The sequence below is a fragment of the Oryzias latipes genome, chromosome 13 (assembly GCF_002234675.1).
Source record: "Oryzias latipes chromosome 13, ASM223467v1".
Lineage (NCBI taxonomy): Eukaryota > Metazoa > Chordata > Actinopteri > Beloniformes > Adrianichthyidae > Oryzias > Oryzias latipes.
This window is the reverse complement of record NC_019871.2, coordinates 11,888,540-12,011,716: the sequence shown is the minus strand read 5'-3', so window position 1 is coordinate 12,011,716 and position 123,177 is coordinate 11,888,540. Positions and strand designations below refer to the sequence as shown.

Below are 123,177 nucleotides of genomic sequence, written 5' to 3'. Positions count from 1 at the left end.
TCTATGCTGTCCAGGGTTTCCTGCCATACAGTGTTTTACTGTTTTCTACCTTACAGATGATAATGTTCCTAGATCTTTTCATATGTCACATTTTTAAAATTCCAATTCATATTAAAAATATAAACATTTTTAAGAAAATTGGACCTGTAGACCTTTTAAGACTTTTTGTAAGTTTTTTGTTCCTTGTTGGGCAACTTAAATTATGAAAAGATAACTCGGAATTTTCAGCACTGAATTCTTTTTTTTAACCAAAACATAGAAAACAATTAAAGTGCCTGATCGCCTCCTTTTGTTCCGTTATTTAAACATAAGGGGCATTGGTGACAATTATGAAGGGGGGGGGGGGGGGGGTATTCATAGTCGACCTCATTTGCATTTTCTACCTTTAAAAACAAAACATTTACACAACATTTTTTAAAATCCAAATTCATCACTGAAATACTATTGAAATTCTATGGGGACAACCGACCGTGCACCCACTGTATCAAAATGTCTTTTATGGTTTAGTATTTCTTGTTACAATGACTTCTAAAAGCAAAGTAGATCTACATTTACAGACAAAACTTCAAGCTTTCATTTCATGTTGTCAGCTCTCATGTTGTCATGGGTATATCATGGGTATAGCTAGTGCAATTCTTACCTCACTGTGGAAAGTAAAACTTATCTCAATTTTTTATTGTAAATTTATGTACATTTTGTGAATTGTAAATTTTTTGGAAATTCCTTTTCTCATGCATGTCTGCACTGAACAGTGATCGGCTCTCATTTCACTGTATGCGCGTGTGATGCAGATTGTAAATGTGTAGTGACCACAAAGCTATTCTATTCTATTTAAGTCGGAACTCTGTTTCCCCCTCTGGTCACCGGTGGGAGCCCTTCCTAGCATTCTAGCCATACTGCCACTCCCAGCATCCCCAGCGCACACTTCCTGGATGCTGCACACCTGACTCTCATTCAATGGACCACAGCATACATAAGCGCTGCACTGAGTCAAGCTCCGTGTGAAGTATTGTTTGTGTCACTCTGCGTTCATTACTGAGTGTTATGCTTGGACTTGATTCTCTAGACTTTCTGATGCACTGCGGTAGATGACCAGGACATGACCAGGGCTGTCTGGTTGGTGGTGGGGGTGCTGCCCTGAGGGAGTGGGCAGGTGTGGAGCTTGTGTGAAATGACCTTTAGCACCTCAAAACCAACCTGGTTGGAGGACTTGAAGGACTTGGACTTGATCTTCTGTCTCCTGACTCTGACTCTGTTTGCCTGCCGCCTGCCCCGACTCTAGCCTGCATCCTGACTACCCCTGTCTCTCCTCTGATGCTTTCATGCCTATCATTGATTCCTGCCTGCCTGACCCGGATTTAGCTTTGTGAAATTCTGGCTGAGCTAATAAACCTGCTGCACTTGGAACCAGCCGTCTGCCTGTTTTTGTGACACGAGTAAGTCTTACTGCTGAAATGTTGTTTTATGAGTGATGCATGGATAAGTAAAAATTGTGACAACCAACCCCCGTCTCCCATACAGGAAAGGACTTGGAGTTGCATAATTTGTCTGGGCACAAACTGCTATTACTAATTTCTTCTCTGTGATCAATTTTTAAACTGTTGGCGGTTGGCAATTTTCAATCATCGACACATCACTACCAAATCCGAGTCCCTGGTTGGTCAAAGTTTGACCTGATTTAACTTGCAATGCGTTTTGTAGGTACAACCCCAGAATGCAGATTTACGCGTGTTTACATCATAGACTCTTCACTGGAAGTACAGCTTGTACGCACGATGCTGAGGGCGTTGTGAATAGCTTTAGACTTGGCGTAACTTGAAGTCCCAATATGAATGGTAAACTTTTTTTTCTTCAGGATTTTTTGGTGAATAGCTCCATCAATTATAGCAAATTAGACGTGTTTTTAGGCACCAAAGCGACCCCAGACCCTCACACTACCAACACCACTGGATACTGTTTCTTTTGTGTTCTGTTTTTCTGATCTGCTTGGTTAGTTTTGTTGCAAGGGTGTTGAAGCACACACCCAAGAATTTTATTTTTGGCATCCACTCACAAAATGGTTGTCCTAAGACACTCTAAGATCATGAATATGTTTGTCGATTAAAATTGGGCACATTGTTTGTGTTTCTTTGGTCAAAAGTTATAAATGATGACCTGTAAAACACATTCGTACTTCTTACCCCACAGTCTGTGTCCGTTTAGCCAGGTTTCTGCTTTTGTCATGTTTTTTCCCACTCTTGCAGTTTTCAGTTATGTATTTTTGTTCTTCTCAAAAAAATTGCTTAAATTTACTTCATTGTCCCTCTGCGTCCGCAAACCTCTTCATCTTGAAATGAATTGAACCATTTTAAAATGGGTTTTAACCTTAAACATTTTCAACATGTTTACCCAATGAGTAAACACGTTTAAGATTTAAGGCATGTTATCTGACAAGTGTGAACGCACAAAAAAAAAACATCAGAGACATCATTTTTGAGTTTTTGTCAGCCTTCAGACAGCCTGTTTTTGCTTCAAAGTGTAGTTTTTACAAATCATAAATCCACCTATTGAAAAATACAACATATTCAAGCCATTTAAACATTTACAGGAACATTAAAATGGACATTTTTTCAGTTTCACCCAAAGAAACCCAAGAGGGACTTAAAGAAATGTTTGGAAAGGGTCCAATGGGTTTCCGAAACCAAAGTGTAAGATTACACAGTTTTTATTGATAACCCTGTAAAGACTGGTTAACAGCTTTCTGCTGCAAATCAGTGTAGGCAAACAAATTTGACAAAGTGGTGATACATCACATAGCAGAGGCTCAATGGGCTTTGAAGTATATTTTAAAAAAAAATGCTAACAGTCCCCGTGTAGAAACTGTGTCCTTAAACAGAACTTCTGTTTCAGAATGGCAACACCATGCAGTGAGCTTTTTGTTTTTAATGAGGTATCCATGACGACAGGAGAAAGTCTTGTTGGCTTTTTCAGAGCGGTGCGGCTTCATTTAAAACTAAAGAGGCAGAAAAAGTCCTTTTTTAAACGAGGCTAAAAGCAAGGGCACGGCCTAAATAATGATCCGAACCACGTTTTGAGTTAAAAATTGCATAAGCATTTAGGACTAATGATTTGATTAAAAATATTTACATTGAAATCTAATCTTTCATAAATGATAAAGATTTATTTATATGATGTAGCTGAATACGCAGTTTGGGGTTTTTGAATGTCTTTAAAGAACACTTTGAAGTGTTTTGGAAAGAAACGACAGAATTTTTTTTACAATTTCAGTCAAAGTTTCTACTCTTTATTCAGCGGTTTACCATCATTTCATTTTTTTTTTATACATGTAAGAAAATGGCATCTGTGCTAAGTAACACCACACTTTACCTACTTAAGGTAAAAATGTCCATCCCACCTGTTAGAATTCTTCTGTTTGTGCCAAAACTATTGTTCCTGCATAAATTGATGCTTTTCATTCAAAACATCTCACTGCAGCTGATGATGGTAAATAGAAAGTGTCAACTGTGTGCTGGCATGTTTGTGGTCCTCTTTGCACCGCATGATCACAGTCCTGCTGTTTTGCATCACCGCTCTGACTCTATGGTGGGTTTTATCCAGCAGCTGTTGTTTCACACCCACTTCTCTACAATCTGGAGCTGCTGCTGCCTGTAGTGGGCTTCCTCTGTGGTCACAAACAGCCCCCCAGGGGGCTAAGAGCTCTGTTGCTCTCTCCCCTCTCGTAAAACTCCCAGCAGACTGGATCCTCTGTGCCGCAGCCTCCTCATCCTCCTCATTGTGTTGGTGTCAGGCTGTGGGGCTCCGACATGATGGAGGGTGATTTTTTAGATGGTCAGATGCCTCCCCTCCTTTTGTCTTTCTGAATGGGGGATAGAAATTGGGCAACAGAAGAGGAGTGCAGATGTCTGCTGGAAAGCATGGCAAAAAGAGGGGCCTACAATGTCTTCAATCTCACTTTTAGCGAGGATGTGGACCTCATTAAAGCCAACAATGGCCAGAAAAGCATGAAATAGAGGCATCTGAACAAGAGAACAGTGGATCTTCGGAGGTGTCAGATGGAAATGGCTTTTATTTTGGGCTATAAACTTCAGAGAAACAATCAGCAGCAAAAATATAAACCCCTTTCAAAGGAGTTCGGCTTTACTGCGCTTAGTTACATCCTTCATTACCTTTTTTTTTAAATCCCATTTAGCTATTCACATGCAAAGTTTGTACCAAAGGTCTTTAAATATATTATATGCAGGGAGACATGCATTTTCTTTAACTTTATTCTAGCCGTTGGGTTCCTGTTGGGCTTGAATCAGCTTATTTTGTTGTTTAGCGCTCACCCGTACTTGGCTAGAAGGTTTTAGGGTTAAAAAAATAAAAAAATGCTTTCTTTTTTTTTTTTTTTTTGTAAACTTCTGTGGTTTGACTGGGAAAAAAAAAGTGTATCAGAAGTTAGAAGTCTTGTATTAAATAAAGCATCCCCTGTAAAAAGTTGTTCTGGATGCATCTGTGTTCTAACACAAACTGAAAAATGTCAACAAAATAATAGTCTTGAGAAAAACAACAACAACAAAATCTGCTGCTCCCTGACAATTGTTATTCCTATGTTAAGGTTGATTTCTTATTTTAAAAGAAAAAAATGTGCTCTTGACATGGAAATAAGCCTATGTTTATCTTGATTTTCCTCTCTCCAAAGTAAGAGAGCACAACTGAGAAGTACTTCATTCTCATCCACTTCAGTTTAAAAAAAAAAAATTAATTATAGGGAAATGCCAGCTTACCTTCACCATCATCTGTAACCTCACAAATGAACCGGAAATGCGGCTTAATCCACAGAGAAAGAAATGTCACATTTTTAACAAGGTTGTTTTGTGCTTGTCTAGTTCTATGCAGAAATCTGACAGCTTTAACTATTATCCAAGGAGGAAATCACAACTTCTCCTAAAGTTTGAGAGCTGCAAGTTCAATAAATGCTCCATACTGACTTTGGGCTTTCCAACAGCACTGTTTTGAACATTGAAGACATTTCACAAGTGGCTTTATGTACATTTTTAGGGGGTAAAACTTAAATTTAAAAAGTATTTCCTACAATATAAAGCGCACCAGATTACAAGGTGCACCGTCAATGACTGTTCAATTTCTGAGCTAATCTCATAAGTAAGGCTCACCGAATTATATGCCGTATTATGCAAAAATTGAGTAAGCCCAATTTTACTAGTTTTAAAATTAGATAGGAATTAGTTTTTATTTACTTCATTTCTTTTAATTAGCTCATTTCTGTTCTAGTATCCAGTATTCTTAGCAGATTTTTATTTCTGTTATGGAAACAGATGGAATATTTAAAGAGTTATGTTTTGATCACAAAACTTTTGTATTGTAAGAACACTAGAGGGAGTAGACTCATTGTTTCATGCTGATGCAATTCATAGATGTTTTGTTGTTCACAATTTTGTCAATGGAAAATAAAGATGGACGAAGGAGCAACATGGTCATTTTACCCTATGCAGGAACTTTGCTGGTTGTGAAAATTCTTGTTGTCCGTTCGTTAAGAAGAGGTTAAAATCGAGAAGTGAAAGAACGGAACAGAATCAAAGACCATGGTAAATGGTGTATACTTAAATAGCGCTTTTCTACCCTCTTTCGAAGGCCCAAAGCGCTTTAAAGTCACAGTCCCATTCACCCAGTCACACACACATTAACACACATATTCACACACTGGTGGCGGCTCTGCTGCCGAACACTGGTGCCAACCTCTCACCAGAGGTAAGGTGGGGCTCAGTGTCTTGCCCAAGGACACTTCGACACATGCGCGTGCAAGGCGGGAATCGAACCTGCAATCTTACAGTAGACCACCCTACCGCTGGACCACGGCTCCCCAAACCATGACTACGCTAACATAAAAAAAAACAGTCCGATGATGCCATACATTTGCTGCGTTGGCGCATGACACCCACCTCTGTTTGCAAAACAGATTGACATTTTGACAGAGTGACATGCACCTCTAAAAATCACTTCAACATCAACTAGCATAACTAGAACTAATCCATACAGAACGTGTTCCAGATTGTAAGGTCCACTGTCATTTTTAGAAAAATATTAAATCTTTTAAGTGCACCTTATAGTGTGGAAAATACAGTACATTTATAGGTGGTCTGATTGCATCAGTATGACAAATAACCATAAAAATATTTGTGTTATTTTATCTAATTTAGTCTAAGGTTACAAAATGTAATTAATGTGCACACGCAGAAAGCAACACTAACTGAGCCTATTCCAGGTATTCTACTTCCTCAGCTCTTTGTTGCACCAAACTCAGCAGGATTAAAGCGATCACTTTATCTTCTTTTCTTCGCTGCTGTAGGTAGGTTACTGAACAAATGTGTGTGTATGTACCCGCATGAGTGTGTTTGTTGGAGTGACGATTCTGGGAGGTATTGTACAGATGGCACAATGTGACAGTTTGTCTGACTGTGGTGAAGAATGCGAGATTCAGCTGTTGGCCTCTCACTCCGGCTCTGACCTTTTGTGCCTGTAATCACCATCTGGCTGCGTCTCATTATGGCAAACTCATAGCTTCTCACTCTCAGGGGGCAGACAAAACAATTACTAAACCCTCGAAAAATAAAATAAATCGATGCTCTCTGACTTCACAAATAAAAGATGACACCACTCTTAGGATGTTTTGCCTCTAACAGAGCTCCCTCTGTTTTTGTTTTTTTCATGCTAGTCTTTACTTTTGACCTCCTAAGGAGTCTTCTCAGCAGATTTAATTTGTCACAGGAGCAGCAGTGTCATCTCTCTGTGGTTTGCGACAAAGTGCAAAGGAGCTTCTGATAGCCAGAAGGCCTCCTGGTTTTATTTATAGGCTTAGTGTTAAAATAGCATTGGGCCAACAGCAGAAAGTCATTTACATTCATTGCTTCAGTATGCCACAGTAAGCAGTCGCCTTAGCTCCAAAATTTAGTTTGAAGACTAAGGGAGCGTCATGTGAACACAAAGCTCTTGTTTAACATGCTCTCAAAATACATGGTTCCATACTTGTTTGTTCTCCATTGTTCGCCCGGCTGGTGGAGCCATAGACGAGCTGCTTCTGTGATAAGCCCATTATATTAAACTATGGACCTGCAGCTCCCCTCGACATGTATTTTTTTTCCTCCTCCCTTAAATGAATAGTCTTGCACTCAAGAGATTTAGCAGTGCAAAAGAAAAGCACTTTCCCACATGAATCTTTCATTTTGGGACTTTGTGCAGCTGTACTCGACTCTAACCCCTTAATGTCTTGTTAGTTCAACCAAAACATGACTTTTAAAATACTTGAGGAAGTCTAAATGAGAATGTATTTTACAAGTGCATGGATTCTATGGATTGTGTTATAAATAAATCCAGGACAGATTAGATTAATTCTCAAACATCATAGTTTTTGAGTAAACTCACTTAGAACAACATATCTTACGTAGCCAAGCTGCCCTCTTGTTTTGAAGAGATTGTTAATGTGCTGTTTGTGTAAATCATGGAGAGAACGTGTCCAAATGATGCAATTAGTTATTAAAGCACCCCTGCATGTATTTGTTGAGTTGTGTATCGCCACAGGAGAAAACACAGGACAGCACTCTTTTTTAAATCATCTCCAGTGGTCTTGTAATTATGACAGGCTGTTTTTGTGCTTCTACATTGAAACAAGACAACACAAATACCCTCAAAAAGCTGTGGATCAACATAGTATAAAAAAATACACAATGGTTAATCTATAGATTGCTGCTGAAGGTAACATGTGTGTCCATGTTTCTTCCCATGTTTGGCAGCTTTCTTCTTGAGTCTGGACAGCTCAAACATATCATTAAATACAGGCACACCAGAAAAAGAACTGACTTGAAGAGTTTATTTCAGAGGCATCATGACGATACCTGAACCAAGCAAAAGTTGGAAAAAAACAATTAATTTCCTACATATTGGATCATTGAAATCAAGCTGCTTCTCCTGACCAAACAAAAACCAGAACCACAATCATTCACAGAACAAAACTGCCGCTAGCTCCCAACTCAAAAGAGTGGGTCCAACCTGCTACTCATGGCCACAGAAGCACTGCCATCCACCTTTGAATTGGGCAGCTGAGCCAATCATGGTGGGCGAAAGTGATGAGCAGTAGCCTGACAACATTCACACAACAGTTTCTCGTCCAAAAATTGACTTTAGCTAAATATGTAGATTCTTCACATGGCCACCCTCCTATCCTATTTTGTTTTTACTATAAATTGTCTATAAAGACTCTCATTCGAAGACATTTCGAATTGACCAAGCCTTTTGAATAAGAGGTGAAACGTCTTCAACTTTAAAAACCAAGTCCAAATGACAACCTTTAAACCAACTACTATGATTAACTATAAATTGTTAGCCATTTAACTCTGCTGGTTTAGGATAAATGCTAAACCAATGCAGCTCAAGTTTTTATACATGTGAAATGCTCTCTAAAACATTAACCGAAACATTTTGCAAAGACTTCTAGTTTGTGTAAACTCTGCTTTTACTCAAATTGTACATGCAAGTTGCTTAATCTGAAGACACATCGTCTGCATGTACGTTGATTCCAGTAAAACATTTTTAAAAAAGTGTAGGGAGGGGACACTTTTACCACAGTGTTGCACCACCTCTTACTTTGACATTTATATAAGCACTTTGGAAGTGAGGAAATGTGGTTCTGCAGCTCTCAAGGTAAAAAATGTGCATTTTTTACATTGTTTTTTTTTTTTTTTTTTGCTGCTAGTTTGTGGAAAGCAGAGAAGCTGCTTTACCAACACAAAGATAGGACATTTTGGTGAGACTATCATCATTTGTGTTGGAGTTCATTTGATTAAATGGCGTAAATGGCATTTACTTAGCGCTTTACAGTCACAGACCCATTCACCCAGTCACACACACATTCACACACTGGTGGCGGCTCAGCTGCCAACACTGGTGCCAACCTCCCACCAGAGGCAAGGTGGGGTTCAGTGTCTTGCCCAAGGACACTTTGGGTGTGCAAGGCGGGAATCAAACCTGCAATCTTACGATCACGGGTCGACTGCCCTACCACTGCCTCACGGCCTCCCTTGATTAGGCTTTACTTAGCATTTAATATTTAGTAGACATTCTCACGCAGATTTTAAATGTATTCTCCGCTGTCACTCTATGGATGATAACTTTAAATAGTGGTGGTGTGAGTTCCAGCACACTGTCTGGAGGCAATTTCATCAAATTAACTGCAGATAAAAAGGAACCAAATTTTAAACAATATAGAGGGCAATTATTGTCATCGGAAAAAAAAATGGATTTGACTCCATGTTGAAAATAGGCAGCTTTAGGTTGGTGCTGTTAGCTCATGAAGCATAAATATTATAGATATCTTAGGCGTTGGAAATTCATCGGACCTTTATTTACCTCTTTATTCCCTATTTATATTAATAATCTCCTCATTACATCACTCATGTTCTCCCAAGCACCAAAGCACTTCTTTATTTACATTTCTTTGGTAAGGTTGTGCTTTTTTCTGCTTGGTGTCATTTCTCATGTTGCTGCGGTCTAGTTGGTAGAAGCCTTATTCGATCACGTCCAGAGCCATTTAGCCTGCTTTTGTTGATAACGCCTCCTGGAAATAAAACATTAACTGCAAGTTTCCAAACTAATTTGCTTTTTCAACATTGGAGGTACGATGGTACAGATTTTTTTTCTTTTCTTTGCCCCTTAGCAAATAATACCATCATTTTAAATGCCATTTCTTTTCCATTTCCTATTAAGATTTTTTCTTTTTTGCCAAACAATTCTTCCAGTGAGCTTTAGCAGAATCTGTCTGTACTATTTTATTTAGGTAAAATATTCAATTAAATAACTGTTTGGTTGTTTTTTCCAAATAAAATATTTTTTATTAGTGTAACTCAGTGTGTGGCTATGCAGATGAGCAAAAAGGAGTTACTGAGTCTCATTAATCTTGTCTTCATACCTGAATGAATGCTATCCTTCTTCCTGTAAAGTGTTGAAAGGTGTGGGATAAAATTAGCACATCATCGTCATCATCATCATTGTGTTTTCAAATTTCTTTTCTTTCTTTCTGAAAGGAAACAAATCAGAATTTGCCTATAATACAGTCAAATATCTACATATTCACACCACACACGAAAACTGTTTCAGGAGTATTTTAATTTTCTAACAATTATTTTTAGGTTTATTCGCTAAGATGTTGGTTTCCAGTCTATCCTGTGATGAATTTTTGAAATCTTGTAAATTCCATTTGTTCATTCTGGTTTAATCTGTACCTCATGCAAAAAGGTGCAGCAAATTAGTGCACATTCATTATTTATCCTGTGTCATGGACTATTATTGTGATTTTTGTGCTGCTGCTTTTGGTTTCTTCTTCTGTCTCTTCTACCGTCTGAGTGCTTGCTCTCCTCTTCATTACTCCTGTTCTGCTGGTGACAAGCGCTCCGTTTTGTGCGAGCTTCTCGGTGTATTGATTCGCTCTGTGTTTTCTGACCCTGCTTTGTCTCCTGGATACCTTTGTCTGATTGATCTGCTCTATACCAGGCATTTTTTTTAAACAAGCTGCCGCTGATTGCTGCTGTCAACCAGGAGCCATCTTTTCTAGTCCAGATTGCTTAATCTGTCGCTCTAGTCACATATAATCAAATCTGTCTTTTTTTTAATATATTTACGTAGCTTGCAGATATTCTTCATGAGGCTCACATTTTGTGGCATTTTGTTGGTCACAAAATGCATTAAAGTTCAGATTTTTCAAGTGACATTTTAGGGAGATTTATAAGTGATGGAGAAGCATTTAAAGAATGTCCTGTTGCGTTTGATTGAGGAACCAAATCAGCTCCACTTAACGCTATTCTTCACTGATTGTGGTATTGGTGCAAAAAAAAAAAGAAAAAAGTACTCTGGTTCCATCAACATTGGACATCTCCAGCAGCTGATTGCATCGTGCTAACAGATCTCTCCTGTAATTGCCACTTGTGCTCAAGAGTCTCCTCTATGCGTATTGCAACATTGCATTACAGGTCTCAAGTCTGGCTTCCCCACATTTCTGTGTTTTTAGGTATTTCAGAAACATGGCCCAGCACACATTTCCTGTCCTCGTTCTGTTCTCTGAAGTGCAGTTTCTTTTCATGAGCAGTTTCTGCTGTGCTGCACGTTGTGAACCACACTTAAAAACATGGAACCATTATTTCTGACCTTGCCAGGCACCGTTTATGAAAGAGGTATTGAGAGAAGTGCATAATCTAGGTGGAAGTGAAGAGTGATTGTGGATGTCTGCAGTAGCTCAAGTCCACTCAAAGCTCATTGTGGCCCTCTTTTGGCTACTAGAGGTAACTGCATATATAATTATCAGCTGTTTAGTTTAACACGTTTGTTTCCTTAAATTAAGCCTTAGGCTCTATTTCTAACGTTTTATAAATTTGCAAAACAGTCATCAGGGAGAGTGCACTAGTTGAATATTCCTTTTTTTTAAAAGGAAACACCCTATCGTCAAAGTAGTAAACACAACAATCCACTGTACTGTTTTGTTTGAAATTAATTTTATTTAACAGCCAATTCCTTTTTCCCCTGTTTTTAAAAGCCTAAATTGACTATTTTTCTTTTTCTTTTTTTAAATCAAATGTCTTTGTTTTGTCTCGTACCCGAGTCAAATCAAAGACAGTTCTGCTCAAATTGTTTCAGATCTTCCTGCACTCAAACCGCTTCGTGCTGTGCTGCCACACTTTGATCCACTCTACTGGACCGCGCTGCATTAAAGTTGATGAAAAAGCAAAAACACGTATTACAAAATAAAGATAACTAAAGGTATTGAGCACAATTTTTGTTAATACCCAAAACAGAGGCCACTGTAAAAAGGATGAATGCTAATAACCTTGATAAATTTAAAAATTATCTTCTTTCAGCTGCTAAATTGCTCCGTTGTAATATAAGATTTATTTTTCTTTTAGCACTTTAGTTATATAACAGGCAAAGTATAAAAGCTCTTTTAATAAAATTTGGTCAAGTTTTAGATGAAAGCCTCTACAAACTCACCATGTTTGGGGTTTTTAAGGTTTGTTATTTCTTAGGCCCAAATTTACACCAAGTCACAACTTTCAATAAGATCTACTTAAATTATTTTAAGAGGAACACTCCAGAGCAACCAAGTAGATGATAGCTCTGTGGCTTTTCTCTACTTTTCATGAGCCAACATGTAACTAATAAAATCTAAGTGTTAAAATCATTTAACTTAATGTCAATAGAATATTACTTAAAGACACATGGAAGTGGCTTTTTATTTTGGAAATTCAGAGTTCAACAAAAGTGTGAAATCCTAATTGTTGGAAACTGTATGAAAAAAAAGTTACCTGCCTATTATAATTATTTTCAAAGCACATTGTCTATATCTGCACTTAATGTGTTGCAGCTATGATGAGTTTATGACTGTTACAACTGGGTAACATTCCCCACTCACTAGACTTTTTAATGTAAAAATATATTTTAAAAACATCTTCCCTTAATCACAAAAAATCTTTTGGTTATGGCATCACATTTTCAAAAACAATGTCATAAGTCATTGAAAGTATTACAAATGAAATCCAGAATTATGAGCCTCTCTCCTGTTTCTACAACAGCAGCTTGCAGATCAGTATTGCACAATGGAGTTTGTCAGAGAGGGCAAATAGCTGAGCGTCATTAGAATCCCCTTTAGACCAATGTCGCTGGGTCAACCGAGTCATCCTGACTGGAAGTTTGCTTTTCCATCAGGGGGAGAGTGGTCTCTCAGCAAGAGCAGATGCCTTCTATCCTAAGCAGCACAAAAATCACCAAAGGGAAGCACCCTAAACTGTCTTCCAGTGATCTGAAAACTATGCTGAGAGACTTACTTCTATTGAAACTCCTGAAATGTGTTATTTGTATTCTGACACAAAGTGGAGCGGGAAACTGCTCTCCAGAAACTGAGATTACATCCTGAGGTTGTGCTCATAATGTTGTTCCCCTCAGAGGAGGTCAGATCCATTTCTTTAGCTCAGTATCTCAGTGTGTAGGGTGGTTTACAAAAAAGGACAAAGGTACTCCTACTTAGGAGCCATAGTGAGGATGGCCCGTGTGCCTTTTATCACTTGTAACAAATCATTTCAGAGTCTTGACAAAAAGTTTTTCAGTGCTCAAGGAATCACCAGTTATGTTCTTTTCTCTTAAACCAGTGGTCAGGCTTTAATACTCAAAAGCTACAGTTTGGACCAGGATATTCACAAATCAACCCTCAGGAGTTCAGCTAGACTGAATTAAACAACATATATGTAGAGCTACTTCCTAGTTAAAGCTAATAAATGCTAGCATGCGTTGAATTTAAAATGTGCCTTGCACTTTTTTCTTCAAATGTACTGACCTTCACTGCTCACTTAATGGTTCAACACAGCAAACACACTGCTATATAGCTCACTAAGTGTTGAGAAGTGAAGGAATTCCGACACAACCCTGGTGTTTTTATGTGTCACAGGTGGGATAAAGTGCTGCTTTCTTCATGTCGTTTCTCCAAACTCTTAACTCGGGCGAAGCATTTAAAAATGTTAGGACAAAACTGTTTTATGACAGTAGAAAATCGTCTGTTTCCCAACACCTTGGGACTTGAACTTTTTTTTTTTAAGTGGTTGAGTGTTCACCAGGTTTTATGTAACCTCTATGTATAAATATTAGCATGTTAGGGTTGCATGGTGGCGTAGTGGTCAGGGCTCGCACCTCAAAGCAAGAAGAGCCTGGATCAAATCACAGCTAGGACCTTTCTGTTTAGAGTTTTCAGGCTCTCAACATGCCTGCCTGGGTTTTTCTCCAGCAATCCAGTTTGCTTCCATTTTCAGAAACCACTGTATCCCTTTCAGGGTCAAAGGGCCTGCCTCCTCCCACAATCCAAAACATCTACCATGGTTTGATTGGTGAGTCTATAGTGTGTGTGTGTGTGTGTGTGAGTGAGAGAGTGTGTGTGAGTGGCCCTGCAATTTCACTGTTCAGGGTTTACTTTGCCTTTGCCCAATAGTAGCTGGGTTGGCTCCAGCAGCCCTGTGAGCCCAAAAGGGATTCTGAAGCTGGGTGGATCTTTTGTTACATAAGAGATCAATAAACATACAAAGTAGACTTTTAACTTTAATCAACTCAACTTTTTGGTAATGTTTTCTTCCTACTTGTAGTGAGCACTGTTCATGCTGTTCCTGCAGTGTTCCAGCTGTGGCCAATTATATCTCTTTATTCTTTCTGAAGGTTTAGAATGCATGCGGTTTTTGAAGGAGCTGAAATTAGCCTTTTGAACTTTTGGACGTTTTTCTTCATGGTAGATGTCAAAATGGATGTGTAAAAGCATTGTGTGCAGTTTGGGTCCTTAAAACCACTCTAACACTTGAAGCTCACCTTTCAGAATCCTAAAGAGTCATCCAGGCTCAAGCCTGTAAAGACTGCACGATTGTAGTCTAAACAGTTTGCTTCTGAAAACTCACCTTAATCACTGATTCCAACCATTTTTGTCAATTCAAATCAACCAATCGAGCTTTATTTATAAGAAAGTGCTTTTCCTGAAACACAGCTCAAAGCTTTACAAGTAAAAGTATGGGGTTGTGGTGATTAATCAACCTAATTCATGAATCCATTTATATCAGATCGACCTGTCTGAGGAAAATTGTTAATCAAATCAACTTGTGCAATTATAGATATATTATAAAATCATTTCAAAATGAAATGAATTGATTATATCAATATTGGAAAATACCATTTGCATTGAGACATGGTAGGTATATTTTACCATAACGTAAAAATGACCAAGTGCATCACAGCGGACAACATACACGTGATGACAGCAAAAAATGATCACTCCATCATTCCAGTCCAATGTGCGGAAACTCTTTGGATTTACCAAAGACATGTGACCATACAGTGTGGTGGAATGTTCTAATAATGTTCTATTTGTATTATTTTGATGTGGTGGAAAAACAACAGTGGGCTGAACTTAAGGAGACTAAAATGTGAATGGATTTGCCATTGTTTCCTGTTTGCTTGTTTGTTTGTACACATGTTTAATTTACACTTTATTCTCTTGCAAGAAATATGAGGAGTCTGGAAAACTTCACCTGCACTGTTCAGTACCAGGTATTTATGTCTGACTCACACTGGTTGAACTTTTGGCTAAATATATCCTGGATCAGTTTTAAGTCAGTGAACCGGATCCAATCAGATCGTTCAAACTGAACCAATATCAACCATGAATCGTATATTCAGCCACAAATTAGGACATGAATTGATTGTTGTTTAAAGGAATCATTAGTACCCTAGAAGCTATTGATGTTATCTAGTCTCAGCAGAAGGATGACATTAATCAGAAGTAATACTAAATGTGGTTTTGCTGTGATTTGTTGTGTGCTTGTAACAGTAAATAATGGAGTCATAGAACTGTCTTTTACCGTTTTCTGGGTGTTCCAGCAGCATTTTCCAAGCCTTTCTTTATTAGTAGTGGCAATTTTTGTCCTGAAAATTACACATAATTGCACTTTCGTGTCCCAGATCTAGAGTTGCACATCTGACAAGAAAAAAACAAAACTGGAATTGAATGAATTATCTCATCATTCTTTGCACCTGAAAAATTAAACAATCTTTGTCTCCAGCTTGGATTAGGCCTTGCCCACATTCTGTATGCCTGTCTAAATCTGAAATCCTTTATAATGACTGGAGAATGATAAATGACTAAAAGCCTATTACACAGGGGGTCATATCACTGAGCGCGGATGACATCCAGCCTCACGCAGGCACAGATAATTCAGAGACTGTCTCTGTGCTGCGTTCGAGCTTCACAACACCAGCATGTCAGTGCGACTCTTTAATGGAAATGGAGTCAGTGTCCAAAGCAAACTAATGGCTCCAATTTCATAGTCAGAACTCTTCAAAGCTTGACGTTTTATAATAATTTATGAGAAAGGAGCTTCTGTGTCAAAGAGAGGAGATAAATGAATGCATTTCAGTAATAGCAGGGCAAATTAAAATCTTCTTTCAGCTCAACGCAGTGAGGAAAATGCAGATGCGTTTGGCTTTCATGTCAACAACATTTCCAACTTGTTCTAATGCATTTTTTAAAACTAAATTTTACAACTTTCCTGTAGGTGTGAGTGTCCCTGTTGATTTAATGCCAAAAGCTGTCAAATGTAAACATGTGCAGCATAAATTAGAATGTTAGTTCCAAAGGAATCAGAGGTGTTGGCTCATGTGGTGGCAATTTTAAGAGGTCTAAGAGCTATTTGAGTAAAAACATCTTAGATTTTTGGGTTTTCAGCAAAATGTCACATCTGTTAAAAGGCCTATTATCATCAGAACTTTTGAATGAAATGATGCTACACTTAATGGAGTTGAACAGACATAACAAGCTGAAGTCACAGTGCATTACCGGTGTAAGTGGCAGTAATGAAGTCAACAGATAATGTCACATTTTATCCCAACAGTCTGTGCTGACGAATGGCTTTATTTAAGGTTCAACAATGACTGGACCATGTGTGTGTGTGCTTGTTTGTGTGTTTTATGTGCAGCTCTTTTGTGTAGTGAAGGCAAAACAAAATGGAGAAGTGTATCTTCAAGTTAGTTTCAAATCTGGCCAGTTTACAACCAAGGTAGCATCAGAATACATTCTTTACAGTTAATACAAACCAATTCAGTCCAGACCATTATGATGAACTCAAATTGTCATTTAATATCCACCTGTGAAAGTGACCAACAGGTTACATAGAAGGGTTATTATTCACACTGAACAAGCAAATGGCCAGTGGAGAGCAAAAAAGAAGAGGAACCTCCAGCAAAATAAAAGGGTGACAAATGAGAGAAAAGTGACAAACACAAAAGTATTACAAAATCAAAACATCTATTGTCAGCAAAATGTTTTTAATATGGCACATTTGAAAATATTTTATAGAAAACGTTATGATACATTAAGATAAAACTGTTTAAATTGGATTTATGAAGAGCTTTGTTTCAAACTGGGTATCTTTTTAAAACATTTGAACAACTTCACAATAATGTTGCTTAGATGGGGGAATACCGATTTACAGGTTTGTCAACAAACAAAGGAAAAATTACAAAACCTGTCATATTTTTAAGTTTTGGAATTTAAGGGAAAAAGCACCAAATGCTCTAAAAAAATTTGTAGATAAATTGATTGAACTTGTGTATGAAGAGGCACTTAATTTTGACTGACATATTTATCTGGCTTTTATAGTATTATGTTTAGATGTTAAAAAGTGCTTTTACCTTGTTTGATCTTAACTTTTTTTCTTTACTCAAACACGGCATGATTACCTTTTACAAAGCAGTTTAACTTTACATCAGAGCAAAGTTGATGTGTGGATTCTTGATTTTCCCGTTTTAATGGCTTTGAGATTAGACTTTTGAATGTGACATTTAAAGTGGGCCGTTTAGGATGAAGAGAAAAAGCTGTTGTTTTTTACATCCAAAATGTTTGGTTTCTACTGCTGCTGGAGAAATTTGAATTTTTTTTAAAGTTTCTGTTCTTTCAACCAACTTCAACTGAAAGTTTTTAAATTCTAAAAAGATCCTTGATAGCTGCTGCAAACCTCCTCTTCTTTATTCTAAAAATAGTTGAAACATGTGGAAAAATGACGCATTCTTAAATTAATTTGAGTGTGCCATGACATTTTCCATATTCCTGCCGTTTGAAACGTTCTATCCCTTTGCCCTGATTGTCTGCTCATGGATGATAAGGCCACATTTCACAGCATCTGACATTGAAAAGTATGCAAGCTGAAGGAGGCAAGTGGTAGAAATTGAATAAATATTGAAAACTGCATTTTTAATGTACAGCAATCACCTGAAGAATCTTTTCGGAGAATATATTCACAGTGAGAGCAGATGGTAATGTCATGCAATTTCACGGCAGCAGAGGAAAACATAAAATGAGGAATATGCAGATGAGTGTAGCATCAAAGAGCAAAGGAGAGGTCAAAAAGCTTGTTTTAACCATTTTCCACTTGTTTCTTTTGCTTTTTTTTTCTAATCTAGATGCAGAAGCCTTCTTATCTCAATGTTTAAAGACAGAGCTTCACCCAGAAACAGAACATTATTCTAAAGATTTAGTTAAAAGAAAAGAAAATTAATACGTATATGTATAAATTTCAACATTTGACATGATTGTGACTAAGGTTTATTTTCAGTGAGTTATTGATTTTAAACCTAACTGTGGCGATTTTGCCTCAAATGACAATCATAAAACTAATAATAATAGTCTATTCTTTATGTCATCCATTAGGTTTTTAAATCATTGTATAGATTTAAAGGCCTGACGGAAAACAAAAAATCAGATAACTTTAAGAATAGAGAAAAAGCAAGGAACATGTGGTGGAGATGAGACTGCTGCTATGTTTAGACGCCACTAGATGGCAAAAAAAGAATGAACAAATCTTGGCAGCTCAAACCAACACTGTCTGCTCTGAATAAAAATCTTCTGTTCTCTACAATATAGGTGTATGAAGCAGGAAACAGTCCAACAAAGAATTATTGTCATGGCAGGAGGAGATGATCAGTCAAGGCTAAGTTGAAGCAACTTTTTATCAAGTAGCAGAAAGGCTTCAACAATGAATGCACTGATGAGAAGTACAGGAAGGGGTTGACCCATTTGTACTGATAGCCACTAAAGCTAACATAAATAACGTAAATCTGAGAGGCACTGACGATATCATTCATTTCTAAATGTCAGCTGGGATTAGATTCTGTCATGTCAGTGTCTTTTCTTGCCGCAGTTTATCACGTGCAAATGAAATGAATCCCCACACACACACTGTGCAGTAGTTGGAAACATTTGTGCACATAACCTCATAAAAATGTGTGTTTAAAGGAAAACTGGGTTGGAAAACACATCCAAGTCGTGCAGTTTTCCGTCTATCAGTACCTCTTTCACACTTGGGTCATCAATTATTCACACAAGCCACCAAAAATCTTTTTTAATGCACATGCAGTCATGAGTTTTACTTTTTCCATCGTACGTGCAGATAAAGACATTGAAGTGGACTTTTGATGTAAAAAACATGGGGTGTTTGCCTAAATGGGGGCGGAGGAGGAGAGGAGGGTTGAAAATATTTAACGACTGCGCAAGGGATCCAATCAGATTTGAACTGAAAATCTAAATTGTCCACACTTATTCACAGAAATTTGTATTTGAAACAGCTAATAATCCAAAGTGTTTTTTTTTTACTTTGTCTTCAAAACTGTACCTGTTTGAACATTTATAATATAATTCTATTTGAGTTTAAACGTCACATTTCCCTTTTCCAAACTCATTTTGGCAAATTTAATGAATCAAATATGCTATATTTGGAATTAAATGTCTGAACATTTTTTTTTGTTTTTCATTTAAAAATTTAAGGAAGTTACATTTTAAAAGCAAAGACATGTGTAGATAAATGTATTTTCTTATCAGGTTGAACAAAACTAGCCAACTATGATAAAAGTTCTTATACCAAAGGGACTAAAACACTTTAAAATGTTGACCTTTCATGACTTCCACCCCATTTTTGCAATGCTTTCTTGTCTTGTAAAGCATTAATAGGATGGTATTTCCTTTTAAGCATGTTTTTTCCCTTATTCCCAGAAGCCTTGTCTTATTTTTATTCCCTCATTTATTTTTCAATAATTCTGCTTCTCCCAAGGAACAGCAAACATGCTGAAGTACAAATAATAGATAAATGACTCCTCTTTCCAATGTGTTTCATTATGTCTCTCTTCATTCGCCACCAAGATAATCGATAAATATTTGAACAAAATAACATCAATGCAAAAATAAATCAACTTAAATTTGTGAGCTGCAGTTTAAATCTGTCTGTGAAAATACGGATATTCTAGTAACATCTCTGCAGGAATATAATTTATGCAAGGTCCTTTGACTGATTTAGACAGAATAATATAATGTTGTGCATTAATTTGGGGAGGATATTTACAAAAAAGTTTTTTACTGAGCACAACTCCAAACTTGAATTAAGAACAATTGTAGAAAGTTTTTAAAAATCAACAACAGACATGAATGACCCAGAAATTTCTCGCAATACAAGGCAGGAGTTCATATGTAATGAACTCTCTCTTTAATATTGGAACATACGGTGTCTTTCCACACAACGGGAAAGACACTTACATGAATTACATCAGGTTACAGCAACGCTTGCTGTACTTAAAGAGTGTATTTGGTATCTACAGCAAATTTGCTTTGGATAACACCCAGTAATGCATTGTGTAATGCTTAGTAACAGACATTACATTTCAATGAATAGAAGCGTAATTTAAGTTTTTCTAGAAAAGAGTCTAACTATTGAGATTACCATTTTCAATGTAAACTGCTCTAATAAATATGTTTGAATCTGAAAACCTTAAAAACACGCATTTTTTTGCAGCTTCTTATCGTGGTTGTTGAGTTTTTGGTGCATTTTTTTTTTAAAGTAGAGTCTGTAAAATTACACAACAAAAATCGTGCATCAGACAGACACAGCAGAAAGCTGCTAAACACTAAAAAAAAAGCAATTTACAGTTGAAGGGTCAAACGACAGAACTTACGTTGCTTCATTTTTGCCGAATGTCAGAATCTGTAATGTGTCTTCATTTATTTATTCACAGTTTTAAGTACAGTCTCAAAGCTTGAGAGAAATAATTTTTGCCACAGCAGGCTATCCTGTTGTGAATGCATGAATTCATCCCCAGGAAGCACCGGAGCCCAAAGCACATGAGGGAAATTGTTCAAATTTCACAGAGAGAACCACAGGCTACTTGGTGGAATGATAACCATCATTATTTTGCCCATTCTAGTCTATCAGTTAAAAACTGAGACTTACAAGAAAATAAAAATCTGCGCATTATTGAAATAAATGCGGTTTGAATGAGTTTTCAGTCTGAGGTGTTAATAATGCATTAAAAAAGCCAACAATTTCAAATGTCTTTCTTCCAGCAATAAATATTACCTTTCAAAGAAGCCAGAGCACCAAAACTGAATGATTTAAAAATTCTAAATGTTTTCTTTTATGTTGACCCCCCCCCCCCCCCCCTTTACAGTGAAATTTCTCCAGCAAAATACTAAGGTTCAGAAATTTATCCCCAATTACCTCTCTTGCTCTCTTTCTTTATTAAGAGTTTGCACGACTGACTTTTTTTTTCCAATTTAAAGTTTAAAAAACAGAAGACTTCTGTTGACACTCCAAAGAAAAGTACTTCAGGACCGTCCAACACGTGCTCACGCAGTTAAGGTGTAATGACTGTAGTCGTGGACAGGGGGCGCGAACGAGCAGCTCAGGTGGGTGAATAAGCCCCCTCAGTGAGTTGAGAGCAGCGAGCAGCAGCGGCGCTCACTCCAGCAGAGACACGCAGAAGTAAAGGTGTTTCTGCCGAGGTTGAGCGGAGCAGGAGGGAGAAGAAGAAACTGGACCGTGTGTGTCAGCGCCATGTCAGCCGCTGTCAGACGGCGGGATGGCCAAAGGAGCGGGAGCTTTACTAGTTGCACACGTCGCCTCCGTGGTTTCTTTAGCGGACAGTTAATTACCACTTGAAGTGAAGCTACAATTTTGGGAGTCAGAGGAGGAGGAGGAGGAGGAGGAGGAGTGCTGTCAGAAGAGGAGTCGGTGGATGTTCAGTCATGGAGATAAACAGGAGACTTCGAGCCATACTCGTGTTGATTTGGATCTGCCCAGGTAAGCTAATTAAATCGTTTAGCCACCTTAAAGCGGCGTAATTGTCCGCGAGATGTCTGTTGGCATAGCAGAATAAGAACATTGGCTTGGCTTTTTGCTCACAATCCCCCCTTTTAAAATATTTTCATTTCACCCAAGACCCTTTGTAACCACAAAAAAGTGGAGAAACGCACTAGTTTTACTTTCAACTATTTGAATTCTCAGTTTATTGTCAAATTTCGATGTTTGGTGTCTGTAAAAATAAATACATAAATTAAAAAAAGTCAGACAGTCGCCCTGACCCCATGACCTGCACACCTGTGTGAGAAACCCCGTGGCTCTGAAGATGCGTTCAGGAGCATCACTCGCGTTCACTCTCACAAGATTCAGCAACAGTTCGTTTCCTGCTCGGGATTTAGAAAAGATGTCTCCGAGAAACACTGTTTCCAGGAGAAAGTTGTAAGAATAAGCTCCCAGAACTCTCTTTTAAAGTCGCAGCTGGCGCCTCCTCATGTTTTAGCATAGCAGAGTGCTGTCGTAAATGTAAAAAAAAAAATGTATAAAAAAAACATAAAGTCAGATTTTTTTTTTCATTTCCTGTGGTTACCATCTCCTGTGAGGCAAGGAAAAAAACCCTCAGGGTGCAGTGTACAATTAAAATGACAAAGAAACACATTTCATTTTTTGCAGTTTGTGTTTGTAATTTGCTTCAGTTTGTCAGACCTCCAGTTAGCTTTCCCAGGTAAATCCTTTAAAATAAGATGGTTTGCATATACATTAAAAAAGATGTGTTAAGTCAATTACACCAGAACCCAAGGACCTACAAGCCTGTATGAGGTGTGCAAAAAAGATTTGTAAGTACGTTTATGTTATTGATTCATTAATCAATATTAGGCTATTATATCATTATTTACCCAGAAATGCCTTGGAAAAAGGATGTGTTCTACTGCCTGAATTTGCATCTTGAGAGACGTTCAACTAACTTGTTTATGTTAAAAGCAGCAATAGGTTTGTGTTCAGAGGTTGTTACAAATCCTTGGATCAAAACGAGACAAAGGATAAAGTTTAACAATGACAAAAGAACATATAACTTTTCTCTTCAGAGAAAATCTTGTGAGAGTAGTGTAGTCTTGAGCCACTTTCACACCAGCCTATGCAGCACACGCTCAAGCGACCGCTTTTAATCAAATCTATGGAAATACGCGTTTTGGGCTTTTGCATTCAAAACTCTTGCATTCCTGCGTAGCTACGCACATTTTTAAGACCGTTTTCGGGGTCTAGGACATGTAAAACGTCATTGAACGCATGTTGAGCTAAACCTGGTGGAACTTTGATCAATCAGGGGCTCTGATTTGATAGTGACGTATGGCAGAATCGCCGGGGAAAGAAGACCCCCTTGAGCTTGACTCTGTTCTGTCCCTTTTAATTTACAGAAGTATCAACTGTTTGAAAATTGATCACTGTGGAGAAATTACTAGTTGCGGTTTATGCCCGGCCGGATTTATGTCACCAAATCTTTCATATATGGGAACAGAGCTGTGAAAGAAAAAACCTGACTCAAGATTTGCGACACTTGCTCCGATTCAACATTTTGCGTCAAGCGTCTTCCAGCTGTAGGTGGCGGACATGCGCTAGTAGACAGTATAAAACATAAAAAGGATCCTCTTCCTGCTTGTCCACCAGGACAAATGCTAAACGTGTGTCACATGTCAGGTGTGAATGTAGTTTCAAAACAAAGCATTTGGATTTTGAAGTAATATTGAAATTTAGCTGCATCCTTGAGCAATTTGTAATGAAGGATTTTTTACATAAAATGAAAAATTCAAATTAAAAAGATTGAATTAAAGAAAGAATGCATCAACTGTATTTCAATAGATCACATTATCTCCACACATTGCAGAAGCTCTGCTTCAGAAATCTCTTCAGATTTGGCCAATCTTGTTTCTTTCTGTCACAATTTCTTCTTCCCGGTCCGGTAAAGCATTTTTTTCTCCCCTTTTTGGATTTCTTTTTCTTTTAACAAACCAGAATCCACCTGACCCTCACATTCAGTTATATTAGATTTCCTCAGAAAAAGTACACGCTTATATTTAATCAATTTGACCTGAGATAAAACAAAATAAACCACATATCTGTGGTGTGCTGAAGAGGGCAAAGCAGTTTTGAATCCCCAATTTGCCTTTTTCTTTAACCAGGCAGCCTGTATCTCAAACCATGCTTGCAACAAATGTGTCCTCCATGAAAGGAGTTGAGAAAATCCTGCTTGTATTGATGAAGAGCAGCAGCTCAGCGGTTGCACATGGGAAGAACTGTGGCTAATTGGCCACTAAAATAAATCTGGTAATGCTCTACTGCCTTTAAAATTCTGTTTTGTACCAATTAGCATCAAGTAAGTCCCAGCTTTACTTGATGGAATACATCCACACTAAAACTCCTGACTGTTCCTCTCCAGGGAGCTCAGTCTGACTTGAGGTCAGTGCCAAGGTGACATGGTGGGGCTAAACTCCGCGCTCCTCCTCTATCTGATAGACCCCCACCTCCAACATATCGTGATGTTGTCAGCTGATTGTGACGGCTGGTTTTGTAATGAGACCGGAGCCACTTGGCGTAAGCTGATGTTTGTGAGCCAGCTCTATCCCTTTTCAGAGAAGAAGAACTCTCAGAGCTTAGAGTAATTCTGATTATGATTAACTAAACAAGAAATTAGTCGGTCACGGTCCAAAGTTGGAACAAGCAGCAATCCCTGCAGGATTCAGCGTGAGAATTAACAATCACAGCAAAGCTTTGGCAGCTATCGCCAACTGCCAGAGGATGGAAACGGCGTCTCAGTCCATTTTGGGTAGCTTGGCGTGTGATGTTCTCATGTGGACTCATTCTTGCCCCCCCCCCCCAAAAAAAAAAAAACTGTAATTCATTTGATAATTTGTTTTGTAATGCATAAGGCTTCAGTTCTTATATTATCTAGCTAATATAAAAACTGCATCTGTAAAATAAAGAAAGGGAAATTAGTGGTATATTTTTATTCTAAGGATAAAAAAATAAATCGAGGATTAAAAAAAAAAAAAAGACAGATTAAAGGTAAAAAGTCCAGACGGGGTTCTGCTATTGTTATAATCATGTTTTGTTGTGTGTTTCCAAATGGTTGGATCCAAATGACACATGCTTCTAATATATTTTTGCCATCTTGAAAGGATGACGGTCTCGTAATGAAATCTCGGCGCAGCCTGTCCCCTGTTGACATGTGCTGTTGACATGTAGTCTCTGCTTTGTGCAGTTTAACTAGAAAACTAACTGACCAGTAACTAGAAAACTAACTGATGCATATGTTGTCATTTACATCCCTTCATTACTTCCCTGTTATTTGCACCACTATGAAGCCATATAATTCTTTTTCTCTTTATGTAATCTGGAATTGCTTTACCAGGAACACAGCAATCTAGAAATGAAGAGAAATTTTGCAAGAAATGTCTTTATATTTCTTTCTATTTATATTTGAACTACAGCTACCTTCCTATTCTTTACTTTTGTTTTGCCATCAGTTTCCATGGCAACAATGTGCCTGCTCATTAAGTAGCATTTTATGTTTAGGTTGTGGAGGAAGCTGACGGCAGGGGGATCACTGCATCACCGCACGTTTGTTTTTGTTTTTTTTAAGTTCTGCATATGGTGCGTGATTGGGACTATAATAAACACATTAAACACATTCATCTTTGCTGATAATTTACTTTTTCTGATAGTCCTGTGTTCAGACTTCAAGGGTTTCTTGGGGAAACCTTTTTATTACTGTTCTCCTTTCACTCCCTGCGTTGCACCTCTTGCGCTGCGCGCGGCTCTCACTCCGCGCTCCCTCTTCTTATTCACACACATTTTGGTTTTGGCGGGGGTTAACCGTGACACTGCGCCCCCTGCTGATTCATCACCACGGTTATCAAAAATCCCACACCGTTACAGCTCTAGCCGATGGTTGAGAATATAACCAAAAGCTATAAGGTCACTTGACCAGTCCTTGGCCTGCTTTGCCCAAATACATTTTTGTAGTTCAACAAAAAGGTTTCTGTGTTTTAAATGTGTTTGGATCCTACAGCCCATCAGTATGAAATAAAATCAGAGCCACTTTCAAAAAACATGACGAATGCAGATTTCAAGTAAAACATTTTAGCCATCTGATTTTCACAGCTATTCTAGTTTTAGGTCTTCAGTCAGACTTGTAACCGCCGGTGAGAACTAAAGCAATAGAGCATCGTCCATCGTGATGGGTGACTGACATCCCGATGGAGAGACCACCATCGTGATGCCACGCCCCCGCCACGTTGCGCGTCGACACCATAAGCCGCGGTTACATGTACAAAATATCCTGATGGGATCAATGGTCGGATTAGAATTCAAGCGTGTACATGGGCCCAGAAAAATGTTTTCAGAATATAAAAACGTTCACTAAGGTCACAATTTCGGTCGGAATAAATCATTCGCACATGCGCAGTATTCGCACATGCGCAGTTTGAAAACCGGAAGGGGATACAACTTCCGCCGAGCGGCTTTTTTTCCAAACTTTATTGAATGTAACAATTCAATACAAAACGATAACAGCGCCGAGCGGCTATATACATTGACATGTCAGCTCGGTAAAATACGAGATGATCTTCTAAACGTGCTTTTAATAATGTTACGGTTATTATCAAACACCTGTTCGCTCATCATTTGAATTTTAATCCGTGTGGTCAGTGCTTTTTCTGAACGAAGCCAGGATTAGCAGTATGCTAACACGGGCTAACAACATTAGCTTTGGGTGGTGCTGCATCCTGTGAATAACATCAGCCTTTATTTAGTCGGGACACGACTGGAAACACAAATCCACGTGATTGTTTGAATGTTTTCTAAGGACTGAGCGACATTTCTGCTTTGATGCTCAAACCGCTGTGTGTGCAGACGATCCGAGCTGTGCTCAGACACACGTTTAGACCCGGTTCTGAGTTTGATAGCTCGTACCCCTAGAGGTGCGGGACAGGATCGCAGTCTTAAATCTCCCACACATACCGCTCATGTACCCCCCCCCCCCTTCCCATCAAACACAAAGCTGTAATCCGCACTCCGCCGGTCCACTCCGCCAGTTAAGTGCGGGAGCGGACTACTTCTTTTCTATCTTGCTTGTTACTTTTTCTGTTAAAGTCACTTCCCTCAGTTTATACTGGATCATCGCGGATTAACCATTAGTTGGGAAATAAAATGAAAAAAGCAAAATAACGAATAGCAGTTATATAAGAACGAAAAATGCAAAAATACCCCCCCCCCCCGACGATGTCATCGTCCATCCCGATGGTTGACAGCAAACATCGTCAACGGCCGATTTAGGGGACATCGCCCAACCCTACTCTGAAGCTTACTCTTCTCAGGTCTTCATAAAAAGCATCATCTGAAATTTGTTTGCAGATGAAAGTCCTTTTTGTGTGTTCTCAGAACAGCAACTGTCTTTTACAGAGGGAGGTAAATGAATGGAACAGGGGGGTCACAGCAAAAAGACATCATCTGAGACTTAAAGACAATGACACACCAAGTGTCCGTATTGTCAAAAACCAAAATGTTTTTAGTTGGGTATTTTGTTTTGTTGAACTGTTTTTTGAATCGATACTTTCAAGAGCTCTGATTATTCTTAAGACTATATCATGATATATTTTTAATATATTTCATCAGCCTTCTCAATATTTTACTTGAATCTTGTAGCAGTAAAGAGTTGCCAGTGAGGCTCAGAGGAGCAGATTAGGTTCTAAATTAATGGATCTACAGTGTAACTGTAAAATAAATCTTCTAAATCGAGACTGCCAGGTTTTCTAAAACGGAGAGCCAAGCTCCTCAGGTATGTTGGTAGTTATTTATGGCTTTTTTTCTTTAAGAATTTTTTATCACTTGTGGTTTGCTGTCACAGCACACACTAAGGAAACAGAGCAGAGAGAGCGCTGAGATTCAAACCTTCCCGAGTGCAAATGGAAAAGAAGATGTGAAGATATTTCTGGAGGCTTTATTGATTTATCAAGTGATTTAAGGTCACATAAATCGGAAAGTCATATTACATTTTTTAAATAATTTTTTTGGTATAAGGGAAGCACGGTGTGGTGTTTTTGTCTTGCTTACTGTTAGAAGAGTTTAAAGCAAATAAGACGACCTTTAGTCTTTATTTTTTTATTTAAATTTTTTTTGCTCAGATAAAATTTTTACAAACCATCTATTCTTCTGGCCTTATTCTGCCCCTGTAATGTGTAAAACATATTTGCATCTGACTCCTGCTCAACTCACTTAAATGTCCAACCCTTGTAAAACAAAAGATTTATCTCATCCATCAACTTTAAGACTCTCCAATGTACAGAAAGCGGAAAAAATCCATTTATATCAGTTCAATTGTATTTATATAGCCCAATTTTACAATTGTCATTTCAATGGGGTTTGTAATGAATCAAAAGAACATAAAGTCATACAATTGAATAGGTAATGGCTAAACTAAACAGATTAAAGACTAAACTGGGCATCCCTGCGTCGACCCTTCGTCGTCCATTCATTGGACTCTTTCTTTCAGTCCATTTGTCAGCAGATTTTAACCTTTTAACAGTAAAGCACAGTTTTCTTTTATTCTATTGGCATATGTTATGGGCTAATATAGTTGGTTTATTCACAATTTAATTTTTAATACATTTTTCTTTATTTTTAAGCAAGTTTTAGTTTTGTTTTTTTTAATTATTTCAAATGTACAGTGTTCCTTTTTTTTTTGCAGGGGATATGTTCTTAAAAATAACCCGCCAAAGGTGATATCTAGCAGGATTACAGTAAGATCCCAAAACTGCATAGCTCCACACTTTATATGCTTTTCTCAGGGAGTCATTATTTTTTTTTCACACTTTTCCCTAAACTATCAAAGTTCTAACCTTCATAGAAAAACAAGTCCAGAATTATAAAAATAGACGCAGAGAACTGCTAGCGATTGAAGATTTTGTAAATGTGGAAAGCTGAACGCATTCTGTACAGGAGTTACGGTACAGATGAGATAGATTGACAAGGTCAACAGCCAACCAGGATGCAGAACACAATGCACAGTGTGTAAAAAGTCGTGCTGAAAAAAGACAGCGACAGGTGGACTGCAATATAACAAGATAACACTGGGAAGCACAAGGAGTCAAATGGAGACTTTTTATACAATATGCAGGTATGTGGTTGGAAGAGTGTCATACATCACTTTAAGCACAAATAAGTTCACTTTAGTCTCATTGACATCGGGTCAAACCAGTAATTTATCACACTATAAAATAAACGGGTAGAACAACTTTGGACTTAAAAATAAATACAACAAAAGCTGTGTTGTTGAATACCGTACAATGTTTAATGTGTAATGATTTACAGATTTTATGTTTTTTTTTCCACACAAATTGCCTTCTTTGTCTCACCAGCAGGTAAATAAGCAGAAAATCCCACATGCTGAGGGGATCGCTTTTCCTCATCTGCCCCTGTGAAATCAACTAGGTATTGTCTCCTGAGCTCTGTCGGACCTGAACTCATCTTCTCTGATGAAAACTGATAAATTGCCATCAGTTTCATGTACGATTACATTGGCGATGCCGACACACACCTCAGTGTGGGTGTTTGATCAGGGAGCCTAATTGACCACAGCCTTCGCAGAGCATCAGGATCTAGCTGAAGACCCCTGTAGAGGGTGCAGAAAGATTTGAGAGAGATCCTGAGCAACTGGAAGTGTTCTACTCAAACTAGGTCAGTTAATGGCTAATGTTCTCTGCACAATAAAGAGAACATTGGTGAACAGAGATGTGTCCCATCACACAACAGCTGCTTCATGTTTGACTCCTATTTACTGTAGTGAATGTCAGATCAAGTCATCCGTGTAGACTGTCGCAGCGGTGGGGGTCGACAGGTGTTTATTGCAATTTTCTGTGGCAGCTTGCTGAGCTGATGTGACTTTCATGCATGTGATCTCCTATGGATCTGTTAAAGTTGACCCAGTATAGTTTTTTTACTGCCTGGTTCAGACAGCTACATCTCATTCTGATGCAAAAATAATTTCATTTTCTATAGATATTAAATGCTACTGTAACAATTTTTAAAGTAGGTGTCTACAGTCTGCTGGTTGTGTTTTTCTTATTATACTATGGCTGTGTGCATTTTAGATTCACATTTTTTCTCAAGGCAAACGTGGCGTAAACTGTTGAGCATTCCACTCACTAAACTAATCAGCCTGGACTAAGTGACTTGCTTTGATGTTTAGTTCACTGGCTGCCAATCCACCACACATTCCAACAATTCAGTGCGAAAGTCTTTTATTTATGAGGGAAACAATTTACACAGACACTTCAGAATAACCTTCAATAGAATAGGCAGCCTGCGGAGTTGTTTTTAACAATTGAGATTCCTATGCTGAAGTACACCAAATTTTTTCTGTATAAGAGATTTCTTTTCACAAGCGAAATGAGATGCAGCACTCTTACATAAAAACTAAGATCTGTTGTCCCTGACCATGATCGGCTGAATCAGGGGCAAACATGTTCTATTAATCCAAACAGGAGGAAAAGTGATGCAACTATCAATGTTTGTCAATGAATAATGAAAAAAACTCTCTTCATGTCTTGAATGGTGGAAAAGTAATTTTTTTTTATTAATGATCTCCTATGTGTATGTAGGGGATCAATAATTGATGTGATCAATATTTGATATATATGTCCAAAAGAGATCTGTAGCTGTATGTTTACCCTTTTCATTGTCTTTCATATATAGCATATATACACAGACCTACACACACTGTTTTCACTCTAAATTCAGTTTTCATTGAATGCTTTGAAACATGTTTCACATAAAGGAAGGCCCATATTTTCAGTAACTCACTGCTAAGTGCTTTGATTGTTGCTTGTTACATCAGTCAGTTACTACAAAAATCTGTAACTTGATTATAATTGCTATTGGTTTTGCTCTCTGACTTGTATTCGAGCTTTAGTTCAAATTGAAAGTGGATTAGGACGTAAACCTTTTTTGTGTTTTTAGTAAACAGGTCTTGAGCTGCCGTATCCAGTGAAGCCACCAAACTGACAGCCATACTGGTACATTCGAACTTTAATCTATAAGATTCTCATCTTAGTTTTAGGGTAAACACATATTTTTGTATCAAGGTTTTTATTTTTGTGAGTTTCATGATAATTGTCAGGACTAAGATAGTGCAGTGGCTAAAAATAACATTTTTGAGTCACCAGCAAAGTCTACCAACCACACACATTTTTCACCGGCCAAATTATTACCCTATTTTACCCAGAAAAACCTTAGGCCTTTTACTTTATATAATAATAATTTGTTGAATGCAAACAGAGAGGAAGTCACAACATCATTAAAACATCAGATAAAAACACCACTGTTCCTTCTTTTTCTTTTGAAGAAAATTCTTAAGGTAACTCCTTGATTAATTTTCTAATCAAATTCTTTGTTTTCTACTTTTGGGTTTTTCACACCATCAATTGTTTTTTTTTCTTCTCATAAATAAGTTGTTTCTGTGTTTCTCTTTTTTAAAATCCCCTCTGCACTCCCCATGAGTAGAGGAAAATTTGGTAAGAAATGAAATTGCTTAAAATAATCCACGAGCAGAGCTGTGACGGTGTGGGATTTTTGATCACCGCGGTAATGAAGCAGAAGGGGGCGTGGTGTCCCAATTACCATAAAGATACAGTTTTCTAACGAGGGAAGGGGGAGATGCAGCACAACACTGGCTCTGTATTGTTATAAAGACGCTGCTAATACAAAGTGGATTCTATTCTGTTGTTATATTTAGAAAACACAATTTCTTCAAATGCAGGTCATGAGTTGTTTTGTTGTGTTTATCCGACACGTCTTAGTCCGTTTACACAGAACGACTCATTAGCATAGCATCATAGCATCATAGCATCAGTGTCATAGTGTATTCAGTATCTAACTACACCGCTGTCTCCAAATCAACACTTTTTATTGAATTTTCTGGTTGCTGCTGTGAGTCCAGCAGGTTTATCCTCCAGTTCTGACTGGATCTTGTTATAAATCGCCACGTTCCGCTGCTTTATCAGACTAAATTAAATGCTACACAAACAAGAATAACCAGTTTCTTGTATCCACATGCTCTTCTTTCCCTTTTGTGCAAAAATTAAAGAAGGAGCATTAAAGAAAACAGCACTACTTTTAGTAAATTTCTAAGAAATGTGACTAATTTGACGCCAACATTTACTCACCACATGGCAAGATGTCACTAAAGAGGATAAAATTCTCACAGCTGCCGAGTGTTGATTTGGACTATGAATAGGTGCTGTTAGAAATTGATATTAATGATATTTTTGTTCATTTTCTCTGTTTTCTTGCTTGTTTTTAGATTTAGTAACTTTCAAATTGACAAATTTTTGGTGTAAAAGCAGTAAGAGAATGTCATTTTAATAAACAAACCCTTTTAAATTCTTTCATATAATAAAGAAATTTAAGTAATTTCAATTTACTTTCCATTCTGTTTTTTAAATACAAACGGAAGCCATGCTCTTATGGCACAAGTGAATGGTGGCCATTTTTATGAGATGTATGTTCACTAAGCAGGCAAGTGTGCCACCACCTTCAGGACGTTTAATAGGTTTGTCGGGGTTGACTCAAGCACCTTTGAGTGCTTAATGTTTTCTCAGCAGAAAAAACGATCAGACTCCCCTGTTTGGACTGTCCAAGAAGAGTTTTGATGGTAGGGCCAACGTCTATGAAAACTAGGGGCAAAAATAACATTTTTTAACATCTAAAGTCTATTAGAAATCACAAACTTTCTCATTACACTCACATAGTTACCACAAAAAGTGAAAGATTAAATTGGAGCATTACATTCCTGTTTTATTAGCAATATGCTTATGCAAGAAAACCCTTTTTGCCTAAAAATTTGTTGAATGCTTTCAATATAAATTCTGGATTTTAAGTGATGCAGTTCGTGACACCATTAGGGAAGAGGAGTGTTTCCTTGTTGTGAGGACACCTGAGTTTGGCTAAAGCAACATCTTCCATCTACCTCAGTGACAGATGTTCACCTCATTAACTCCCACTGCTTTCTCATTCATATAGATTTTTAGGCAGAGTTGGTGTCAAACGTCAAAAGTGTTTAAATCCTAAATCTCATATAAAGCTACTGTAGGTCATGTGTTTAAATAAAAACAGGTGATCAGGATAGGGATTCATAAAGAATCAAAGACCGACTAAAGGCGTAGGAAAACGTAGCAGGTGTGCACCCCCCTCCCCCCATCACCTCTCTGCTCGTGTTGACTAATGATGCAACCACTAGTGACCCTTCTGGTGTGAAGACGACACAATCTGGATCCCTTTTATTCATAGCACTTTAATGTCTGCAGACGAAGTCCATTTAATGTTACTTAGTCACAAGTCTGCAAAAGAGGAGGCATCCAAATTAGGACAGTTTCATTTGTTCCAGCTCCTGGCTACCCCGCTGGCTGAAGGCAATAAAGGATACATCTTAGAGAAGTGTGTCATTTACACCCCATGCGTGGGCGAAGGTCGCAGCAATTCAGAACAGGTGCATTCTGGGAAGACGGTAGGCTAATGAAGTGTATTCCCTCTTTAAATGTGGTCTTTAGTCCGGATGGAAACGGTGCGTGTGAACTTGTGGATATAGATAAATATATATGTTCACACTCCCACCCACACAGTACTGCTTGCTGTCATCTGCAGAAACAATTGATTTGCCAACAAATATTTCCTGAATGTTGAGGAAACCTATTAATGCTGGTGTTCATAGTGGTGGTACAGATGGCAATGCTGAAAAAACTAAATAAATTGTATGTTTCTGCTTCTCGACATAAAAGCTTTTGACTAACAAGCAGCCTATAAACTGTAACTAAGTTTTTAATTAAATGTGGGGTTATTCATTTATTTTTTTCCGTTTTTCCCTTTTGGGGGCACGGGGCTGCTGGAGCCTATCCCAGCCACTTGTGGGTGAAGGCAGGGGACGCCCTGGACAAGGTCACACATATCACACACCCATGCACACTCACATTCACACCTATGGACAACTTGGAGTGACCAATTGACCTATGATGTTTTTGGACAGTGGGCGAAGCCGGAGAGAACCCATGCATGCACGGGGAGAACATGCAAACTCCACACAGAAAGGTCCCACATTGTTGTTCTGCTTCAGGTCCCCCAGCCGGGACTTGAACCAGGCGCCTTCTTGCTGTGTGGCAAGAGCGCTAACCACTGTCCCACCGTGCCCTAAATGCAGGATTTTTTTCTAAATGTAAAAACCAGGAGAAAATGGCTTGCATGGAAAAAAAAATAGTTGTGTGGTTGCAGCAGATGAGTTTTCCACTAAAAAGCAGGAAAATTATTGTCCCATTTGGCTTCTATAGTTAAGAGGTTTGGATTTCTCTTTGCCTGCAGCAACATTGATAATGATAGTCCTGAATCGCCTCAGGATAAAAATATTTGTAATTTGAAGACTGAAATTGCCCATTTTAAAAGAGATAGTTTTATTTATTTTTTTTGTAACTAATGGTGTGAGATTAGTATTCATTGAGGAGTCGGAGGCATCGCTGCTCCTCAGTGTTGATGCTCGACCGTCTTGCCAGATGGAGGGGAGGGTTTTTGTGGCCAGATTAATGCTGTCATCTGGCTGAAGTGTAACCCTCACAGGGTTATGGCGCAGTTGTGAGAGGCTAAAGAAGCTCCTTCAGGTCAATCCCGCAGAAGGCTGGCAACTTGGAGGTATCAGTTGCAGCTCTTCCATCTTAGATTAAAAACTATAGTAATCCTTGTCTCTGCAATGTCACCCCTTCTTAAACAAGGTACTGCACTGGGAAGGATTGACTTTTTTTTCTTAAGCCAATAATATTTAACCTGGGGATATAAAGTAGGTTTTATTGAGTTTTGGTTTATTGTGTTCAATTTTTAATCTACTGAAATGTTTAATATACACTAGAAAATGTGAATGGGATTTCAAAAATTTGATTTTGTTTATTTTTGACACTTTAAAACTTGTTTGAACAAAAAATGTAAATAAAAAATGCAGACCATCTCTAGCTGTTAACATTATCAGTCAACTGATTTTTGGTAATAACATATTTTATATGGGATATTGGGATTGCTCTGCTCTTTCATCATATTTACCACTGCCCAAACTACAGATCCATTAACCTCTGGTTATTTTAACTGTCATATAAAATGTTAAGCCCCCAAACCTACCTTCAAATGTTTTCTACTCTCTTCAGTTTTGACAAAAAAACAAAAAGCAATGAAGTTTTTGATGAAATGAAGCTTTATTTGAAAGTTTAATTTTGTTCATAGATTTTAGCCTTGTTGTGTGTCATTTGCTTAGCCTAAAGCATGCATTTGTTTCTACAGATTGACATGTGAATGAGAATTTTGTGGTAATGGTTCTCAAACGTAAACCAGCTAATGTCCAGGAGGATAGCAGAGTTATTTTCATTGTGGTGAGCTAATTGAAAATCTACTTTTTTCATTCATGTAGATGAGTGAAACTTTACAAAAAAATCCCTAAAACCTCTTCCCCCTCATTTGCTGCACCCTGGCTAATTGGGGTATGTAATCTCTGCGGAAAGTCCCGGATCAACCCTGGGACCTCAGTTGGCCGTTCTAGTTAAACCTCTAAAGGATGGCATCCCTCTAAGGCCACTAAATCTGAAACACCAGGAAGTTAGAATTTTTTTTTTCTGATTTCAGGGAGAAAATAAATGCAGTGAAGAAACAAAATAAATATTTGTAATCTTCTCCAATTTTACTGTACATCTCTTACATTTCTAAACATGACAATTACCAAGGCTTTTTTTTTTATTAGACCCCTTATATCCATATTTTACACCTGTTTTGGGTTTTATTGGATGGTTTATGCCCCGCCCCCTTCTTTTGAAGGGTGAGCCCTTATTCTGAAGGTACAGCTTTGCTCGTCCAGAACACAGCAAATAGAGCATGATGTGAAACTGTGTGGAAATAAAGTCACCAATGCTCTACACTGTAAATCCACACTTGTTTGGGTGGGTGATGTCACAATACCCTGCAAATCTGAGCGGCGTGCTGAATAACAGACTCTCAGATTTAGCAGGAATGAGGATTGATAGGTTTGGTTGTATTTTTAAGTTTTTGATCCCTTAGTGCACCCAAATAAATGCTCCAAAACACAAAAAGATAATGTGTAATGGAAGTTGATTTATCACTGCTGTCTTTTTGTTGTGGCAAATAAAAAAATGTAATATTTCCTGCAAGAACATTTCCTCGTGATTAAATTGTGTCGTCTGAGGAAATTCAAATGCAGACCATATTTATTTATTTATTTTGGTTAAGTCATGGGTGCCCTGTGCTTTACCTCATCTGCTTGCTGCATATGTTGGAGAAAATCCTCCTGAAATGGGCTTTGTTGTTTTCATAAATCCCACCCCCCACCCCTCACCCCCGCCTTTGGTAGCTTTCTAGCTCTCTGGTGTTTATTGCAGCTGTAACATCAATTTAGTTGGAGGATCAAATTTTCACTCTGTCTGGTCCCTCTGGTGGTGGCAGCACTATTGCCATTAGAATTAAAGCCTCAAGGAGAACCCAGCAAGCACAGTAACAGGGCTGGACTGTGGAATGTAATCTTAGTCCGCTCTCAAACTGGGAGGTAAGTGGCTCATCGGAATGACTGACGATCGAAGTGACCTCGCCATCACAAGAGGTGACACTCCTGTCAGTGAGCTTCTCTCTGTGCTATTAGTTTCAACAGGGAAGGTTTGATTAGAAGATTGTTTTTAGCACATCTAGAAGGAAGAATTGTATGCCAGAACAACAGAAATGTATTTATCAGTTTGAAAATATGATTGTGTTTCATAAATATTCCTCAAAAATCCTTCACTAAATCAAAAAGAAACTGCACAGTGTTGCATTGGTTAGCACTCTTGCCTCACAGTGAAAAGGCCCTGGTTCAAATTCCAGCAGGACATTTTTTTATGTGGATTTTGCATGTTCTCCTTGTACATGTGTGGGCTTTCTACAGTCATTCCGGCCTTCCTCCCAAAGTCCAAAGACATGCTTTCATGGGTAAATTGATTACCATAAATTGGCACTAGGTGTGAATGTATGGTTGTGTGGCCCTATAGTGGACAAATGACCTATTGAGGACCAGCCTGCCTTTGCCTAACAAAGCTGTGATAGACTCCGCCTACCCCATGAGCCTGAAAGTGATACAGCAGGTTTGGAAAATGCATGATTCTAAAAGCCAACTTAAAGGTACTTTCACACTAGAATAATTGTACTTGAACCAAATGTGACGGAAAATAAACATCTTGCTTTTCCGTTACATTGAGCAGAAAAGTTGCACTGTAGTGAGCAAACTGAGCCTCATTCAGCTTCTTTGGTCTGCACGGTCCTAAACACTCACCATTGTTGCTATCTGACTGATCTAATACTCTGTTTCATGGTGTTCTTTTTAGGTTTCCTTGCATACACAGCACAGCCATACTATTCTCTGGTCTGGAGAACTGTGCCGTCGGGCACCTTCCCAAGCGGGCCAGTAGTTGGCAGCAGAATGATTTAAGCAACCAAATCAGGGTCAGTTAGACTTTGGCATAGAAAGAGTGGTGAGCTGTGAGAAGGCTCTATCCAAAGCAACTTTAATGTTTTTTTCTCACCTTCGATGGTAGTTTGGAGTTAAGTGTCTAACCCAATGACAAAGTGACAGCCAAGACATGGATTTGAACCTCTGACCAATGCAATGAGAGGCTGCTGCTCAACCTACTGATCCACATCTATCCCTGTTTCGATGAAATGAAAGAGAATCATCAGCGCTGAGCATTCATGAAGTAAAAGAAGAGATCTCATAATAAAATTGTCATACAGCCTACATCCAACCCCTGATGAGACTAGAACATATATAGTACAGCAAAAATATCTTTGTTTTTCGCTTGAAATATTGCATTTTGTAAAAACTCATTAAAAATGAAGTAATTCCTTTTTTATTGGCTTTATACTCATGTCAATGCCATACCTGTACGAATGTGTGAGTATTATACATTTGTTTAACCCTTAAATTTATAAACAATTATTTGAATATCTAATAAAAGGAATATATTTCTGGTTTTAATGTAAAGCCCTAAGTTTAATTTTAACACCTCTTAAAATAGCTGGACTCAAGACATGACAAAAATCAAAAACCACAAGGCACACCAGCAACTGCAACAATTTAAAAAGTGTAACTCTATAGTCTGTATTAATGTACAGTCTCTCCTGCATTTTTGTAATAATTGAGGCAAAAGAATTTAAAGTTGCAACGATAGATTTTTCCTCCCCAGTTTATTAAAATGCAATTGCATGTAACCTCACAAAAACCAAATAAAATGACATTCTCTCTAAACTTTAATTCATTTTAAAATATCTTTTTATGTTTAAGCAAGAACAACTGTAACTTTTGAATCACAGCATGCTTGGTCAATTTTAGAAATAAAAGACTAACATTATATACATGTTTATAGGTTTACTTCTAACGTCACAAAAAGTGAACACGCTGAAGTTTTATTCGTTTTCTTTTGGTTTAATCAAACATGTAACTTTAACAAAAATGTTGTTGTTTTTTTGGTGATTAAATTGTTTTATTTTAGTTTAAAATGGCTGTTGGCCACTTAATCTTAAGGCTGTTTCTTTGATTTTGTTATTACTTATTTTTAAACTTAACTTTAAATTTTTCTAAGTGCTTGAAGTCTGAAATTTAATTTGTCCTTCCATCCAGACGTTTATTCAAAACCAGTTCTTTCTTTCATAAAGAAATAATCACAGGAATCTTTGACTTTAATTCCTTTGTTCTCCAACACAAACCTTGAAAGAGAAATAAACTGTTCACCTCTGATTTCATCAAGAAGCTTTCAAAACTATTAGAAGAGATGTTTGCGTTTGTTGTGCATCATGACAGTTAGCTGCACAGTAAGGGATGCCGTCACATTAACCCAATGCAACATGGGAGTTGTAGTGAAATACAGAAGTGCTGATGCTGGACAGACTCAGCTTCGTTATTTTATAAATATTTTCTAACTAATGGATGATTCGTGATCCGTACGGATCACTAGACCTTGTTCTGCACAGACGTTTGCCGCTCAAGGTTGCTGCTGGAAGTTTGTCCAAATATGTGTTCATAGACCTGCTGCATTTGGGCGGAGCTACCGTCAAAGGTTGCTCTCACCCTCATTATGAAGGACACTGAAGATGTTAAGAGATCCGGTGTATTTATTTTGAAGAGCACCACAAAGCTGTTGGCAAACTACTCAGTGTGAAGCCTGAACCTTTTTTGATGTACATGGAGCTGATATTCTGGTGATCATAATTGTTTTTAGATCAGTGAAAATTAGTAATTTCCCGCGGCACACCTGACCATATAAGGTCACAGCACACTAGTGTGCTGCGGCACACTGGTTGAATAACACTGATCTGAACTAAAAATATGGTTTCGATATTAGCAGTTTATTGAATGTTGTTAAAAATGAATTATTATCTCTTTTAATTAAGTGTAAAAAACAGTGTGGTAGAAAGTAAGTAGATCCAAACTAGTGGACTAAAAATACAACACGAGCAAGACTTCAAAGACTGGACAGATGTGTGGGAATAAATGCAGACCTGGCAACAGCACAGTTTTTAGTGGAGCAAGGAAAATGAAAGAAATGCTTTAAACTATTTTATGCATCTCTGTTGAAGCATGTTATGAACTGAAAGTGCCTAATCTGCCATAAATTTTCATTTTAAAAGATGTAGTCATCATTTCTTCTGAGAATGGTGTATCAATTTTCTGTCAGGCGCAATTATAACTTGTGTACACAAGTTTTTTGTTTTTTTGTAATTCCCCCAAAGGCCAACTACTTTCTTCCTTTAGGGACAGTGCTGTTCTTGTGTCTTTTCCTCTTTACTTTACCATCAAATCCAATTAAAAACAGGCAAAAGTTGTGATGTACATTTAACGTCATGTAGACATTCATAGCTGCCTAAATCAGAATTTTTTTTTTTTAACTTACCACTGGGTTGCAAAATAAGACACAAACACACACAAGCATGCCAAACTGCACAGTGATGAGAAAAGCTAGCAGCCCAGCTGAACAGAAGGGCAGATGCCTTGCAGCTACACTAAATGTGGATTTTCTGGCTTCCTTCAACGGTCCAAAAACACAGACCTTGAGTTGATCTCTCTTTCTGGAACAATCATGACTGAGAGTACATGGTTGTTTGTCATATTTGTTCCTGTCTGCGCTGTAATAGATTGGCAGCCTGCCCAGGTTGAAGCATGCTTTCTCCCTGAAGGCAGCATGTATAGGCTTCAGTTCCCCCAGTGAGAGTGTTCAGGAGGAAGCAGGTGTACAGAAAATGAATGAATGAATGGATAGATGAATATATCCGTACTGCATTTTTCTCTTTAACATACATTTTGCAAAGTTATATCTTTATTTCATTTGTGTTTTGATAATTGATCAGAACTATGTTGCTTATTTATTCATTTTTGTCTGAAGTGGTTGTCTGTTTGCTGCTTTTATAGTCTACATTGGTTTTATTGATGGTGGGCATGAGGCCCTCCTTGCCCCACACAGCATCCTTGGCACATTGTGTGTTTGTGTGAGGCTGTGCTCTAACAGCCTGCTTCCCTTTGAGCATGATGTGAACCCTCCTGCTGCTCATGTGCGCAGATGTGACTGGAACAGAATTACATCCATCTGCGAGTGATCAAGGCAAAAAACAAAAAAAAAGTGGATCAGTGCAGTGAAAGTGAAATTTTCTCATGATGGGCTGATGCCTTCCATGCTCTGCATGAATGTTTATACCCTGAAGTTGACAACAGTTTATGAATTGCTACAGAGAAATGAAAAAGTTATGTTTGTGTCTCATAGTCAGACCTTAGATACCCATCTCTGTCTTGCTGCTTTGTCTTTATTTGTTTTTTGAGACACAATCTGAATGCTAATTTTATCTTGCATTGATTAGAAAGCGTAAAGATCATTTTAATGTAGACAACTTTTTTTAATGTTATCATAAGTAGAGCAGAAGAAGCAGGGCTTTAGGTCATAGGATTTCTACGTAGCAAAGACGGGTAAGGTGAATAAAAGATTGGCTTTTTAGACAGAATTTATAAACACTGAGACTCCCATTTTTGTGCCAAATACTGAGTGGAAAACATTCTCTGTGCTTATTCTGTGTCTGTCTTTTCTTTTTACAAATTTGCCAGAGGTGGGTACTGATGTTCATGGGCATTGTGACTGTTCAAAAGAAGTATCAATACTCAATAAAAAATCTGGTTAACCACTTAACAATTCAGCTGTCACCAGCAACAAGAAATAACTCAGTGTTTGAACTATTATAAGTCTTTGACTGTTTGCAAAATTGATGAAATTCCAACAGATTCTGGGAGCTGGGAAAAGCAGCTTTGTGCAGATATGCAACACTTTACAGTAGTAATGTATTTAAAATAGTAAAATGTTGCATACAAACACCAAGCTGTTTTTCTCAGCAGTTTATTGCGTAAACGAGCAAGAGTTATTAGAACACTGGAGCTTAAGCTCCCATGCTAAAGGGTTAAACAATAAATTACTCTGAGAATCAGGATAAAAGCTTTATAATACAAATGCATAGATTCCTCTATATCAGTCAATTCTTGAGACTGCGATAAACTTGGAATACTGGTCGCGAGTGTGATGAGTCACTAAACATCCTTTTACTTATTTGCTTCAGGGCGGCAGTTTAGCGCAGGCGGTAGAGCAGGTCGTCCAACAACGGAAGGGTTGGCGGATTGATCCCCGCTCTCCCCAGCCAGCTGTCGCCCCCCCGAGCGCGGCCAGTCTGCAGCTCTCCGCTCCTCCCAGGGGATGGGTCAAAATGCGGAGAAGAATTTCACCAATTGTGGGATAAAGAAAGTATCAATTATTATTATTTTGTTGGAATAAATGCAATAAGTATTGATCATATGAGAAAAAGTTTAGCCTAACAGGTTAAACATTTAATTATATTATATAATTTATTAGTGGCTCAGGCGGTTGAGCAGGTTGTCCAATGATCGAAGGGTCGGCGGTTCAATCCCCGCTCCCCCCAGCCAACTGTCGTTGTGTCCCTGGGCAAGACACTTCACCCTCCTTGCCTCCAGTGTGGCTCCACTGGCGTGTAAGAGGGACCATAGACGCGAACTGGCAGCCACGCCTCTGTCAGTCTGCCCCAGGGCAGCTGTGGCTGCATCAGTAGCTCACCATCACCAAGTATGAATGAGGAGTGAATGAATAATAGACACACTGTAAGCGCTTTGAGCGTCTGGAAAAGCGTAGATAAATCTAATCCACTATTATTTATTAAAAGAGCAACATCTCTGTGTGCTTATTTTAAAGGACAAAGACTGAAGCTTTTTTTAAACATTGCCGAAAGTCTGTTTTTCTTTTTCTTTTTTTCAACAAATGCAAAAGTTTGATTTTGTTTCCTTCATTTATTTTAAGGAAACTACCTGTTGCTAAAAAATGATGAATAAAACTGTGCAGAAGCATAAGATTTAATGTTTTAATCAGGTCTTTGTTTTATGTTCTTTTTCAGCTCTGTTTATTCTTATGCACTCATGGCATTCTATTTCTGTAAAGAGTGTAAAGAAAAAAAAAGCAAGCACGGTAATTGGGTGGAAACGTCTTCTTTTTCTTCTATTGATAACAAAGTTTTGTTTTCAAAAAAGCTAATTAAAAACACAGAAGATGACCTGCTTTTGTGAACTTTCTCCTCAGTCAGCAAAGAGGCAGCATGCAATCATGCATTAAAACACATCAATTATGATCTGAAGAATCTCAACCATATCATTTTTTTTCTCCAGAAAGGAATTTTTCCCTTTCTATTTTTAGCCGTAGGGTTGGTTGGCCCTCTAAATTGATCTGCCGAACACAGCTGTCTCTAAGAAACCTGCTCAGACCTGATAAGCTCAGTAACCATGGTGCCATCACAGGCAAAGCTCAGGCATCATATGCTTCATTTCAGATTGAAAGGGGGGAAGTCATGAAATTTTCAGGTAACAAATCTGCCTCTGAAAACTTAAGAGATACTGTGACACGAAGGAGAAATGATCCAGCCCCAAGAACTCCCTTTATTGTGGACAGTAGCAGTTATATTCAGCGTCTCACTGCTCCAAACCCCTACATAACCCTGATTTTGTTGTTGCTTCAGACACGTCTATTCTTAATGCAGGGAAGGAAAAGACATTCTTACTTTTTCAATTTGCAAGCCTTAAAGCATCTTCTGCGATATTCATGAAGATTTTTCGCAGACAACTGTGTAATCTGTGCCTTAAAAAATAATCAATGCCTCCATCTATCTCTGTGTGAATTGTAAAAAAATGTTTTTTAACACAACAGCCAGTGTGAAAGATTCTAGCTCTGCCTTTGGGAAGACTTTTCCATTGGTGCTCAAACACATTTTAAATGTCACTCAAGTACCATAACTCTGTAAATGTGTGTGTGTGTGTGTGTGTGTGTGTATGTGTGTATATATATATATATATATATATATATATATATATATATATATATATATATATATATATATATATATATGTATGTATGTATATATATATATATATATATATGTATATGTGTATATATATATATATATATATATATATATATATATATATATATATATATATATATATATATGTTAAAATAATTTTGTTTTGGTTTTACAAAAATTTTAATTGAGGACTTGAAGTGTGGTATATGAATGTGTTTACTCAGTATTTAAAGTCCAAATGTTAATGTTCCTTTAAGTCTAGCAAAGACAGTATAAAAATATGTTCCTTTTTGTTTTTGTAAACTAGTGTTTTTGTTTGTTAACTTTCTGTAAACTTTTTTTTATGTCACAAGAAAATGTGCACACATTTAAGAAAAAGTTGCAAGGCTTTAGATTAGTTTAAACTAGAAAACTGTTGATGGGTTGACCAAATTACAAAACTGTAATTCTTTAATCTCTAAAATGTTAGTCGGTATTTGTGTTTTAAATCTAAAAAAAAAGAATAAATGTTTGGGGTGTTGCTGAGTTTGAGGAAATTATCAATAGATTATTATTCAAAAGTTAAAGTCCAATTTGTCACGCACTTAGTTGTGTGAAATCTGTTGTCTGTATTTGACCCATACCCTGGGGGAAAAGTGATTGATTTGGTTCTCCTAAAGAAAACCTAAGGTCAACAAAAAAGCTGATTTCTAGTTAAAATTCTTATTTGGACCATAGAAAATTCATCAGAAGTTATTAGGAGTAAGGTGTTATCTTTATGCATGTGTCCTGTTGTGTGGCTACTATTGATTGTTAACTCATGATAAATGAAATGATTTTTTCGCACTGTGATTCAGTAAGTTGTGTTGCTTGGCTGTACAAAGTTTTTCAAAACAAGCTAAAGAGCTCAACAGTGCGCTTTTTACAGCTTTCTATTTAGTTCTGTTGAAGCTAGAGACGTGTTACCTTGAAATGCGGCCCTCTTTTTCTGTCTCTTGTATTTACAGTTGCAATGTTGACAGAAAACAAAAGCAGAGATTACCAGCTGCTTCTAAATGCTCATGAGTATAATTTTCTTGCGCTAGAAATAATTTAATTATGGAGAGGATTCGCTGTCTGTGCTGTAACAAAAAAGCTTTTTATGGGCTTACTGTAACAAAAAAGGGGGGAAACGCTTTTTGTGCGCTTTCAAACAACATTCTTCCATCTTCAAGCTGCAGCTAGTGGTGTTGCATTCATTTTATGATAATCAGTGCTTCCCACAAATATGTTTCCTTGTTTGGGGATATTTAAATCTTTGTTTCATTATTTATTTGTTTTCCTTTCCTCTGTGCTTCACTAATTATCCCGAAAAAGAACCGAGCCTTGTTTTGGAACAAAGTTTTCTGTGATATAAATGCTCTTATCATAATTCTTGTGCCCTAACTCCCCAGAAATGAGAGCTTTAATTTATGCATTTCAGTAAAAGAAACAGCTGTTGCAAGCAATATTTAGCTTTTGGAGCTCAAGTTTTGAAAAGCAGAACTACAAAGCATCAGATTGAAATGCAGGAATTCATAGTTTTTGTTTGTTTGTTTGGATCACCACCTAAATCTTGATGCTAGTTTAACATTATCTTTTAAGAATAAATGCCCAACATTTAAAATATAAAAAATAAGAGTTTTTTGATTGATAAGTGGGGAAATATACAAATAGAAATAAATGAACATTGATCTTAACGAGTCATTCTTTTGAAAAGTATCCAGCCCTTCCAGTGCCTAAGTTAACCTGAAACCAGCAAATGTTGCAACTTCTGAGCTCTGGAAACTGGTGTCAGAAGGAAACAAATTCTCACCAACCCCCATGTTAAAAAGTCCAACTTAAATAAACGTATGTCCAGTCAGATTCCTGAGACGTGTTTGCTCTTTACAGGTTAACTTTCTATGCCACCTTCTTTTTTTTCCTATTTTATAGTGTTGTGAAATGGTTCCTGCAGGCTAGGGCTGGGCGATCAATCAGTTGATTCCATTAATTTGAATTTATTATTTTAGACTATATATTTTGGGAAAATCTAGATTTTATTTTCCCAGCTCTCTGCTCTCTTGCGCTTCCGTTGTTTGGAGTAATGTCAGTCCGCCAGGTAGCTCGCAAAGCGCAGATGTGAAAACAGCAGCAATCAAAGGGGAGCTACTACCGCAAGGCTTTTGCTGCCAAAATGCTCTGCCGAGTGCGTTCTAGTATTTCTCTTTATGAGATGCTCATGCTAGCTGTAGCTCACAAAACATCTGCTGCTTTGTTCTGCAAACATTTTTACAGCTTTTGTTTAGTTGAAATTTGTGTTTTGAAACAATTTCCAAAGGAGTTGTTAAAATAAAAGATTTGTTAAATATATTTCAACATTTGTAATTTTTGTTAAAGAAAAATAAATTAAATAAAAATAAAGGCAGGGAGAGGAAAAAAATCCATTAAAATCAAATCCGGAATGGAAAAATCAGATTTTATTTTTTAGCCATATCACCCAGACTGCAGGCTGCTAAGTAGATTTAAATTCCATCAGTTCACAACAGTTGCCCCTCACTTGTTCTCATACCCATCTGACTTGTAAGAAATGTTGAAACTTAAAGACTTTGGGCCATCTTGTGGTGGGTTTTATATATATATGTATATAAATATATATATTTATACGTGCACTGGGTAGTTCTCAATATGTCTTTTACATTGTAAAACTAGCTGGGGAGGCTAGCTGTACTAGCTATCTGTGAAGTGCTTTCACAGTTAAAAATAAAATTACATTATTATAAAACCAGTGGTTTTGGCTTCAGTGTTGATAGTTTTCCCAACTTTTGAGTCATGAATTCAGTTGTTATCAGTGGAGCTGACGTGTACTTAAACATCTTTTGTGGTGACAGGGAGGAGGCAGAGGTCAGCCCTCGTTGTCCAACATCTAATAGGTTTAACTGAAGGCCATAACAATGGCTTTTGCTCTCTGTTACTTATACAACTCACTTGCTGCTTGCCGGCTTATTACTTCAAGTCAGTTTCTTTTAATGGGTTAGTTATCTAAATAAAGGTGAGAGCTGTATTTTCCACCTCTAAATATAACTGCACACTTGGATTGTACATCTTGCAACAAAGAGACTATTTTCAGCAGAGTACTTTAGGGTTCATTTTTGCCTTTATTTTATCATTTAAGGAAAAAGAAAATTACAGACACCAACATATTATATTGATGCCTAGAAAGTGCAGTCAGGAAAACCTAACAATGCCAAAACATAAAAAGAAAAAAGTATACATTTCCAGGATTTTCATTATTTTAAAATTTTACAATACTCAGTGTAGATTCAATTGTTGCTTTTGCAGTTTTCTTTTAGAAATGATCTGCTAATGGTAAAATTATAAACTGTTTTTTAATTTCTGTAGTTCTTGATCTGATATAAAGTCAACAATTTAAAGAAATACTGTGAAGATTTTACAGTTTTATCTGTTTAATGTACACAGATGTTGTCGTTTATTGATTCTTAGTTATTGAACATGCTGATAAAGCCTTTACATGTTCACAATCAAATCTGTCTTTCCACTGAAATGCGATTGTCTTGTAAGTCAAATGACAGTGGTCACACTATAATGTTGTCATGTGTGCGACTTTTGTCCATCCCTTCTTCCTCCCTGACAAAGCCAGCTTGGGCTGATAATAAGATTAGAGAGAGGAGAGGCAGCTTAGCGACCTGGCCTAAGAAACAGTGATCGCTTATCTGAAAAGCTGTTGCAGATAGACATGAGTGGAACAGGAGAAGTCGGGCTAGAGAGTGGGTGTGAGGCTGCAAGGGTTAAAGGGCAGCTGACTCCACGCAGCCGTATAATACAAATAAGTCTTTAAAATGAATTTATGTTGGCCTGTAATAGCTGGAAGTATGAAGGACTGGTATTTGTCCTCAGAAGACCTTTACAGCAAAAGCTGCACTCAAGCACAACTAAAGCTACAGAATGAAGGTGTTTTTTTTTAAATTCTTTGTGCATTATTTTTTCTCATCAAGTGCATGTTTTCTTCTATCAATGACCTCATTCATTCAAACTAATCTGTGCCCCATTGAACTGTTGCAGAATTAAAGGATTAACCCCTTTGCTGCCAACTGTTTATAAAGATTGACAGCAAGTAAACTAAAATATATGGTAAGACATTAAACCCAAATCCTTAAAACCAAAGGATTTTATTATAAAAAAATGTTATGGATGGGGTTGATGGATCTTGTCACACTCATCACATTTCTGTATTGCAACTTAGAAAATAATCAAAATCATAGAGGAAACCTTGCAGTGAATAACTCCTAATACAGTACTAGTAGGAGTACTAGTTCTCCCACAGACTCTGTTTGAATCATAGAAGAATGCTAATAAATATTAAGCTTTCTTTTGGTTTGATTTGTTCTCACATGTTGCACTCCCAGGAGCAAACCGCCGACTGATGTGGACCAAACCAACTGGAAATATCCTGCTATTCCAACAGGTGTACCATTGAGGATGGTACAACCAGATAGACTGTAGCTTTGACCATGAAGTGAAAAAGGAGCACCTGCTTGTTTTATCATCTTTTGGCAAACACCTGCACCTCCTCACTGCACTGACTGATACGACAATCTCCATTTTTTTTAAGAATCACACTTCTTCATACGTGTCTTTTATATAGAAAAATGGGGAAAATATGAATATTGTTGGCACTAACTACTAACTATTAAAAGACCTCTCTGTACGTAGCATTGAGCACTTTGAATTTTGCACACCTCCCTTATTACGTGTTGGATTACACAGTTGAGCAAATGTCACTTGGTAAAACATTTAGCCTATTAGGACAACAGCCTTTTATTCATCAACTTTGTGTTGGACAACAGTAAAGTAGCTCAAGAGGATTACAAATAAATCTCTTTCATATGTCTTTGGCCATTACACAGAGATGCCACACGGCCGCTTTCAAGAGAGCAACTGTTCTCCATCTAATCCCAGCACTTGCAGTAACAAAAGCACAGATTCAAATGTGTTCGCGAGACGAAGACCCTCGAGAGCCCTTAAAAGCCTCTGATGCCTAATCTGTCCTGTCGGGGGGTGTCGGGGGGGCCATCAAATCCTTCTACACTTTGATATAATCCGTGTTGATTACAGGGCTCTCACCTATCCTAAACACGACATCAGCTGTGCTCCTTTGTTGTTATTGTACCATATTCTTTTTCATCCTTTTGATAGATAATTACTCCATCCATCCTGAACTCAGTCGTTGTTATCACCATTGCTTTGCTTCTGCTACCAGCTTTTCTCAAATGAAATAAATAGTAGTTGTCTGAATAATAATAGGTACTTGTATCAGCAGGTACTTAAAAGCTCTGTTGGGTCTCTGCAGACTGAGGGTTCACAGCTCAGCTGTGCTTAATGACAGAAAAAAGCAATCTGATGGTGCTGTCAAAGATGAGATGTATGGCAGAGTGGAAGAGTTTTTAAGGGTAATCTGACCCTTTAGTTTATTTGCTTTCAGTGTCTGTCGTAGAGTGAGCTACCTCTGATCTCATGTTCTCAGCCTGATGCATGATGTGTTTTTTTTGGACTGGATGCAGAACCCCACATTACTCCCAGTGCATGGCTGTCTTATTGATGTTGAAATGAGTGTTTTTGTGTGGATAGGATATTACTGTCCTTTGACTCTTGTAGGTTGTGGGAAAAGGGCAATAGCTTTATTAGTAGTCATTATTAACCATGGTTCTATACGTCTATATTTCATATAAATGGTTTTAGAATAAAAACTTTGCTTTTATTTAATAAGACATCTAGCCTTTGCATCGTTCATAATTTGTTTTCTGCAAAAATGACACATGTTTTCATTCAAATATCTAGAAGTTTCAAATAAAAACAGAATATAACACGAAAGGAATGTGTTGAGGAACAGATTCTACATAAATTTTCAGTAAACAAACAAGTTCAGAGTCAATTAAGAAAAGATTTATTCATCCTGCTAGATTCTGCTTTAAATAACGATCAATTTTAACTTAAAGTACAGAAAGGTGCCTTAAGAGCTGTTGGCAGGATTGGTGGAGAGATGTCGGTTATGTGTCAGTCCCAGAGCTTTACAAACAAATGTTCTTGATAAAAATCTAAATTCTTTAGAATCATTGTTTTTCACTTTTTCTTCTGAGATTTTCTAAAACTGAATGTTATCTCTAATCATTTACCCTAAGACTTTATGACAGGCTTGTTATATTAGTTACAAGTAGGCAGTATATGGATTTAAGTTTTTTATTTATTTTTTTCTGTTCCCTAAGAAAAACGTTTAAAAATACAAATAAATTATTATTTTTTAAATTTAGATTTAATTATTAAAGTGATGTTTTAAATTGTGAAATATGTTGAAGTGACAGCACCACAGAGCATTCGGTAACACATTTCATCAAAGGAAAGGCCTAAACTCTCCCGCCAGTTTACATCCCTTAGAGCAGGGGTCGGGTCCCTATGGCTCGCGAGCCATATATGGCTCTTTTGATGGTCACATGTGGCTCGCAGACAAATCCTTAATTATACCTTTTTATTTTTTCATTAGACCAGTCCTTCTCGGGCGCGATGCGATGCCAGAGGCGCGCAGTAGTAGCAGTGCTTGGAGAGAAAACTATCACTTTACTGTTATCTATTATTTCACAGAGTTTGTACCACCCTCAAACCTGTGAATTGCCGTGCCTAAAACTGCGCGCTCCCGTCTCTGAGGAAGAGCGTGCAGTTTCGGGGACGGGATGTGTGAGGAAGAAGGGGGGGGGGCAGCAGGTGAATCGCGCAGGGATGGTAAAAACGTAAACCCGCTGTCCGTCACTCACTGCAGCGTGTGAGTTTGTTTGGTTCCATGTCTGTCTCACATCTACAGAACATTCAGACCTAAGATCCCGTTTAAAGTCTCAACGTCTGCATGAAGCAGAAACTCACCACGTATCAACCAGACTAGACCATCAGCAAAACTACCACCAGAAATACTCATCATTTATTAGCAACAGCATAACAATGTTATTAAAAAGAATCCACAGACTTATTGTACTTTAAAAATGTTGAAATTACATCAAATGCACACATTCACTTGTATATTTAGTTTTAAACATATTGTAGTAAATGAGTTTAACTTGGCTGTTGGGCCGCGTTAAAAGTTCTGGAGTTCATGGAACGCATCGATCAAGCAGAGATCTGATTGGCCCTCAGTTCTGTCGCTCAGCCTGTTGTTAGGGAGTTTGGACCAATGGGGTTCAACTATGGGCCGAAAAGGGGAAATGGGAGGGCGGGAACGGGAGCAGGGGAATATAAAGTTGGGAGAAGCGCTCTCGTCTCGGCGGGAGAGACTTAGGAGTTGCTGAATTAATTGTTCGGCATTTGTTGCGGTCTGCAGTAACCAGAATAAAGAACCTTAAAAGAGGTTAAGTCTCCGTGCCTCAGTGTGGGAAAGGGATGCTAAATTATTGTATGGCTCTTTGGAAATTACATTTCAAAATATGTGGCGTTTATGGCTCTCTTGGCCAAAAAGGTTCCCGACCCCTGCCTTAGAGCAGTAAGGCAGTCGCTCCGTTACTGGCCTGGCACTTGGACTGAGCTGTGAGAAGAACATTTTTTAACAGGGATCAATACAGTGTCACATTAGCACAGTAATGAACGGCAGGGAATTAAAGCAGGACTGAAATTACCTGCTCATCAGTCATGCTGGGATTTGCGAGCTTGTCGGACAGGAAACGGCGACTCGTTTCACTCGGCACAAAAGCACTGCCAACTGTGGGGGTGGGGGGCTTACTGACACAGAACTGCCATGTTCTGGAGAATAACTGATTTGTAAAGATTGCAGATGATCCAATTTAGCTTGAGAAAAAAAAACTGAAAGATGAATGAGAAAGATTTGACGTTATTATTTGTTATTATCAAAGGTCAGAGATGGTCTCATTCCATATTTAAGGTCCAAACTGTAACTGATGAGACAAAAGTGCAGCTTAGAATATTTAAGCAGAAACTTGGATGGTGTGAATCCTTACCACTCAGTTCTGTTGACTCTGCTGGAAAAGGTTCTATGTGAACAAACCTGGTTGTGCATGTTCTTGACTAGACAGTGCAACTGCAGTGAAATTCTTTTTAGAGCTTTTAGTGTGCCAGTCTGAGGTAATGCAGGGGGTTGCGTCAGGAAAGGCACCTAAAGAAAAACCAAATCTAATATGGAAATCATGCACGTTGGTAAAAGGATGCTGAGGTTAGCAGTGCCTGGAAGGAGGCCGAGAGGAAGACCGAAGAGGAGGTTCGTGGATGTAGGGGAGGAAGATATGAGGGTAATTGGTGTGAGTGAGGAGGATGCAGAGGATAGGATTAGATGGAGGGGATGATTCCCTGTGGGGACATCTAAAGGAAGCAGCCAAAAGATAGAACTGGTGTTCTTGACCAGGCATGGTCAGTTACTACTAAGCTTTATCCCATATATATGAAAGTCAACAACAGAGCCTTTGTGTTGCCATACAAGATTATAAACCAGGTGAATTAAAGCATCAATTTAAAAGCCATTTGTATGATCAAAGTGAAGTGAAGGCTTTTTATTCCTAAATTGTTAGTCAAACCCAGCTCCCTTTTTATGAGTTTTTTTTCCTCCTCTCTACCAGTATTAAACTAAGCTCCAGGTTATTTCCTGTTCCATCAGCCTTTTCTCCTATCAGGGTCTTGCAGCTGTCCTATAGGTGGACATGTGGGTGGGTGGGCTGGAGGGTTAGTTGGGTTCATGTGCATCTCTTAGACAGCTGGATGTAATGAGTGGTAGGACGAAGGCCAGCAGAGTCACGGCTACCGACCATCTGAGCCTGCATCTGAGCCTGTTGGAGGACAATGATTTGAACACACTTTGATTAACCATACTCCTATACTTTACAGAACATATGATTTTTATTTAAATCATCACACTGCCCCTTTTTTGAACAGTTTACCAAAACCCACACTTTAAGGATCCTTGCAGTGATTTCAGTCTTCCCTGTCCTGAATACATTTTAAAATGGCGTGCTATTATTAGAATTTTTTTAAAATATTGATTTAGCCTATGTAATGGCTTGGGCACCAGGCAATGTAAATAATTAATCATCTAATTTCCTTGCTAAAGGTGAAGATAGGCATTAAGATGTAAGGTGAATTGAGGGAAAAACCTTCCTATCATTTAAATTTGACTAAGACTAGGGGCCAAAATGAAATTACTTCAGGTTTTTTTTGACTGAAACCATGAGGTAATTTTGCAGTCCAACAAAGTTTTCAACTTCACGAAGTTTGGTTGAGTATTATGTAGATCTTGGATGCAATTTGTCAAAAAAAAAAACTTCTGCAACCTTTTTGCTGCTCATTTGTTTGATAGAAATTATCAACCCAATTGTTAAAAAATATTTGTAGAAGCAGATTGTATGTTTGGGTGGCAGTGTATCTGGAATTCTTAATTTTAATGACTTGTGTTATGCTGCATTCAAAACAAACGTGAGAAATTTGCGTCCGCCACCTTTCTTTCGATGTGCATCAAATTTGTTGCTCCAGCTGCATGTAGCAGGATCCACTGTCCAAAATCACTAGCTTAAGCTGAGTCCCTGATTGGTAGACATGGCTTCTTCGCCAAAGTTGAGACATTTAATCGTCCAAAATCCACTGCTGCCAGACCGCCATACGTGACGCTCAAAACGCACCACGGGACCTCTGAATTGCGTTTGTACTTTGATTTAACATTGAGACTGGACGCCCCTGATGGGGGAATCGTGTTTGGGGTGAAAGCAATTTAAGAAATACCTTTGCAGCATAATTTATAGCTCCAATGTACTGTTAATGTACATTAAATTATATTTTATTGGACATATTTGTGAGAGCTGATTTACTTTAAACCGTTTTGTCTATAAAGATGAAAAAAGTCATTTTAAATCTACCAAAAACCTCCCTTAAGTTTGTGAAATCTCATCTCACGCCTCTTTAGCGATGAACTCTGCGAGGCGTCTGATGTTGTGTGCAGATAATGAGCATCATCCTGTAATTCCTCTCTGGTGAGGGCTCAGTAGATATCAGAAATCAGATATCTCAGCATCTTAATTATAGACTCACTGCATTAAACCCTTCCTGTATTCCCCTGGGCAGGAAAGTAGTGAAGCACTGGGGGGTGGGGGGTGTCATCCTTAGACCCTGGACTGCAGCAGCTCAATCAGTCCTTGCTCTATCACTCTTGTCAGCATAGTCTGTCATGTGCTTGGTAACACATGACAGATCTGGAAGATAAAAAAGCCAACTCTCGCCCAACTGCCACACTAATGATTTATAAATATCTCCTTCAAAGACCAGCGCTGGTGTGGAGGGCAGCATGGAGGTTATGTTCTCACTTCTGTTGTAATCGTGCAGACCCATTTAAACCCCCAGTTTGCCTTTTATGTCCTGCCACTAGAACATAAGAGCGGGCTAGAGGAGGAGGGTGCTGATAGAGTACTAGGGGACTTGGGTAGGGCAGCTGGGATGTAGTGGCCCATGACATCCACTGGTCCAAAACAGACAGAACCACAAGAAGTAATCAGCTAATGCAGCCATGCTTGTATGTTTTCCTTGCGCTATTTCCAGCAAGTAATATTTGCAGACAAGTCTTTTATTTTGACTAGCACTTATAACATGTGTGCTTTGGTGTGATTTTTGCATGTATTTTTATGTTTCTGTGATATGTTTAAACTTAGTGATTATTGTGGTTAAATATATCTTGTATGAAGAAGAAAAAAGGACCAGTCCAGGTGTGAACATAACTGCCGGAACTGCAAACGAAGCTGTACATGCTTAAACATCCATACAAAATAAAACTGCTGTGAGAGTCCAGAGTACAACTGAGTGGCGTGTAAAAAGGCTCAGAATATTCCTGAGCTCTAGTAAGCCCCTGTATAGAGCAGAGGAAAGACCAGAAGTACAGAAACACATGCGTCGGTTATGTAATGAATGAATGGGCTGTTTGACATGTTCTGAATGATCATCAGAGGTTGTGACAGCAGAAAGCACCAAGTATTAGTAATATAAAATAGCTTTTGTCTAATTTGCCACAAGTTTGAAATAACACAATTTTAGTAATTTAAAGTAGAAAAGCATCTCACTCGAGAAAAAGTCAAGTTGTCCTATAGATGAAACATTTTACCTGAAATCCTAATCCATGCACTACATATCTCCAACAAAACTCCATCAAACTCTGCACATTTAGTGTTACATAAGTTTTATGAGAAATGTATGCATATACCGATGATATTCTATTTTACTGATTACAACATTTCTGTTGGATACACAAAAAGAGCATCTTTAAACTCCCCCATGACAATTTTTTAAATATAAACATTATCAGTGGTGTTTTAATTATGATTATGAAGTTTTAAACCAAAACTTAAATGTCTTTAAAAGCCATATTTAATGTTTATCTGAAGACTCTGTTGCCAAAATCTCCTCTACATGGGTGTGCTGAGTGGGTGAGCTGAGTAGCTCCGCCCTCGACCCCCCCTTTTTGCTAGCTGCGTCTTTGTAGCATGAGCTTGACACAAGGGGGGAGCACAAACGACATCGACTGACAGACTCAGAAACTCTGAAAATTGTTGAATGCACAGCAAATACAATGAAATGCCACAGAGAAAGTGTTTATACGCACGTAATTTTCCAAATATGTGCGACCAGTGCTGAACTCTTTTCTTGGCTGCACGGACCCAGAGGAAGGCTTAAGTTTAGGATTACTGGTTACGTTTAAGCTGCGTTCACACTGAACGCGAATTGCGTGGTAGAGGCGGCCAGTTTCATGACAATGGTACAGACGCGATCTGAAGTCCATCGGCAGGTGCGGAGCAAAGGTCTTGCAGCAGCGGGATTTCAGCCACGCTGCGTGATTCGGAACCCATCTGAACCAAAATGAAGGCAGGTACAACGTGGTCAGTCTGTCGCAGGACTGATGGAGCGACATGGGGAGCCTGCTCAGGCCTCCTGAACTTTATATTTTTCTTATTTTCATCGAGGCAATAGTAATAAAGGTCCCCCTTTTTTTTTTTTTCTTGTTTAATGCGGGACAACAAGCTTTCAAACTCGGTCAGAGAGAGAACACAAATTTGAAGAACACATTTGATTCAAGATTCAAGTTTTTATTTGTCATTGTCAGTGAAAAAACGAAAAATTTGTCTGGAGCATCGACAACAGTCACTCAGTTCTATACACCAAATAAATACCCAATGAATAAATAATAATAATTAGAATTTTAAGTTAAATTTTATGTGCAGCCAACAACAAAATTCAGCCTTGGACGCACTTAAAATTAATGTTGGCAACGCAGCAATGTGCCATCTTCTCTTCTCTCACACCTGAGCTTGTACACGCTGGACGGGGCAGATCAGGGAGCTTGTGCGAAGCCCGTGCACTACTGGGCCGTTGTGACATCACAACAGTTTGTTAATTCAAACCCAGCATCTTTGCAACAGTTTCATTAACAGCGATTTAAAAGGAGAAATACTTAGAAATGCAAAAATTAAATGATTTTTTTATTGTATTTGTTCCCTTTTATAAGAAAAATGCCACAAGTACATGTCAATAACTCAAAACACGATTTTCCAACGGAGGGGGACTTTAGGCATTGTAGTGTCTATGTTGACATTTACAAGGCCACACATCTGAAAGCAAGTGCTTGAGACACAATGAGATTATTGCTCAAATCATTCACAAGACCAGCAGACCAAAATAACAAGTGTGGGCTATTTTCTACCTTGTTTGGTGTCTGTGACCTTTAGTAATGTCACTAAGGCTGCAACAGGCACAAAGGAGCCGAGCCAGTAAAGTGTCTATAATCGCTTTTAAATGGAATGTAATTTTCTTTTTTCTGTGCCTGAAGATCACATTTTTGCCTGCGTTTTCTTTTAAGGCTGCAACGATACAGCAAAAAAAAAAAAAAAAAAAAAAATCATTCTTATTGTTTTGGGGAAAAAAAGCCCTCAAATTGTGTATGTGGAGGGCAATTATTGTTTCCATAGTAACTGATGGACCGTGAGGCTGTCCATGGTGCTGAAGTGGCAGGTTGTTTTACTTGTTGTTTTTCAGGATCGTAGCCCTTTAATGTTTTATAGAAAACCTTAAAAGAGGATATTAAAAAATAAACAGTTTAGCTTATTCCACTGTCTAATGTTTTATGTTTTGTTATTAATCCAGGATCAAAAGGTGATGAGAGATTTGAGTTGTGTGTATGGGGAGAATCAATATCGACACAATCAAAAGTTAAGAGGGATTAAAGAGACAGTGATGACAGAGCACACTCAAAATGGTTTAAAATACTGCAGAGATTACACTAATGTAATCCAATTGAAAGGAACCTTCTCCAAATATTTATTATTGAAACACCATCTGCTTGATGCCTGGAGGGTCAGTTAGATATGCAGTGTAGCGATTTTGCTGTCCCACATTCCTGTCCATGTTGTCCATCTAAACATTGGGGAATATTTTCTGGCTCGCTTACGGTCTCTGTTCATGCTTGCCCTCATTTTACCTTCAGCAAACCCAGAAATCACCATGAGATCAGTTTGTTTCTTGATTTCCAGTTACATTATAGTCATCCATATTTCATTTTTCATCTAATCAAAATTTCCAATGAGCCAAAAGGAAAATTTGCTTGAATAATTTATTATGATGTTGTTGTTTCTGGCGTGCTGGGCCATTTATGGGATCATTTTTGACGCTTAAACATCCCTCTGAGGTAGATCCATAGTGGAGCTCAGAAGCCACTCCTTTGCAGCAGTGTTGACTCTTTTGTTTTATTATAGAGACCAAAAAGTTGATAGATATTAGAGAAAACAGTTCCAAGATTGGCGTAAAACTGTTAAGTAAAAGAAAAAAATCCAAAAGTGGAACAAGGGGTTGCTTTTTGAGTGTTCTTCTGACTAGACAGTAAAGCAGCTGACTTTACAGCCTGCTAACCATCCAAGTGGAGCATATGAGCCAATGTAGTCATGCCGGAAATGCAATGTGTCACATTCACCATTAGCCCCTGTCTGCTAAAACTTTCAAAGATGCCAGCATAGATCAGATTTGCATAAAAAGTGGCTCAGGAAATCTGCAGTTCATTAGAGATGTTTCAGAAGAGAGCCTTTCACTATATATAATGGAGGCGGGAGTTTTTAAGGCAAGGGGCATTTAAGTAATTTATAAAATGCACCCACTTTTTAAGACCTGTTTGACTCTAACTCTAAAGTCATGTAAATGTGAGGTAAAGCTTATAGTAGAATTAATGGAGATAAACCTTTTTTACAAGTCAAGCCAAACCATTTCAACCCACTGAACTGACTCAACCTCAGTTACTGTTCTTTTTAAACCCAGATGAACCCTTTGAATGTACCTTAAGTGTTAGTTGGCTATGTTACCAGCTGCAGAAAATAACTAAAGTCTATCGAAAGGACCTTTTTTTGGCCCTTGTCTAAAAATCTGATTCACCATCTTTTTTTTCTTCTTCTCAGAAATAGCTGGAATTTAACTAGCTGTTAAACTTAGTCTACAGTTTGGACGCAGAGCAGCAGGTAGCAGGCTTCTTCTCCAGGATGTGGCTGTGAATGGCTGACAGCTGCCGCCCGACATGCCTCTCACTAGTAACCATTCTGCAATCAGTCAGACAGACGGGACTCTGGCAAGGGGAGAGAGGAAACCATGTTAGGAAAAACTGGACTATAACTGATGTTCTGATCAGCTTCATCTGGATGGTGTTGGAAAATGTAGACATACATTCATGCAAAACATTTTAAATATTTCTTAGTAGGCTCTCAAACTTTTTTATTTAAATAAATGGTGTGCAGTAAAAAAAAAAGCAGTATTTTGTCAACAGTAAATCCCATTTTACTGTGGCAATTTTGATCAGTAGAAACTTTTTTTTGGATGGACCTTTCACTGGTGAATAAATTACAAATTCTACCCTAATCTAAATCAAAGCAAAACCCTTCAAAAAGTTTATGAATAATAAACATGTTGGCATGAACAGCTGCTGGAAAATGAGCTTTTGTTTTTGCCTCTTTAGATCACATCCAAGAAAAAGGACAGTAAAACGAGGCATAGCGTTTTATGAACTTGGAGAGAAGAGGTGTACATGGAGGATAAATCTGAGCTCCATCTAAAGCTTTAGCTCCACAGAGAGCCTCACATGAGGGACAGACATGGGTGGAAGCAGAGATTACTCCGGGAGATAGAGTGCGGCTGGTTAAAGAGGATCAGTTTATCTTCACACAAGCCTAACATGGCTCCCTGAGGGCTTTGAGAGAGGGACTGACTTTTTATCCCTCACTTGATCATAACAGCAGCATCAGATTAAGATGCCTTGTTAGATGATCAAATGTGGATTCTTTTTTAATGCAAGAAACTGCCATAAATGCATGGATTTCTGCATATTTTTGGTTTAGAAATGGCCATTTTTTACCCAAATTAAGCAAACTTTACTTCATTACTTTTGCTTTTAGATGGATGGGTCTTAATTTTTTCCTGAGTTGTTTTTTATTTCATCATCAGGTGTCTTTTTCATAGTATTCTGCTTCCCCCTATAGACGGCAAAGAATATTGCAGCAAATGCACATTTCTTATAAACAAGTGCCCCAACTCAAACACGGATAACTTTGTGATTATTTAGTTAATGTGTCGCTGCGGGGTAACGTTTTTGAGTCCTTTACATTGCAAATGTGCAGCAGAAAAGAAGAAAGAAAACAGTTTTCTTTAAGAAGAAAAAAAAGGAATCCAATTAGTAGAAATAAACCATGGCTGGAATTGTAGCCAGTGGCAAAATGTAATCAGGACATAGTCAAACGAGGCCACAACACATCATATCATTATCATCTTCATGAACCACTCCAGATTTTTTTAAACTTCCCAAGGATTTGGGTTGAATTCCGTTTCATATCCACATCTTGAACTGCAGGCTCGTCTGCGCACACAAACACTCCCCAGATGGAAAGGTCGTGGATTAGTGAAGATTTTGCTGCATTTAATAAACAATTGGTGGCACAGTTCTGAGGATAAACCTACTCAAAGAAATGCAAGAGTAGTCTGGAGGGAGGGCACTGCATGACATGATCCCACTTTATCAGGGTATTTTTGGACCATTCAAAATTTGACTGACTGCACATGTCCTGCACCCCCTTTAGAATTCATTCATATCAAGTCTGTAGCCTCTCTGTATTGAACAGAGACTTCTTTAGTGTTTGCAGAGGAAATCAGAGGGTTTGAGAGGAATAAAGATGTGCTTTAAATCTGAAAATTGATGTTTCATCTCCTTGCTGTACATTATCAGTCAAAAGCATGCTGACATGACAGTGAGGATGTTAAAGATAGTAATCTCATGCATACATGACCAGAAGATGGATTTGTTGTCTGGCCCCGCTGACATGAGCATACATGGAGGATGTAGTCTTAATAATAGATGAGGACGGTTTTTGGCTTTTCATTTTGTGTTCCACGTTGAAAAGATGAACTGGTTGTGCTTGGTGAACATGAAACAACTGATACCGCCTCAGCCACTGGTGATGGCTTCTTGTCCCAAGTCATTCAAGTCATTTGATTCTGAGATCTATTTAAAAAATAAAAACAATGTTTTGGGATAGTTCATTTAAGAATACTTTTACAATAAATGCAGCTGGTAAATATTATCCGTAAAGTTAAGAAACAACTGAGAGTTATAACAGGTTTTAAAAAATGCTTTTCTTTCTTCTTTCAAAAGTCAAACATAGGGCTGTGGATCATTTTACACTATGAAACTGTTCGCTTCCTGGTTTCCTTAAGCATTAAACCAAACTTAAACATCACTGTTCCTCAGACAACAGTTACAATAGACGACAAGATGACAGTAAACGAAGACACAGCAACACCTCAGTCTTTTCAGTTTGGTGGTTTGAATCTCATCCAATAGAAGTTTTATAATTTACAGATTTCATCAAATACAAAATATATCCTGTGATCAATTAATTTATTCACATTTATGTTGTCATTACATATGAAACAAAGAAATACTATTACAAGTTCTATTTTATGTAGTGAGTGTGTTTGTGTAGGAGCTGATGGTTTCATTTTACATACACACCAAACACAGACAATAAGTTATTGTTTCACTGCTATTCTTCTTCTCCCTAATATTATTTTTAGTAATATTATTATTAAAATATGCACTTTCTGACTTTATTTTTTCCATTGCATTGCTAAAAGGTTTAGTTTTATTTTGTTTTTAGTCCAAATTATAAAACACATAACCAAAAAGTTATTTAAGGTGCATCGTGGTAAAGGAATTTTTAACTTGAGGTCTAAAAGTTTGTATTTATCTTTAAAAAGTTGCCATTTCTAGAAGCGTTTGGAAAGGGAACAGTTTCTATTAAATATTCTGCATGTATTCCTCATTCAAATCACAGCCAGACCCAAAATAAATCACATAACCTGAATAAAGACAAAGTGCTTTTGTGACGCATCGAGAAGAACTGCTATCATAACATAAGCAGTATGACAAGTAACTGGGACTTGCATCATATTCATGCCCGCCTGATCTATTTTGCTCACGTGAGGTGAGAGGATTGAGATTGGGATTGTTCAGGGATTAGTGGGCAGGACTTACCAGACTCAGATTTTCAGAAATGAAGGGAACCCGGCCGTGGGCTTAGGATGTCCCACGAGGAATAAGAAGGCTACCGTCACAAAAACACAAATGATAAACAAGTGCTGGTGAACAAGGAATCTTGTTCTTTCTGGCGCTTTCTGAAAAATGTGCACATTTTGTCTCTTTTTTTAAATTTTTTTTTTCACCCCGTGGACCTTTGACCCCTCCAACAACACCCACCTCCTAATTCTCCTCAAACAGCTTTGAGTCTGGAAAAGAAAGAAGGCGTGCCGCGCTGTAGAGATTTAGAGATCTGGGCTTGCTGTTGATGGATCATACCACTCCCCCTCTTTCATCTTTACCTACCCATGATCCCTTCGCAACCGTCTATGCAGGATACTTTTCTTGTCTGCGGCTGAGGGGTTTAGCGGCAGCAGTAGCTCTTTTTTCATTTCTTGCTTTAGATATTCAACCAAGCTTCAAACTGGAGACGCAGACGGACTCTGGGTGCTGGGATCAGCTGATCCAGCTTCAGCTGTCTGGTTCGGGTGACTGGGAGCCCTGTGAGTCAGATATCCTCTCTGTTTCTATCCTCATATTTTCCTGCAAAGGCTTTTTCTCCCCCTCTCCATAAAAAAGCATTGGATAAGTGCAAAGATAATCTTTCCTCATGTTTTTGTAGCCAGTAAACAGTTCAGAGATGGAGGCTGCTGCTCAGTTCTTGTTGATGCTAAACGGTAGTTGTGACAGAATCCTTTGGAAACCCAAAATTACATTTTCCTTTAAAAAAAATTACGCTAGTCAGATATTAGGGATCCAGGTGGGGTTTTGCTTTTTACTGTTGATTTTTTTAATAGCTGAAGTAGTTTTAATACTTGTGTTTTTGTAATTGTTGTAAACTTGGATTTCTATTGAAGGTTAAACAATAACTAAATCAATTTTATTCCTACAGTTCCAATTCTCTCTTTTTATTGTTTGATTAGATTAGCTGGATGTTAAATTTACTTTGTTTTTTTAGGGAGCATATTTGAGGAATTTATAATATGTCCGTTTAGTTTGAGAACTGGCATCTGAAAGCCTAAATTATTATTTCTTTGCCCTTACTTTTGTATAACTAACTCAATTTAATCCATTTTATGTCAGTAAAACACAACAAGTAGAGAACATTTTAAAAGAAAGTCAATTTTTGGGTTTTTCTTGTTGTTGTTTGTAATTCTAACCAGGGATCTAAATTAACTTTTTCGGTTACTAGCCAGGGTGGCCGCTAACATCCGAAGTCTACCTCTGTCAGCTGTGGCTACGTCAGTAGCTCACCATCACCCACTATGAATGAGAAATGAATGAATAATGGACACAATGTAAGCATTTTGACAATCTGGAAAAGCCCAGATAAATCCAATCCATTATTATTATTATTATTATTATTATTATTATTATTATTATTACCGGCAAAATTAGTGTATTGTGTATTTAAAAACAAAAAAGTTATTCCCTTCATTTATAAAGTTGATGATTATTCTCTTATTAAAACAAAATACTAATAATAATTGAAAGTGTAGTCAGGTTTTATAACATTAGAGAAATTACACGTTATTTTAATTAAAGATATTTTAAAAAATGTTCTGAATACAGAACTTTCTTTAAAGGATTGACTTATTTTATCTACATCTTTACTTAGTAAAACGTTGGGGAGGTATTAAATATTGACATATTGATATGTATTGTATCTGTATTTTTTGTTTCTAGTCAATGCAGTCCACAGTCAATTTTTCAAGATATTTTTTAAAATTATTTTTGATATATTTTTTATGGAAGCATATTGCATTTATTTAAAAGAAGACAACCTTTTATTATTGAATGCAATACATTTTTATAAAGATTAAAACTAGTGATAAAATGTTTTTTTTTTAATCTCCTGCATAGAAAAAGCCTGCATATGTTGAAATATGTGCAACATTTTGCAATATTGTGTGTGTTCTTATAGATCAGTGTGCTGTAGTTGTTGGTCTTGGTCATTTCAAAGAGTTACAATGACATGGAGCAACAAGTGACTCTGTTTGTGTTGGCGGATGTCAGTGAGAGCAAATGCTAGAAATGACCAATGCACTGAGTGCAGCTCTTAATGAAAGCACCTCAGTGCAGAAATTCCATGCAGCCCCTGAATGCACCACCTGCTGATGTGTGTGACTAATAAATCTACTCAATAAAGTCTGAATTAAATGCTTGAACCAAATCTGGGAGGGATGTTGGTGGTAGCCAAGTAGGGGGGGCAGTGGCGGTTTTTGATATGGGCGATGTGGGCGGTCGCCCAGGGCGGCACTTCATAGGGGGCGGCATTTGCCGTGCCTGAGGCGTTACACCTAATGTGCTACATACTATATTCAAAGAGGAAGCTTCGAGCTTTTAATTTGAAATTGCTTCAGCAGCCGACACTTAACGCTTTTTGTTTGACACATCAGACTCTTCAGAATGTCTTCCTCCTACTTGCTCTTCACACTTATGGTGCAAAAAAAAAAAAAAAAAAAAAAAAAAAAAAAAAAAAGAATATCTCAGAGTGAAACAACGTAAAACAGGCACATGAAAAGGAAATAGGCAGAACAAACACCCGTGCTCAACCCAATTTCGAAAAAAGCAGGCAATGGAGATTATTTCCCACAATTCTTTGCTCCGACACAGCAGACCCGATGCGCACGTGACCACCGCCCTCTGCTGCAAGACGCTTGCGGCCACACCTCTTTGCGGTAGTCTTTGGAACATAAGTCAAAAAACTCGAGAGGGGAGCGCAACTCGCCGGTGGCTGGCTGAATCACACTAACAGGTGATTGTGAGTCATTTTCTATCTAACAATCAACTCTGGGCCGCAGCTGCGCTTCCCGTCATAGAGACGGAGCCGCGTGTGTCAGAGGGAAGGGGAGGGGGAGGGGTGGTGCGGGCAGACCATTTTTTATGGATTGAGTTTTTTTGGAGGATTTCTACTGTTGGTGTTGCACGAATTTAGGGAAATGCCAAATATTTCTGGAGTAATCACACTGATGAGTTCTATGATTTAGTCTTTAATGTTTCATAAGACCTAAACATATTAATCACAATAAGTTTTATTTTTTAGATCTAATCCCTCTGATATGCTTCACAAAGACACACGCAGGACGTCACACATTAAGAAATTATTGCTAAAAATGAAGCAGGAGTCCAGCTCTAAAAAAAATTTCTCTAAAAAATGATGAAAGAGCAAAAAAATGGAATTATTTGATATAATTTCTTATTAATATTTCCAGGCTTTCTTTGCTTTTTGTCCTGCAGCATGTTCATATTTGTATAATTTTGACAGAATATATTTATATGGAGAACAAAATATTACAACTTATTTAAGGTTTAACTTGTGTTCCTGTTTTTATTCATATTTATGTTCAAAAAGTTCAGTTTAAAAGGTTTAAAAGTTTAGCTTTAGTGTGTTCAGTAAACATTTATCTTCTTCGGCCCAAAACCTTAAGCGTGTTTTTAACTTAGGCCCCTGTGTGACTGAGTTTGACCCCCCTGTAATACGAGTCTAGAAAATTCATGCATTTTTTGTGTAAAATGGCTAAATAGAAGATAGGGAACACAGCAGGATGTTGTCAAATTTTGTATGTGTGCGTGTGTGTGTGTGTGGGGGGGGGGGGGGGCGCTGGTGGGGTTACTCGCCCAGGGAGTAAGTTAGTGTAGAACCGCCACTGAGGGGGGGGCAGACACTTAAAAGTCATGGTTGTGAGTTTGAGCCCCCTGTCAGAGATGATGAGCAAAGCCTCACCTGCCAAAGGGGCTAGTGACACGGTTTTCCCGCCTACCAAATTGAGGTTTTACCCACGTTTGCTGGGTGGGTGGGTGTTAATATAGAACCCTGATTCTACCACCTAGATTTTCTGATATTTTTGCATTGAAATCTTTTGGAAATATTAAGGAATTGTTCTTCTTTAGACTCAGAACAGAGATGTGGTGACGTGCATGGAGACCTAATGGAAAAAAAAATGTTCACTTGTTGGCTGCAGAACCTTCATAACGATGTTGTTTGACATCTTTCATACAGATGCAGCCTTGCATAGCAACTTTTAGATGTAAACGACTTTGTTTGCTTTTAAAGGTTTATCTAGTATCTTGTATTTATTTAGGTAAGGTGCAGTTGGGTGGACATAAACTGTAGGTCCACCTGCTGATAGATGTTGTTTGCATTTTTTGTCACACTTGTGTTTTTTGGATCATCTAGCACATTTATATGTTAAATATAAAACACAAGTACAAAATTTGGTGTAAAAAGAAAGGCTTTTTATTAGGAAACAAAGGTATAATTGTCGTATTTAAGATGCACTGTGTTGTTTCTGAGCAACAACAGCTCTGTTTGAGATTCCGGTCAGGATTTTTACTAGTTTACTAGTTTCTTGTCCTTAAATCAGTATGTTTTTTGAGAAATAGTAACATTTAGAGAATAAACTGATGGGGCTGGATTTTGGAGCATTGTCCTTCTGAAGAACTGAGATGTCTCAGCTTGAGGATGTGACGAAATGGAGGAAGTTCTCCTCCCAGAGAATTCCCTTTTTCTTTTCTTTTTTTTTTTGGAAACTGCAGAAGTCATGGCTCCATTTATCACAGTAAGTCTTTAATGTCCTGATCCAGCCAAACTGCCCCATATCATCACTCTACCACCATGAAATGTTACTGTTGGTGTGATTCATTCTTTTTCTGTGAAGCTGTGTTGCCATCATAACAGATTTGATGCAGAACTTTCAAAAGGTAAATATTTGTCTTAAAAGTCTCTGAGATTATAAAGAACTTTCTGTTTAAGCTGAGATGAGCTTTATAGCGGTTTGTTGTCTTCTGCTCCTGAATGCAGACTATTTTTGCTCAGTCTCTTCTTCATAGGATGAGTCGTAAACTCTAGCCTGAGTCAGGCGTAGTCTGCGGTTCCTCTGTAGTTCAGGATTCTGTTCTCAGCTCTTTGGTGACCTTTTGGATGTTTTAGGGGTAATATTGGTCACTTCTGGGAATGTTTTCTTCCTTAATTTCTAGAGGGTGGCTCACATTTTATAATAGATGTATGTGGATCTCCTAACTTCGTCAGTCAGGTTCTGATTAATTGTTTGCATCGAGATTGTGTGGCTGTGATTATGCCTTGTTGTAGATTATGTTCATTTCAATTCATGTCACAAACCACAGCTGCTTGTGTTTTAACCTAATTTAAGATATCGTTTTTATATTATTTAATCATTTCTAATTATCGATTTTTATTTTAAAAATGCAGTTTTTCTTTTTAAAATCAGAAACATTTAAGTGACAAACAATCCAACTTTTTTCTCAGCTCTGTACCTGAATCACCTGCAAGCACATTCCATCCTTTCTGTGTGTCGACACATTTTTATTGAGTAGATCCGTTTAAGCTTATTTAGACATTTTTTGTTAAGTGTGATATTTAAAAAGAACATGAAACCTGTCCTGAAAATGTTTGTCTTGTTCTTTGCCGTTCCATATGATTGAATGATGCTGTAACATTGAAACAAAGTTGAAAAGGTTATTGATGCCCACAATTGTTTACAACTTGATGAAATCTTTCTTTGTTATCCAGCTGCAAAAATCTCAATTTAATGTTGTGATTTTAAATAAAACTACCTGTCAAACCGAAATGTGTGACTGTGCTGTTTGTTTTTCAGGTGATGCTCAGAAGGTGGAGATGCCAAGCAAAGAGATGGAGGTGGTGAGGGGGCAGATGGTGGTGCTGCAGGCGTGGTACAGTCCCAGCTCGGACATTTCCAAAAACACCGTCATTTGGCACTTTACAGGGAACGAGTCCAAGCAGGTGAGGGGGTAGATGTATGCAGGAGCTGTAAAGAAGCTCAAGGAATGCAACTTTATTCAGAAAAATATTTGATTCTACATTCCTGAGAAAACACTTTCAGGTAGATTCAAACTGAGATTGAAAAAGGATAACAAGTTTACAGTAAAAACTTTTTTTTTTAAATTAAATGTAAAAAATTATAGAGGGTTTGATCGGCTGCTCCTAACGTGTTTATAAATTGACCTTTAAATATTGACAATTTCATCAATATTTTGTGCAGAAATGATACTTTTAATCTTTAAAATTGTCAGTTTTCTGTAGGTAGAATGTGCTCTTGTGGTCGAATATTATTTCAAACTTGAAGCTGGCCTAATTTTACCGTTATGACCCCCCTGTAACCTTCTATGGACCAGAAAGGAGAGCCTTTTTAAAAGCATTACAAGGAAGCTCAACATTTGTGCTGATCCCTGACAGCTGCTGCAGAAAGCTGAGTTTCAAGGCGCAGATAGAAACCATTGTTAAAGGGGAATTAGTCAGGTTATTAACAAGGACAACGATGGCACGTTTTGCTTTGCTTTACATGAACTTGTGGGGAGATTGCTCATGTCTGCACATATGTCCCACAGCATGTGTGTTTGTGCGTCCGCATGGTAAATAATTTTAGCGTGTGATGCCTGCCAGCTTATCTCAAAGGGAAAAGTCTGCCTAAATTTCAACGTCCACCATCTGTACATGTCAGGATTATCTTCATGAAGGATGTGGTTAATCTGCACATCTTGACATGGCTGTTGCAAAAGAGTCAAACTTTTTTTTTTCCAGCTCAAAATATCTATATTTTTTTGTAAAGGATTTGGTTGTATCTTGCATGGACCCCTCTCTGGGTCCGCTAAGGCCAGTTCCACTAAAGTTGTTTTATTTTCCCACAGGTGATAAACTTCAGCTCAGGTAAAGTCGGGCACGGTCACAATGATTTCACCAAAAGAGTTGGCTTTAGTGTGACCATGCCCTCGGCCAACCTCTCCATCTACATCAACAAAACCCAGGAAAGCGACTCGGGTCTTTACTTCTGCCATGTCATCGTCCCTGGAGGTCACGGCATTTCTGGAGAGATGAGGCTTAACGTCAAAGGTAACTGTCCACAGTGTCAGAAGACTTTTCAAAGGTATAGTGAGACAGTTTGGAGCAGAGCATTCTTTGAAAATGTTAGGTTTAGACTTAAATAATAAAAAAAAGTGGTGTTTGGATAATTGGAAGTGCTGTAAAGTTATGAAGTTATCTTCCAAGAGCAGATGGAAATTATATAGAGGGGTCGAACCACCTATTTATTTTCATATAGAGTGCCCACTGCCCTGAGTATCTTTCACATGGCCAGCAGCAGATTAACACTAATGTACATGCTGGAGAAGAGGTCAGTGCTGTTGATTCTTATCTCTCACATGTTAAGTTGCAGCGCTGACCCAGTGAATCTGTCTCTGCAGTCCCTCCTTCTCCCCCAGTGTGCCGCATGACCGGAAACCCCGTGGTGAGAGGCAACGTGACTCTGAGCTGCAAGTCCAACCACGGAAAACCTGTCCCTCAATACAAGTGGACCAAAGCTGCACCCACATCCGAGGTCTTCTTCTCCCCAATCCAGAGTGAGTAACGTCTTCAAGGATGTTCTGTGAAACACCTGAGGGTGAAACTGTGTCTGCTTTGCATTCACATCTGCATTCATAACATGCATTTTTAGGATTTCTGCTCATGCAATCATTGCTCTTAACAACAGAGGCGTTGGAATTGATTCGTTTTTCACACCAAAGATGCAAGAGCTGAGGATTTTTTTATTATTTTTTTCAGAATAAAGGACAACTACACTCCACATTTTGTGTTTTCCATGGATCACAGTAGCACTCAAAATTGCATTTCTAAAACAAAAGTAGTTTTGCTGTACTTCACAGCTTACATCCCAACTCAAGGCCTAATGTGTTATTCAATTCCTGCACCCCAGAAGTGCATTACTAATGCATTAATAATCCAATTTACTGTAATTATTGGTTCATCAGGACAGTTATGATCCGCTCCTAGTTCAGCAAATCTATCTTATCTATTCAGGAATCCATTAATTTTCCTGATTGATTCATGAAAAACGTAAAATAACTGAGCAGCACATTTTTAAAAATGTTCCAATTCTAACTCGGAAATGCTTAGATTCCAACATAAACCCACTTTTCTACAGAAGACTTGGGATTCATGCTGTTTTTATTCAGATGAGTGTAAACATTTCAGCCACTAAAATGGTTCACATCAGAACAACAGGAACCTTTTCCTGACTCGTTGCATCACCTGGCAGTTTGCTGAATTAAACTTTGGCAGAATCGGTCTGTGAACTTTTAGCCAAACTCCCCTGAATGATCTTTTTTTCATAAGTTACACATTAAAGCCTCGTGGCTTCACTCAATTCAAGCAAGTGCTTAGGAATTTCAACCCAGAGTAACAGAAAATTGTACTGATGCAACTCAGAGTGGTCATTTCCGACGTAGAGATGAGTTGTTGCTGCAGAAGCTTGTGTTGCATCATGATGTCCTCTGACAATGAATATTCCACTTCCTACAGCCCATGGAAACATGTTATTCTCTTTATTCTATGGTTACTGTAGGCCGTTACCAATGCCTGCCCAACAACTCTTAACGACAGCAAAAGAAATGCGCCCCAGAAGTTTTTGATTTAGTAATGGAGCTATGCTCCACAACCGCCTTAATTTCGTCTCATCCACCAGCCCGCCTCCCTTTATTTCCCTTATTCAACCAAAAACGGAACCCTATAAACCTAAACCCCGACAAAAGGATGAATGACAAATCCAGGGCCAACAAACTTCTCTGCCCGGTGCTTTCACTGACCTCCGGAACCTAGAACATTAACCCAAACAGCCATTCTGCCCAACTTAGTCTACTACCATGCTTCTTTCATTCGTCTACAACCTGCAGCAAAACAAAGCAGTTTCTCAGAGATAATGTCAAACAGCAGAAGAACCGGAACATTTACAAAGGATCCATTTCTTTGTGGTCTAACTAAGGCAGAGATTGTGCTAATCTAGTCGGTCATAAACAATGTTTACATCAGTTATTTTCATTTCAGGAGAGGGTCTGCCCGGCTACAGCTGTGCAGGCGGCTGCAGTTCAGTGGTCCTGCTGTTATTGTCAATTTCATCAGTGATGGGATGAGAGGAGCAGGCATTCTACATGGTTACAGAATGATGGATGAGAGGGGCAGGCTGGAAGGACTGTGTCACTCAGGACTTGGTCTTTTATCATAAGAAAAAAACCTTGTTTTCTTGTGATAACGGAGATGTCGTGGATGTAGATCGTAGATGTAGATGTCGTGATTATGAGAAAAGGGGGGGGGGAGCAGGGTAGACTGTTCTCGGCTTCGTATTTATGCGTACATTTATATTTAACTGATATTAGGAAACATGTCGTTAAAGTGTTTGAAATGTGTGCAAACACAATTTTGCCCACAAAAATGACTGATCCATATTAATAGATGCAGGTGATGCGGTCTTTTGCCATGGCCACAGGTGAATCAAATTCTACCTTTTGAACGTTTTGGGTTCCTCTCAGAGCCTTTGTCAGTTCTAGCGTGTTTTTGTTAATAGGATGCTCCTGTGCAACAACCTCAAATATCCACCACAGTCAATTTTCCAGCCGACTTTCAGTAGGGCTTTGACAAAGTGGAAAGAAATAGAAACAACTGCAATAAAGAAGAAACGGACAAAACAAGGTTGCAAAGTGCAGCAACTTTCTGCAGATAAATTCACCGCAGACTCCAAATTCAAGTGGCCGTTAGATGAGCTCAAGGGCGGGGCTTTAGAAAGCTTTATAATATTGCTTTCTATGGACAAGCAGCTGCAGCTGCAGCCATACATCACAAAGTGAAATGTAAAAAGCTCAACGCAGTGGTATGAAGGAAACCGCCACTGGAGAATTCAGCTCTCTGCAGTAACAGATTGCACTTCTCTGTCTGCCAATCGGATGGAAGAGTCTTGGTTTGGCGGACGCCAGAAGAATGGAAACTGTCTGACACCATACGTGTGAAGTTTGGTGGAGGGAGGATCATGGTGTGGAGTTGTTTTTCAGAAGCTCTTAATTACTGCTCCCAACAATGTTGGGACAGTTCGGGGACAGCCTCTTGCCGTTCCAACAGAGCACAAATCAAAGGTCCATAAAGTCATGGACTGACTCCTGACCTCAACCTCAATTTGGGATGAATTAGAGCAAAGACTGGGGACAAATGTGCCTATGTAAAGTGGTCAGACATTCCCATGAAGGCCCTCCTAAACCCGTGAAAAGCTTTCCTGGAAGAGTTGAGGCTTTGATAGCTGCAGAAGGTGGCCAACGTCACATTAAAGCCTGTGGATTAAAGACATATCACTGAAGTTCATATGTTTCAAAGCAGATAAGTGAATACTTTTGGCAGTATGGCACGTCATGATTAGTTTTGTGTTAAAAAATATTTGAAGCTCATGAAGCTACAGATAGACGCTGATTAAGGACAAACATCTCAGTTTTTTATGCTTTAGATCCCAATTTTGCCAAGTTGAGTTGTGATATTTCTGTCTAAGGTCACACAAAGGAACATAAAAAATGTGTTTTTGTTAAAACCTCATTGAAATTAAGTGACAAGGAGGAGTTAAAAATGAACAGTTTAACCAAAATAAAACGGTTCATTTCTTACTCTTGCAGGGCATATCGAATTATTTTTTCAAATGTAGTCCAATCTATCTTTATTAGCGTTTATGGGAAGGAGGTGTTAAAATGTCTTTTGTTTAATCAACTTATTTTTATTTTATTGGCAGCATTAGATGCTTGAAGATTAGCCTTTTGCTCAGCATTTTCCCAAATTCACCTCAAAAGAACACATTCCAGAAAAGGCAGCATGAAATCCTCATTGCAAACAGATGTACAGCATCCTCCTCTTTAAGTGCTGCCGATGCACCAAAAAAGGCACGGTTTGTATCGATGCTGAAACGATTCTGCAGAGAAAACACCATCTGTTTCTGAACAACTGGACTCAGGCTGATTGATTATTGACTTAACTGCTTTGATCCCTGACTTTATAGTAGAAAAGTCCCCAGACTCATGAGATGAAAACTACTCTCTCTGATTGTGCATTAGCCCAGGCTTTTAAAGCGCCGTGCACACACTGCGGCCCATGCCGCTCGTTTAGGTCTATCCTCTCACATGGCTTCAAGGCTTGAATTGAATTTGCCTTTTGAACTTTTCTTTGCCATCATGGCTTCTCTCTTTCAGCATTTTTCGTCTGTTTTTTGCCTCTGCTGATCCTCTCGCAGTCCTCCTTTTCCTGCTGAGTGTATCTAACAATTATTCCCATCAGCCCCTCTAAGAGGAACAGGTGGGATTTGGGATTGAGAGTGCAGCGACCCCCCCCCCCCACATCAGTTTCCAGCAACCCCACCCCCACCCCCACCTCCACCCCACCTCTCATTCATGCTTGCTGTCTTTCTCTCTCTGCCATCTTTCCTTCTGCATAAAAACCCAGAATGGAGAGCCTGCTCCCAGCCCATGCTTGTCCTTGGGTTCATGGGTAAGGGGTTTCACTCATATTCTCCCAGTATTTTACCTAGTCCCCCCCCCAAGCCCCCCAATCCTTTCACACTGTGACAAGTCACTTTTTTTTCAAACTCAATGCATTTGTTGAGATGGGGAAAAGCTCTAAAGGAAAAAAAAAAGGTCAACCCAACTTCCAAGAATACTTATAGGATAATGTCCCTGAAATGATTTCTATAAAAAAGGCTTAGTTGAGACTGATAAATGTGCTACAAGTATTCATAGAATCAGTCATTATATAATCATTTTCTAAAAGTCAGATTTTCAGACTTGCAGTGTGAAAAGGTTGAATTTCTCCTTTAAATATTGAATGTTTCCTATAGTAGATTTAGATGCAACATAGTGCTTTCACTGTGTCTACTTGTTTTATGAAAATGTTTAGATGCTTTACAGTTTTAAAGTAGTTAGCTCAATTGATATTTTAAAATGAGCAAAAATCATTTTTGCCAAATGTTGCAGTGAATAAACAATGTTTTCTTTTATTATTCCCTAGAAATGTACTAATACTTTTTTTAAAAAGTATTCCTTTAAGTGTATTGATACCATACTCACTTGTTTTGCTGAGCAGTAATGTGAATATGTCTTCTTTTCATGTTAATAAGCTTTTACCTTCTGCATGTGGCAAACATAACTCCTATTTGATATGACATAATTGTTTTTTAATGTGCCAAAGGTAACATATTATCATACATATGGATAAAGTTGACTCAGAAAAGCTTAAGAAAAGAAAAAAAGCCAATGTTTTCTGCTTTTATCTGTCAGGCGTTCTGCACTGACGGCAGTGAAAAACCAGTTTTTCTTTTATTTGAAGCAGATTGTCCTAATGCCAAACGCCCTGCTGCTCCAGCACAGCAAGTATCTAATAGTGGTTGAACTCACTCCAGTCAGAGTCAGCTGATGCCCTTTTTACCAGACTGAACTGGGTTTGGTTCCTTCCAGCCGGTTCACAAATCCAAAGATGAAATATTTGGATTTTAATCTGTGATTGAAACTTCAACTCAACAAAAAGAAATTATTCTAATTTTTAGAAAATGAACTTAGACGTCATAAAAGTAAGTTAGAGAAAACAGGTTAAAACAGACACACACAAGTTTTTGTTTTTTTTTCCAAATCCATTGCATTAAAGCTCACTTAAATAAAAAGAACTGACAAACTGCAAAGAGTTGCAGTACTGAGATATCCATGAACATGTTGGGATGTTTGGGCTGAGCTGTGAGGCTCACAGGCAGCTTTTTGTAAATACCACTGATCCCAGCTTAGATAGTTTTTATGAAAATGCAGAATTCAATTCTCAGGATGTCTTTTCTTGTTCTCATACTAGCAGAAATATGTTGTCATCTCATGCTGTTTCCTTTCTTGGTGCCTGTTGTCATTCCATAGGCGGAGCATAGAAACATAACTGTGAAAACTGCAGCTTTTAAGAATCTTTATTTTCTGCTCAACCAAGGTAGCAAAGGGCATGATGGGAGTTCAGGTTTTGGTGTTTCAGACAGATGATGTTGGTGGTACTAGGTCCATTTGTGTGTTTATCTGGACCAAGATGGCAGTCACAGTAGTAAATCAAAAGTCAACTTGGGTGAAGTAAAAATCTGTCATACGTTTTTGGGAGGGCTGTTTTTGAGCTGAACTTGTTTGTCTTCATCAATGTTATGTTGTGCTATTTTGAAGGTTTAGCTAACACCGTTTGTGATGTTCTCAACTGTGTTTTTATTAAGCAGCCTGATGGAGAAGCCTGGGGATTTACACAAAATGTTTTCCTCTCCAAAGTCTTTTTGCCTTTTCAATAGAGAAATTATCATTTTGATATACATACTGAAATCTTAAAATGCCTAAAATCAAAAGGTTTAATTGGTACAAAAGTACCTGGTTTGTTTCCCTTTTTTGTTTTGATTTTAACATGTTTATTAAAAGCAGAACAAAGTTCGTTTTCATAGCTTTTTTTTTTTAAAAACGTGACCAAAAACTGAACCAAAGGTGATTTGTGTGTTTAATTAACCCCCTGATGCCTACTGATGCAGATATGCATCAAACTACTTCTGTTCCAAATTTAGCTCAACTTTGCATCTACATGAAATCATTTTTCCATCATAGCAAATAAATTTAGGCATCAGACAATTGGATGAACACATAGAAATCCCTAAAGACATATTTTCAAAAATAATCTGAAGGAATCTGCTAATCACAGCTAGATTAACCAAAATAGTCCTTAAATTGAAGTTTTAATCCAGTCTATTTTGTTTTATTAAGGCTCAAAACACTTTCCAAAATCTTCACCTAATAAAAAAGTTTTAATAAAATAAGAGATTGTTTTTTTTATGTGTTTAATGAAGGGGATGTAGGGCGAGGATTGCACCGTCGGCTCCTTTACCCAGTGATGGGTGGGACAGGCTTCAGGTTAATGGGTTCAACAAACTCTTCAGGCATTACCGTGTCTAGTAAAATACTCTTGTCATGTCTGTAGGATGTTTATGAAAAAATACACAAAAAGACGACAGCAGCTGTGATGAAGAGGAGGGACATTCACTGTTTGCATTCACACATGTTAGCTTCCCTCCTGAGTGTCAACACAAACTCAAATCTCAGTCCGGCCGTCATTCACCACAAATCTAACACGGCAGCAGCTGTTTTGGATGCGATGATCAGGGATTTCTGCTCTCTTGCATTAATATGTCTGCTGCTGACATCATGTGAACCTTGACTTATCATCTGGGATGATTTGGACGAGTCCCCCGTGTTGCATTACTTCTCCCGCTTAGAAGATTGATTCGGTGCAGAGGGCAACAGACAACACAAACACAACACCAGGCTGACCGAAACAACACATTTGGAAACGGCAAACACCGCGTTTGGTTATTGTTGCCGCAGAAGCAGGAGCCCATCGGATGACGACATGCGTCTGTGCCGTGGAAGATTGGATTTCAGTGGATTTGTTGGGATGAGTCCCTCCCAATATTTATTTCTTTTTCCACAGCATGTCTGCAAGGCAGGATTTTTAACAAATAGTGCGGCAAATGTGAGCGCCGTCGCTGCTGTGTCATGACTAGCAGTGATAAAAGTATTTTTAAAAAGCACCTAGAGATCCTTCAGCACGCCAAAATAAAAGCCCTAGACGCAAACTTTTTGGGTGCAGAAAGTTACACCACTGCTGTATTTCTGTGCTGTTTCTTCCTCTAACTGTAATGAGACGTGTCTGCAAAGTGTGTGGAACTGTGTGCTTCTCTGCAGACGAGCGGCATGGCACCCTCAGGCTGAGCAACCTCACCAAAAGCATGTCAGGGAAGTACATCTGCAGAGCCAGCAACACGGCCGGCTCCGACAGCTGCTCCATTAACCTGGAGGTCATCACCTGTACGTCCCCCCACCCTTCACAAACGGCTGCCCCTTCACTGCCTGCACCATCTGTGTCTCAGTGTTGTTGTGTGTCTCAGCTTCCAATGCAGGCGTGATCGCAGCAGCCACCCTGGGCTCGGTGGTGGGACTGGTCGCCATGGTGCTGCTCTTCATCTTTTTACTGAAGAGGAGACAGGACTCGGAGGAGGAGATGTCCAATGAGATCAAGTGAGAGCTTTGGACTTTATTGTTCTGTTTTTTGTTTTTTTTCTAGAGCAGATGCTTCGGAACCGGAACCTGGATGACACTCACTTTCCATTTTTAACATGTTCTTAAAATATTTTCTAATGATGGAGGTCACTTAAAGAAAATGAAACTTAAAATTGCGTTTTTGGGTATTTCTTTACTTAAATCATTGTGGATCAGGAGCAGATGAAAAAATGACATTAGAAAAAGCTTTTAAGTGGGATCTAGAAGCTAGAGCCAGAAGCTCCCTGCTCTGATGCATCCACTTGCAGACAAAGAGATCCGTGTACGTCTTTGTTTTCCTCGTCCGAGCTGGAATCTGGACAGCTCCGATAATACTCGCCATTTTTGTTGCACCATTGTTAGGTTGGGGTTGTGAGGGGCTATAAGCCAGCGGGAGAACATGTAAGAACATGTATGATGAAAAGGGGGCGTGTTTAGTCTGTGCCAATGGTCCCGCCCACAACAAAGGTGAATTTCTAATGAACTCCTGCCGCTCTGCAGAAACTGTTTTAAAAAAAATGAAACTTTTGGCCCAAAATGGCATAATCATAAATAAAAGTCCACTGGGAACATTTTTAAAATAAATCAAAAGATGATTGGAGTTGGACTTTAGAATGAAATCTGTTTTTTTTCTCCTCAGAGAAGACGCTCAGGCGCCAAAGAGAGTGTCGTGGGCAAAGAGCAACACCGGCTCCGACAACGTGTCCAAAAATGGCACGCTGTCCTCCATAGCCACCAGCCCCCACTCACGAGACCCCCATCCGCCCAACTTCCAGTACCCTTACTCCCCCATGTCGGCGTCAGACACGGGGTCGGTGATCAACGCCTACCAGCTGCGGCCCGGGGAGCCCAACACCTTACAGGGGCTGCCGGGCTACAACGTTGGCGGCACGCCCACCCGGAAACACAAGAGGCCCCCCACTGCAAACGGGGGTCCTCCGCAGGTCCTGAGGAGCCCTGCGGTCAGCGTCCCTAAAAGAACTGAGGGGGCTCAGCCTCAGGTGCCGCCTCCCCTCTGCGTGTCCCCGCAGATCAGCTCCTCCACCCTGACGCGCATGGGGGCGGTGGCGGTCATGGTGCCCGCTCAGAGCCAGGCGGGCTCGCTGGTGTAGCAGAAACTGCAAAGAATTCAGAGCAGATGGGCATGAGCAGACCCCCCCTGGCAGCAGGACGTCATTATGGAGGGTTTGGGCTTCATTCAGACATTTGTTTTACTGAAGACATTTACGTGTGGTTTTGTTTTTTTGTTTTCCAATGCTGCATTCATGTTCACATAAGAGAAGTCTATTTTTATTTACACCTTTCATTTGAAGGCGTCCGTTTAACCATCATTTACTTCACAAAGTGTTTCATCATTTAAATGAAGTTGTTTTTCTGACTTGCAGAGTTTTTGAACTTTCTTCACTTCACCTGGCTGTGGCGCTTCAGTTTTCCACGTTATTTCTGATCAAAACCATCTTTGATGCTGTGGTAACCGTGAGGACATTCTCCAGTAATCTACCTATGTGGAGCTGGAATGTAACTTTAAGTAGTGGATGTGAACCTTGGAGAGGTTTTCTCTTTAGCTGCTTGATTTAAACTGCAAACATGGTGCCGTGTTTTTTTTAAATTTTATGTTTGGACTGCAGAAAATCCTCATCAGCCAGTGAGTTTTCCTCCAATTGTTCTCCTGCATTCTGAGAAGAACACAGCCGTGACATGTGGACATGGAAAAGAGAACACGGAACTACTTTTCCTGCAGATTTGACTTTTGAATAAAGTGTTCTGGAAGTGTTTATCCAAGAATATGTGTAAAAACAAACTGCTGATTCATTTAGGGGGGAACTGGTTTATTTGGAAGAGTTGTAGAAACAAAACAAAAGGCACAAACCACAGAAATGAATGTATTTCTATTTTACTGCTGAGTAAAGGATCTCAAATCAGACTAAAAGAAAGTACTTTCACAAGGCAGTAGGCATGGTATAAATGGGGTTAAAACAAACTAATGGAACATTCTAGAGTGCTTGATTGTTTGCATTAACTGCATATGAGAACTGGACTAAGTGACTCCTCCCCCAAACAGGAAGTACCTGCTGGTTCTAAGAAGCCATAATCCCATAGAGTTCTGTAGAGAAATAAGCAGCTGTTACTCAGTCATTCTATTGGTCAGAAGAAACATTCTTGCTCTGACGTCGATAGTTCTATTTTTTTTCTATAGGTATTTAAGATATAAACTGGCCAATCAGAGGCATCAATAAAATTATGTGTTCTCATATCGAACATCTGGCAGTCAAGTGGTAGGGGGGGTGGACTCCAAACAAGCTCACTCCTGACATGTGAGAGTGGTTGCCATAGAAACGTCGACTCAGACCGACTTGAATCCCTGCTTACTGATGTCTGGTTCTAACATGTCGATGTCCGCATCGCAAACAAATGGCGACAGAATTGAGTTCACTTGGTTGGAACCGGCAGTAAGCCATTTTCTACGGGTGACATCACACTCACTCGGCCCAGTTCTCATACACAGTCGATGCTTGTGTTCGCATGGGTAAAGTGTTGATGCTGCAGCGGCAAAGATGCTTTCAGCAGAAGAGCCTGAGAGGTAAACGTCCAACAGCTGAAGCATCAGCGCTCATTCGAACAGTCTGATCAGGATTCGGCTGCATGGTTTGTAGAGAACAAAATGCCATTTTTAGAAGTAGAATCTATATATGTGATTATGGTTCTGTTTGTCTAAAGTCCTGTTTCTCCTCGAAAAGTCCAACAGTCCTTTGCTTACTTCAACCATGTTGAATCCCAGAAATCACGTCAACCAATAAACACAAAGTGACCACATTTGAAGAAAAACTATGATGCTGAAGGAAAGGTTCTGGTGATCCAGGAGAAGAGATTCATCAGGATTCCATCAGCAGATTTCTGGAGATGATCATCCTCATCACCTCGTTGGTTCCTACACAGATCCAAAGAAGCCGTCTTAGTTCTAAATATGGCCGTTATTTTGACAAAAAGGAGGACAAACTGACCCTCTAGGATCTGGTGGACTCTGATGTCACGCACAAACTGCTGCACGGCGTAGTCCTTCAGGTAACCGTAGCCGCCGTGCATCTGAAGGGCCTGGTTGCAGATCTATAAGATAAGAACAAATCAGTTTTGTTTCTCTAATGGATACTTTTTTATCTTCTGAGCTATAGGAAAATGAGTCAAGACTCTGGAGAATGAACAGTAGGCAAATCGTCTGAAGGCAGAGCTGCACACATGAGCAGCCCAGCTGGTCATGCTTCAGCAGGGTTTCAGATGTGAGCCTGTCAGATCAACCTGCATGCAACTGACAAGCAGTGATGTTTGCATCCCTGCAGGAGGCGGAATGAGGAAGATATTAGCATACACAACACAGAGGAAGAAGAGAAGCATCCTGAGTCCGAGCACGTCCGCTTTGATTTTCCAGAAAAGCTTCAAGAGGATTTTATCACATGTTTGTGGTCAAATAAACTTTCACTGACATTAAAACACTCGTCTGTCACAAAGAGCTTGGCCATGGAGCAGAGGGAAACGGCGTCGGGATGGTTCGTCTGTAGAGCCTTTGCAGCTTCCCGCACCAGAAGACGAGACGCCACCAACTTAGTGGCCATTTCTGCCAGTTTAAACTGAAGATACTAAAACCAAAAAGAGAAAAAGGTTAAGGACAGACACACAACTCTGTCCAATTTGGATTGAATTAATAAAAAATAAACTCTGGTCTGACCTGGTTGTTGGCGAGCGCCTCTCCAAACTGCTTCCGCACCAGCAGGTGATCCCTCGCCAACAACAAGCTGGCATGCGCCGCCCCAAGAGAACAGGAAGCTGTGACGAGTGGGTTTCAAACGTGAAACGTCTTTGTAAAAACATCAACCATAACTGTCTTGATAAAAAAGAAAAACCAAACTGTGTACGGAGAACCGCTAAGACTATTGGTCATGCTTAAACCACCTCAGGACTTTGATACAATCTGCACACAATTTATGCAAAAATCTTAAAACCATGAAGTTCTCCAAAGATGCACTGGAGACTTTTTATCCAACATAGTTGAACTTGGACCAGTTTTCTTTTTTTTTTTAGCTTTAGAGCAAAAATGTGAGAAAAATTGAAAAACTGTAAACATTACATACAGTCCATATTACATCCATATAAGATAATTTATCTTTTTAATTTACTTTAGAAGAAAAACAGCAATTCTTTGCATAAAAGGCTGCATTGGGTTCTGTTTACTCTCTTATTCACCTGTGGAGGTTAAAAGGTTACTTATTTGTTAATAAATAATCAAATAAATTAAAACAAATATGTTTTAATTGTGGATGTGTGAGTACGTTTTGTCAAAACCTTGTTCTATTCTATTAATGTCCGTTCTTGTGCGTTTATCAATTCATTTCTCAATTTTAACACTACATACAAATGTGAAATAAAAGGAGCTAAAGACTTAATTTGCCCCCTTGTGGGTGCTAGTGTAATGACACTAAGTACTGAATACTGCAGGAGGGTTTCCAACTCAATCCCCCCCGCCCACCTATTGCTAATTAGCTGGAGAATTTTGTCAATAAAAAAGGTACAGGGCCATAATTTGACACCCAAAATACTGAAAATGTTAAAGTTTATGATGCTTTTGCTGGGAAAGAAAAGTTTTTAACCATATCATGTATAAACAAAACATTATTTCATTTTTCTTTATAGCAAGAGAATAATAAGTATTATTAATAATTGATACTTTCTTTATCCCACAATTGGGAAATTCTTCTCCGCATTTTGACCCATCCCCTGGGGGAAGCGGTGAGCTGCAGGCTGGACGCGCTCGGGGGGGGCGACGGCTGGCTGGGGAGAGCGGGGATCAAACCGCCGACCCTTCGGTTGTTGGACGACCTGCTCTACCGCCTGAGCTAAACTGCCGTAAAAATCGATTTGAAAGGAAATTACTGCAGATTTGCATCATTATACCTTTAAAATTACATTTAGAAAATGAAGACAGGACAGGAGAAATGAGTTTTTGAAAGCACCTCGTAGGAGCACAAACGTTTTTCCATCTTTAAAAACACTGTCATTATTATAGTTCTCTAAATGCTCAAGTAGTCTGGAATCAAAAACATTTTTGTAAATACACAAACAGGAATACAAACACCCTGTTTGCTAATTGAGAAATAATAATAATAATGTTAATGAGAATTGATATATTCGTCCTTTTTGTTAATCCTAAAAAATGTTTAACTTGAAAATGGTATAAACCTTTTGGTCAACTTTTGATTAAAAAAAAGTGTTTTTCTGCTCACCAATGTTAATTCGACCTCCATTCAGACCTTTCATGGCAATGTTGAAGCCCTGTCCTTCCTCGCCGAGCCGGTTGGTCACTGGAACTTCACAGTCCTCAAAGATCACCGCCCTGGTGGGCTGAGAGTTCCAGCCCACCTAAACAACAGGCCGGACAACAGCTGTGTGAGCGTCCGCCATCTAGTGGTGACTTCATTTATTACAACCAGCGGATCAAGGAGGAACCTTCTTCTCCTTTTTGCCGAAGCTGAGGCCTGGCGTTCCCTTCTCCACCACCAAGCAGGAGATGCCTTTAGGTCCTTTCACTCCTGTTCTGCACATAACAACATACACGTCTGTGTCTCCTCCTCCGCTGATGAAGGCCTAAAAGAGAAGCAGAATAAGAATAGTTTCTCTCACCAAAAGCTTTTTATTAGGCCTGAAACAGCTTTGGATTACCTTTGAGCCATTTAGGATGTAGTGGTCGCCCTTCTTCTGTGCCGATGTGAGGAGGGAGGCGGCATCACTCCCACTGCCTAAAGTAAAACATCATGGCTTTCTTAAAATGCAACTTTATTTCTTAAACCCCTTTCCTGTTGCACATAACCTTAATGTGCTTTACATAAAGTCTATAAAATTAGTTTTGTTTTAATTGACAAAGATAACACAGCAGCAGCAACAAAAGGAGGTGTAAACATATTTAAAAGCTAAGTTAAAAAAGGCAAGTTTGAAGCTTTTTCTTTAATCTCCGATCTTCTTTTAATCGATTTAATCGATTTTTAAAGCCTCGCCATGTGACCACCAGTAGACCTGCACCTGAGGACCAGAGGGCTCTGGGAGCATCATAAAATGCATTTCTGTTCAAAAGAATAAAAGAAAGCAGGGCTGCACGATATGAAGAAAACTCGCGATATGCGATATCAGTGATTAATATTGCGATAACGATATAATTTGCGGTATATAAACAATTAGCAAAACAACCAAAAATATTATTCCCATTCCATTACAACAGCTTAAAAATTATACGACAAATGACCCTTGTTGACGTAGGAGGCGAACATACAACATAATAGGGGGCCATCCGATTAGTTAACAACGTGAAGGGGTCCATCTGATTGGTCAAATGCAGAAAGGGATTCTTTCAATCCATTAAACACTTCAAGCTGCTATAAGATTGTTTGGCCACATCTAAGGTAACCATTTATTGCAAATTTGCTGTCTTTTGCGATATGCATATTGCACAGCTTGATATTGCGATAACGATAAATTTGCGGTATATTATGCAGGCCTAAAAGAAAGGAGGTCCAAGTCATCATCTGACCTTTATGAACTAAAAAAAGAATCTTAATATTGATCCTACAGCCGACTGATAGGCAGTGCAGACATGTCTCGGTCTTTCTGGTCCTGGTTAAGAGGCGTGCAGCCAAGTTTAAACAAGCTGCAGCTCATTTATAGGATTTTTCCAGCAGAAAGAACAATAATTTATTCTAGAAGTTGATGAGGTCATATTTCAGCTCTGGCTCTGGAGAGAAAGGCTCTAACTGAGGGTCTATGATGGTAAAATGCAGTCTTCCTAACAGTGTGCTTCAACAAAAACGTATTTTATACATCATTGTCTATAAAAAGTATTCACTTTGTGCGGCGTCATGGGCTGTGTGGGTTGATTTTCATTTGAATTTCTGTGCCTGTTTTTTTATTTTAAGCTTTGAGCTGCTCAAAACATGATAAGTGCTTTTTATAAATAAAGTTTGATTGGATTTGAATTGATCTGAAGTCCCACTGAGGTTTCTGACAGCATCACACACATCCAGGTTATGAAGCCGACGGATGAAACTGGACGGGCTTTTCCTTTTCTCAGCATCAGCACCAAACATTTGAAGAAGAAAAAAAACTGGATCTTTGTGAGCAAAACTCCAACCGGGCCCCGCCTTGGATTCCGATTTGGTTCCCTGCTAACTGACCTGGTTCCGTGAGACAGTAGGATGCAAACTTTTCCATGGAACAGAGGTCGGGACAGAACTTCTCCCTCTGCTCATTGTTGCCGAAGGTGTCAATCATCCAGGCGCACATGCTGAGGAGAAAAGTAAACGAGATAGTTTTATTTTAGATATTTGGGAGCTGAGCAACCCAGCATCTAAGACGAATTCATCCAGATGACTTTGCCTCTAAGTTGAGGCATAGCAACTGGATTTAAAGTCAAGTCAAAGAAACGTTTTGCCGTGGCGAAACGTTTCAAGGAAGAAGACTTTAAATCCAGTTGCTATGACTCAACTTGAAGACGAGCATCCATTCATTTTTGAAATTAATTAAGGTTTTTTGGGAGGATTCCTCTGAAATTTGAACGGCGTACTTGTGGATGCTGATGTAAGCTGTGGTGCTCACACATCCGGTGGACAACGCCTCGAAGATGATGGACGTGTCCAGTCGAGAAAGGCCCGATCCCCCGACGTCCGGCTGAACGTAGATCCCACCGAATCCCAACTGGGCCGCTTTCCGCATCGTCTCCACGGGGAAGATTTCCTGCGGGAAACAAATGTAAGACAGAGTTCATTAAACAACACTGGACAGTGCGTCTCGAAAACAACACAAAGGGCTTTTTTCATTAACAACACTGAACCGAAAATAAATTAATGTGACTGGAAAAATTCTTAAAATCTAAAGCTGACAGTCGGTCCACCAGTATCCCTGTGGTGCTTTCTAAAGATGCTGAAAAGCGGCACAAATTACATTTTTACTTTATATTCTGATACTATTTCACTCGCTCCAATGCAAACCTTTTGGTCCCAGTCCGCCATGTGTGGAGCCATTTCATTGGCTGCAAAGTCAAAGGCCACTTTCTGAAACTCTTTCTGTTCATCTGTGAGTCCATGAGAGGCTGTGGACAGAAAAACATGTCAAGTTTTACATACAGAAATCAGTTTGGGATTTGGTTTGTCTGCAGGATTACTGGTTGAATGGAGAGGGTGGGCAAATACTTTAGCTAGCAGGAGGCTTTGAAACGATTCCTTTTAATAGTTGGATTCATATTGGTTCATTTTGAACGATCCAATTCATTGAACTAAAATGGATCCAGGACATCTTTAGCCAAAAATTCAACCAGTGTGACTCATGACTACCTGGGTAGTGAACAGTGCAGGTGAAGTTTTCCAGATTCCTTGTATTTCTTGCGCGATTATTAAGTGTAGAAAATATGTGTAAAAATAAACAAGTAAACAAGAATGAATGACATATGTATTCACAATTGTATGATGGTATGCGTTGATTTGATAAACAACTTGCATCAGACATTGATCTGGTTGGATTGTAGATAAATAACTCCAATTTATCATTGATTAAGATTGATTCATTGATTTAGATGCTTTATAATAGATGACATTAAAAAGAAACCATAAAACTGCAGTCTTTGGTTTTGTAATGATTCTTTTCCGGTCTCCAAAAGGCGGCGCAAAGAGGGGCGTGAAGCATAATCTGTCCCCGGACTGGAGGACTACAGACAGACTAACCAATGACAGTCAGCTGACCTCTAAAAGCCTGAGCATTGCAGCTTCGGTTATACAAATCTCACGTTGTGCTGAATAATATATTGGCGAGTTAGCTAACAAAAGTTACAGACATGTACATTACTGTTCAGACTAAGACGTGGTGGAACCAAACGACTTGTTTCTGATACTTACGGTCGATGCATGAAACGATTCCCCGCCTCTGTGAGCTTCTAGAGGATACTACAGAGTTGTTTCGACAGAAAGTGGAGCCTATTCTGGCAATTCTTGACAGTGGTCCTACAACGGCCATGTTTACCTCTGGTGACGTAACAGAATTGGGGCTGCTGGGTATTGTAGTTACGCAAGAGTCATCTTCTCAGAATGACTGCAGCTTTTACTGTACATTTAGTCCAAAGTGGCGATGAAATTAGTTTTGTGATTAAATTAATGTCTGAGTCAAGGAAAACAACAATATTTTATAGCTGTAATTACCTATTTAGGACCAAAACAATCACGCATGCGCAGTTTATCACTACGAGAGAAGCCGGTGAGTTAATCGAGCGCACCTTACCCATGTTTCAGTCACGTGTCGCTAGATTCTCGCGCCGAATTGTTTGAACATCATCGCGTACTGTAAAGGTAAGACTCAGCCAATTTTTAAAATTATTAATCCACAAAGCAAAGCGTTTTTGAAAAGTTTATAGATTTATTGTACCACTCGCCACGTGACGTTTAAAATATCGTTGTTGGTTTTTTTTTTTAAGATTAAATAAAGACACTCATTTCCTTCCCCTTTTTATCCCTCCTGACAATCTATAAATGGCTTAAGTTTTTTACTCTAACAATTGCTTAATAGTTTAAAAGGTGCTGCTGGAAGGTTGAACAAGCAAAAAGTGCCGTTAAATAAATGTTTCCTGGCTAAATAAATGGCAATAACACCATGAAATGTACTTGTTTGACAAAATATTTGCATATTGAGGATGTTATTTCACACAGTAAGATCTTTCATTTTAAAGTAGCTGTCAAACTTTTTTCTGTGCAGGTGAGAGATGCCGCCAAACAAAAAAGCCAAAGTGAGGAAAGAAACTACAAGTTCAGGTGAGCAAATCAAAGTAACACTTAAAGATCCATTAAAACATTAGAGAAAGAAAAAAAAATCAATATTTGCTTTATTAAAATGTCGCGTTTATCAGAAATTCTCTTTATTGTGTTGGTCTGACAGATGACAGCAGTGATGAGGGGAAGGCCTCTGCTTTCAACAAGAAGAAGAAAGCTGCAACTCCTGCTAGGAAAAGAGAAAAAGGCTCCTCTGATTCTCCAACTTACAGCCACTGGTTGATGAAGTCTGAGCCTGAAAGTCGCTTTCAGAACGGCATTGATCTAAAGGTACAAATAAGCCCTCAGATTTTCTTTTTTTCTTTCTTTCTTTGAATTGTAAAACCAGCAGGACTTCATTTGCTCTGCAGTTTGGCATTGAGGACCTCAAGGCTCAACCTGAGCAGACTGCATGCTGGGATGGAGTTCGCAATTATCAGGTAAAAATGGTCACAAGAGAACTTAGAGACAAAGGCAATCTCTGGAATGCAAAAGCTTCTTCTCATCCTGATGAGACTTGAAGTTTTTTTTTATTTTTGCTTGTGGAAAAGAGTTGCTGTCTTCATCTATTTCACGCAGGCTCGCAATTTCATGAGGCAGATGAAAGTGGGCCAACGGGCTTTCTTTTACCACAGCAACTGCAAAGAACCAGGGGTGGCGGGGCTCATGAAGGTGAGTCATCCTTCCCATCAAAAACAAACCCATCTTCCTCCCTGAAGCGCATCTGTGTCCTGATCCAGATAGTGAAGGAGGCGTACGTGGACCACACTCAGTTTGACAGGAAGGATCCCCACTATGATGCAGCCAGCAACCCAGGCAGCCCCAAGTGGAGCATGGTATCAAAAATCAAACAGACTATATGTGGTGATGGTGGAGCCGCACAGCTGATTTTTGCCTCCTGTTGCAGGTGGACGTTCAGTATCAAAGGATGACGAGGCGTTTTCTTCCGCTGTCCGAGCTGAAGCGGTACCACCTGCAGCATCGTGACAGCGGAGGGCCGCTGAAGAACCTGGCCCTTTTTACCAAACCGAGGCTCTCGGTTCAACCCCTCACCGCTGGTATGTGGGAACCCTTTGCTCCTATATGCCACATATTCTGGCTGTAATCTGGTTTTCATGCCCCCACAGAAGAGTTTGACTTCATCCTGAGCCTGGAGGACAAAAAGCCGCTGTGATCAACCCGTCCTGTGAACAACCCGTCCTGTGAACTTTTAATCATCTATAAGTCGTATTTCTGTATTAATAAAGGTTTTTATGTCTAAAGTTTCTTGTTTTGTTCTCAAACTAGCTGTTTTTGAGTAGAAATCAAATCCTGACCACTGTCAGGAGGGAAAAGCAGACTACAGGTAATTTAAGATGTGTGATGCAGAGGCTGGATGTCTTATTGCTCCACAGAAGGAGGGAAAAATAACTTTACAGTAGTTGTAAAATAAAAATAAAAAAGGAGCTTCTCTCATCATAAATGGTGCTCTTCACAAAGCTCTAAAGTGGAGTCGCTTTATATGAAGTGCTGAAGAAGCAAGTATGATCATAAAGTGGATCTCACTCATCTGAGGAAGACTCGTGCAGTTCTGCCACACATGGCTGGACATCTTTGTTTTATAATCTATATCCTTGATAACCCTTTTGCTATCCTGGACACTTTGAAATTGGGAGTTGGGTCATTTAGACCCATTAGACTGTGCGCTGAACCTTTTTTCTTCAATGATTTGTACACCTCACTGGTGTTCATGGATTGCATGAAATCTTTCCACCTTTATCATGGTAGGAATAACATCTCAATGGAAGGGTGGGGGTCATAGGAAAGCACAAGGGTTAAACCAAAATCAAAAAGGACAATGTTTCTGCAGAGTGGCAGTAGTTCATTACAAATGTGCCTCAGAATTGTGGGCGGGACCACTAACGTGGAGCAAAACCGCCCCCCTTCCCCTCTCCTTTGTTAAGACCCACCTGGTGTGTTTTCTACATCACAAACTCTTTTTCAAGCAGCCTTTTTTTTTTTCTCCTGCTCCTGATTCAGAATGATTTGAAGAAAGAAATCCTCAGAAATGCAGATTTAAGCTGAATTTTCTTTATGCATGCCCTCCATCGTCAGGAAAATGTCACAAGAACATGTTAAATAAAACACCAAAAACAGTTTCTAGTCTGAATGGATCTTTAAAAAACCTTTAACTTGTGTCTGGATCACATCTTTGCTGCACGAGTACCTAGATGTGGACAGTTTTGTTCTCGATTCTTAATTAGTTGAAGAGTTTAGATTCGATCCTCAGTGCCTTTCAGTATGTAATTACAAATTCACCTTCACGTTTCTCAGATTTGATCCCAAAGACAACTGTGATATACGTCACTCATGCATCGTTACACACAGAGCCGTTTTCTTCCATTTGGCATCAATTTATTGGACTTCTGGGAACAAAGACTGATTAGCACTTTGCAAAAGATATACTTATACTGTCATTTTTCTCTGGTTAAAAGACTAAAATCATGTTAGAGGCAGAAGGATTTCATTTGCTTAATACACATAGGCACAACTTTCAAGTCTCTAATAAAGAGGATATAGAGGACTCCATAGAATGAAACGTTAATACAAACACTGGACACAGACCTTCTCCTAACATCAGTGGAATGCCAAGGTAAAGCATGTGGACGGGAAAGGTCATTTTGTGAGTCTGTGCACCCAATAGTCAATGTATAGAAGCTTGAACAGGATAACGGGTTTAAATGATCTTATTTACAGCCTAAAAAATAAAATAAAATAAAAACAATATGTGGGATAATACTTTAATCCTCTCGCTCAATCAAAAACAAGAGTTTCCAGTTTCCACTTCTGATAACTTTGTGCAGACACAAATAAACAAAATAAAACACGCTAAGCGAGAAAAAAGCAAAGTAAGGTTAACTCCGATTTTTTTGTTTGTTTTGTGACAGTGTTAGAAACGCATTTAATAAACATGGAATGTATGAGATTCACTTGTTTCAAAGTCGTGATTTTAGAACAGTGAGATCAGAAATCAAGTAGTCTGATGAGCATCAGGAAGTGACTAAGTTAAAGAATGTAGGGTTTCATCATCTGACGGGACAGACTGCAGAAAGGTGATTAGCTTGATTCCCCTTAAAAAACACGCGACGGGAGCCGGACGCCATTCAGAATGCCTCATACAACCGGTTTCATAGTTCACACGCCGTCTCCGTTTGCGTGTCTCCCTTCCTTCATCAGCAGTGGCGGCTACATATGAAACGGCTGACTCGCCAGATACTGCAGGGGGTCGTGACCTGGATGCTGACGGGTCCTGAGGGCGGCAGCACTACCCGCTCTCTTCCTTGGCGGCCTGTTCCAGTGCGCTCTCGGAAGCGGCTGAGCCCTCGAACCTCTGGGAGGCGATGGCGGCCTGGTGGGACATGCTCTTCCTCACCACGTCTCCTTTCCTCCACAGTGTGATTTCCTGCAGACGGTAGATCCACACAGACGGATAATAAAAACCTGCTAGCTGCTTCCCAGGAGGAACAAAACCTAAAATGTAGGCAGAACGAGTAAATTAGGACACAAAGAGGTCTTGTTTTGACCTGCTGTTTGAAGTAGCGCCTCTCTTCCTCGTCGATCAGAACCAGGTTCAGGTAGTAGCGCACAGAGAACTTCTTGTTGATGTCTCGCATGGTGGGAGTCAGATCGTAACCAGCCAGAAATAGTCGGATTGGAATAGACTCGCCTGAGAAAGTCAGAGAAAAACCCACAGCTAAGCCTAGCTTCTAGGTCGCATTTTGTTTTGCAACAACCACTAGAGGGCAGGGTAGGTGTGTGTATCAGTGTTTGCTACTGACAGCAACTCAGAAGAAGAGCCGCTCTGCCCGTTTGGAAGCAGAGGATTCAACAGATGTCGTGATTTGAAGTGTTAAAAAGAATTTAGTTGACTTGTTAGCACGTTCTTTATGCTATGGTTATCAGAATAATTGTTCACGTATTATGTTGCAGACAAATTTCTCCGAAAAGCACGACTTGTATGGTTTTTTCATCTCCAACATGCGTTTTTTTGTTGTTGCTGTGACTTATAGTTCAACAAATACTGTAATAAAAACAAAACTAAACAACTAAAGATAGTTTTCCTTGACAAGTACCTCTGACTGGTGCTCCATCCATGATCTCATATTTGGCGATAGTGTCATTTTCGTGGTATACGCTCGGGCCGGTGCCTGTCGTTTCACGTTTGATGATGTCGATCTCCATGTGCTTGATCTTGATTCTCACCAGCAGAAAATAGATTTTTCCAACAATTACATCTTTTAGATGGTACCTGTTAAAAAATTGAGCACACAAGGACAGTTTAACACAATAGGAGGGTGGAAAAGGAAATCTACCAACGATAATGTCCAATATATAAAGTAGCTTCACATCTGCGTTAATTAAAAAAGAAAATCAATTCATTTGAAACCTTTCACACCGGAGATGTCGCTAGCAACACCTAAAAAACACACACACTTTGACGTACCTTAACTCTTCAATTGTTTCTGCGATCAACGCAAATCCACTGATTCTATCGCTGATCCAGAAATCCCGATAGTTGCGTAAACAGTTGAAGAGTTACGGGAGTCAAAAGACAAAACTGGAGCTGAAGCTCTGCTGTTACAAGTCTAAAGAAACTTGTGGCCATGTCTTAATGTTTAAACAAACAAAAAATAATATATTTCATTTAAATACTGCCACTTAATTTCAGGAAACCAACGAAAAATAGAAAAAATTCCTATTTTTGATCTGAAACAAAGTTTTGATGAAGACTAACAGTTGGGTTCAGAACAATTTAGGAGCTCAAGTTAAAGGTTTCTGTCCATCCTCAGTGTCTTCATGAACTGCTTAGAAAATCGTCTTCAGGACTAATCTGGTCTCAACATGTCAGAACTTTCATTTCTGAAGTGATGGTTAAAGAATTTCAAAGCATCTTTAGGTGCGACAGTTGTGTTTTCCTGCAGGGCTCGTGGAAAAAGGTTGGATCACTTATCCACCAGCTACACCATCAGCTCCACCCATTGGTGGATTTTCAAATGGAAATTTCAAACTAACTCTGTTTTAAACGTAAAGTTTAACAGGATCAACTTGAATGTTTTACAGAGCTGTAATTCCTAAACACTCGGAAAAATGACAGCTTTGTGACCATTGATGGCTCCAATTCTAAAGCTCAGAATTCCCACCTGTTCGGGTGTTTTTCAGTTCCATTAACATTTTCTGTTTGTTTCTATTATTCTTATAAAAACTAGCTGCTGACAAAAGACTACACTAAGATCTGCTGCTTCCTCATGAGACTCACTTGGATTTATTATACTCAAACTCAATGTGGAGACAGTCCTCGATGCCAACTTCCATTTTGATGGAGGAGTTGAGCTCTGGATAGGTGCTCAGGGTGTGGACCACAATGTCCATCTCCTTAGTGATGTCATTTAGTCTCCTAACCACGGTGGCCCGAAGAAAGTATCTGAAAAGTAAATAAATGACACGTGATTCAGCGTATGCACTTACTGAAAATATGACAGGTTGCAATGTTCCTTTTAGGTGCAGGTTAAAGAATGACTGCTGTCGTCAGGCATCTCGCTGCCCATAAAGTGTGTGAATGATCAAACTTGCCTTAGCTTGACATTCTGTCCTGTGTAGGACTCGTAGGGTTTCTCAACGTGAGTGAACTCGAAGTCGAAGCTCTGGGACTGAGTTATTTCACCAGGTCTCGCAAGATCCTTCACCAAAGAAACAAATTCATGGTGGTTTCCTCTGTCGTAATACAACTCTGGAAAGGCACAACGGAGAAGAAGAAGTGTTAGCTTTAAAGTTCAGCTAAGACATTTTACACTAAAAGGGATGAACTGATTCTATACGGCTACCATGGTTTTCTTAAAAAACAGAAACAGAATATAGAAGTGGGGATTTTCATTAGTGTGGAAAGAAGAGATTCATACTTTCATGCCAATTCTGCTTAGTGAGTTTTGATAGTGTGGCTTGCTGATTCGGATGTTTGATTCATTCCAAACTACGAATGAATGACATTTTCAAAAAGTCATCTATTTCTTTTAATAACAGTTTTGTTTAAATCTGAAATTGTGCTTATTTGTTTTAAAGTAAAACCCATACTTGTACGTTTACTGAACATTGTGAAAAATAATTTAATTCAATTTCTTCCATCCTTTTTTCTTAAAAACATAATTTATTTGTGCCATTTGCTTCCCCCCCCCCCTATCTCCTTTATCTAGCTCATTACTTTTTTTATGACTCAACCTAACTGGATACCATCTTGCACCTATTAATTCCTGATCACCTGATCAAGGTTTCTGATGCATATATTGGTAAGATTAGTAAATAAAACTTTAAATTCCCATCTGGTTAAATCGGGATCATCCTGCAAAATAGATTTCCTGCCAAAGTCAGCAAAAGTGTCCAGCAACAGCAGAAAAAGTCAGCAAACATGAAGCTTGTGGCATTTTCAGCCTGGTGAGTGTGCACGTCTGTATCTCGGCTGCTGCGTTCAATAAACAACTTCAGAACTGCTAGAAGACCATTAAAAAAAACAGCTAAATGCAGAGAAGTGATTCCCATACAGATGCATGAACAAGGAGGAAGAAAATGAAGGCTGCCTCAGGGATGATCATGTGGAAAATGCAGAGTGATTAAAATAACATTTAAATGCATCCATAAGTCTCCCAGACTAGTCTAGCATTAATGCATTTCACTGGCACAATGCAACCGTTTCTGAATCTTATCTGGGACTGATATCAAAGTTTATGTATTTGTACTGACATCGATATTGAAACATTTTAAATAATAACCTGCCCTAATTATCGTAGTTTTGCAAGTAGGGTTATACTTTTAAAAAAATAATTCCGCTAAAAACCAGAAGAAAGATTCATTCACCGGGCAGGATATATCGTACTCATGCAAACATGGTTAATGCAAACATTTACTCCATTTCAAAAAAAGATTGAATTTTTTCTTTTGGAAACTAAATCCAAAACCAATTTCTACCTTTTTAGCATGAACTTTGTCAGTAAAGAAAGTTGGAAATAGTGCTTTCATTGATGCACATCAATCAGAGAAGTGGGTCAGGGCTTTGGCAAACAGAGAGAAGCTACAATGAGGAGAGGAAGTCCTCGTCAGCTGCACAAGTAAGCAGTGAGTCACAGTCCAACACCAAAACACAAATGTAAAAGTCTAATGAAGTCAAATCGACCAGAAAAGAACTTATTTCACGTCATTCTGACACACAATTCATCATATTCATTGTTACTATTCATGTATTGGTCAGCAGCATCCCTCCCTGATCACATGACATCTCTCTAATCAGACTCCAGACCTTCAGGGGGAAGCAGCTTCATTTTGAAAATGAAAAAGCATTTATGGTGTTAGCTTTTGTTTTTAGTTATGCTACAGAAATGCTTGCATACAGGGCAAACATCCTGCAGGTGTTTCAGAACTGCAGCCCTACCTGCTGCTGATTACCTCCTTCTGGTGTATTTTTTTTTTCCAGTAAGACGCTACAATGACAGTTTAGTTGGAAAACATGCAGGACACCAGCCCTCTGAGGCCTGGAGTCTGACATGTGTGTCCTTAATTGTTTGGAAAAGACAAACATGAATACATTTAACACTACATTAGCCTATAATCTTCAATATTTTTGATATTTTCCCATTTACGATTGTGCTGAAAGACGACAAAGAACGTTATTGTGCCAACACAGGGATGGTGCCAGGAGCTGGGAACAGTTTTAGGAGCCATCTTGAAATATTATTTAAGATGAAGACAATAAATCTTTAGCATTTGATTAGTTAGGAAACTCATGTGACAAAACAAAACTGCAAACATACTATTTTACCAAAAGTATTCATGAACTCAGGAGTTACAGTCACTGCCATGGCCACAGGTGAATAAAGTGATGCTCCTGCACATGCAGACTGCTTCTAGAAACCTTTGTGAACCGATGGAGCGCTGAGCTCAGTCCAGTCCAGTGTGGTTCTAGAAAAGGATGCTTCTGCTCAACAAGTCCAGTCATTAAGGACACACTCCCATCATCCTTTGATCTATTTTCAAAGCATTCCCAGTGGTCCTTTAGTTACGATTGTCATTTTTAGCCACAATTAAAAAACCTGTGCTGTTTTCAAGGACATAGTTTCTGCAGAGCCACAGAAGTTCATTATAAATTCCCCTCTGAGATGTGGACAGGACTGCTGGAGTGGAGTAGGCCTTCCTATCAGACCTTTGTTAATATGCTCTCCTGCTAGCTGATAAATCCTCACAACACTGATCTAACATTAGCGGTGAAACAAAAATGGCGAGCAATGTCGGTGTTGTAGAGCCGTAAAGTTTTGTAGCTTGTGGCCCGCCGGTTGTAGTTTGTACGTAACTACATATCTGCTCCTGATTTAATACGATCTGTATAAAGAAATATTCAGAAATGCAGTTTTAATCTTAATTTTCTTTATATCTGTCTTCCATCATGAGAAAATGCTACAAGAACAGGTTGCAAACATGATTTCCATTGCAGTGGGTTTTTAAATCTCCACAATAGGTTCATATATATGGTGCAGCCAAACCATATACAACCGAGTGCAGTGCAAAGCTTTGTAAATCTGATGGAGAAATCTTGGCTTGGCAGCTGCCAGGAAAATGGAACTAGTCTGACAGCATTGTAACAAGCGTGTAGCCCCTTCCTGTTCCAACCTGCACACCACTGTGCAAAGCAAGTCATGGAGGAGAAGTTGGTTTGGGAGAACTTGACTGGCCTGGAGAGAACATTAACCTTAAACTGACAAAGGACCTTTGATGAATTACAGGACAGACTCAGAGTCTGACTTTAACACTCCACTCAACAGTAGAAGATTAGTCCAGCATTCCCATAAACGTTGTCCTGAACCCATCGAAAGCATTCCAAGAGGAGTTGAGGCATACTATAATATATATAATATATATAATACAAATGATACGCCACTCAAAAGTCCCACTCTGACTGTCTTTAGATCTATTGTAAAAGTGATCCCAGTGGTCTTTCAATTATGGTTATGCTGTTTTTATGCAAAAAATAAATAAATAAAAGACATTTTCTAGAACATAGTTTTTGCAGAGCGGCAGAAGTCCTTAGAATTCCACCTTTGAGTTTTGGGTGGGGCTGCTGGCGTGGATTATGCCCGCTCACACATCCCATCATCCATCTGTTTACATGTTCTCCCAGTAGGTCACAGCCCCTCACATCCCCAGCCTAATGGTGAGCAATATCAGAGCCAGATGCCAGCTCGGACGAGACAAAACAGAGGCGTCCGTGGATTTTATCATCCACAAGTGGATTCATCAGAATAAAGCAGAGCAAGGACCTTGTGGGCTGCCGTTTGTAGCTTCTACGTCGCAACTACAAACTTTTTTAAACTTCATTTTTTGTCACAACAACTCAAATTAAGAAACTCAGAAATTACATTTTAAGCTTAATTTTTCTTTATGCATGTCCTCCACAATGAGAAAACTGTCATAAGAACATGTTAAAACCTATTTTCATTGGAGTGGAGTGGGTACATTCTTTTAGGCTGTGTTTAGGAAGTGTACCTAAAGTTGCAGTCTTTTTTTTATAATCGCAACAAATGAACAATTACAGCATTTCAGAACAGTGCCTGTTAGTTCAAGCCTTTCTGCTTGTTAAAGATAATCCAGTTCCATCTTAGTTTATGTAAAAACCATGCTAGAAACATAGACATATTTCACATATTTAAACCATTTTCCTTTACCCGTTGCCTTCTATCCTATCCTTCCCAACAACAAACGAGAACAGGCATCATAGCTGTCACGTTTCCCTCCTCCATCCAACAAGACATTTCCATAACTCGATGACTTTAACCAAGTTTTCCACTTATGTCTGATCCTCTTCCTTCAGTTGGTGAACGAGTGTTTGAACACGTGTCTGTGCTGTGTGTGCATCGTCCGTCCATCCACTCACCTATTTGGCCGACGAATTCGATCTTGATGCCGTAGTGCTCCAACCTCTTTCCGGGGTTCTTCAGCGTGACATTCACCTTTCCACTGACGGTCTCGCCATCGTAGAAAAGAAAGTACTTGTCTTTCTTCCCATCCTCGGTTTTGTGTTCCACCTTCTTCCTCGTTTCAGCGTCATTCAAGACCACGTCGATTTCTGCACTTTGTCCAAAACTGAAGAAACTCATTATGACGCTTTTTCTACACGAGCTCTTATTGCATGAAGGTTGTCCTCCTTGTCGAATCTCCCCTCCAACTTGTTATCAAATTAAAGTGAAGAGCCCTAAATGCTTTAAACTATAGTATCACCAGAAACTAAAGGCCTGCCAGGGAGTGCGAGGCCAGTCGTTCTTCGAAGCGGAAAAATTATTATAAAGTGTTTCAAATAAAAAAAATAGGATTTATCACCGGGAAGAGCTCCTTCGGTTACATGCCCACACTCAGGAGAAACTAGAAGAACGACGGCGATAAGAAAAAGCTCATTCGTGCAGCAGAAAAATTAGCCGTTTCCTATCTTTTCGTTTTCCTTTTTTGAATTCACGGTTAAACTGTCCAAAAGAAAAAAGTCCTCGGAAAAAAAATAATTTACGGTAAACGTAATTTCTATTACATGTTTGTGCTCAAAAGGATAAGATAGAAAATGTTGTCAAAAGACCAAAGTGTAGCGTTAGCTTGCGCTATCTGTGTTGGCTAAAGTACTTCCGGGTGGTGTTTTTTCAAAATATGACCGGAAGTTTGTGTTTGTGCACGATTGTTTAAATATGTGTGTATAAAGCTTAAAGTAATAAATATACATGTTTTATGATTATTATTTGCTTGAATGTCATTAGAGCTATCTGATGAAATTCTTCCTTGAACCTTCTTCCAACACATTTATTAAAGAAACATCATATAATCCCACCATTTTATTATTATTTTTTACAGTTTGCTCTTTCAATCTAAAAGTTAATTTTTGTTTTGTCTTATTTTTGTACTTCCCTAATTTTTCAAATCCGATTCTGCAACTTGACTTTTTATTTAAAAAAATAAAATCACAATACTGTGTTTTGTGTTTATTTTGAAAAAAATGTTTCTTGGTTTTCCTTAGAACATAAAGTAACTCAAAACCATATACTGTAAGGCAACTATAACCTCCACTAGGAAAAGAAAAAAAAAACTGGAACAAAGACTAACATAGGGTAAGGTACCTGTCAAAAAGAAAGTCTGCATAAAAACAAAGTTGTGGACAAATTAATACTTTGCGCACAATTTACAATGTAAACCAAGGGATTTTCAGAATATCCTAGATTTAGGTCATTTTTAAAAACAAACAAAAAAAATGGGTCTCGGTTTAAAAAAATAAAATTTGTGAATACAAAAACTGTCCTAAAGTGATTCAGTTGTTAACTAAAGATATGTTTGTATTTCCATATAAACTTAAATTGAATATTATTTGAAGTAAGTTGATTTGGGCTGCTAGTCCATTGCTTTCTTCAATCTATAAATCCCTGCAACAGTCTACCAGAAGGTTTTAGAGGATTTTGTGATTCCTTTTGCTCAGGATCTGGATGGAGATGCAGATTTCACCTTCCAGCAGGAACTGTCTCCAGCCCATACTAATGAATGATTGAAGGTTGTAATACTATATTGAAAATTGTTATTTATTTGAAGTGATCATTTCATTTATCTTTATCTTTTTGCAAAAACTGAGAAGTAATTGGGGATTTCTTTAAAGTGTCTAACATTTTTTAAATCCTGTTTTTGGGGGTTTTATGGTCCGGAATCCCAATTTATGTAAAAATAAACAAATATTTGAAATCAATTAAAAAGAGGGCCCAGAATCTATATTCTATGAAAGTCACATTATTTGAATAGAATTATGAAAATTCATACACTTTTCCACTTCATTCAAATTTCTTGGAAAGTGTTTCTATTTTTATTTTTCTATCAGGTCACCATTACGACTTAAAAAAGCTCCGTGTCATTTTAAATGTCAACATTGTGTTAGCTGTAAATAGCCTATTTCTTTATGTTTTTTGTTTAAAAAGTTATCCTTTTTTTTACTCTGTTACTTACCACTATTTTCAACCTTAAAGTAAATTTCCACAAAAAAAAAAACTCACTATTTCTCAATACTTACAGACAAGAAAAAACACTTGTTATATTAGAGTTCAAATCTATTTAATAGAAACAAACTAACAAGAAGGTATAAGTTTATTATCAAATGAACAGCATACATGTTCTCACAGTTCCTGAGTTAATACACAAAACAACATAAGCCTCAGAAAAGAAACAGTTGTTATAGACAGATTCAACACTCGGAAAACACTCAACACTAAATACAGTGAATGTACTTCCAACAAACAGGTTATTGCAGTATTTACATGAATACAGTTCAATGAAATAAAATCAAAGGATTAAAAAAATGCATTTGTATGCTGGACATAGAGAACTGACTCAAAACTGGGCAATATGTCCAATACTGACAAATAAAAATCTTAGAGCACCAAAGGTCACTTATGCACAGAAACAACACTCCAAAAAGTAACGCTTCACCACCTTCCAAGTAAATACATTGCAGCATAGTAAGGTATATCATATTCAAACTTTTTTTGTTTATTCTGTACTTGAATGTAGTTATTATATCCTCATAAATCTCAAGGCTGGTATTTGTGCCTTTATGAGTGTGTTCTGACCATCCCTTTTTTGCCTTTTCTATCTACACTATGTACAAAGACAAGTTTGGACTATTTTGTGCGAGAAACAATTCAAAACATGTATGTCTGGTGTCAGACAGTTTTCTGAAACCGTAAAAAATGTGAGTTATCAAAGGGGATTGGTCTAAAAATGTACCTTACAGTGACCAGTGACAAAATGCCAAAGACCAAATATCAAACTCAACAGCTTTAAAACTCTGTTATCGTAAGATACAATTGTGTTGGAAAACGGTCTGGAGAAAAAAAAAAAAAAAAAAATCAACGTGTAAATTGCAAACGTTCAAAAAGAAACAATTAATTACAACACAGTAAAAAATAAGTTGGATTCTAAAAAAATGTGCTGCCACATATTGAATTAATAATAACTTTGGCAAGTCAGCTGATCTGATTTTGATGTGCATTGGAAAACAATGTGCCATTTTAAACTTAGATCAACTGGATCATATCTGTTCCACATTGACCTCAACAGGGGTTTTCCTTAACTATTTTATCAGCTGTCAAATGATGAATGAAGACTTGTGACGGAAATGACCCTGTAAAAGACACAAAGTAGAAATTAGCTATATATATATATATATATATAAAACAATACTTATGGATGGAAACAAATGAATCATTTCTTTGCCTATTTTGTTTACCTCATCTGCATCAGCATATTCAACACCGTTGTTCTGTGTTGGCCAGTTATAGCTAAAAAAAAAGGAGAGAGGAAAGAAAGCATTAAAATACAAAAATCTTGACAAGATTTTAAAATGTTGCTTCTATCTTTTCATAGAGATAAATGATACTCACTGATTTTCATTGTGACATTTATACTGTAGGCACATGCGTCTAATGGAACAGAGAAAAGCCATCAAAATGATGACCACAGACACTCCACCAAGACACTTGAGCACAATTCCAATGATGTCTACATCATCTGCAAAGAAAAAAATACACGCCTTTGTTTTCCTTAAGTTATGCCACGCAATATTGCAAAACAATAAGACTTAAATGTGTGTTACAATTTGTTCTTTTCTGAAAACCAGAAGCAAGTCATGTGCCAACGACTTGCTAAATCAGTGCATAAATGTGCACTGAGATACCTGTGCATAAATATAAACTGTGCATAAATACCTTGTTAAAAGTAGTGAAAAAATAGATGCAAATATTATTTTTCTTTTCAATAAAGGCAACGTCTCATTAAAAGAAAAGGCCAAACACATTATTCATAGGTGAAACAAACCTTTATCATCACATATAATGTCATTTTTACATTAAAATTTATAGTTATCGTTTTTCAAATCTTTATTTCTAATATACTTGTATTGTAATACATCAGTGTGGTATAAACCTGTACAGTAAGTTGTCTGTAATGTGTAATGTGTGAATTCTTTGATTTACAATTTGTTTATGTGGAAATAAGTATTTTAGTTCAGACATCACATTTTGATTTGGTTCATTTTCAAAGTTTTTGGCCATTTTCTTCTAATGTTAGCACCATGCTGATTTTCTTTGAAAAAATATCTTAGTTTGCATCTCTAGGATGATGATTCTTGCTTACCGTAGATCCTTTGAGGTTTTTTCAGTCTTACCATGCTTATCTATTTTCTGCACTATACGGCGCAACGGATTATACGGCATGCTGTAATAAATAATCCATTTTTGAACCTGTGTCATATATAAGGCACACCAAAATATAAGGCGCATTAAGCGAGAGTAAAGGGTCAGAGATAAGTCCATCAGTCAAGACTTTATTAGCTGCATTCACAGTAACTCTAGAACTTGTTTGTAACACGCAACACGTTAGAAGCCTTGGGTGCATTAGCAAACTCACGATACCTGTAACTCTCAACCTTGTTTGTAACAAGTAAAACAACAGACTAATACCGCTAAAACAAACATTACCGGGACTAACCCCCAACTTTGTTAGTAACACTTTAAAAAGACTCTTTGCCACCGCTACCTGTAGTCGCTTTAGTGTATTTATAATAACACACAACCAAACATTTTAAAAGAGTACTGTGTACCTCTAAAAATCGTTTTGACATCCGAAAGCACAACCAAAATTAATCTATATATAAGAACTCCGGATAATAAAGTGCACTGTAATTTTTTGAAAAAAATTCAGGCTTTTAGTTGCGCCGTATAGTGCAGAAAATATGGTAATACATTTGGAGATACGTTTTTCAAGATGATGAAAAAGTTTAAGTAAAGGGCCTGTTGTGCTGGAGATTTTGCAAAACCTTAAATCCGAGCTTTTCCTCTGTCTGGAGTTTACTGTCTCATATTCGTGGGATGTTTTTGGCCCTCAGGTCTTATCAACATGACCCCACTTGAATGCACTCCTGACCCTTGTGACACATTGTGACAGCCTGTCCATGGTGTCCATTTCAATGCAAAATCAGAACCTCAGCAAAAAAAAGCTGTCTGCATGGTGATGGAGAGAACACAGGGTTGCCGTAAACTTGTCTGCATTCTTTGTCCTCCTTATTTTATTCTCCCAATGTTGTTACTTTCTTCTTGCTACATCTACTTGACATCAATTTTCCCTTTTTCAATGATGTTTCACTTCACAGGATTAGTAAAAACTTGTGTGCACACGGCAACTTACAGACTTCCATCACTTGTGTGGGACACTGTGCATGACCCGCATCATTCTTTGCCTGGCAGTAGTATTCCCCTGCGTCTTCTTTTCTCACTCGCCGAAATTTCTGGGAAGATATTCAGAAAATATTCCCAAGGCAATGTCACTGACTGGACTGTCAACAAGATGCTGCTGGATATCTGGCTCTGGTACACTTTGTAAACACAGACTGTTCTGAGACGACTCTTAGAATTGACATTTTGGTCATACGGAGATGGAGGACTTTTTACCCCCAGTTTTGATGTCTTTAAAATACTTGTCTTTGTGTTGAACTGGAATGCTTATACAGCTTTCGGTGTGTGGTCGACCCTCCTCAGCAGCTATTTTTACATACAGGGATTAATTCTGCAATTAGTCATTCCATGGCAAAGGCTTTTTCAGATTAAGCTGTTTACATTACATAACATGAAACTGTCTTTCAAACACCTGAAAAATAACAGACAAATATGTTATTTCTAAAAAAAGACTGTATTGAAAGATGTTTGTTTTTGTGGTGATCTGCATCTCTCACCAGGCTGCCAGTGTCTGGATTGATGGTGTAGGAGAAATTGACAAATCTGGGGCTGTTTTTGGGATCCTGAGGAAGCTCTTCGTTGTTGTGGAACCAGCGGTACTGAGGAGCCGGGAAGCCTTCGTTCTCCAGGCATCGCAGCTCCGTCGACGTTCCTACAGTTACAGCCTCTGGCACGCTGCACCGTGGCACGACAGGTTTCACTGGACGCAGGCAAGAAGTCATGTCGGTTAGTGCACATTAGTGCACAATGTTCATTATGGTTCATACTACAACCATGGTTTGGGCACTAAAGAGGCAGCTAAATGCATGAAATCAGTCCAAAACCAGCATAAACTGTCGTTTATCCATTAACTCATCATGTGGGGCTTCAATTGGGACAAACACTGACTGAAAGGTTTTGGTTGGAGACACATTCACACTTTCCTTCAGAAAGCTAAATAAGATGATTACAGATATGACAGAAAGGACATCAGCGCTAACCTATTCTGACGGCTGGTGGCTGTGCGTGAAGGAACTGGAAATATTTCAGATTTGCTGTCAGCAAAAGGCTATGAGTCAGTGTCAGTTAACAGAGTGAGTCTGGGGTCTGTTTATGCCACTTGCTGCAAACACTGCTGGCACCGGCTCTTGTGGGTTTGTCTGAGAGCCGGCCAGAGTCTGCTGTGGTCCGTGGTGGCAGACAGAGTACTGTCATTGGGAGATAAAGCTAAAATTTGTCTGCGATAAAGCAAATGGGAAGTGTGTTTTTAATGCAGTGACCCAAAACTTTCCCCCCTAGCCGGAACTGATTACTCCCCTTGTTTCAAAGACAAATAATGTTGTTTTTATTTGGTTTTCTTTGAAGCAATAAATCAACTTTCAGACATCTATCTCCTTTATGTCTGGTTAGTAGAAATAAAAAATAGCCTGTCTGCAAGATATTGTTGCTGGTTTTCGTCCCAGCAGCCTCATTAGCTAAGCCTGCAAGGGACTCCCAAGGCTAAATCTGGTTGCTTAGCAACCACACAGCCACAGCAGCTGAATGCAGTTTTGGGTTTTAGAAATAAAGTGGTATTGATCACGCCATTTAATCACTGACGTGAAAGTGGTGGAAGGCTGTTTTTCAACAAGTCAATTTCTTTTTTTTAAATATCAAATATGGCCTGCATGAAAGAAACACAATAAAGGCATAAGTGAGGTTCTCCTTCCGGTTAAATGACAAGAACCTAAGAACTAGTTATGTGGTGAGTGTACATTTCCCACCTCTAACTGCAAGACTAATAAGTATCTCATCAAAGTCCCTTTGATCGTCGATGGCAGCCACCTCACAGCGGTACTCTGCAGTGTCTGATCGAGTGGTATTGAAGATCAGAATGTTGGCTGGCTCTCTTAGCTGAGCTCTATTCTCCAAGTCCCCTATTAAAGAGAGAGGAAGACAGAAAAGCACTTCACAATCGCTCATTCTAACCCACAGCTTGACTTCACAGTTCAAAAACAGGCTGCGGTGCCAACCTCTTTAAAGCTACCATTCATTCAGCAGCTATTTTATGCTCAGAGACATTGCTTTGATATTCCGTGCTGCACTGGCTAATGGGTTTTTTTCATAAAGAGATTTTTCAAGAGGTTTACCTGCTATCTTGTTTTGAAAGTACACGTAACTCGGGATGCCATCTTTAATCTTTTTCCACTCAATCCTTGGGTTGTTTGTTGAAATGGACTCTATCAAACAGGTTAATTCGATGGCTGCAGAGGCAGAGGCAGCGGCATGCGTGACAGAAAGAGACAGGGAGTGAAAACCAGAAAAACAAAAGCTACTTTGGTGAAGCAGTTAGTGAGATTGCCCTGCAACTTACGCTCAAACTCATTTGCCCAAACAATCTTGTCCGTGGTTCGGAGGATTACTCCAAGGGCTGATGGAATGTGGCCTGCAGACAAGGAAAAAAATACAATCGGCACACTAAACGCTGAGTAACCCCGATAATACACATTTTCATCAGCGGACATCATCAAACCAGCATGCTGCCTAACAGCCGTTGAATTAGACTGATAAATAAGAGGAGCCGAAAGGAGCCTGGGGATCAGATTTGGTGTGAAAATCTCTCGTTAATTACTTCCAGTCCTATTTAAGGAAAACTATGCCTGAGGCTAAAACTCCTAAATTCTACAGTTTAGTGAACACATGGCCCACACAGAACTAGTATTGGGAATTAAACCCGTGTTAGAAAAATTCTGTTTCCTATTTAATTTGATTCAGCTGTGAGGGTTAATTAGATAATTATCAGGATGTTGCTGAATGGTATCTTTTATTCAGACAAGATTCATTTAGACTTTGCTGAACATCAACGTGTGAAAATTGATCCCTTGTCTTTATTGATTTGGCTTCAGTCTAACATAACGCATCTCTAATGCAGCAAAAGGGAAGATATGTGATTTCTTTTGGTGAGATGATCTTTGAAGTGAATGCAGCAGTATGGGTGTCACATTTTAAAACATAACCACAGTATTTCTACGTAAAACTGCAAAGGAGGCCAAATGAATGGCTAAATGGCCACAAAAACATAAATAAAGTGATTTTTTTTCTAAACATTGAAGTGGGTTAAGGTTAAGTTTTGGTTGTTAAGTAACTGATCTGAATGGCTTTTTTAGTGTTACAAGTTGAAGACCCCTGATTTATGGTAGATATCAGAGGGTACTTTTTTATTTTTAATTACTGAAGTTTTAACAAATGTACAAAAGCCTAAAGGCATCAAAAAGAGTGTTTTTAAACCACTTAACTACAACTATTCTATTAAATCCACACAATAAAAACTTTTCAATCTTTAATTGAAAACTTTGATGTTAAATTTGTTGTGAAGTTTAAAAAAATCAATTAATTATCTTGAAAGTATCTAAATTGAAAGTAAAAAAAAACATAAACAAAGGAACATTTGGCTTAATTTTCAAACATAGAGTGAACCATCTAGATTTTTAGACCACATATGATATATGGTCATTTTAGATTCAGGGACTGATTTTAAATGTCACATGTTTTTTTTTTTTTTTCATTTGGGTAAGAAGAATGTAAAAAAATCAGTGGAAAATGTACAGCTTTTGGGAAGAGGAGCTCGCAACAACAACAACAACAAAGGAAAATCTGAAAATGACCATTTACTGTCTCTTTAAAGCATAAATAATCATTATTCTGCCTTCTCCTGGTACACTTCGCTTAACCCTTTTTGTCTGAGCCGCTCCCAGATCCGCTAATTGTTGGGTAGACATGCAAATAATTGCACCCACGCTGAGTAATGAAGGCATTCTTGCTCCCAGTGAGGACAGAACAAAGGGTTTCAAATGAGGGCAGAATTAAGACAATAGCAATCAACTGAGTTATTCCTGAATACAACAAGACATCAGTGTTAGCCTGGGGGCATTGTAGACACTGTGGTACTTATTTAGAGTAACCTAGATATCAGATCAGTGACCCTGAGATGCGCCGCACAATATGACAAGAGGAGCCTGCAGAATTCTAAGCGATGCTCAGCTGGAAAATTAAGAAAACACGGGTCCGGCCAAAGTCTGAGTGAGGATACTTGATGAGATTTGACTCCCAAGTCTCAGCTTCCGCCTCTGCTGCTGACTTTCCCACCCTGTACATCAAGATCTATTTTTACCACAGCTGTGACTGGACATCCTGTGAGAGATGAGGAGCCCCTCGTCTGTCAGCGTACGCACGGACCCGGGCCCTGTCGCTGCTCTTCAGACGGCTTTCTCCTGACACCACGGGGCACAATCTGACTTGTTTTGGAAACGCCATCGGAACTCCAGATTGCCGACCCATGACGACACATCATCAGCTCCAACGACCGAGAAGCAAGTGATCAAAGGTTGCGTGGGTTGCAACGCGGCTGAATGTCATATGTCACTCGAAAGTTCACAGGAAACACGTCCAGATTTGTCAGGACAACATCTGGTTTGATAAGCACTCGAGCAAAGGTCACCGCCCACACGTCTCCAAAAAGTTTTAATTTTTAATTCACGAAGCTGGTGCATTTATCCAAAGCGACTTATGATATCAGGGAAGAACATGGGGTTAAGTGTCTCCCCCGAGGACTTTCCAGGGGAATATTCTGAATCGATTAGAGGGCGATTGCTCCATCTCCTGAGCTACAGCGTGTTCTGTTCTAATGTAGGTTATACTGCTGGGGCTCAGCACTCTGGGTTAAAAGGTTAAAATAAATCTTGAATGCTTTTACTGATTGCAAAAGATGAATCAATTAGCGGTGCTTCCCATCTACTCCCAAACATTTAAAGATACTGGACGTGGGAAAGGTTGGCAATTATCGAAACAATATGTAACTAATTACCAATGCAGGCTTAGAAGAAAACCCTTTAGACAACAATCCTTTGTCCCTAAATGACTACGATAAAGAGCAGGCAGTAATTCTGATTTATGGAAATAATCGCAAAGCTCATAAAAAACAAGCAGCCTTAGTTTAATCTCCCCCTTATTGTAATGCACAGGGAAAATAAGTCTATAGCCTGTTCTAAAAGATACCCGCTTTTAAATAGCTAAATTCTGAAATCCTCTTATGTTCTGGCTATGAAAACAACCCGCCGTCCCCAAACTCTGCGACAAAAGTTGCAGTGCATCTATAAAAAGCTTATTCCCAGACATTCCAGTGCAGCTGCTGCAAATATGCTGAAGGCATGGCAATGGAGCAAGCATCACTGGGATTCACAGCACACTGGAGTGACTTCTTTCAGTACATTAGAGCATCTTATCATTTGCACTTCAGGGACATATAAGAAAGAGACACATCTAATGTTATTTTCTTCTGCAGCGTCTCTTTTTCTTTTTTCCTTTTTCCTCAAATCCCTTGAGGCTTCAAATATGACACGGGTCAGAAAAACATCACAGACTTAGCCAAGAGCTATTAAAATGTAGCTCCATTATGTTTTACCTCTTTAGTTTCCCTGTCCTGGAAGGGAACAGAAATGAAAAGGCTAAATATATGATTTTTAATTACTTTAAACATGTTAGGCTTCATTTTGGAGCAGAGGAATAAAACATAATCTTGTGTCAGTTTTTCCTTTAGTCAAGTCATAATTTTTTGATAAAAACGTTCCGAGTGGTGTATGAATTATGCTTGTGAAGTTTTTAACCAAAATCCCACAACCTAAATGTTTATCTGAACCTTTTCATTAAATTTCAGCATAAAATGTCAGACAAATTTTAAGAGATGATTGTTTTTCCACAATTATCTTAAATAAAACATGCAAAGAATCAACTAACATCCCATTTTCTCTATGCCCTCTTGTTTGTTAATTTTCATAAGTGGAAAAAGTCAGTAAGCTTATCAAAAATTCAAATCAAACTAAGTGGCTTTAGTTAAAAGGCTCAAGCAATTTCAATTAGGTGAAGGAGCAGAACTGGACATTCCAAGACCAGACAAAGGGGGAGAAAAGGCCTTTTGTTGTTTCAAGGCTGCAAAAAAGATTTATGGATGTGATCATTTTAACTTCATTAGTTTAATGTTATGAACAATGTAACTGCTTCAACCTGACTAACTCATACTCATTCAAGTTCTAACAAAAAAGCATCAGGTGTTGGAACACATATCACAAAATTAAGGTTAACAGGACAGATTTTTTGAAAGTTTTACTATTTTACTCAAGGATAAATAATTGATATTTCTTCCAACTGCACTTTAATGCACACATGGAAATCCACACATGGAAATCCATTATAAAACACTTATACACATGCTGCTTTTACAATGTAGATTTTAATGCAAACTCCAACACATACATCTTTTGATCCATTGTTCCCAGTCTTTTAATTATGTTTATGCAGTTTTAAGCCTAAATCAAAAACATGTGTTGCTTACTAAGACATAGTTTCTGCAGAGCAGCAGGAGTTATTTAGAAGTTGTGACTGTTGGGGGGGAGTGAACCTGCCCATATTTCCTATCGCCCTTTTGTTTACACTCTCTCCAAATGGCTTACAGCCCCTCACAACTCTAACCTAACATTACTGGTGCAACAAAAACGGTGAGCAATATTGGGGCTGTCCAGCCGTACAGTTTAGAGCCAGATACCAGCTCAGGCGAGAACAACGCAGACGTATATCAATCTAGTCATCTACAGGTGGATGCATTATGATGGAGCACAACAGGGAGCTTGACATTGAAGGTCCTACATTACATCTACAAGCTTTTTCCAAATGATTTTTTTTATCTGCTCCTGATTCACAATGGTTTGAATAAAGCAATACTCATTAATGCAATATTAAGCGTAATCTTCTTTATATGTGTCCCGAATCCCGAACAAGAACATGTTAAAAACACCACAAACACCTTTGTGCGTGCATGTTACTAAGTCAGACTTTCTTTCCTTTAATCCCCAGCTACTTGATTCATCCTGAAAAAAAAGTGATTTTATGTTGTATTTAAGAGCTTTACATATTATTCATAGTGTCAATCCCTCAGTGATTTTGCCACTTTGCTCCTTAGAGAGCAGATGTCACCCTTCTTTTGGCTGATCAGCCAAAAATGAGCCCCTTTACTCTCACCAACGCACCAGCGTGGCATTTGGAGCTTCACGTGATCACAAAAGGTTAATCGAAAGAAACATTTTTGATTCGTTTTTGCTGTCTCTGCACAAAAACGCATAGCATGTTTGTGTGCAGCAAACGTGTCGACGCTCTTGCAGGCCTGGGACACCCACAGGTCACCACCATGCGCTTGCCCCCCTATTTTTATTATTAAAACAGAAACACTTTTTTATTGCAACATTAATCTACTAATGAATTTAATAGAGTAAGGAGGTGCTTCATTGACGATATAATTTAACGTGAAACTACGCTCCTACGTCATTTTCCAAGCTCGATATTATCGTTTGGTTTACATACATATGATATGCCACATTCAGTGATAGCGCGTAAAGTACAGTACACGGTCTGCGTGTCATCAGGCTGCTCTGCCGTTCGCCCTCACACAGCCCCCTGCACCGGCTCCGGTTTCACCTCCAACCACCAGCTCAGGGGGAAAAAAAGCTGCCAAAAATAAAAATAAAAACTCACCTAAACTGGAGTACAGCACAAAGCACGCCACGAGCCCCGCCATCGCCATCTTGCAAGCGTATCACTTTACGGCTACAGCTGCACGCAGTCACCACCTCCGAGAGGTATGAGGATGAGGACGGAGAGCACTGGAGGATGCTGCCATCGACGAGTTTCCATAGCTACAAGCGTCCATTGTGTGGTAATGCCCCGAACGCTTTCTGACAGGCGGCGGCGGGCGGGGCCACGTAGCTCCGCCTCCTCCTTTTTTAGCAAACACTTGCACTAATGTTGGCGCACACAAGTTTGCGCAGTTCCACCTATAAGGGCTTTTCCTTCACTTTTATCAGTTAAGACTTGGACTTTTATGACAGTATAGCCCCAAACCTCAGCCGACCACTGGTTCTAACAGACGCATAGCTCCAATGGGCCAGTACAGGATGTGCCTCAGCATCACAGGACAAACCACACATGCTTGCACCATCGTGGGAAACCGTTGACCTACCCCTCTAGCGGTCAGATGTATTTTTTTTTTTCAAAATTACCATTTAAAGAAACATGCAACTTTATGTTTTTTTTTTAATTACCGTACCATACTGACTACATCAGACAAATAGATTTTCACGTCTCTCTTTGAAAAAAAATAATTGTTCTCTTATTTCCCCATTTCTTCCTCATCTTTTTTTGATTTATTTTAATCATACTTTTAAATTTCCCTCTGATTTTACACAACCGGGATTTTAGTTCTTTAAATAAAAGAATGTTCAAATAATTTCTTTTTTACACCCGATGATAGAGCGAAACTGATATAACTATGCACTCAAACAGCAGCTGGATAGCTCAGTTTTTAAATGCATGAATCCAGGGTTCGTTTTTCAGAGGGCATGACGAGCTTCCTCCAGAGTGGGTCATCAAGACCCTTCATGCTACTGCCTATCTATGTAGACACAAGGGGGCCCAAAGCCTGGGTCTCCCTGTGCCGGTCCCTAGCTCAGCTAAAATACAGGGTTGTTTCAGGAAGGGCATCTGGCGTAAAAATCTCTGCCATATCAAATGTGCGAATCAGTGAATGCTGAATCTGTGTGGTGACCCCTGAAGGAATATGTCAAACAGGCGAACAACAACTTTATATACGCTCAAATGTCACTTCAAAGTAGGTAGCAGGTACAATGATTCGATTCAAATAATAATTTGTGGTTGCTGATATGATTTATAGTTATAGTTATATATTGGTTCATTTTGAACAATCCGATTCACTGACCTTATATCAATCCAGGACATTTTTAGTCAAACGTTTAACCAGTGGGGCTCAGAGAGAAATACCTGGGTACTGAACAGTGCAGGTGAAGTTTTACAGATTTCTTGTATTTCTTGCAAGATAATCAAGTGAGATTGATAGGCGGATCGGGGCAGCGTCCGTAGTCATGCGGTCGCTGTATCGGTCTGTTGTGGTGAAGAGAGAGCTGAGCCAAAAAGCAAAGCTCTCAATTTACCGGTCGATCTTCGTTCCAATACTCACCTATGGTCATGAGCTCTGGGTCATGACCGAAAGAACGAGGTCCCAAATACAACCGGCTGAAATGAGCTTCCTCTGTAGGGTGGCTGGACGCTTAGAGATAGGGTGAGAAGCTCGGTCACCCACGGAGAGCTCGGAGTAGAACCGCTTCTCCTCCACATCGAAAGGAGCCAGTTGAGGTGGCTCGGGCATCTAGTCCGGATGCCTCCTGGACGCCTCCCTGGAGAGGTGTTCCGGGCATGTCCCACTGGGTGGAGGCTCCTGGGAAGACCCTAGACACCCTGGAGAGATTACAGCTGGCCTGGGAACGCCTCGGGGTCCCCCCAGTGGAGCTGGAGGAAGTGGCCGGGGCGAGGGAAGTCTGGGCATCTCTGCTTAGACTGCTGCCCCCACGACCCGGTCCCAGATAAGCGGAGGAAGGTGGATGGATGGATGGATGGATGGATAATCGAGTGCAAATTAATTATGTGTAAAAACAAACAAGTAAACCAGAATTAATGTCAAATCCATTCACATTTTAGTCTCTCAAAGTTCTGTTGTTTTTCCACAAAAAATTATTCAAAGGGAACATTATTAGAACATTCAACCACACTGTATGATCACATATCTTTGCTAAATTCAAAGTGTTTCCACACATTAGACTGGAATGATGACTTGCTAATTTTTTGCTGTCATCACGTGTGTGTTGTACTTGGTAATTTTTACATTATAGTAGATTAATTCTACCATACATCAATCCAAATGATATTTTCCAATATTGATCAAATCAATTTAATAATAATAATGGATTAGATTTATCTGCGTCTTTCTTGGTGCTCAAAGCGCTTACATTTTTACATTACATTACTTTACAATTTATTTAATTTTAAAGTGATTTCATAATACTATATAGTATATATATAATATATATAATTAATTGATTGTGTTAAAAATTTTGGGAGTTTTTTTATTGACAGTCTCTAAATGCACTGATTTAAAGCATGCACACTTTTGACCATGTTTGACAATGAAATAATGTTGTTTTACTGAAATGAATGTTGCTCAGCTCCTGACATGAACAGCAGATGGCAGTGTTTGACAAGAAATGAACACACCTGTCACACTAGTAATCACGCAACAAAAGCAATGCACATGTAAAGGCTTTTGGGAATATCTAGTTAATGAGTTGTTTTGGAATTCAAATTTATATTTATTTTCTAGTATAGCTAATTCTACTAAAGATCACACTACACGATTAAAAGTCAACTTTTAATGTATAAGCAATGTTTAAAGTATTCTGTACTCTCAGAATGGTGTGATTGCTTTGCTTTTACTACAATACAGAGGTGAAAATGAACCTGTTGCCCTTGTTGAACACTCCCACTACATCACAATATCCTGCAACCGTTGCTAGGCAATTTGCCTTTGTTCCGAGGCCCCTTTGTGGTTTTTCTTTGTTGCTGCCCAAGAAAAATGATGTACCTTAAAAAATAATCGCATAACAAAGAAATGCAGCGATTATTCTACTATAGTATTATAATGTTTTGGGTTCATGCATGAACACAAACATGTTTAATAAAACTATGATATCAGGGCATAAAACCACAATATTTCAACAGTTTTGAACTCCATCAAAGTTACCATATTGTCTCAATGTGGAACCAGATATGTTTATTTACATCGACATGTATAATTGGAAAAGTTAAAAATTTACAAGAAAATATAAATAATTCACTATTGGCACATTTAGTCATTGATTTAATATCTTTTGTCTGTTCACTTAAAATAATCACAGGATATTAAAGCATCAACCAGCAACCTCACTCAAAAATCTACAAGTATATTTAAAAAAAGGAAAGAAGGCATTTTCTGTTACTTCAAAGAGGACTTTAATATTGAAAAACTGAAAGTTCAAGAAATGTCAATATAGGTGTAGTATGTTAACCATGCCTGACATTTGTGATGAATTCTGAAAAATACAATGAATCTTTAAAATTGATTAAGTAAAGGAAAATTTCATTTCCTGGAAAGATTTATTACATATTTTTTCAATAAATTCTTTACACACACACACACACACATATATATATATATATATATATATATATATATATATATATATATATATATATATATATATATATATATATATATATATATATATATATATATATATATATATATATATATATATATATATATATATATATATATATATATCTTTGTTGATCATTTACTCCACCTATTGTAATGAAATTCTAAAGTCAGAGTTCAAACGCAGGGTCAAAATTAATGGCTCCCTGGAAACCCTCAGTTTTCCCGAAAAAAATTTCCACTTGCAAATGTTTTTTTATTTATATGTTTTTGGAATTTAAAGATAACTCCAACAAAAATCATGTTTTTGGTGTTTTTAACACGTTGGCTTTTCCTGATGATGGAGGATGTATATAATTTAAAGAAAAATGTCAAAATTGCATTTCTGAGAATTTCGTTATTCAAATTGTTGTAAATCAGAAGCAGATTAAAAAATGTTGGTTGAAATAGAACTTATTTGTGATGTGTAAAATATACCAGGGCAGGCCACAAGTTCCTTCCTCTGAGCTCTTAGCATAAGGGAGGTAAAAAGGGGCGGGGTTGCAGCTCGCCAGTCCCTTCCATAACACAGGAAAACAACACAGGTGTTTTGATTTTGGGTAAAAACAGCAGAATCATTATAAAAAGACCACTGGGAAATCAGCTAAAAATAAGATCGAAGTTGGTCTAATATGCAGAGGGTGCAAAGTTTGCTTACACTATCCTTCACCATCTAAATGGAAAAGGAAGCTGTAGTTGGAGACCCAGAAGGACATCAATGCTGAAACAAAGAAAACAAGACTTTGCCAAAAGAGATTTGACCAAACCACTTTTCCCCTAGAAGCTGGACAGAGCATTGGACCTCCAGAACACTGATTTTGACTGAAAAGCTTAAAATCCATTGTCTGTCTTTTATTATGATGTCCGCAAGTCATTGCTGTTGATCTATCCCTTTTTTTGAATTCCTTATTGGCTAATAATCTGTGTGTGAGAGAGAAAAAAGCTAATAAAACCCTCTTACTCACTTTGTTGCAGCTAATATTAGTCCACTTCTGAAGCAAGACATCTTCCTCTCTTTTTTTAATATTTCTTCTGGTTGCTGCTCTTCCGCTTGTGCCTTAATTTAAGTATGTCTAAGATGCAGTCTGTACTTAAATCTGGGCAGATTCCTCAGGCTATGTGGTGTTTGATTTTTATTCTGCATATTGCAGTCTGCAGCTGACACACATTTGGCTACAGCTTTGAAAAGCTGTAAGGCTCCTCAGAACAGGAGAGGGACTTAGAGTAGCAGCTTGAGGTTCAGATAAGGAAGGAGCTCAAATTCCCAGACCTGGCAATCAGATGGAAACAGCTAACAAATGAACAGAAATGGGAGGTTAAGGTTTTATATCATGTTAGATATACCCAAAGGACTTCCTTCAACTTACTCCCGTACAAACAGAAAAGTAGAGTACAGAAAAAGACAGAGGGATAGAGTGCAAAAGTAGTTTTCTATAAATCTCTTATCACTCCTCTCGTGTAGTGGGTTTTCAACATCTTTTGTCTTATTTTCTCTCTCTGTTTAGTAGGGTTTATACCAGGGGTGTATATTGGCAAGAGTCTGGTGATATGATACATATCGTGATACGCATCTCACGATGCCTATCGTGATGTTGTACCAAAACAATTTTCAGTATTTTTTTTTAGGATTATGACTTTATGACCTGAATATGAATATGCCTTTCATTGTAATAAAATGGTAACATTTAATGATCACAATGTTAAGTACTGCAGTTTTATCTCATATAGGCCTACATGTTGCTTTTACCCAAGCAAATTCATAATGCTTTTCTTTTGGTAACTTAAAATATATTTGTTATTAAAGGGAACAGTCAGATCTGCCTGCTCTTCAAAACAACATATTTTTCAGTATAAGAAAAGAAAAACATAGAATGTATGTGCCTTAACCAATAAGGTTCTGAAAGTGTGATTGAGGAAATAAAGTGCTGATCATTTCAAACATGGTAAAATGTAGCTTCTCCAGTACTATTAAATGGATCAGGAGCCTGAAAGGCATTTGAATGGGTGCTTTAAAAATAAATAAAAACTAAAAATAGCCAATTCCCTCCCAAAAAATTAAAGTGTGATAAGTTACTACATTGCTTTATTTACGTGACAGTCTGCACTGCAGGGCAGCATCCCACACATATTTCACCAGCCTTTTTTCAGAGCGTTGTTCACATCTCTCTGATTCATCAAGTCGCTGAAATAAAATCCATTACTGTGAAGTTCTGTAAAACTTTCGCCCACTTTGCCAATGGCATTTTGACTGGGGCTCCGTGCATGATCCGCTGCGCAGCTGCACTGCTTCAGTCATCCTCATCTGAGCCTGCCACAAAGCCCCGCAATCTGGCTGCAACGTGGCACAGAGTTTTGGCTTGTTACCCATCCCAAGTAAAAACTAAGTTGTACATGTCTTAGACAGTGCAAGGCTGACTGAACATTTAACACAAGCTGGTTCTCGCGACATCTTGTTGGTCTGGTGCGGTGTGGAGCTGGTCAAAGAATCTCAGTGTGGTGTGCTTCAAACTAGCAGTCAGGGGTTTAAGTGGAAAACAAGAGTCAGATGCTGAAGGAGGCATACAAATTATAAAATAAATATCGTCTTGACTTATTATCTTAATAATATCAAATCGGAACAAGTATAGCCAAATGAAATATGGCGATGTATTGTCAAATCAATCTTCCCCCTAATCTAATGATGTTTTTAAAAGCTAACTTAAAACCCATTTTTTAATCAAGCTTTCCAGTCACACTGAATGGGCCTCTGGCTGGCTGCCTGTATTTTATAATTTTATGTTTTTTTAACTGTGCTGTATTTTAGGTTATTTTAATGTTATTTTTACATATTTTTATGTTGTTTTATTTTTTTGTCTGTAAGCACTTTGCGACTGCTGTCTGGGAAAGGTGCTCTATAGATAAACTTAATTACTTACTTTTAAGCAATACAGATATCAAAATTGGGGACTGACAAAGACGTTTTGGTGGTCAATAAACAAAATGAGTGACAAAAGTGACAAAAGTCATTCAATGTTGATTGTTGATGCTGATAGTCTGTACATTTTCTGCAATACATTTGATAAAAGAGATCTAAAAATTAAAAAGCAATTAAAGACAAGTCAAAAAGAGAAAATTACTTAAGTGCATATCCTTTTTTTCTGTATGTTCCAATAAAAAATTGAGAAATGAAGACTTAATATAGTGAAAAAAGTAACCAGGGACTTTTTAAAACATTTCAAAAGTCACTAACAGGCATCCCCACAAAATCTTTTTTTTTTCCCTAATTAAATGATTCAGATGAGTCAAAGAGATGAATGCTTGCTACAGCCCACCAAATCTTTATATGCTTGTGAGTGATTGGTGCCTCGTTCAAAACAACTTGACATACAGGTTTCCTTACTGACAGAAACATTTTGTCTCCCAGAAACTGAAAAAATGCTTTCCCGTTTTGATGGCATATTTTTGTCATAATGATATCACTGATTTAAAAATAGCAACAATGAGTTTGTTTGGATCAAATGAAATGGATGTTGCTTCATCTGATCTCTTTGTTTGGAAACTTCTCCAAAACACCTGACATTGTCTATTTAAAGGTTTTAAAAACCTCAATGAGCTATACCTCTGTTGCATGTTTTGGTATAATTGCACTTTCTTGTCAGCCCTTTGCTCAAAAAGCCTGTGTGCAACATTATCTGTCAGCCTTTTTTTGGAAGCAAAGTTTCTGACTCTGCAGTGAGCACATTTACTTTGCCTATAAAGTAAACACTGATATTATCAATCAGGAGTTTTAATCCTTCTACAGTATTAAGAGCCAGGGTATCTGTAGCTGCAGTGCAATTAAACATTCAGGAACAGGCTGTTCTAATCAAAGTACAAAATCAGATGCATTCAAAAACTGTCAGTGTTTGCTGCTAAAAAAAATAGTAACTCAATACATTCACTAAAGCATGTTGAGCTGCATCCTTCTATGAAGACGAGAGCTTTTGGTCTCTGTTTGTCTATTACAAGAGGGGAAATTTAGGGATTATCAAGTACAGAGATTGTGCAGACACTGCCTCTATAGCAGTTTACACTGTGGTATTTATGGATTTCACAAATGAGCCATAAACTGATGTGATGCGCGGAAGGAAATAGATTTTAGTATGAGCACTTACTGTAATTTTGGACAAATTTTTGCTGGTACCAGAGTTGCAAATGTTTTAACTTGTTTATGATGGATTATTTGTGAAGACTTATAGTCTATACCCCAATTCACATACTGTATGAACAGAACCTGTTTTATATTAGTATCACTATGAAATAATGAAGGTAGAAAATTCAAAATGTTTGCAGGTCTTAATGAATTGCTAAACCGTAAACATTACATTTTTAAAAACTCTGCCATTGATAGAAAGCTGCTGCAGATTTAACATAAATTCAGACGAAGCCTGTCTTGTATGGACGTCCATTAAAAAAACTGGCTTTAAAGAGCTGTTGCTAGAAAAAGAGACTTATTTCCACAAGTGGCATGTCCCCTTTAATGGCTGGTTAAAAACACAAAGTTTTTTTGTTATTAAACACAAAACTTTGAAAACACCCTTCCTTTTCTGTTCACTAACCTGTAGGAACATTCACTTTGAAGATACCACACTGATGAACTTATGATTTCATAATAAACTACAATGTTTATCCAATGTTGTTGCAGCTTACATTTTGTGGTCATGAAAAACAATATTTCATGAACAAAATAAACCAGTTTACCCAATGCTGAGAGAGGGATATGAGCCAGTCTCTTTTCTATGTGGACTGGTATTAAAAATGTGTTTAAAAAAGGTCTGTGGATAGTTCTGCAAGTTAAGGATATTTGGACCAAGTGTAAAGAAGTACTGATGTGCAGTCAAATGCTCAACCATGGAGCTATACTACCACACAGATAAATGCTCCAAAAAAAGCTACCTGGCAGCACATGGTAGTATATGAGACAAGCTAGGAAACTTCAAGTTAGTAGATTAAAAAAGACAACTGGTCTTTGGTTTGCCTGAATCGTTAATGGAATCTAAGAATATATGCAGTCAGTGAAAATATGTGGAAAACTAAATTTGTGCCATTTTGTTATTGGTAAGAGGCTTTTTTTAAATCAACTCTTTGAAGTGCATTGTCTATTGGTTCAGTGATCTTAAATTGTGTTTACTGTGAGCTCAACGCCTTTCTTGGAGTTCTACACAACATAAGTGGCATGCCATATCACTTCAAAATAGTAGATTCAAAAAGAATTCCAGTGTTTGGTTAGCCTGAATGATGAATTGAATCATAGAATAAAAATAGTAAGTGGAAAGCTGGTACGGTTAATTTTGCGTGGTTTATGTTTTGGGTCAGATGCTTTTTTAATCAACACCCTGGAGTTTGCAGTTCATTGGTTTAGGGAAAATTTGCTGTGATGATGGAGTAACAAGTAAATGCTTTGCTTCCAAGATAAGGGGGAACCCAGATTTGAACTGGGGACCTCTTTATCTGCATTAAAAGGCTGTACCACTGAGCTATACCCCCAATGTCTTTTATCAGAAAAACTGAAGCTCAATGGCTATCTTGGAGTTCTGCACAAGTGGCATTCTATGTTATTTCAAGTTGGTGGATTCAAAAGAATTCTGCTATTTGGTTGGGTTGAATTCTGAATCGAGATATAGAATTTATAAAGTAAGTGGAAAACTGGTACACCTGATATTGTATTGTTTATGTTTCTTGCTAGAGACTTTATCAAATCAGCACCTTGGAGGTTCTAATGTGTTGGTTTAGTGAATTTGCCTGTGATGATGGAGTCACAAGTAAATGCTGAGCTTCCAAGAAAAGGGGGCATCCTGGTTTGAGCTGGAGACCTCTTGATCTGCAGTCAAGTGCTTGACCACAGAGCTATACCCTCACACAGTTTTAAGTGCCAAAATACTGGACCTCAATGCCTATCTTGCAGTTTTACACAATAAGTGGCATTCTATATTATTCCAAGTTAGTGGATTCAAAAACAATTCTGGTCTTTGGTTGGGCTGAATCATGAATCAAATCGTAGAATTTATAAAGTATCAGTAAGCGGAAAACAGGTAGACCTCATATTGTGCATTTTATGTTTCTGGTTGAGACTTTATCAAATCAGCACCTTGGAGGTTCTAATGTATTAGTTTAGTGAATTTTAACTGTGCTGATGGATTAACATGTAAATGCTGAGCTACCATGATTAATTAATTAATTAAGTGACAGAATAAGCGGTGTTGAGGAAGAAAAAGAAGTTTGGCGGATTGCTTTTTCTTTTTAATTTTGAGTCAACAAATGCAGCTTCGTTTTAAAAATGAAAAAGCATTTCTGGTATTGACTCTTATTTTTAATTATGCTACACAAATGCTTGCATAGAATGTTCTCAATAAGGGGACTCGCAAAAATGGCGACTCTTATCTTGGAGTCCTACATAACATAAGTGTCTGGCTATTTCATTTCAAGTTAGTAGATTTTAAAAGAATTCTTATCTTTGGTTGGCTTGAATTAAATAATCAAATCTTAGCATATATAAAGACAGTGGTAAGGCACACATGTAGTTTATGTTTCTGGTCAGAGGCTTCTTTAAATCAACATCTTGAAGTTTGTAGTGTATCGGTTCAGTGAAATTTAACAGCGATAACTGAGATCTTAACATGTAAAATCTAAATGTTCATGACAAGGGGGCACACAGTTTTGAACTGGGGATTTCTCAATCTGCAGTGAAAGGATCTACCACTGATCTTTGACTTGATTCCTAACTGAGTTCATTTTAACTCAAACCTGACCAGAATGACAATATAGAGAAACTGAATGCCTGCATCAGAGACATCAAGACCTGGATGACAATTAATTACCTCCTCTTGAACTAGGAGACGAGTGGGAATGCTTCCAGAGTCCAGTTGGCTCATCCGTGCTCCTGTACCTGACCGTGTACCTCGTCTCTGGCTCACCTCTACTACTTCTTCTACACCTGGCTGTGGATCCTACTTCTGGCTCATCTCTGCTCTGTACCTGGCCGTGTACCTCGTCTCTGCTCCTGCTCTGACACCTGGCTGTGGATCCTGTCTCCGGCTCGACTCGCGCCCCTGACTGTACACCCAACTCCATCTGGATGAAGCTCGTCTGCTGGACTTTATATATGTAGTTGTAGAGTTAGATAAGTTAATCCTTCTCCAAGAGTTCTGGTAAATCGCCTGTCCGTCCTGGGGGAGGATCCCTCCTTCATGTGGGCACCCCTGAGGTTTCTTCGTTTTTTCCGGAATCCGTTTTTTTAGGAGTTTTTCCTTACCGCGAAGGGGAGTCTAAGGGTAGGGATGCCAGTATAGCTTAGTCAGTTTGTTAGTTCATTTTAGTGTTTTCCTATTGAACTCTATGTATTCATGATCCTTTTGAGTTCATGTTTCACTTTTTCAATTACCGATACGAAGCCCATCGAGATGACTGTTGTTGTGAATTTGGGATATACAAATAAAATTGAATTGAATTAATCGATCAGTCGTTACACTGCTAACATATATGTACAGTACATACTGTACAGGGCTGCCGGAGCCTATCCTGGCCAGCTGCACCACGTCACTGAGCTTTCCTCACAAGGCCCCCAGTTCAAGTCTAGGCTGGGGGACCTGAAACAGAACAACAACAGGGGACCTTTATGTGTGGAGTTTGCATGTTCTCCCCGTGCATGCATGGGTTTTTTTCCTGGGACTTCAGCTTCCTCCCACCATCCAAAAACATACTTCATGGGTTAATTGGTTACTCTAAATTGTCCCTAGGTGTGCACGATATCTTTCTCTCTATCTATCTATCTATCTATCTGTCTGTCTGTCTGTCTGTCTGTCTGTCTGTCTGTCTGTCTGTCTGTCTGTCTGTCTGTCTGTCTGTCTGTCTGTCTGTCTGTCTGTCTGTCTGTCTGTCTGTCTGTCTGTCTGTCTGTCTGTCTATCTATCTATGTATTAGGATGAAAAGGTTTTTGGAATTCCAGCCCAATTGAAGCTGAGTTTAACTAAACCTATCTAAATATTTAAGTATTTTCAGCAAGACTGAACTTGTTAATGAATAGAAACTGCCGAGCTTTAAAAAGATACACTCTGATTTGAGACATAGATGTCTTAACAGGATAGGGAAGGAGTCAGACAAACGTCAGGTAAGATTATAAGACTTGAGTGGTGAATCACACATACGTTTGTACTCCTGTAAAGCAGCAGCAGGCGGTGCAAACGCTCTTTTTTGGGTGAGATCTAAGCATGGCCGGCCCTCCCTATACGCGAATTACGCAGCCGCGTAGGGCCCCCGTCACCACCAGGGCCCCGAAGTGGCGACAAAAATAATATAAAAAAGACCCAAATCTGGCAACCCATTTCATAGAACCTCCGTACCAAGGTGCGCTCTGAATGTTGTGCAAAAGAAAGTTGCCTGCACTTTGATGATCCCCCCTGTCAGCACACCTGAACCAATCTGGCAACCCAAATAATGACGTTACACCACTCTTAGCAACGATTGGTCAACATATTTGCATCTGAGCCTGGCACAGTGTGCATTTACGAGAGGAGTTTGTATCAATAAAGTTGGGGAAAAGAAAAAAACAAGCACATTTTGTCACGCTGATCAAAGCGACAACAAGAGAACTTCATGCCACAGAAAAAGACGAAGAACTTCAACACCAATCAAAAGGTAAGTTTGGAAGATGTTGGGGCCGTATTTTTTACATTATCCAGTCTTTCTGTGCAGCTGCGCAATTTTTACGTAAGATACTAATTGATCCGAGGTGAAGTTTCCACACATAACGACCCCGTTTGTCGTAATTTCCAATGGAAAACTCGAAACTAATTCTGATTCAGTTTCTTCTTCTGCTCTCAAAAAGTATCAAAAATATTGGAGGTTGTGCAGCGTCGACATCCCAAGATGATCCTGACTTCACTGAAGATGTCATCTCAGGTAATTTTAAAAGCATGTAAAGTAATTAAAAAAACAGTGTCTGCATAACCCCTTTTTCATAAACAGAAGCTCAAAAGTATGGTGCCCAAACTGTTCATAATTAAATTAATAAATATGATCTCATGCAAATACACAACCAATAAATCTCTTATTAATATATAAAAAGATCATGAAATTGTGAAAAACCTGTACACAGATTTTAAATGAGCCACTAAACTATTATTAATATTCTGCTATAGATATTTTATTAACTTTATCATTGATAATTGTATAATAATAATTCTTGTTTTTTAGCTGCAGAAGAAACTGCTGTCACCACTTCTACTGTTGAAAGGGAAACATTTGACTGTTTTACTTTTCACTGTTTGCTTTTATTGAAGTTCTGTCTCTTATGTTCCAGAGGCTCCAAGAGAGGCGTGTATGAAAGAGGAGCCTACTGGATCCAAAATCCCACCTACCGGTACCTCAAATCCAGTTGGTCCAGATGAATGACCAACCACAGTCTCTGATCCAGTAAGAATGGATTTGGTGCAGAGAGGTCCTTTTCAGACTGATAAAGACTCTGACTTTCCAAAATCCCCTCATTGAGCTGTTGTGTTCTTTATGTTGGATTGTTTTATCGTTATTTGATTTTCTATTAAGTTGCTGTTTTTAATTATTTGGAGTTTTGTGAATGTCATTTGTTGAGGACCTAATGTTACATTAAAAATATATATCTATTTATATATACATTTGTCATTCCTTTTTTTCTTTGCATTTAAAATTTGTTTGGCACCACTTAATGTGCATCCAACATGCAGTTAATATACTGTATTCAATTCTTCGGCAGCAAAAATAATTCAAAAATGTATTAATAGACAGATCTCATTTATATTACAACAACAGTTGCGTTTTTTTGGTGCTGCTGACCAGTTAGAGGGCCCACAAATTAAATTTCGCTTAGGGCCCCCAGAAGACCAGGGCCGGCCCTGGATCTAAGCTAGTGTGAAGCAGCCAAAGGCGCACAGGCGTTATGGATCCTCTGTGGTCATGCGTGGATGAAGCAGAGGGAAATGATCTGTGGCAGCCTTATCAGCTCCAGCCATGTGTGCGCAGTGGGCAGCTCGGCGGAGCTGCAGTTCCTCGCGGCCGTCGAGGAAAAGCAGGCAAACCGAATTTAACGCCGCCACACCCATCACATGCGGCCGGACGCGGCGGAAATCGCAGCGTTTTCCAGTCGGGGGACACGACAGCAGCCGAACGGCTGTGATGTGGCTGAGCCGCGGATGAGTCAGACACACCTCCACCAGCGTTCCCCTTTCACATTCCTAATAAACCCAGAGAAAAAAACAACAACGAGGAGATGCTGATGAAGACTTTACAAAAAAGGGATGCATGGATGATGGGCGGTTATGGTGCACGTGGGGGCAGTTTCAGAGCGGTGTTTAAAGATGTGGACACGGCTCCCTATCAATGCGCATGATACTGCGGTTCCACTACTACGGCACGCTCCAACTCACCTTGAATCGGCGCACGGCAGTTCAGCTGTCATTCGGGTGCGGGGCGTACAGAGAGCCAATACACGCCCCAAAGCCTCAATCAGCAGCCAATCCAATGACAGCAGAGGCGGACCTGTGGCTGCATTCTCACACTTGGTTTCACTATGCGCTCGTAAAACGGCTCCGTCTACTACAAACGCAACGGTGCAGGTGCTCTGTCTCGTCGGGAGAGGATGCGGATGGAAGGACGGGGGAGGGAAGGGATGAAGGGAAACGCCACGAGGGAAGAATATAGGATATGAAGAAGGGCTTTTGTTGAGACCGTGAGGTGCAAGGTCGAATATGAGAGATTGGTTGAACGGGGCACTTTGTGTGGTAATAGCTGGTCGGCAATAGTACTATGATTTGGTATGTGGCCACTCTGATAGCAAGTGTATTCAGCACCAGAGGAACGGCCGCTCAAGGTGAGTTGAAGTGCAATATATGTTAAGCGTCTGGAAGCGGGTGATCTGTGCCGTGCGCGCGCGGTGCTGCTTTTTGTCATCGCCGGATATGTTTGGATGCTTGCTCATATGAACTGCAGGGTACAAAAAAAAACCTTAATGCATATGTGTGACGTGAAAGTTCAGCCCTGGTGTGGTAGCATCATGGAGAAAACTGTCTCATGATATCTAAAATGGGGAAGAAAAAAAATCTGCCATTGCAATTATGGAAAGAAAAAAACCATACCATATCATAGATCATGACAAAGATTGGCAGTGCTGACAGAT

The 123,177-nt window shown here is 38.7% G+C and overlaps 6 protein-coding genes across 15 annotated transcripts in view; 3 read left to right on the top strand and 3 right to left on the bottom strand.

Annotated features, from left to right (window-relative positions):
- Positions 1-21,266: 21,266 nt before the first annotated feature.
- LOC101168638 (endothelial cell-selective adhesion molecule-like) lies at positions 21,267-77,502 on the top strand. 3 transcript variants are annotated; one of them, XM_023961507.1, is made up of 8 exons: positions 21,267-21,680; positions 66,414-66,559; positions 67,465-67,666; positions 68,017-68,172; positions 72,074-72,118; positions 75,367-75,489; positions 75,570-75,699; positions 76,361-77,502. In XM_023961507.1, the coding sequence occupies exons 1-8, from the start codon at positions 21,626-21,628 to the stop codon at positions 76,830-76,832; spliced, it is 1,329 nt and encodes a 442-aa protein (XP_023817275.1). In that variant the 5' UTR covers positions 21,267-21,625; the 3' UTR covers positions 76,833-77,502. The 3 variants fall into 3 exon arrangements, with proteins under 3 accessions (XP_023817275.1, XP_023817274.1, XP_004075639.2); XM_023961506.1 differs by lacking the exon at positions 21,267-21,680 and adding an exon at positions 61,015-61,298; XM_004075591.4 differs by lacking the exons at positions 21,267-21,680; positions 72,074-72,118 and adding an exon at positions 61,037-61,298.
- Positions 77,503-77,536: 34 nt separating this feature from the next.
- On the bottom strand, positions 77,537-84,793 carry acad8 (acyl-CoA dehydrogenase family member 8). The gene is made up of 11 exons (XM_004075345.4): positions 84,645-84,793; positions 83,745-83,845; positions 83,321-83,490; positions 82,932-83,041; positions 81,430-81,506; positions 81,217-81,354; positions 80,994-81,129; positions 79,442-79,539; positions 79,200-79,352; positions 78,723-78,825; positions 77,537-78,649 (listed from the first exon to the last, which is right to left on the bottom strand). The coding sequence occupies exons 1-11, from the start codon at positions 84,760-84,762 to the stop codon at positions 78,594-78,596; spliced, it is 1,260 nt and encodes a 419-aa protein (XP_004075393.1). The 5' UTR covers positions 84,763-84,793; the 3' UTR covers positions 77,537-78,593.
- Positions 84,794-84,918: 125 nt separating this feature from the next.
- Positions 84,919-86,809, top strand: thyn1 (thymocyte nuclear protein 1). Of its 2 annotated transcripts, none has more exons than XM_020708199.2 (8): positions 84,919-85,091; positions 85,495-85,550; positions 85,675-85,838; positions 85,919-85,987; positions 86,127-86,219; positions 86,288-86,383; positions 86,455-86,605; positions 86,678-86,809. In XM_020708199.2, exons 2-8 carry the CDS (start codon positions 85,502-85,504, stop codon positions 86,719-86,721), a joined length of 666 nt encoding a protein of 221 aa, XP_020563858.1. In that variant the 5' UTR covers positions 84,919-85,091; positions 85,495-85,501; the 3' UTR covers positions 86,722-86,809. The 2 variants fall into 2 exon arrangements, with proteins under 2 accessions (XP_020563858.1, XP_004075392.1); XM_004075344.4 differs by having other exon boundaries at positions 84,933-85,091; positions 86,675-86,809.
- Positions 86,810-87,919: 1,110 nt separating this feature from the next.
- On the bottom strand, positions 87,920-96,248 carry vps26b (VPS26, retromer complex component B). Its single transcript, XM_004075343.4, has 6 exons — positions 95,497-96,248; positions 91,158-91,314; positions 90,844-91,008; positions 89,660-89,835; positions 89,111-89,253; positions 87,920-88,989 (listed from the first exon to the last, which is right to left on the bottom strand). Exons 1-6 carry the CDS (start codon positions 95,717-95,719, stop codon positions 88,852-88,854), a joined length of 1,002 nt encoding a protein of 333 aa, XP_004075391.1. The 5' UTR covers positions 95,720-96,248; the 3' UTR covers positions 87,920-88,851.
- Positions 96,249-97,706: 1,458 nt separating this feature from the next.
- Positions 97,707-108,875, bottom strand: jam3 (junctional adhesion molecule 3). Of its 3 annotated transcripts, none has more exons than XM_004075342.4 (9): positions 108,407-108,875; positions 103,200-103,271; positions 102,976-103,089; positions 102,610-102,762; positions 101,365-101,567; positions 100,821-100,920; positions 99,020-99,146; positions 98,866-98,917; positions 97,707-98,760 (listed from the first exon to the last, which is right to left on the bottom strand). In XM_004075342.4, the coding sequence occupies exons 1-9, from the start codon at positions 108,453-108,455 to the stop codon at positions 98,725-98,727; spliced, it is 906 nt and encodes a 301-aa protein (XP_004075390.1). In that variant the 5' UTR covers positions 108,456-108,875; the 3' UTR covers positions 97,707-98,724. The 3 variants fall into 3 exon arrangements, with proteins under 3 accessions (XP_004075390.1, XP_020563857.1, XP_011480743.1); XM_020708198.2 differs by having other exon boundaries at positions 99,020-99,058; XM_011482441.3 differs by lacking the exon at positions 108,407-108,875 and adding an exon at positions 104,997-105,245.
- Positions 108,876-122,542: 13,667 nt separating this feature from the next.
- The window catches only part of igsf9b (immunoglobulin superfamily member 9B), an 86,372-nt gene continuing 85,737 nt past the window's right edge, over positions 122,543-123,177 (top strand). For 2 of the 5 annotated variants that reach the window (XM_023961470.1, XM_023961469.1), the window contains exon 1: positions 122,547-122,871. In XM_023961470.1, the coding sequence (XP_023817238.1) occupies positions 122,808-122,871 (64 nt within the window). In that variant the 5' untranslated portion in view covers positions 122,547-122,807. Of the gene's footprint in view, positions 122,872-123,177 lie in introns of all 5 variants that reach the window. The other 3 variants (XM_023961473.1, XM_023961471.1, XM_023961472.1) reach the window with 3 other exon arrangements.

What these genes read in the sequence shown, in the direction of transcription:
- LOC101168638 (XM_023961506.1), top strand. Translation starts at nt 61,064, where the DNA reads ATGGATCATACCACTCCCCCTCTTTCATCTTTACCTACCCATGATCCC. An exon ending in TTCGGGTGACTGGGAGCCCT is followed by an intron (nt 61,299 to 66,413) that starts GTGAGTCAGATA and finishes TTTGTTTTTCAG; the next exon opens with GTGATGCTCAGAAGGTGGAG. An exon ending in CTTCTTCTCCCCAATCCAGA is followed by an intron (nt 68,173 to 72,073) that starts GTGAGTAACGTC and finishes ATAAAAACCCAG; the next exon opens with AATGGAGAGCCTGCTCCCAG.
- acad8 (XM_004075345.4), bottom strand. Translation starts at nt 84,762, where the DNA reads ATGGCCGTTGTAGGACCACTGTCAAGAATTGCCAGAATAGGCTCCACT. An exon ending in AATCGTTTCATGCATCGACC is followed by an intron (nt 83,846 to 84,644) that starts GTAAGTATCAGA and finishes TTCTGTCCACAG; the next exon opens with CCTCTCATGGACTCACAGAT. An exon ending in CTACTGTCTCACGGAACCAG is followed by an intron (nt 81,507 to 82,931) that starts GTCAGTTAGCAG and finishes GTTTTACTTTAG; the next exon opens with GCAGTGGGAGTGATGCCGCC.
- thyn1 (XM_004075344.4), top strand. Translation starts at nt 85,502, where the DNA reads ATGCCGCCAAACAAAAAAGCCAAAGTGAGGAAAGAAACTACAAGTTCA. An exon ending in AGAACGGCATTGATCTAAAG is followed by an intron (nt 85,839 to 85,918) that starts GTACAAATAAGC and finishes TTTGCTCTGCAG; the next exon opens with TTTGGCATTGAGGACCTCAA. An exon ending in ATGGAGTTCGCAATTATCAG is followed by an intron (nt 85,988 to 86,126) that starts GTAAAAATGGTC and finishes TATTTCACGCAG; the next exon opens with GCTCGCAATTTCATGAGGCA.
- vps26b (XM_004075343.4), bottom strand. Translation starts at nt 95,719, where the DNA reads ATGAGTTTCTTCAGTTTTGGACAAAGTGCAGAAATCGACGTGGTCTTG. An exon ending in CGAATTCGTCGGCCAAATAG is followed by an intron (nt 91,315 to 95,496) that starts GTGAGTGGATGG and finishes GTGCCTTTCCAG; the next exon opens with AGTTGTATTACGACAGAGGA. An exon ending in GGACAGAATGTCAAGCTAAG is followed by an intron (nt 91,009 to 91,157) that starts GCAAGTTTGATC and finishes TTTACTTTTCAG; the next exon opens with ATACTTTCTTCGGGCCACCG.
- jam3 (XM_004075342.4), bottom strand. Translation starts at nt 108,455, where the DNA reads ATGGCGATGGCGGGGCTCGTGGCGTGCTTTGTGCTGTACTCCAGTTTA. An exon ending in TGTGCTGTACTCCAGTTTAG is followed by an intron (nt 103,272 to 108,406) that starts GTGAGTTTTTAT and finishes CCTTGTCTGCAG; the next exon opens with GCCACATTCCATCAGCCCTT. An exon ending in TATTAGTCTTGCAGTTAGAG is followed by an intron (nt 101,568 to 102,609) that starts GTGGGAAATGTA and finishes GCCTGCGTCCAG; the next exon opens with TGAAACCTGTCGTGCCACGG.